Below are 117,929 nucleotides of genomic sequence, written 5' to 3'. Positions count from 1 at the left end.
TAAAATAAAAAAAAAAGTATTTTTTACTGCACTGATCATTAATTGTGGGAGCAGCTTGAGTGCTAGAGTGCTGGCATGTTTACTGAGCTGGCAGCCTCGGGAAAGGCTGTAAAGTTGTGAAACTGAAGGTCGGCTGGTTGTGTTTGCTGAATGAGCAGGTAGGGACCGCACGGTGCGACAGGTGTGACTGTACAGTTACATCATCATTGTTTTGTTCATTGCAGAATGCGTTTACTGCTAATATTAGTTTGTCTGTTGTCAGTCATGCGTATGTTAGGTAACACTATGATGAATGCATAACAAAGCAGCTTCAAAAAGAAAAATCAGTTATTGGATGTGATAATTAGGGGAAAGCTGATGAATGATTTGAATTTCTTGTGATTTTTTTTTTTTCTTTGCAGGTTTGTCTCACATTTAAGGTTCAGATATTAGATTAACAGACATGGCATGTTTTGTTTTTTATATGTTTACATTATACTGACCTTAAGTTGAACCCAAAGATTTCTGTGTGCCTTGGCTCTGATTTCAAGGCAAAAACCATAGAGGAAATATGAACATACACAAAGTCAAAACTCCTATTTAAAGTTTGATCCCTTTCATCCGTTTTTTTTTTTTTTTTTTTTTGCCGTTTTGCCAGTGAATACGTCACCGCTCTGCATTGATCTTTCCTGTGTCCTCCTTCCTTTGCCTGTAGTGGTCTTGACCTCCCACCCCTGGTGGCTCCATGGCAGACATGCTGGTGTCTAATGCTCAGCGCTCTAGATATCGGTTAAGTCACGGTCATTTCCGAGGGTCCCTGCGGTGAGGCGGAAAGAGGAGCTGGATGGAGATGGAGGATGGATGCAGCCATTGTCTTTAGCAGACTATAAACTATTTTTGACTTCAATTTTTCCTTATTCTTGCCCTGCTTGGGAGACTAGTAGACGCCTCATCTCTCCCTGCTCTCTTCTCCTACTCATTACCCTCCTGTTCTTTATTTTTCTCTATCCTCGGGTTGGCTTTGGGCACCTAGTGTGCTGCCAGATGTGCAGAGGGAATAGCAAGAAAAAGAGACTGGCATTCGACGGCTCAAATGTACCAGTTGGTTTTATATTGTGTTTTTGATTATGCTTTTCTGCATAAGACTGTAGAAAGTGGTCGGTTTATAAATTTCGCACAGTGACCACGTATCCGGTGATCCGGTTTGTCTTTCTGAGAACGGTCACGTTACTGGCTCTGAGTAAATCAAAGACAGACAGCAAAATAGAAACACATCAGGCAAATTAAGCTGACATTCAAAAGCCCATGGCAGCCGCATCACTGAATATCATAGTTCTGTTTGGTGAAATGATGATTATAATAATTGTTCTGTGAACTGCAGCAGTGTGGGGCTGTAGCAGTCTCTCTGCCCTCAACAGGAACTACTGGGATCTCTGCATGAGCTTGCCAAAACCACAGAGCATACTACTCTGCCCTGTGGTTGACAAGACGGGGAGAACAGAGCTGAATGAAACAAAGAATGAGGCACACTATAGGGTCCCATAAAGACTTTCATATGTACAGTGCCCTGCATGTTTCATTTTTCAGGCACAGCAGCATGTCTTGGCTTCCTCTCAAGGCAATCAATAAATACTTTTCATGAGTAGATCTGACTCTAGAGATCATGTGTATCTCATTCCTTCAGACTTCAGTCTGTTTCAGAGATAGGCTCGCTATAATGGCTGTAAGCTATGCAATCAAATTTTCAGTTCAAAGCGCTGTGCCTTTTAAGATTTTTGCTGAAATCTCACATAACGTGAGACTGGAAATAAGTCTGTAAGAAAAGAGGAAAAATAACTTTGCATCTGATCTAAAGTCAGCAGCATTGCCAAACGTTTCTAACTGATACAACAGGACTGTCTGTCAATTAGCAGATCAAGAAATCAATATATACAGATATATAGAGAGATTTATGACTTTGCTGGTTCATTGTTTGACATGGTTACTGTGGTGGCAAATATTAGCTCAACACATAAAACAGAGATAAGGGTTTTTTTCTGACTACTATAAGAGTTTGCGTGTTAAGCATGGAGCCGTATTTTGGAATTTTGAACAGTACCAGGATCCGTGTGTTGAAAATAATATGAAATGTTCTAAAAATGCAGCATTAGGCAAGATCTAATATACTAGGAGTTAGAAGGAGTTTAGTAGAGTTCTCTCTTCTTTCTCTCAAAATCCCCTCCTCATATCCACTGTCCTCTCATATTCTGGCTGGCCCTTTTTTCCAGAGCTCTCCACTGTCAAGGAATGATACTGCACAGCTCTGCCAGGCAGAGGCGAGGTGCAGGGTGACAGATTCACAAGTGAGAAAAATCTTCTTCCTCTTTGTCTGCACTTCTGGAACTTCTGAAGTGCGCCGTGTCCATCTAGTGTATAGGCTTTCTTTCTTTCTTGCATCACGTGGCTGAGATCTTACTCACATACCGCCTGTCTTGATGCTTTACTTGCATCACAAGTGCGGCATCTTTTTCATAATGCTAGCTGACCAATCAGAGCAAGCGGAGCCTTTCCAGGAATGGAGTTTTGAAGAGAGTCTCTAAAACAGAGAGTGTGAAAAGAGGTGCCGCAGCAATGTACAGTGTGAGGAAAAAATAGCGCACATTTTTTAAAATTAAAGCCCATAAATCTATTCAAATACATACCCCAAAGTCCTGTCTTCTCCCATCTTACTCCAGCTGTTAAAAGCTGTTGTTGGTTTAGCCATAGTCAATTGCAAAGATTACACATAGCTATTCAACAAAAAAACAATCATTAACCTGATTCCATGAACCACTTGGTTATTTTCAGATACTGGGCTGATTCACACATTCTCACCTGCCCACACAGTCACACACAAACGCTGTCAGGAGGCACGGTGCTGACGTCGTACACTGGAAGAGTCACACTCGGGCATGAAAAATTGATTCTATTTTCTACATCTGATTTAGTGTTTTCGGATGGCACATGCGCGTGGACAATATGCTCATGTTGCCAGGTTTGTGTCAACATTTCCACTGGGTCCACGGTGTTAATGGCTTGACTCTGAATCGTCACCGGGGCAATGGTCAAATGCGGCCAAGCCGGTGATGTACACCAAGGAGTCCATCCAAGAGAAATAGGCATGTGTGCGTGTATTTTGAGGTGTGTTCAAAGTCCTCCCCTCCCTTTCTACCGCTTCCTGCAAAGTGAGCAAAAACACGAACAGGGTCAGTTCCAGATCCTGCTTTTTCTTCATGACGGAGGGCTTTTGGCAGGGAAAGCTCTGGCACCTCACAGCACCCTGCCTTCTCTGAATCTTACCAGCACAATTTCATTTAGCAGAACTGATCCTCACCAGGGCAGCTCTGGAGCTTAATTTAATAATTGGGTAGCTGGTTCTGTGCAGATAGAGCACATACATCACAGTCAGTATAATGTTGTCAAGACAGGGTGGCCTGCTGGAGAGTTCTGTCACCGAAAGGTTGCGAGTTCAGTCCAAACCGAAATCCCCTTTTTGCCTCAGAGCAAAGTAAAGTGAGACCAGTCATCCATGAAAAAGTGCAAACCACTCAGCAGGAGCTTTATTTTTGTGAAAACAGTTTTATTTAATTGCTGTGACAAGGTTTTTACTGTTCTAGCAGCCACTGCTCCACCTACATTTTCCTTTCTAGAAAACATATCCATATGTGGGAACTGACATCCAGTGATGTTTGCTTAAATCTTAATTCCCTCAGTGCCCCAGCTGGCTCGGCCCAGTCCAGGAACTAGAGCAGCCGTGCAGCGGCACACGCTGCCGGAGGGCAGGATCTCGGTGAACAGGAGGGAGAGCTCCTAATTGGCCTGAATGGCTGCAATCAGAGCCAATAAGTGATAAGCACTGGATTGCTCTCCAGATCGGCAGTGATAGCATTGTGCTGTGTGACCTGGCCACGACTTCGCTGTTGACCAAACAGAGAACAGGTGTGCAAGCTCTCTCATGCTAAGGTGGCCTTCCCAACAACCCCAAGCAAGCTCCGCCACGGAGGGCCTCACACACCCTGAGCAAACACACTGAACGCTTGGATTGCTTTGCACTATATGCTTTTATGCTTTGAGGGAAGAAAATCCATCTCTATGTGACAGGCTTGTTCCCGGGTTCTAACTGGATAAATTACAGTATAAAGGAACGCTTTCATAAATATTGGAACAAAGGCACTTTTAACCCGCTTACTTCACGCCTAATCGAACTGTATTGACTTGAGTGATAGGAGGCTGGTTAGACTGCTGATGTTGGGTTGAATGAAGTTAAGAATGATCTATTACTGCTTCAGTTGTTTACGGATCAAACAACCGAGTGGCGGCTATCACATTTTCATCTTCCCTGCGACTCCTCTGAATCCTGATTACAAATCCCTTCTAACCCTGCAACCCTTGAAGCAAGTGTTCCTGGTTCACAAATATATACTGTAAATGTCTGGCTCAGATGGCCAATCTTTGTTTTGATTAGGGGCCATCAGTGTATAAATATGCCTATAACCCTTTTGGCATGCAAAATCCTGACATTAATGACTTCCAGATGGCAAAGCACCAATGGAGGAATGTTAATACATTCACATTTTGTATTATAAACAAAGGAAGAGAAGTAGGGAAAAGAATAAGCAGCACTTTCAAAACAAACTATTTTTCAGTGGTTTTCCTTTTAGGTTTCATTTTGCTGTTTGCTTAAACACATAGCATCTTTCCTCATACGTCTTTGTGTTTGGTATTAGTGACTGTAATGCCGTGTGTAATAATGATTTATTTCCATACATAGATATTCCTCATAAAAGCTGTTGTAACAAGAAAGCATTAAATTTGTTTTGTGTACATGTCATGTGCACCGCCTTCTTAGAAAGTGCTGTTTACATCTTGAATTTGACTAAGTGTAACTTCTTCAGTAAGAGAGGAAGGGGGTCTCAAAGAGGGGACTCACATCCTGTGCTGTAGCCCTGCACTCTGTTTCCAAAGCCTGCCAAAGTGATGGGTGTGCTGGGATAATGAGGGGGGTCAGTATCGGAGGGTGAAAGCATTTGGGGATAAGCCACGGCTAATGACAAGGAAGTCCAAGGTGGCTTTGATCTACACGGGTCCTTTGGCACATCGAGGAAAAGCTGTACGCTACACCAAGGAGACCCCTAATCTCCTTAGGGATACGCTTAACATTCCTCCACTTCTGGGGACCGAAAAAGAGCGCTCCACCTCTGTGTCTATCTTTTTAATGGGTTCAGTTCCAAACAGTCTGCAGGCCTGCATCCTATTTCGTTATTGGTTTTTAGGGAAAACCAGAGAGAATATGAGGTCAGCAGAGAGCTGTGGGCTTGGCGGACTGGCTACGCAGTTAAATGAAGGCTTCTTTTTGGTCACAGTGTGGAATGGTTTCCTCTGAGCTCAAACAGGTCTTTTAGTCGGTTTTGGGAAGATTTCCGCATCAATCACAGGCATTCCAAAACTGAAGCTAATCTTAAAGAGGAAATTTTGATTTCATTTTGGATGTGGAAGGTTTGTTTTTTTGTTTTTTAAAGTGGTATTACCATTACTTCTGTCTGATTTCTTTTCATGTCTTTTGCAATTCTTTTCTAGAAAAAAAAAATCTGTTGTGGTTGGAAGGTATTTAAAGATGTAATATTTCCAATTAGACTGAACTGGCCTGAGAGTGACATAAAGCACTATTCTTTGAGGCGTTTTGAGAAAGGACAGAACTGGAAATTACAGCGTCCATGCCAGCCTGCTGACTGCCTGTACCAGCCAAGGAGAAAATCTCAAAAAGCAGCAATAAGGATGGAAAATATGGAGCAGTCATTTTCTACCCCAGCCGGACTGGCACTGTGACGCACCAAACAACTGAAATGGGTTCAGCTCAGTTCGCAGTGGGACATGTTTTCTATCAACACTTTCCCCTTGTTGCTTTCATGCCTTTCTTCCAATAACACTTTGATTCTCACACTGAGAAAGGTTTTGTACAGTACATCCATGTGTAATGAGAGAGACAGATCAGACAGCTCCTCTGGTCAGTCGGAGCTTTCGAAATTGACGGACCCAGAGACCCTTCTGCCTCCAGCCCGCCGAGGCCTGCGTGTCTGCAGGGGCTTAGGCCTGCCTTCATTCCCTGTTCTGCAGCCAAAGCTGACACCCCTCCAGGGCTTGAGGAGAGAGGAATGCACTCCGACCCTCCACCTTCCTCTTTCCCTCCAGAGGAGCTGGGATGGAGGCCCCTTTATGGAAAGCAACCAAAACCCCAGGCATCAGAACCCTCTGTTTTTTATCCTTCTCTTTACCTCCTCACCCGTCACTCTCTTTTTTTTCCTCTTTGTGCAAGGGCTGTTTGCAGTAGTAGAATACACAGTTCAGTGTAGCTGCAGCCTACCACAGGTCTGTGGCGAGCTAGGCCGGGGCCCCTTGATAAGGGCTGTGTTGGCTGTGAGGGCATGAGAGCACAAACATTACGCCACTGAGTAAACGGACCCTGGGGCCCACTGCTGAGTGCCTTTGTTATTACGGCTCACATGCAGCCAGGTCAGAGCAGATCGAGAATGCAGCTCATATGGCTGGCTTATCACAAAATCCAATCCGGGTCTTTGTGGTACAGCCTATTCTTGGAAGTGGGAGCATGCTAACTCTCTGGTTGTTTTTCCTTGCTTTTTTTTTTTTTTTTTAAACATTTTTTTGTCTCTTTCAGGGATTTGACTTAAAGCTATTTATAAGTGCAGCTTTGGAAGGGCATTTTAGGCCAGTCTCTGTTCCAGATGGCTATCTGAGTTGTTTGTTTGACTGCGATAAACGCGATCAATCATTCATGTTGAATATTTGCCTTTGATATTAATGTTTAATTAAAAAAAAAAAAGAAATGGGTTTTCTTCAAACCTTTGTTAATCTCACTGAAAGTAATGTTATCTTGTACTACACTGGGGAAAAAAACATCTCTGCTATTCTGTAGATGTCCTTGACTTTTCTCTTTTGAAAGCACCAGAAGTGTTAGGAAACTTTCCCCTAGGTCAGGTTGAGGAATATCTTTTTAAATGTCATTTACTACATTACAAACACTTTTCACTTCCAAATCTGCTGGAGATTCCAGCACCATCTAGTGACAAAAAGAAATCTGTCTTTTCAGTTTGTATCTCTGTTGCTTCTTCTCTGTCCGGCTGGTTTCCTGGAGGTGAAGGATGGAGGAGAAAAGGGGAGATCGCTTGAGTTATAGCGGGAAACAGATTTAAGCAGTTGTCTAAACACTGCCCAAAGCGTTCCTGAGCTTTAGAGAGCGAGCTTGTTGAGTTGCTGCGTGTTCTGTCTGAGGTGACACGCTGGAAGTTCTGGTTCCCATCCTGGACCTTGTCTTTAGCGTTCAGCTGAGTTCGATTCTTTTCTAATTTAACATGAAAATAGGGGACTCATTTGGAAAACAAAGCATGAGATTGCCCAAGCATCGAACCTTGTAGACTACTCAGGAATTCATGAAGCATGCTATTTTCCTTCCAAATGATGACTTTGCTGGAATTTGCCTTTAAGGACACAGGGCCAGGGACCCAAGTCGTAGGCTCTGTATACACACACCAAACACGCAGCAGCAGTTTCTTTCCTGCTCCAGGATTTTACTGGAAGTTCAGACCACTCTGCTGTTCCAACTTTCTCTCTGTTTCTTTTCATGCCCCTCAGCTCAGGGACTCGATCCAGACCGTGCAGACAGAACGGTCTCACCTTGGTAAAACCAGGCCTCTTAATGAAAACTGATGACAGATCAGTCATTAGAGCTACACACAGCAGCCATTTAGTCTCTTAATCTTTTATACACAAGTGACCTTGGGATTCACGTGTGTGTGGGTGCACGCAGGTGTGTTTGGACAGTAGTGACAGAAAAAATATCAGTATGTTTTTTTTTTCTCTTTTGCTTTAATTATTTAGCGTGGGATTTTTACTCAAACTGTAACACTGAGATCCATGTTTTTCATTACTTTTTGTAAAATGTGGCTTAAAATATGAGCTGTGGTCTGTGTGTAAAATTTAAAAAAAATGATGATGATGATCCCACAAACCCAAATAATCACCAGACTGTTCAGAATGTGTAGTTTGTTAATAATCCTAACTCCTGCTTGTTTTTTAGCTGCAGCTTGTTCTCCAGGGAACATGTGCTCTTGCCTCTTTCTGCAACTTACCTCTGTTACAGTCCTTTAATGTTTCTCTGTGCTCGCCGCAGTTATTATGTGCCATGATTGGCAAAGCTGGCTCAAAGTGTCATTTGCTGACCACCCCACCCTGTGATTTAGATTCAAATTTATCCAGTGCTTTTGCACATACAGGACATGATCCAAATTATCATGTGTGCTTGGCGATGCCCATGAGATCCATGCACCTAAGACCTGCTGCTTTACACTGACACTTTTCTGTAACTTTTGCGAGTCGAGAAAAACACTCTTGGTGCTGCTGTGCATCCGTTACCGCTACTGTTCTGTCTGCCATTGCTTATTTATTAAACTCATGCAGCACACAAAGGGTTTGTCATTTTTGGACATGTTGGAAATAATACCTGGCAGCCTACAGTAGATGAGGGGCGACAGTGCTGCATCGTACAGAGCAACAGGCTGATCACTTCAAGAGAGTTCACGGGTGGAATTTTCCTTTTAGGTGTGTGTCTCTATGCACTTCTGTGTAAATACTCATACATCCAAGTATATGAAAGTTAAAGCCTGCCTGTCCCAACAAGCACATGAGTAAGATGAAAGGTAAATCAAGACAATCTTTGAATTTATTTAAGCATCCGGGACACTTGAGCGCACCCTGCCAAGCTTGGCTATGCCTTGTAAAAAACATGACTTTTAAGTTGGAACAGTTGAATGACAGTTTAACAAGACACACTGGGAAGAAATCCAGTATACATACATTCACTTGTAGTCCTTTGAAACAATTGTTGTGGCCAAGTTTGCAGTGTCAACATGATACAGATTGAGTCAACTAGATACACTTGTTATTGTTTCCTGGTTAGAGTGGAGCTGGAGGCTCGCCAGAGCTCTTTATAACCTGCACCAACATTTGCAAAACAATGTCTCAGTGATCTCTTGTTTTTGCCACTGACTTCTTCAGGCTCATTAACATGATTAATGGATATCTGAAAAGCTAATGGAAATGCAGTTGGATCCAAGCATAGCATTGGATTTCTACGGCTTTTTAATTTCTCATCACTCATTCTTATAACGGCTGTGACTGTCCTTGAGGGACTGAGAGGAAGTTAAGGGTTTTCTTAATGAGGCTTCCTGCTTTCATGTCGGAACCACCATCCTAAAGAGGTATTTTTCTTTGCTTTTAAAGGACTGCATCTCTCCAGATCACCTGATCCTTGATGCATACATGCTGTTTTATTTCTGGGAAAGGAGCAGTGGGGCATCCACTGTGCACTCTCCTGTCTCATAGCAGAGAAAATACCAGGGAAAGTATTGCTGACCTTATCTCCTCCCCCTTGTTGCTTTTCTTAATGGGGAATTTCATTTACTGGGGAAGTGATCCGTTTTGTCTGAGCATAAATTGCAGATAATTGTGCCATTTGGATGCCGAACGGTGGGGTCGCTAGACGAAGAGTCAGGCTGGGTGAAAGTGGATGCCTGGGAGTTCACGGTTGGCTGAAGCTAAATGCATGGATACACGTGTATGTGTGGCAGCATGTTTTCACTTGGTGTATGCAGTGTGTGTGTGTGTGTGTGTGTGTGTCAGAGAGAGTGCTCCTCCCAAGTGTTTGTTCCTCTATTCACAGTGGCTTTAAAAGCAGGCCAGTGCTCGCTGAGCAGTATAATTTTAACTGTATGTACATGTCCTCTACAATAACAGCCACTATGTTTGCTCTGGCAGCACTCAGCATACTGACTGTGTGAAAGGGGCTCAGGTCCAGTACTGTGAGGCCCATGTTTTATTTTCTTACAGTATCTTACTTCACCTCACCCTGCCAAGAGATATGAGGAAAATCAGAATGCGTGGAGATATCTGCGAGGTGTGGCAATATCTAAGCATTTTCCCACTCCAACATCCAACTCGTTCTCTCACAAATCACCGAGAACAACAAAAAGCCAACTCTGTTCTCACCCTTTTCCATATCTCTCTCTTTCTGTGACACAACGGCTGGCACACACACACACACCAGCGGGTAAAGGGTGAGCCGGTGCAGTGTTGTTTCGCCTAAGGTGAGGTGTCGTCCCAGCACAAGCTCAGTCAGGTGCAGTTGTTGGAGGGGGAAGGATAAGTGGTGCCCTAAGTCAGCACAAAGGAGCTTAAGCTTTTGACTGACAGCTTTTTACTGCACGGCCCCTGGAGCTGGTCCAGGTGTGAGAGACAGGCTGTGTGCGCGCAGACACACTCACACACACACACACACACACACACATAGCCTGATTACGAGCTTCTTCTTTAAGCAGCCCAGCCAGGCTCTTTGAAATGATTTACTACTCATGATATAGCTGTCTGTGGTAAGACAGCTTCCCATGCAAATACCTCAAACACTGAATTATGCACAGCTCCATTGTTATTAGAAAAGTATTAAAAACGAGAGTGAGCCATGCACTCCATGCACTACTGTACCGAACGGCAGGTAAAAAAGTTACCCTTGATGCTTCCTCAGCTAAGGTAGGCAGTATTACTGAAGAAGGTGGAATTAATAAAACTACAAAGATGAGCTGTAATAATGTGATCTTTAGTCTGTTGATTGCCTCCCAAATGAGAGCCAGAACCATCTTTCTTCCAGAACATGTCAGAATCAGTTACAGGCCCCGCACTCTGTCCTAGGGCAGCATCGGCCGATCACTTCCTGTCAGCGCTGGCAACAGGAAATCAGTAGAGGCACAGAGGCATGCATCAGCCCAGGCAGACATCTGCTTAGCCACCACAGATGAGTGTGTTTTGGTCCATTGAGAAGGTCTGAGAAACATTCCCCAAGAAGCAAACTACATACCCTCTGTCTCTTCCACTCACGTCAACTTTTTTCCCTATGAGGTAAATCTGCAGGGACCCCTGTAATGCAGCATTGATTCATAGCTCTGGTAGTTTTCATTGACACTTTTGGCATTATACATCTAATCAGACAGCAGAGGTGAGTTATTCCTCCCCCCACCTCTCTGTTTCACAACACGTCAGTCCTCGAACAAGCCGAGCCTCTTAGCTCTGCATGCTCCACCACGTCTCACATTGAGTCCCCACCACGGGGCAAACCACAAAGAATATCTTTACTAGGAGGTCAAAGTTCACTATTCAGTTAAGAGGTCAATGAAGCAATTTCGCTCTTAGCCCTTGGAGGAGAAGCACCCTGCGAGTCTAAGGTGTTTTCATCCAGAAAAATATGTGATTAAATCAAAAGAAGCACAATCCGCCTGTTTTCACCTGCAGCATGTAAAGTCAGGAATTTATTTTGACTCTAAATTATCTGCAAATAAATTTCTACACAATGAAGTTTGTGAATGCTGCAAAATAATGAATTCTGATTGACACACAGCAGACTGACTGACAGGAGAGTTTGGGTTGTGTTTCATTTCCAGAGCAATCGTTTAACTATCTGACATTATGATCCAAACACGGTGGTAGCTTCAGAGTTTGGTAGCTGGAGGTCTTGTCCTTACATGCATGTATCTAATTACTGTAAATATTTATGTCCCACTCTTTTGAATGGATGCCCACTCCATCGGAAGAGAGGAAATAGAGACAAAGGGAGCAGGAGGGGCCCTGTAAATGGAGGACTCTTTGGATTGTTGCATTCTTTGGAATTAATCTCACCTCTCGTGCGTGTTTCCCATCACAAAGGATTCTGTCTGGATTCTCATGAGAGAATCAGAGAGTTAATCTTTACGGTTTAGCGGCGCTCCATATGGAAAATTGTCTGCTGATCACAACCTGTAGTGACAGGCAGGGTTATAAAACATTTTGACTCGATGCTTGCCTCCCACTCTACTGCGGTTTATCCGGTTGGTTTGTTTAGTTGGCCCGGTACCGCATTGCTGGACTCTTTTGTTCTTTGGTGTTTTGACTTTAGCCATAATGTTTGGATTTTGAGCTCGGCTTTACTGTGGGTTTTGAGGGGGCTCCGCTTTGAACAACAACACAGCTCTGGGGATTCTGACACTGCCGGTTCCACAGTAATCCCAAAAAACAACAATAGAAAAAAAACCCAACATGAATCAAATAGATTTTTCCACTGTTTGATTGTTTGTTGTTGTTTTTTTTTTTCCCCTCCACTGTAATTTTCCCCTGAAAAGGTTTGTTTAGTACTTCGGGTTTTTATTAGCATTAAGCAGCACTGTGGGGGTAGCAGCAGATTTGGCAAGAAAGGCTGAGTGCCAATGAGCTCGTCAGATGGTCCGTGTTCTGCAGGGGGTAAAGAGTTTCTAGTATAAACCATGAGGGCTCCGCAGACGCATAAATACACAAAAGCATGCCTGAGTCTATAAACACGCACTTTCTCAGCCTTCTCTCTCACACGGACGTACATACACAGTCTCAGTGTCTCTTCTGCTTGTTGGGGGTGGATGTCATAAGCGCTCCGTCTGCCAAAGGAAATCACTCTTGTATTTATATATGTGAGCACAACTATTATTACAGGGGATGTTTTAAACAGAAGAAAATGGGGGTAATGAATGAGACTCATGCATTCCTCGATTCTAGTGTTTTTTTTTTCCCTCTGCTCACCCCTCCTCTAAAACAATGAGACATTGTTGCTAGAGAGATGAAATCCATTTTCAGCAGCCTGCTGCTGCATTTTCCCCCTCTGTACTCAGCTCTCCCTGTGTTATTTCTGCACTCACTTTTTCCTTATTTGTCGTGTTATTTAGGTGAGCTCACCCTGGTCACGCTGGGCAGCCTGAGAATGGAAGGTTTCCCCAGGGAAGGTTCGTGGCGGCAGGTTGAAAAAGGTGTGTGCGTGACCCACGCTCCTGCACAGAGGGCCCTTTGTGCACATCCCCAGTTTGTAACACTTCTCCATAACGCTCTCTCTTTACGCCATTCCCTTTCTTTGCAGCTGCTGCCAATCCTGCCCACTGACTTTCATGTACACATACACACACATATATAAACACACATCAAACTGCTGCCCTTTTTTTTTTTTTTAAACTGTAGGCAGGGATCACTCATTTTTTCCAGGGAGGGAAACGTATCGTGAACTCTGCGGCTCTGAGCCCAGGGCTCTGGCAGGGGCTGTCAGTGATGCAGCCACAAATTCAAACCGGGTCCCCCAGGTCTGGAACATCTTGCTGCTGTGTCTCTTGCTTATGTGGGAATAGCACACAGATGTTCGGATGTATTTTAGTGCTTTGGTGTTCTTCAAGTCATGGTATTGATTTTCTATTTTTGAGTCTAAGGTAAACTAAACCTACCTTTAGGCCTTCATTCGGTATCTCTTTCTGTATTTTCTGGTTCTACTTTCATACTTCTGTTTTTGTTTTTTATTTAAAGATGCTTCATTTATGGGAATAATGTTGCCGAAGAAAACATAGAAATATTATGGGCCACATTGAAATTATGTGGATTTTCTTTTTTCAAGCAGCCTAGAACTGCGCTGGTTCGTCTATTTTATTGCATAGTGGCCATAAATGGTATTACAAGATCATGTGGCACACACTGGCAGGACTAGAATCTTCTTTTCTAAATCTGACAAACTGAAATGATTATTTTTTTCATCAAGTTTTGGTCCATTCAGGACCAAAAAGATTCAGAAAGTCTATTTTTACAGCACTCAGCTGGCAGCCAAATATCCAGGAGGAGGTTATCTGGAACGCGTATACTTTCAACATGTTTGGCTGGAGAAGGACTTTAGTATGAATGCTCTGTGGTGCCAAATGCCTGCAGCCAATGAGCAACTTCCATAGGTATGAATGTGGTAACTTATTGTATCACAGTTTTTTAATACATCCACGATTTGTCATCATTTTTGTTCATGTTTGTTCAATCCACAACTACATACAGTATTCCTGTGTACATCCTGCTTCTTCTCCTGTTTTTCTTTTTCTGTAGCAGAAGCATCAGATGAAAGCGGTTTTTAACATTTGCTGTTGGAGGCACAGCTACGGCACAGCAACATGTAACCCTGTTGCAATTATCATTTTTGGTTTTCACCAATGTTACAAAAGCGCACACTGGTTCAGACTTCCTTTTTAAGCCCATGTTTTGTGTTACCGCACACAAACCATTTCACTTCCTGCTTAGGATTGTCTGTCGTCTGTGACAATAGATGATGTCCTGGGGGATCTCCTCCCAGATCTGGACCTGGGGATCATTGAGCTCCTGGACAGTCTGAAGTGCAACCTGTTGGGGTCGGATGGACCAAAACATAGTCTCCCAGAGGTGTTCTATTGGATTTAGGTCAGGCAAGCGTGGGGGCCAGTCAGTGGTAGCCTGCGGAGATCTGTGTGTCCCTCCATGCCTCCCCAGACCATCACTGACCCACCACCAAACCAGTCATGCTGAGTGATGTTACAGGCAACATAATGTTCTCCACGACTTCTCCAGACTATTTCACGTCTGTCACATGTGCTCAGGGTGAACCTGCTCTCATTGTGAAAAGCACAGGGAGCCAGTGGTGGATCTACCAATTCTGGTATTCTGGTATTCGATGGCAGATGCCAATCTGGCTTCATTTTGTAGCTCTGGCAGTGCTCATCCTGTTCCTCCTTGCACAAAGGAACATATACCTGGTCCTGCTGATGGGTTAAGGACCTTCTACAGCCCTGTCCAGCTTTCCTAGAGTAGCTGCCCATCTCCTTGAATCTCCTCCATGCTCTTGAGACTGTCCTGGGAGACACAGCATACCTTCTGGCAGTGGCACGTATTGATGTGCCATCCTGGAGCAGTTGGACTACCTGTGCAACCTCTGTAGGATCCAGGTATCACCCCATGCTGCCAGCAGTGACACTGACCTTAGCCAAATGCAAAACTAGAGAAAAAACAGAAACGATGAGGAGGAAAAAATGTCAGTGACCTCCACCTGTAAAACCATTCCTGCTTTGAGGGTCGTCTCATTCTTGGCCTCTGTTGTTAATGCATTAACTTTTTTTGATTCTCATTGGCATTCTTAGCTGTTATTTTTTTTTTTTTCATTTTATTTTATTTTTTACAATTTAAACACTTTTTAACAAACTTTGATATACAGCAAGAAACATCTACTTTTGTAAGTAACAACACACATGTGCACAGTAAGACATTTCCATTATAAATAACAGTGAAGTACTTTGATAGAGTGATGAGCTGTCCGGGGTGTCCCGTGCCTCTTGTTCGATTTCAGCTGGGACAGCATCCAGCAACCCTGAGCTAGATAACTTTATCCATCCATCCATGGATTGGTACTGTGATATATATAACATAAGCTTAATTGTAAAACTGTCAGCTGTTTGTTTGTCATTATATTGTAACATGTTCACAATGTGCAGTTTATTATTGTAAAATCATAATTCCATATTTTTGTTCATACATCATTTATTCATTTTTTTGGCTCAATCCCCCTTCTTCTTGCACTGCAAGGTTCTGGGATTCAACATTTTAACAGACATCCTGAAAATGATTGCTGACCAAACGTGATTAATTGCTGCAGGAATCCCCGTCATGGTGGCCCATTGTTCATCCTGACTGCTCTCAGTCACGCAAACTCTGGAAACTGCATTACACATTCACAACAATCCAAGTCTAAACACAAACACCGAAATAACCATCAACACATCTAAATCAAGTATTTGAATATTTAAAATGACATTTCTCTGAGTCTCGATGCCCCAAAATGGAAAAAATAATGTATACCTTTAAAAAAAGTAACTTGCTGCTAATTCATACCGAAGTGTCCATTGCTGTACAAAATTCCTGTATTTGTACAGCAACAATGTTTCAGTGTAATTCCCTCTGAGCATTCCTTTTCCATCATGATCAAAAACACATTCTTTAAACTTAACAGTTTCATATTTTCTCCACATGCCTCCTCGTAACACCACCCACTTTTAATGAACGCAGATTCAGTTTCACTACCGCAAAAATCAATATTTACACGTTTCATCCACGTCTCTCCCGGCGCGCTACATTTGTTTAGTATGCCTGAAAAGCTTAAAAGGTTTTGTTAAATGTTTTCAACATTCTGCGGGACATGTAAGAAATGGTGTTGTGAAGAAGTTGAGAAGCAGAAAAAAAAAAAAAAGATTTATGAAGCTCTCCCTAAAAGTCAGTGTGGGATTCAAGTTACATCTACGGTGCAGTGAAGATTTATGTTTAATAAGCTTCAGGTGTTGGCTGCCTTGGATTTGGGCTGGGGATGGCAGGGGGGGTTGAATTGCTTGTGGGGAGTGGCGTTCACACACATACACACACATACACACACACACGTATTCTGCTCTCAGTTCATTTTTGCTGTCAGAGTCTATACCGATGCTTCAATTTGCACGGCTGCCGCACGTCTGGAAAAAACAGAGCTACCTTTGTACCCACGTTTCAAATGGTTTCATGTGGCCGTCTGCAGTGCCCATTTGACTGCACAGTCTGTCAGGGGCAAGCAGAGACAAATGGAAAAGCTAATGTACGACTAATAAGCAAAGAAGGGGAGGAATGTGCAGGAGAGGTCAGAGGGGAGATTGACAGCAGCTATTAACAACACTCCCTACGTCTCCTTCCATCTTGTGTTTTATGTGAGTGACAGGCACTTACATACACACGACTATTAAACAAAGGTCACAGTGTATATACAAGGTGTGCCCCCCCGGCCCGACTAACCCTACCATGTATGTATGAGTAGCCACAAGCAGGGAGAGTTGAGGGGATCTCAAGATCATCATAAGCTGCACGGTGGCAGCATCAATGGGGTGTTTGGCACCCATACAAAGATGTATTTTTCCACGACTCATTTTCTATAGCGATATCTGTCTGGTCTTGCTCTTAGACACCCCCATCACACACACCTCTTTATTCTTTGCCCGAGCCCCTCGTAGATCCTGTCACTTTTAAGCTGACTGTAAATCACCGCAGCGAGCATTTCCCCTGACGCCTGAAAGCCGCTGACAAGACGAACTAAACATGCAACTGTGGCATGTCTGTAGAGTATGCATAAGCGTGAAATGAATACATGTGAAATTCAAGAGCAAAGAACGCACACGCCTATGGCTGTACAGCCTCCTGCCTTCTCAGTTTTATTTCCCTTAGAAACACCATGAGAAGACCCACCTGTAGTCACAGAAGTTCTCTTCCTTAAGTAAAATGTCTCTCATTCTCATTTTCTCACACTTTTTGTCTGTGTTTGAAGCTAAATATTAGTTTACTTAAAGCCACGGGGCCTGAAGTGGGCCACCCAAGTAGTAGGTCTTTAGGTTTGCAAAGCTGCAAGTGAGACAAATTAAATGTAATCTCTACTGTTAAAAAAGAAAAGTAAATTAAAGAAAACAACTTAATTGCATCTTTACCAGGTTCCTTTACCTTCATCTGAGGCGTCATCTCACTGTGAGCTAGGACACAAGAATCTGTTCTGTTGCTCTAAAACGTTTGCAGAGCTGGAATATAGATTTTCAAGGCTGCACATTCTTGCTGATAGGAACAGTGAAGCTTGGTGCTCATTTACTCTCAGTGCCTCTCAGCAGTGAGGTAACAGCAGGTTGGGAAGTGACAATTGCAGGTGTTTGTACACAAGGTCACACCACAGGGGTGAAAGAACAGGCTGTTGATTCGATTGGTTCATCCTGCAGTGGTGATATTGTATGTTGTGTAAAATGGCACAAGTGGCTCTCTTTCAGCAGACACACGCTGGAGGGCCCTGGCTTTCTCTCGGCACAATGGCCAACAATTCCCTGGGCATTTCTCAGGTGGATCGCCTTACCCACACTGCCAGTAGCTCAGCTAAGGACCCAGCCAGCAGATTTAACCTGCTCCAGTCACACCTGGATACCTACATGCATAGATATTCGTCTTGAAAACAAAAACACATCTGAGTGACACTGCACTAATTATAAATTGGTGTTTAAGTTGATATAAAACTGGAAAACCCCAAGCTGGAATACATGTATCCACACGTTAGCAATTAGGAGACACAAATCCACCCTTACCATGGAAGCTGAGCATCCAAAGGAAAACTGTACACTGTCACCCAAGAGGTGTTTTGCACTCCGCCATCCAATTATGGGCTTTCCCTTCTGGCCAGCTCTCTGCGTGATCGCTGAGCCGAACTCTCGGATTCCTGCAGAAAATGGAAACATGATGCTTTCCCAAGACAACGGCAATCTAACACTACACATACCTCTCATATACACTCCTTCTCAAATTACTCCACTGGTTTCTGCAAACAGTCGCACAAACAAACACCTAACTGGGACAGTCTCACACATGCATGCTCATGACAGTTAGGTCGGAAAGTGGCCTGTTCACACGGTGGCAGTGAAAAACATTTAATACAAGCACTGTTTTTCATCACATCAACCTAGAATATGTTTGGACTAATTATTCTTGATTCTGACAGAGCATGCCCATTTAAGCACTTAGCCTCCACCTTACCTTTACTGGTTAAACATCAGTACCAGCCAAGACACATGGACTTGTATCCTATAATAAACATCATTTTGGGGGGATTTTATTAGCCTGGGATGTCTAGTTTGGACTGATTTATGTCACTTCTTCAAAGCTCATGGATGTATTCCTCATGGACAGACAAAGATAATTATCCACAGATCTGTATGAGCTGAAGTGTCAGAGGCTCTGCCAACTGGGACTGAATGCTAGCTGGCACTGTGATGAGATGGAGATTGAAATAAAAGGAAGAAAAACTACGGTGAGTCTCAAAAAAACAAAAGTAAAAGACCTTTGAGCTGTTTTCAAATGTCAAGAGGTCAACCCTGTTTCTTGTCTTTCTGTTAAGCAACTAGGCCGTTGCTTGCAATTTCATGTGTTTAACTTACTCAGGTAGGACTCATTAGCTGCTCATTTAAATTACATGGGATGAGGATGTCCTTTTGCTTTGAAATTTCCTGCATTTACATTTATCTTGCAGTCACTTTCAAAAGTGTGTGTGTGTGTGTGTGTGTGTGTGTGTATATATGTGTGTGTGTGTGTGTGTGTGTGTGTGTGTGTGTGTGTGTGTGTGTGTGTGTGTGTGTGTGTGTGTGTGTGTGTGTGTGTGTGTAAGAACTTTCTATTAATCCTAAAAACTTTTTGTGTTTTCAGCAGAAAGCTGGCAATAAAGCACAGAATGCCCCCACCTACGTCCGCCTGTGTTTGTTTTTAATTAATATTTCACTGAACGCCGCTGATGAAACGTCTGCCTCTGCCAAATGTGTCTCCTCTGATGACAGAAACATCCATGGGGGCTGACGGGTTCTTTTTTTACTCATACAGATGTGTGAGCGCTCTCATCAAATTATTTTCCAAGCCTTTGTATTTCCCAATAACAGATCAGCGTGGATGCAGATGTAAATACTCATTAAATAAAAAGCAATTTGGTTTCCATTTTCTTTACACATTATTCACATATTTTGTCGTCATATAGCTTCCTAAATGTGTTTCAGTAAAGGTTCGGCTTTCAGATACAGTTGTTGGATAAGGTCAGAGGTTTAGTCAGCAGACTATAGTCCTTAGTGTCACAGTGGTCCTCACAGAAGTGTGTATGTGTGTGTGCTTGTTCATGGGTGAGACAGAAAAAAAAACTGATGAGACAGGGGAAAAGAGAGATTACAGCACATCAGCAAGATTTACAATTCCTAAATGTCTCCAAACACTCCTGAGCTGATGTATTTGAACAAGCTGGGATTTGGACTGATACCTGATTCTGTCTGGAGTCTATTTCGGCACTCCAATTCACCTCATCACTCCATCCCACAGGGCCAAGATCCCATTTACCTTTGAACTCCGGAGAACCCCCCCCTCCAGTGACTCCTGACAGCCTTGCAGTCTATCGTTGCCAACCAGATGCGAAACTCCCCTCACCTCCTATTCAAATATGCCGTTGAGGCCAATTGCATAAAACTCCTGTGTCTACGTGAATCTGGCCAGAAGGTGGACAGAGATAAGGAATAGAGCTCTGCGTGATAGACCACTGGTTGAGGCGAAGATTCAAGCAAAGGGAAGACCACATTAGAAAGAAAATAAATGAGATGAGAGGACGTGAAGGAGGCTGGAGAAGGTGTAGGAAATAAAAAGGACAGAGCATTAGTCACAGGGTAACTTTAGCTCCCTTTGTGGCTGAGCGAAGAAAAGATTTCTCATCAGCAGCTGACTGATTTAGTTGGAGCAGACTACAGAAACACTATACGTGCCAGACAAGTCATTTGTCCATCCCTTTTCCTTTCCTTTTCCAAAACAGACTCCACCCAAAAGATCAGCACAGAACAACGGACATTTTTATTCCTCTGCTCTGCCAACAGTCTGAGGCATTATGTTTTTAGGGTGTCCATACTCACATGAAAAGCTGCCAAGCTGCCCAGTCTTATTTTAAAGACCTCATAGACTGCTGGCTTACTTGTGGTTCTTAGGGTATTTAAGAGTAGAATGGGAGTCCTAAAAGCTACCTGAAAAGCCTTCAGCTGATCCAAAATGCTGCAGCTAGAGTACTGACAGAAACTAGAACAAGAGAGCAGATTTCTCCCATATTGGCTTCACTTCATTGGCTCCCTGTTAAATCCAGAATAGAATTTAAAATCCTTCTTCTTACTTACTAGGCCTTGAATAATCAGGCCCCATCTTATCTCAAAGACCTCATAGTCCCATATCACCCCAATAGAGCACTTTGCTCTCAGACTGCTGGTTTACTTGTGGTTCCTCGGATACTTAAGAGTAGAATGGGAGGCAGGCCCCTCTTCTGTGGAACCAGCTCCCAGTTGGGATTCAGGAGACAGACACCCTCTCTATTTTTAAGATTAGGCTTTATGATAAAGCTTATAGTTAGGGATGGATCAGGTAACCCTACACTCTCTCTTAGTTATGGTCTAGTAGGCTTAGGCAGCTCAGGACTTCCCATGATGCACTCGGTGTTTCTTATTCACTCTCCTCTTTTCGATCTCTGTGCATTTAATCATTAGTTATTAATTCCTGGCTCTCTTCCACAGTCTGTCTTTAGTCCTGTCTCCCTCACCTCACCCCCAACCAGTCGCGGGAGATGACTGCCCCTCCCTGAGCCTGGTTCTGCCGGGGGTGGGGGTGGGGGTGTCTTCCTGTTCACAACAATCCAAGTCTAATTCAAGGCCTTATTCAAGGGGAGTTTTTCCTTCCCACTGTCACCAAGTTCTTGCTCATAGGGGGTCGTCTGATTGTTGGGGTTCTCTCTGTATTATTGTAGGGTCTTTACCTTATAATATAAAGTGCCATGAGGTGACTGTTGTGATTTGGTGCTATATAAATAAAATTGAATTGAATTGAATGAAAAACAACCATTCACTTGAACTCAAGGATTCATAGGTCAAAGAACAAAGTCACGGTCACATAATGCCTGTCTCACTCTTGTGACTCAAAAATGTACAGTTGGAGCATAAATTGATTAGAATGTGGTCATCAAATGTCAAGCTCACTGTGACCTGATGTAAGACATTTTTGGCTCTAACTTATGAATTCATATGGTAATTATGGTGAAATTTCAAACTCTTCACTTGTAGCCACCCAAAGCTTAACTCCAGAAAATGTTGGCAACAAAATCAGGTCCAGCCAATGCTCAAAGGTGCCCATTAACACGTGCAGAACATATCAAACGTGCTGTCTCTACTGGACGTAGGTTTGGACACATGATGCCCATCCATGTTCTCTGCACAGTTCTTTCAAAGCTAGGTTAAATACTATGCTTTGTCCAATCCCACTGAACTGGATATTTGTGTTCTCACATGAAGAAAAATGAAATTGAAAGTGACTACTCTTATTTAGCTAAACTTAGCAAAAGAAAGGCAATTTGTGTTTGGTCAATTTTTTTTCTTTGTTGTAACAATTCTTCTTGGCAATAAATCTTATACCATTGGAAAGTCTGTTTAGTTCCTCTTAAATGGAGCCACATTTGTAAGGAAAATGCATTTGTGGGTGGAGCAGAGGGTTGAGTATGTGGGTTGCACCCATGAAAAAGTTGCCAAATATTCTCTGCAATTCCAAACAGCTTATTGTGCTGTTGACTCGTGTTTAGTGTCGTTTATTGGGTTGGATTAAAGTCTGAAGAAACAAGACATATTGGCAGCTTTATTATTTATTAATTTAACCATCGGGGGCCTGTGGAAGAACGATAGCTCAGCACCTCCTCCTCATGCTGGTCACCAGCTTGGTCACACACGGCATTTCATTCTTCCACCAGCATTTGTCCCAAGTCAGCCAGCGTGGTTGTGTTGGTCACTCTAGTATGAACAGCACGTCCAAGCTGAGCCCACAAGTGTTCAATGGCCATTTTGGGCTTCAGCAACTTACCCAAGAACACCTCCACATGGAGACTGGAGGACACAGGGACTGACAAACGTGTTAAGCCACACTCACCTGTTATATTTAGGGCTACAGGTGTGTGGCAATGGCTAAAAGCATGAGCTCAATCTAAAAACACAAGTCCTTAGAAAATGGTCTGCAGTAGTTTAAATGAAGAAAAAAATGACATCTATTTCTGTTGGACTTAAACTGTATCAGACGTCCACTGGTGGATCTGTTATACTGTCTGTTTATGTCTTGATATAGTGTTAATGTTTTGTCTGCAGACTGGTCCTAGTGGGGCTTCTTTGCGCTTCCGTTCTGCCTACCTTTTGTTCTGTGTAATGCTCACATACATGCAAGCACATGTGGCATTTGTGTAGTCTATTGTGTGTGTTTTTAGGTGTTTGAAATGAATTCATTAATTTAGTGCCGCTTTCTCTTCCTCACTCGTTCTCTGTCCTCTTTGTGCTGTCTGAAACTCCTCGTCACAGTCTCTCACAATCTCAAGGTGCTAGATTGGTGTGAAATGTGTTTCTTGCACCGTGTGTGATTTTTCCCTTGAGTCTCCATAGCCTGGAATAACTGTCATCACTTGGCCATAAAGGCCACTCCTGTTACCCTAGTGTGACCCACATGGAGATTAATTCAGGTCTCAATATAGATTGAGATGCTTGCATCAGTCGTTCCCATTTTGGTAAATACATTGGTAATTTTTTTAAATTAAATTTTGTCCAGATTATCATAACCTGACGATCTAGGAAGTAGTGTGTACTGTAGGTTACAGCTGCAGCAATTTCACTCCCTCATGGTGAATAACTGCTAACAATCTTCGATTCCTTTCATAAGACAATAGGGAGTGTGTGGAAAAAGCTGAAAAAAATCTTTCTTTGAAGTGATAATAGCTTTGCAGCATGCAGGTTATGGCACAGTGCATTATTTGATGTGGCATAGCAGCGTGTTCTGTGGTTTCTGTCTGCTACAATGTCAAGTTTGCTTGTGAGAGCAGTGTCCCTGTGACATGCTATTATCTGCAATTAAAATAAGATGAAACCTAGCCAAGACAGAGGTCAAGGACAGTGCATAATTAATAGTATGCAAAGTACAATCTCACTAGTTGAAATTTGTCTCTGTTGTAACTTTGACACTTAAGCTTGTTTGCACACACTGCCTCCGTGTAGCATCAGAATTCAGTGGACTATAATCTGCGCTATTCTCACACTGTCACAAATCAAAATCACACAGACTCTCAGCAGGTTAAAGATTGTTTATTGATCAGTCCAGCTCTCGCATGCACCACGCAAGCCTATACAGGATAAGCTTTAATCAGTGGATGACTGATTACAGGATTGACCACACAATCTGGATGGCACCACATACTGTATTTAAAAAGTACTCCTAATAAATGTACCTGATGAAATCTGGTTGGTAACATATGGGATGAAAATGACCAATTTATCTTATCCAAAACAGTCTACCACTACACACACACACACACACACACACACACACAAAAAGGTCTTTATGCTAAGTTGATGTTGATGTAACCAGCTGCTGGTTGAAGTTTCATATCTCACATACAGACATAACAGCTATTTTGCTAAAGCCTGTAGTCAAGAAAGCAAGTAAATGGATACACTGTATGTATTCACGACTTTGGTAACAGGACCCTGTATGTTGCACACACAACATTTCAGTGACAATTAAATGGATTTGCAGGTCTCCCTCCAATTCTTCTAAATCTGTCTCACCCCCTCAAACACTTTTAATCAGTGGGAAAGAGCCAGCGCTGCTCTCCTAGGTGAATGCCGAAGCTGCATGTACAGTCTTGCAGGTTGACTTCATGCTTCATCGCTGGGTGTTTTCATTATTATGCCTGGGTCCTGGCAAGCCTTGCGGGCTTTTCGGATTGTGTCTGTATTTTAAACTTGCTGGCAGATCCCAAACTGCCAAGAGAGAAAAAGAGAGACGCTCTCAGGAAGACACACTAGCTGGAGGGCAGAATTATAGATAACAAATAAACCACTTGGAGAAGCTTCACTCAAGTTGTTCTTTTTTTAGCAGTGTCCCAGCTTGGCAAAGCTATTATCCCACCCTGTAGTAAATGTATGCAGCAACTGTTCAGTGTTAATCTTTTCTGTTTGTCCTCCAACAAGTTGGAACACCTCAATGTGATGAGTGTGTGTTCGTCTTTTGGGTGCTAACCATGCTTGTTCAAAGGAGTTGAGTATGTGAGTTTCTCCTAAGCTGTGACAATGAGCAGGTGTGAAGCTGAATACTTTACACTGACTCCTTGGCTAATCCTCTGCTCTACCCAGGGGCTGAAGAAGCAATTTTATAGTGACAAATAAATCCAGTTTCAGAAGGTGTTATAATGTCATGACTCATGCTAAAGCAAGGCCACGAGTTACCTTTTTTTTTTATTATTATTATTATTTTTCCAGTATTTGAGATACACAACATGTAGCTTCGTGCTACATTTTTGTTTGGTGGCATTTTTCTGTAGGTATTACTAATAGAAGAGTGGTTGGAGGTGGTTAAAAAAAAATATATCACAGTAACCCCAGAGCTAACTAATAAAGACAGATCTCTGATATTATCAGTTCTGCCCGGGAACTGGAAAATTTATGTTTGTTTTGGTGAATTGCCACATTTGAGGTCAAGGCTGACAGAGGCAATGACTTTTGTTGGATTATAACTGATTTAAGTGAGAGGACGGTACAATCTTCCATCCCTCCCCTACTCTCACAGCAAGCTAGGGAGTCAATAAAGCAGCCAAAACCTTTCCTGACGGGGTGAGAGTGGTCTACTGTGCTGGCTAGTATAAATGTTTTTCTCTATCCATTCCTCTCCTTCCCTTGACTCTTATTATCATCATCCCGTTACTTTTAACTCACATGGTGGAGCATACCTTTCATTTAGATCACTTGGCAACAGCGGAGGTGCTAAATGTCTGGATGCCTGACGTCAGTAGTGTGTGGATGGGGACATGGCCAAGCTGTAAGCACAGTTTGGTACATGCTCTGCCAGCAGTCAGTCTTCTTTGTAGGTTGAAGAGTAGTTTTGCTATTTCTGACAGGTTGACTGATACATTTAGCAACAGATCCATCACATGGTGGCAAAGTTAAACAATTTGTCAATCATCCTCTTTTTTTTTGGCTTTATAAGCTACACATTGCCCTATCAAATTTCTGATCCTGCACAACAGCATACCGAGAGGAGTTATTTTCTACATATTTTTCATTGCCACGGGGTATGGCGTTTTTAACCGAGTCATTGCCAGGGATAAGAATTCCTGACCTCAATCATTTGCATGAACCTAATAATATTAAACAATGGACAACCCATGAGTCTGTGTGTTTGCGTGAATAGCCCAGCTGAGAGAAGCTAAACTACTTTCAAGAGTATGAGCGATGATTTAAATTCACAGACAGCGCTGTTCTCAATTAGCGCAGCTTGTTTGGAGCATCTCGACATCGCAGGCGGACATAAATCAAGTCCCATGTAAGAAAGTCTGCATGTATTTTGTGGCATTAGTAAAAGTTTTATTTACCAGCATCAGCCTTCATGTGGATAGGCTCTCCTCTTGGTATACCAGAGCTCCTGTGGCAAAACTCATGTTTGCTAAATGAAAGACTGCCACTGTGGGTTAACTCAAAACATCAGGGTTCTGGTCAAGAGGCAAGAAGAGGTTGAAGGAGGCGAAACAGCAACTTGTCCAAAAAAGGAAAGTTTGTCAGCTGAAGCAGCACAAGAGGAATACCTGCAGGATTTTGCAGGAACACCTGAGGACAGTGACATTTTTTCAGCTTCCTACAATCAGGCAGCTGTTGTTTTAGCTGAACTCAGTCTAACGCTCACTCCTTTATCAAGACTGAAGATCAAGTTTCCATGTTCATAGGCAGCTTGACCTCTTTGTTTTATGTAACTAAGAACATCTCAGGGTGCAGCTCCTATACAGCCAACAACAAAGTGACTTTATGCTCAGAAGAGGGCACTCTGTTTCAGTGCTACTTGACAACAACCTGGGACACTCTGAAATGTGTTATTGTTCTTTTGTGTGTCAGTGAGCATGGAGATGTTTGCCTTTCACCTGAAAGGACATAATACAAAGGAATGCAAAGTGAGGTCACTGTTCTCTGGCTAGCCCAGGGTACTGCGCATACACCTAAACCACACCTTGCAATCTTGTAATTAAACCAATAGAATTAGTTATACATATTTTTAATCATGAAGTTGTCGTAATTCCATCAATCCATCCATTCTCTTCTGCCTATCCAGGGCTGGGTTGCAGGGGCAGGAGCCTAAGCAGAGAAGCCCAGGCTTCCCTCTCCCCAGCCACCTCCTCCAGCTCGTCCAGAGGGACCCCAAGGCGTTTCTAGGCCAGCCAAGAGATATAATCTCTCCAGCGGGTCCTGGGTCTACCACGGGGCCTTCTCCCGGTGGGACATGCCCAGAACACCTCCCCCTAAGAGGCGGCCAGGAGGCATCCTAGTCAGATGCCCGAGCCACCTCAACTGGCTCCTTTTAATGTGGCGGAGCAGCGGCTGTACTCTGAGCCCCTCCCGGATGGCCGCACTCCTCACCTTATCTCTAAGGGAGAGGCCAGCCACCCTTCGAAGGAAGCTCATTTCTGCTGCTTGTATTCACGATCTTATTCTTTCGGTCACTACCCAAAGCTTGTGACCATAGGTGAGGGTTGTCCTAATTATGCAAGAAAATAAGTGAAAAAGATATGTAGATGTGTGGCTAGTGTGCAGGTGGTAGCATTTTAGCATCTTTAAAAAATGGGCACACAGGGGTCAAAGTGGAAATACAATGTGGAATAGATGAATAAACACAGGCTACATGCTATTTGCTAAATCTGCATTTATAAAAACAGAAATACAATACCCAACATTATAAAGAAAGTGGGACAGATGGGAAAGTGGGACAGATCTTTGCACGCACAAACTCACGTAGGCCCATTCATGTCTGGCATTAAGGATCATCATGGGTGTTCCATTAGAATGTGTCCCCCCATGTGTGACCATTTATGATTAAACTTCACAGGCATCATTCCCCTGTTCACTCATGACTGAGAGGTAGTCTGTCTGAGTCTGCTATTAACCAGCGTATTCACTCTTTCAGCTTCTAGCGCTGCACTGACCATCTACTCCCGGTTTGTTTTGTTCCCTGTAAGCATACACTAACCCAATTCCAAAACAGTTAGGACACTGTGTAAAATGTAAATCATTTTACAAATTATTCTGATAATTTTTAGTTTATCAGAAGATGGGCGGAGCTTCCCCAATCTGGGAACAGCTGTCTACAAATTGAGGAACAATTTCAGAATAATGTTCCACAATGTAAAATCATTAAGACTTTCAATATCTCATCATCTACAGTACATATCATCATCAAAATATTTTGGGAATCTGGAGAATTCTCTACAAGGGACAAGGCCGAAAATCAATATCAATGCCTGTGGTCTTCAAGCCCTTTTTAATGAACTGCATTAAAAACAGGCATAATTCTGTCACAAAAATCACTGCATGGGTCAGGAGTGCTTCCAGAAATCACTGTCTGTGACCATAACCAACCTGCATCCACAAATGCAGATTAAAGCTCTATCATGCAAAGAGATGGATGGATGGATGGATGGATGGATGGATGGGTGGATAGATGGATAGATGGATAGATGGATAGATGGATAGATGGATAGATAGATAAATAGATAGATAGATAGATAGATAGATAGATAGATAGATAGATAGATAGATAGATAGATAGATAGATAGATAGATAGATAGATAGTGAAGGAAATTAGGGCATCCAGCAGCTTAAGAATGCTATAAATAGTATCCAGACAATGGCTGTAGAAAAAAAAATTAAACAAACCATACAGACTAACAAACTATACTAACTATACAAACTATACTAGTATACTATACTATACTAAGCTGTACAGGGGCTTAGTGCTTTGAGACAAAGAAACAAAACAAAGAACACAGGGATGTGAATGAGACCGGTAGTGCAATATACATATATAAATGTGCAGACGCAAATGTGCAAACAATGCAGTGCAGTAATATAAAGCAGTAACATTATAAAGTGTCTGATTTATGGGGTGCCAAATATCAACATATATGATGATGTTATGATGTTATCTTATCATCCCCTGAAGCATTAAAGAGTCTGATGGCTCTTGGAACAAATGTTTCATTATACTAGTGTGTAATGGGTGACTGTCATTGTCCATGATAGAGAGCAGTTTGTCCAGTGTCCTTCTCTCTGCCGCTATAGTCAGAGAGTCCAGCTTCACTCCGACCACTGACCCAGCCCGCCTGACCAACTTATCCAGCCTCAGCACATCTCTCTTCCTGATACTGCCTCCCCAGCACACCACCGCATAGAAGAGGATGCTGGCAACTATAGAGTGGTAGAACATCTGCAATAGTTTTCTGCAGATGTTGAAGGACCCCAATCTCCTCAGAAAATAAAGCCGGCTCTGCTCCTTCATGTACAGTGTGTCTGTGCACACCAACCAGTCAGGCTTGTCTTCCAGCTGCAGACCGAACTACTCGTAGGTCCTCAACATCTCCACATCAATCCCCCCAGTGGAGACTGGCTGTGGGGGTGGTCCAGACCTACGGAAGTCCACTACCATCTCCTTAGTCTTGGACGTGTTCAGCAGCACTTGGTTCAGTTGGCACCAATCCACAAAGTCATCCACCGGTCTCCTATAAATAGAAGAGAAGAAAAGCCATAAGTGAATATTTTCCAGAAACGCAAGTGGACGACTGGAAAGAACTACACTGTGCAGGGAAATTTTGTTCTGTGCAGACAAATGATGTGGGAATGCCACATTGTTATAAAACTGGTATTCCCCTCAGGTTCGGCTTTGTTTTGTGCTGATGTTAGTGTGCTAATGTGGTCAAAATAGAAAACATACCTCATAAAAGAATGCAATCTTAGCAGTCGTTGGGAGCAGAGAATACTGTTAGCAAGTACCATAAACTGTGTATAAAATATGGGCATAGCCACTGTGATGTCACCCACTGACAAGTGAAATCCTGTTGTGAAGTTCAGAGCTGAGCGCTGGACATGAGGAGTAAGGGTAGAGTCACCATCAAAAACTTGTACTTGACAAGTCATTAACCAGTGAGCATATCCTGGATAATGCTCCTTTTTTGACTCAATTAATGATCATAATTTACAAAGCAAACTTCAATATGACTAGTATAACTAACCCATAGTCATCGGGAGCCAAGGTTCATTTTCCCAAAAATTGGGAGTCATTTTTGAAACTAGAGGAATCATCTCTTCTGTCCCATTACAAAGAATGCAGATTTAAAGCACTGGCTGAACCTTTAAGACCTAGAACCTACATCCATAATGCAACATTCATTTATTTGAATGTTTGAATCTCAGGCTCTGCTGGGAAGCTTGTAATCTGAAGGACTGTCTGCATCATGCTTTCTAAGATTGCTGCAGCATCTCCACCAGCCACATTAATCTGACGTGTGGCCAGAATGAGTCTTTAATCACGCATTTCATTCCCAAAGGTTGTGAGAAAATATACTTTCAAATATAAAATGTTTGATATTGAGGAGTTATGTTCTGTGACAGATAAAAACCTCTCACTTTTTACTTTACTAGATAAATTAAAATGATCCAGGGTAATTCTAACACAGCCTCTTAACTTGGCTCATCACTTCAGTCACATTCATGACTTTAATTTAATGCCATTATAATGTGAGTGTACAACCAGGGCTTTATTGTTTGATAACAGCCAGCTTAGCAGATGTTTAGCACAACTATTCTCATCTCCTCTTTCTGCAGCTACATATCAATATGCCACAGAGACAGCAAGCTCTGAACAGGTGTTCCTGCTCAGGAGTATGAGATCATAGTTTGTGAACGAGACATTACACAGTTGTGTAGCTAAGATAGTGTCTTAATTTTGCACCTCTCTTCATGTGTTGCTCTTCATTGCTTTGTTCATCTGGAGTCCTGTCTTCTAACCCCTACTACTTTATCAATCATCAACAATAATGCCAAACCCTCACAATGCAAGCCAAGCAATACTCAGTACACTGACTCAGTCGCTGTCACCAAATCCATCAACCAAGTTATTTTCATGCTAATAGCGTTGCCTTTATTTCCTCTGCTGCTCTCCAAACCCTGGACCAGCCTGTCCATTCACCTCACTGCCCACTCTGAAAAGCTGCAATTGTCCTTTAATTTTCAAGTGCCTCTGAGCAACCCCAGGATTGCAGTGTTTGCCCTCAGCTTCATAAGGGGATCCAACCAGCCACCCAGGCTTGTGCTTATCTGATGCAATGGACCATTGATCACCTTTTACCCCTGCAGTGAATCAACTCTCTGTTAGCTGAGCAGAGAATCATCCACTTGGTAACCTGAAGCTAACCTAATATATTGCTACTTCAGGCTCACTGGACCTTCACTTGGGTGCTCCTGTTTTAGACAGCACGTAAAGGTGGACCAGGTTCACCTGCAAACAAAAATGGGATGCTGCATCTTATTTAACTTGCACTGATGCATGTCCTGAGTTCACAAGTGTGCCAGCATGTGCTATTTGACAGCACTTTGGGTCTTCTAAGGAGCAAAAGACACAATGACTTCATGTACAAATAAACAGTTGGTTAAAGAATAACAGTGTCTTTTAGATAAACTATACAGGCCTGCTTTAACAAATCCCACTGATGCAACCATCCTCACCCTAAGAAGCCATCATAAACTTGATAAATGACTTTACTCTGGACTGCAAATATTTATCCATTGCACAAATCCAAATTCCATTAAAGCAGTAAACATAAATATATTTCTTTCTTAAGCAGGCATATATGAAATTAAACAATGTAATTCTGACAAACGGTTCAACTAAGTGCCACCATATGGTCAATAGTGATTCTCAGAGCTCCATTGTTAGTTGTGTGTACAGCCAGTTTATGACAACAGCTTGGCTCTCATCAGCTCTTCATTTCCAAACACACTGCATGTGGTGCTCCCACCGACGTGGCCCGGCAAAACCCCTCGCATTAGAACGGTTTGTAATTTGTCACAACTGTGTCAGAAACGAACTGATGTGTTTGGCTTTGTGGAAAACATCCACTGAAGGGGGGAGATGACAGAGGAACTGGTTTGTTGTGGGTGTCAGCGATACAACAAATGGCTCGCATACGCTTAGATGACGTCCATATTCCTTTGTAACTCAGTTTGTCGTGGCAGTAACAACCGCAAGCCTGAAGGGTGCCAGAAAGCGGTAGAGCTGTTTTTGCATTTGGCAAGGAAAGGGGATCTCGCCACTAATGGTTTGCAACATTTTTAACTAAACAAATATCCAGTTCACTGACCACTTTATGCAACACAGCTGTGGTTTTAGCCATACCCTCCTCATATGACATTTACCATTTTGGCCGCCTCATCTGGTTAACAGGAAGTGAATCATTTGTTTTGGGTTTCTTTCTTCTGCAACAACAACAATACACATAAACATCAAAAGGGAGAGACCTATTTAAAACTGGCTTTATTTTTCATAAGGGAACTATGCATCATGCAAGTTTGAGTACCAAGTCCTGCCTTGCAGACTGATCGAGGCAACATAAGCATACCTCTGTAACCTCTCTGAAGCAGTGGTGGGGGTGGGGTGGGGGGTCACACACCACTTGCTCTTATTTGTGTGTTAGGGAGCTCATTACATATGGCTCGCTCCATTACTGATTCTGGACTTCGTGGCACCAAACTGTCTGCACCCACTGCATCTAAAAGGGAAGGGGGTGAAGGCTAGATGTCGGTCCCCTCAGCTCCTCTGAGTTAGAGCAGATAGCATCTTGCCAAAAGCAGCAGCAGCAGTTAGATCCTGAAATGTAACCACTGGCACCCTCTCCCCCCTCCGTTCACCCCTGACTTAATTGGGCCATAATTTTAGTGTATGCCACAATCTGGAGACATCCGCCATGTGGGAAGAGAGAGGTGGGGGTGAACAGGGGATCAACAGTGGTTCCAAAAGTCCCATTAAAGGATATCAGCAGCTTTCCTGGGTTCACGTTTACATCTGTTCACCCACAAATGTGCTTCAGTGCACGTCAGCACTCCTCAGTACGATCAGAGCTTTTAGATCGATAACTTTCAGAATACCAACAAGTGAAGTTCTTAAACCAAAAATATGGTTTTACCATCAGCCTGGAAAAAGTGTTTTATGCTTTTCCCCCAAAGCACTACACCGAGGTGAACCCTACCACTTTAAGAATGTGATTGCCATCTCGTCCCTCATTCTATTTTCACTGGAGCACATCCACTTGGCTTATTACTGAAAGAAAAAAAAATGTATCCAGTGTGTGAGCATTACCCTGTGAACTTTCCGGCAGTGGGGATATATACATTTTTAAGCATACATATACGCTACTGTCACACTTTCACACATCAGGCAACACTGTAGCAATGTCAGATCCCACTCACGGCTGGAAATACACAACTACGCATGTGGGTTTGTGCGCATACTGACAAAACAGACTTTTTGTCATATTGTGTCAGTTTTACTCACTAATTTATTTCTCCAGCTCTTCAGCAATCTGGCAAAACATGAATGAGAAGTAAAGAACCCCAAACCTCACACCTAAAACAGGAATGTGTTGGTGACCAATGGGGGAAAAAGCCACTCCTTAATAGCTATTTTGCACTATGATTCTTTTATATATGGTTAAAACCACAGTCAAACATTCCAGACCAAATTTTGGTCAAACTGGTATATTTTAATGCAGCCAGATAATTAACAAGGCAGTAAATTATAGCATAGTAAATGGGCTAGGCTGTTGCTGGACAACCTCTGCAGTTAATGGGTTTTTATACTCTGCATTCTTTCATGGAAGGAATGTAATAGGGTGCACATATAATGCCAAGAATTACAGACTCAATCTCCCAATGTCCTTTTCTCTCCTTCACCTCTACTATACTGCAGCAGGAATACTCTCACTTTCATCCCAAATCTGAGTCAATCTTTATCTGCTGTTTACATCATGCAGATGTGCATTTGTGTGTCAGTGCAGTGCAGGCATGTGTTGTGATTTGTGCCGTTTAAGCACAACACGCTGGTTTCTTTTATTGCTTACACATATTTCACAACTTTTCCTGCCTCGGAGCTAAAGGAAGACCAAACATCCTCCATCGTAAATTTTCTTCCAGAGCACAACCTGGAGAGTATGCCACACACCCCCACACACACACACAAACACACACACACACACACACACACACACACACACACAAACACATGGTGGGATGAAAAAGAAAGGGAGAGATAGAATCATATATCACAAGTGCAAATGAATATTTCCATTTCAGAAGGAGAATACTTACATTTGAACATCTGCTCCAATTAAAAAGCTCACAATCACAGTTATTTTAGGGCAAGCTAAGATGATTACATTAGCTCATTTAGTTATTTAATTTTCTTGCCAAAACATATGATGCATTTAGTCTATCATTCCTCATCATGCAGATCATCATCTTATCAATCACAGTGCATGGCCCTGTGCTTGTGACTGCTCCACCAGGCTACTGGGAAATTAAATTTGGGAAATATCTTAAACTCATTGCTCATCTTCGGGACGCCTGCCCAATTAAATGGATTCAATTTATCAGATATGATTCATCCCCCACACAAATTCATATTTACCTCAGCAGTGATTGATGAAGATCGTTATGATTATTCAATTTGCTCTAAATGTGCTCGTATGACAGCTGTCTTTGTCTTCTTTGACGTTCTGCGCTCTGAATTAATTGATATGTCTGCGAGTGGGAGTGAAGACATGAAGGGGATTTATTCGTTTTCAGTTGTAGGCAGGTAGTGCGTATGCACGTGGTATCAGTTTCTTGTGGCTTGTGTCGTGCTGAATTTTCTGTGGTCTTGAATATTTTGTGGTTTGGGGTTTGAGGCAGTGGCAGACGACTGGACAGATTCAGGAATTTGCGGTTGGCTCTTTTGTTACACATGCATGTTTTCTGGAGCGTTCTCACACCAAGAAACTGGTGAGAAACCAGGGTTTGTATTATTCAGTGTTTACTTGGTTTCTGTTTTGAGTGTCAATATAGACATCTGTGATTAAAATGTAAGAGTTGGGGGGCGGGGGCATTTCTTTCCAAAGTTGACTTAAAGAGTATTTGCTTTTGTGACGATATCCTATGTCGGGAATAGGAGTTTGAGGAATGGACTCATTGCTCTCGGCTCATTATGTCTGTTTTAGCAAGCTTGTTTGGAATAAATCATATAACTAGTCATACTGGTGACTGAAAGGAAATTAAAAATGGAAAGTAAATGCATCGCTACATAGTCACATCTGCATTAAAACCTCTAAAACTTACACAAGTTACACAAAAACAACCCTCATCTTTGGCTTGCTAGATCCAAGAATAGATGTAAAATGGTTTCCATCAAGGTACATTGCACATATTTATTCCCTACATGCATATGAGCAGTTATAAAATCAGCTCCGTTAATACAAAAATAAAAAATAATGAACTGTTTGAGAAATGTATGCAATGTGAAATAAAATGTGATTCACAGGGTGTTTTTATTATTGCATTCCTTTAATAGGTTTGTCTCCCCACGGCCATATATAAGCAAAGCAAATCCTGTTGCCAGAAAGGATAAATCCCCCAGCTGAGCACTAATTGCATGATTTAAAGTGTCCCACACTGGCTTTGTGTGTACATTATACAGGCAGACCTGCACAGAGACCGGAAGATAGAAAATTTGTGTTTGTGTGTGTGTGTGGTGGGGGGGGGGGGGGGGGGGGGGGGGGGTGAAAGTGAAGGTGGTGGTATAAAAGATGTGCCTGATATGAGACCTCAGTGCTAATGGGTAGCACCTACCTGATTACATTAACATGCATCCAAAACCCCTCCAATCCTTTTTCTCCTTTCTGTCATGTGGAATTCCCATTTAGTCCCTCATACCAAATTCTTCTGACAGTTATATTATATTGCACATCTTATATATGACTGCAGTAGCACATGGTGTCCTGTGCCGTGTGACCTGGGGAGCAAGTGGAAACAATTTCAGAGCCACAGGTGAATTCAATAAATAATATAACTAGTGAGACCTGTGCCTTTCCCTTGGTCCGTCCTGGCACGCGTGCAGTTTGTGTGACAAACACCTTAAGGTAGTTTTTGTAAGTGATGTGTCAGTTTTATTGGAGTAAGTCATGCTCCAAATGCATGCATGTGCATGGAATGGTATTTAAATAGCACTTATCTACTCTTGAAAGTAGCTGCTTTCATCCATTCATATGGATTCCAGGCACTTTATACAATTTCTATATATCATGCACAAAATCACATAAAAATGGATGTATCTGGGGCAGTTTGGGGTTCAGGAGCACTTTGACTTGCAGGCTGAAGAAGCCAATCTTCCATTTAGTAGAGAACTTGTTCTACCTTCTGAGGTAAAGCTTAGGTTTGGTCACTGCGACTATGAAACCCTTTGCAAAGACATGGACAAATACAGAGTGTACTACAGTAAGTGGGCACACTGAGATTACCTGCAGGCTTTTTGACCACTCTTTCAAAACCTCGTGTTCACTGTCTTGTCTTATAATGTTTTATCTTCTTCTTTTCTCTAAATGGGACCACAGTTTACAAAGTTAAAACAGAGCAAACTGATTCTTTGTCTTTGCTTTGCTGTAAATCTATACTTATACAAAGAGACAAATAGAAAAAAAAAATGAAAAGGAAAAAAAAAAATTAAAAGTAAAACTTTCCCAGTTTGCATGCTAAAGCTCTCTGGAGATGCTCTCTTGTCACCCGCACTAAGTGCAGTTGCTGGAGCGGTTCTAAAGCTCCAACAATCCGCCCTCGCCATGAGGCCTGGGAAGACCATAAAGTCTTTTTACAAGGTGACATGACATAAAAATGCAGGGAGAACAGAAAAAGAACTGGATAGTGTGGGGGGAAAAAAAGATTAAAAGTTTTCTCATTTGATCGCTTTCATTCTCTAGTGTTTGTGTTAGTGTTTTTATATATATACATACAGTGTGTCTGTCTGTGTGTCTGAGAATGAATGTATACGCTTGCATGTGTTTTCCTGTGTCTGTTTGAAGCTGCGTGGCTGGCTTGAACGGGTGGGCTGGTGGGCCGTTCCCTGTCTGCCATCACCCATGTCCACTTACACACTCTGGGCCTCAGTGGGAATGAAGAGAGGATTATGGCTCTGACTGATCCTGGAGGTGCATGCACTTAACACTACTGTAAACAACAGGGCCATTTGAGTGGTTCACACCAAGTTGAACTCTAGATAGAGGACAGGATCCAACCGTATGCAGAGGTTTGTGGGCTCCTACAAAGATACCTGGACAAGAGATGGCGAGGAAGTAACTTAGTTTTGGTTTAAAGGGTTGCCTGCAGTTTATTACAAGTTAGGTCTTATTTAGGCTTTGAATTTGTTGGTGTTTTTTTTTTTTTCTCTCAAATACTGTAATCAACAACAACTTTGCTCCAGTCCCAGTCAAGTCATACATGCAATTCATGACCAAATGAAACGGAGCACTCCTATTCATCCTCATCTCTTTATTACTATTGCTGTTGTTGCAATTGTAGGAAAGATGATCAAAACTAAAACAACATCAGCCGAGCGGAGTTATTGCTGGGCGGGTTGTAACTCTAAAGCTTTAGAGAGGCAGCGATGACTTTTGATATACTGATCTTTAATTGGGTTAGATTAAGTCTATGAAACTTGCTTGGTTTTTGTTTTGCATCCAGTTCTCTAAAGTGGTCTCTGCAGGGCCTCGGTTTTTCCTGCTTGTGTTTGTTTTCTCTCCCTTTCGATTATAGAGGCCTCAAGGATTCAACATAATGGCCTTGCTCAGAGGAATTGGACAAAGCAGGACTCTTTCCAGGGGATGGGGGAGCTTGAGATGGGGCTTAGTGAAATTTTTGCGTGACAGAGGTTCATATAAAAAGATTTCGGTCCATAATTTGCTTGGCTTGGGCCATCTCCAGAAGGGCTGAGGAATTTTATTCTGTTGCAGGAGTTAGGGGATGGGGAAACATAGAAACTTGCCCCACTAAAAACACCCAGCACAATGTGGTTCGTATTTTTCTCCCTCATACTTAATGTACCGTGAATTATCTTGCTTTTCAGATGAAGGGGAAAACTGATTCCATCTCATGTGTAGCAGTGTGGCTGAAACACAGCAGTGCGTGGAGCAGCACATACACTACACATACCTATATCCCTGAACCTATATGAGTCTTGACTTCCAAGCACAAAGATTTTTGTCAGTTTTGCACTCTGCGCTTCTCCCTCTTTCACCAGACCTACTATTCCTACAGTATATAGGTCTGGATCAGAAAAGGTAAACAAATCCAATGAATGGGTGAGTCGAGAGCCCTCCTGTCTCTGACGCGTTACCTACACGTGTTTGCAGCAACACGTAGTGTACTGATCATTCCCACTTGCCTCTGCTGATGACAGCCAGAGCATAGACTTCCATAAACATAATAAATCACGTTTGATGATAGTGTCTCACTGCACACAACTGACCCCCCCCCTTTCTTTTCATTATTTTGTCAAGGCATTTTACATGGGCCAAATGCAACCTGAGCAGGTTTTTGAGTGCAGTTCAAACATTATTATCCTCATCATAATATGCCAATACAATCATCGACAAGCCAGATCACATTCATGGATATGTTTTAGGAGACTAAAGTTATTTTGTTCAGCGCACTGTGTGTGCAGCTCAGTGTGAGGCCTTTCTCCTGTTCTCCCATGGGAATGATCCTCTGACTCTGAAGCCAAAGAATTTTAGCGAAGCACCGATGGTTTATTTTTGCAGCCCTCTGTGGTGTGTCTCAGCCTAGCCTAACTGGCTCAACCCAGCCTGGCTCTGTGCAGCTCACGGAGCAGTTCAGGAAGGGCCCGTCACACCAGATGGTAGTTTGGTCTTTGCCAGCGAGAGGGTCTGAAGGCCTGGCTGCTGGCCTACAACCACAACCTCTGACAGGCAAAAGCCTCAGGCCCTTCTAAACCAGCACAAAGCACCTTTTCAGGGGCCCTCTCCCCTTTTTCTCCCCCTTCTCAGTGCTCAGCCAGGGGCCGGCTACCTCATGGAGCCTGGGAGGGAATGTATTCACAGCAAAAATGGGCTGAAGTTCAACCTTCAGATTCATATGTTCCCAACTGTAGCAAATGGATAAGGCCAGACAGACTCCAGTCAGTTTATAGCAATATCAGAATACACATAAGTTCAGGATGTAGAGGAGGAAGTAGCAGTATTATTGATTAGTGTTATTGATCTATGGAGCAGAGACTTGTTGTAGCGGCTTTGACTCTCTAATAATCCCAAGCTCTTTCTTGGAAAATCTGAGAAATGGATGAATGTGTCATGCCTAGAGGAGACAGATGCTGACCGGCAAATGAACTCACAACACACAATATGTCTAAGTTTAAGCCAATGGCACACCTTGAACCATTTGCCCTTCAATGTCAATTTACAAACCGATCCCAATGGCAACGTTACACCTACACCCATCATTGTTTCTGTATTAGAAAAAAAAAAAAAGCAGCAATCCATAACGTTGCAACATTTCACAATTGGCAGCAAACCCAAAAAGAAAGAAGCAAGAAGCTGTAGAACCAAAAGGCTTTGAGGTAAGTGATTTAGTCAGTAGCTATAATTATCTCGTCTTGCCTGGGCAGGACAGAGTGGGCTCTTGTTGTTTCTGAGTAGACAGGCAGGTAGAGAGGCACATCACTCACTGCACACTTTTATTTAATGACCTCCTTACTGTAAATGAATGAGAACAAGAGAGGGAGAAGTTTCCTTGTACCCACCCCCAAACTTTCAGCAGTATGCAATCACACAAGTCATATAAGTCAGAAAGTCAGAGGGGGGGGGGGGGGGTAATTCACCAGGAAAAAAAGACTAAGGGGGAGAAATAAGGAGGGAGACACAAACACAGGCAGCAAAAGAACCAACAAACCACTGAAAGCAAATCTGAAATTGACAAATTGAGTGGGGGGGGGGGGGTGAAAGGAAATGAACTGCGCTGGCATTCAGAGAAACAGTCGACTTGTTGTTAGCTGGAAAGAGCGATGCAGGTGAAAAGGGGAGGAGGGTCTTCTGGTGATTTATTTCCCTTGTGATTTATATCCCTTCTGTCACCATGGCATTGTCATGGTGATCATTTGTCTTTCAGGTTGTGAAAACAGTCCACCTGACAAAGGTAGGCGCCAACTTTTGCAGCTGACTATGCGCAAACTTGATTCCTAGATTCTGGTGGGAAATTTCATGCAGTGCACAGTGTTGCCTAAAGTTATTGCATATAAGCTGTGCAACAAGGAATATATCCATTTTGCTCTGAATGACAAGAAGTTAAATGTTGAAAGTTTAATGCCTCCTTAGGAAGTACTTTTGGCTCTTAATCATGCATATGACAATTCTCACTTCCACTCTTACTTTTGGAGACCAAAACAATTCAAACCTCCCAGTTCTATCAATCCTGTCCTTCTTTCTTTTACTTCCTGCTTTTCCTCCCCTCTCCTCCTCGTCTTCTTCCTTCTTGTGCGTCAAACTATGTGTGTCTGGACTCTTGGGAGCCATAGCTCTGACGAACCGCCCTCCTGAACAGTTTTCAATTAAACATCATTTATGGGCACTTTTTTTTCTTCACTAGCTTTTTTTTTCCCTTTAATTTTTTTTTATTGGCATGGGTCTGTGTTTACTCATGACAGCGACAGCACTGGAGTGGTTAATCGCCCTGCATATACACTTCCATTTATCTCTATCCAGTCTGTCTCCTGTCACAAAGACCAGAGGAGGCAACACACTCTTTATTACAATGTACAGCTGCTTTTTTGTCCTCCTGTCAGTAATATACTGCACTTTTTGTTCAGCTGAGATTATACGAGGAAAGAACAGGAGTTTAACTCTAATCCCAGTGCCCCTACATACCCAGAAGTCAATGAAACATGAGGAAAAAAATGGATAAAATGATGAATATACAGTAAACAGAACTACAGAATAAAACAGTTTTTGTGGCAAAAAGTAATAAACCATTTTAAATGCTCATTTTGAACAATTTCAGTGATGTTGTACAGTATCTCTCTACCAACTTGTCAAGTTTGTAGTTTACATCCATGTCTGTCCAGCCTTCACCTCTAATATATATCATTTTATCTTATCATCCATCCATCCATCCATTCTCTTCCGCTTATCCTATTCAGGGTCACGGGGGGGCTGAAACCTATCCCAGCTGACATAGGTCGAGAGGCAGGGTACACCCTGTACAGGTCACCAGCCTATTGCAGGGCTAACACAGAGAGACAGGTCTAAGGTCACAGTGATACCTTAGCTACCCCATTTCAATCAGTTCATCCATAAGTCCAAGTAAACAGTTGAGCAGAAGGTGATTTTTTTCTGTCAGAAATTAAATGAAAGTACAATTTTAGTTATAATGTTTTTTCCTTTTTAAAAAAATCACCTTTGCCTTAGTCACAGTGCACAGAATGAAAAATTTTGCCACTGGAAAACCCGTGTTTGACACCTTGGCAGGTAATCATCAGTGTACGTCAGGGTCTAAGGCTTTTGATGTCACTACTGACTTCATGACTGCAAGACAAGACACAGGGGAATATGTCTGACTGACGGGGTGAGTGTGATTGGCATCACTAGGCAGGGAACATTATGACTAAGCCCATTAATAGAACACACCCAGAGCTGTAAAATATGCCATGTTAGCCCAGTGTAACAAACTTCACTGTGCTCCAGTCCAACATGATTTGGCAACTGTGTGTAGAACAAAACCAGCTCTATTTTCTGTTGTGTGCGATAATTAACCCTCTTACAACACACATTGTTACTCTCCTGACTCCTGCTTAGTCGACAAACACATGCAATCTAAACTCTTCTGAAAGATGTTAGTTTTGAGTTCCATCCCATTATCTTCCTCTAAACAATTTAGTTTCAGCCTTTCTTTTTGCTATGATTACACTCCAAAAGCTGTTACCTCAGACCTTCAGACATGGCAGAGTCAGCATATAAACTAACTGGAAGTGGAATTTGTGAATTACAAATGCTCTGACACAACTGCGCCGTTAGCGAATGTTTAGAAGATCCCACGGGGCAACAAAATACACACATCCTACATCCACACGCACATGCAGGCGCATACTCGACTTGTTTATCCTTCCATGCAGAACTAGACACGGTGCCTTGCAAGCCCTTAATCAAACACAAGTAGACCCCTCCCTCTCGTGAGCACTGACCTAGCAATGAACCATTCATCTGCTACACAGTGCAAATGGTAGGTTGAGAAGTACAACCTTGACAGCTACCTGGTCAACGCAGAGAATTTTACTAAAATATCTGTTTCAGATGCAGGAAATTAAATAAGATGGTGGTGGAGTTACAGATGTCTTCTACCCAAAAATTGGATTTTGCTTTTCTTGTAGCGGCCTCACTGATTAGGCAAAGCTGGAATTTTGATGAGAGGTGAGAGTGTTATGTTCAGGATTAAGCCACGGATATGGCGGTCACACAGCAGCTTTGTTAAACTTTAAGTCACCCACCGCCATCCTAGTAGCTGACCCTTTCTCCTCAATCCGGGTTGGAGGGGTCTTATCTCTTGTGGATGTGGGCTCCTCTGGGTTCACACAAAGCCTCATGTTGACATTCCAGAGGCCCGAGCCTTGTGCAAACACAACAGGCCCCACCAGATGGCTAGGCAAGGGAGAGCAGGGCAAGATGAAGGACGCAGAAAAGGAAGTACAAGGGAGGAAAGGTAGAATCAAAGTGAAAACCACTTTTACCACCAAAATGTTTGACAACACTGGTAATTCATCAGCCTGTCACACTGCCAGATGGCCTCAATTTCTACCTTATAGCAAATGAAGTGTCCTGTCAAACTTTTCTTGGGCCAAAACTGGTGTTTGACCCTCTAAAGGGGTCGCCTTGTGTCCTCCACCAATTGCCTCATCTCCCTAAAATTGTTCAAAGCTAATATCTGAGGGTCACTGGGTTAATCTTCAGGACATTAGGCACCCAAACTCATTCAGGGCTTTGACTGGGGGGTGGGGGTGGGGGGGTTCATTGGTGGAGGGCAAGAAAGTGTCCATGCTGCATAAGTCCTTGGTGCATTTTTACTGGACAAGGGCAGTCTGGACTATATAAAGCATACTAAATAATGGAGAAGATAAAGAAACACCACCTCTATGTGAAGTACAAATCCCAATAGAGATCATTTTGTTGGTTGTCCTCACATAATTAGGCTAGGATTGCCAGACAAAGGTGCAAATGTGGATTCATTTTTGATTTCCCAACATGTCTAAAATCAATCTGAGCAAAGAAATGTGTATTATACCTACCTGATATTTGATAAGAGCAAATGAAATATGATCTCTAAGGTTCATCTGGTTCCCAGGCTATCACGTCATCATCATCGGTAACCAAAATACTTATTTATACGTACGTCATTGTCAATGCATAAGCAGAACCGATTATGTCTTTCTTGATAGAACATGCCCTATAAGAAATCAGATGGCGTGTGTTTGTTTCACATTAACGCTGTGACATCTCAGAGGGCATTTTGTCAAGATGGAACAATCTAATCCTCTATTTGGTCTCCATGGAGTTCACCCCCTCCCTGCCTCCGCAGCACAATAGGCAGTCATTCCGATAAAAGTCAGCAAAAGCCAGTGTGGATATCCGGCTGCCTTTCTCTTCACTCTACTCCTTTAATGAGGGTGTATGTTGCTAAGGTTTATCCTGCCACTCTTTCTTTCCAAACCCCCTCCAGTCCTGTCTAGCTGCTTTCATCCCCGTTATTCTATGGAAAAAGAGGAATGTTTTCTGACTATCTGACTTTTTCCTCCAAGCCCTTTTCAGGTTCCGGAGACATGAGGGGACACGTCTGTTAGAGGAGGGCTTGGAACTAAAGTTTGTATTTTTATTCATAACAAGTTGAAGCTTGGTAATGGAGGGGGTGGATTCTTGGTTTATGTTAAGGAAAAAATACTATTTTGCTTAATGCATATTTTTCAGATTGATATTTGTTACTACTCTTTAATTTAGCTTGTAGGATTATTTTGATCCACAAAATAAACTGTACCAACTAGGGTTGGGTACTTTGCAAGTTTGAGCTGATAGCAGTATAAGTACCTGGAATTTAGTACTGGTACCCACCAGCACTGGTATGAGTACTTAACTCTAAAATAATAAATAGAAAATTTTGTCTCACAAAATAAGTCCATACTTCACTGAAACATTTTATTTACATTTTAGAAGTAACACCACTTACCTGGATGTTGACATCACTGTCCCAGCATTTGCATACTACAATATGAAATAGTATGTTAGACGGTTATCGGTTATAGTTACATACTAAGGTTTCAGATATACTATACAGACTGTTACCCTAAAAAGTCACAAGTAGTAACCCTAGTAGTAACTTTGGTTGATCAGTAATGCCACCAATATTTTGCAGTTCATTTTTGACTAAATAGTAGCCTACTGCATATTTAAGATCAACCACTCAATAACCCGCATGTAGGCTACTTTATGATCAATGTTAATTAGTAAAAGTTAACAGTAGCAAGTTACTCTTATCTGTGTAAGTATTTTAGAATGCTAACATTAACATTTAGCTAGCAGCATGGTGATTAGCATGACTGACTGTTAATACTTCAAAGGTATTTTCCATGTGGTTGGGTCCATCATTGGTGTACTGGTATGAGGCAGCCACTATTAGCCAAATACAACTAAAATTCACAGCTGCCACTATCAATCACTCTTGCTAATAAATCAGCTTTGATTAGCTTGCAAACAAGGTCAGACTACTGAATCTGTTGAATTAAATCTATACTGATAAGAATAAAAGGGAAATCAATTAGCTAATCAGAACATTAGAAGGCCAACAAATACTCTTTGGCTGATCAAAGTCAGAGAGATTGAGACACTGAGGGACACTATCAAGAGAATGAGGAGTTCCCTATTCATTAACAAAACTGCTGGCATACCCACTGGCACAAATCCAGTATCTAATTTGATCAGGTTTACTCTGAGTTTGTGATGAGCTCAGGGATTTTGCATCTGGACAGCTTCTATCACAAATGAATCGGGAGAACGTCATGTTCCTGCTCACAGAGTCCCCGTAGATTTGTCCAGTTTGTTTAATAGCAGACAGAGTGAAACATTCCTCTCTCTATAGTAAGCAAAGAATCTGAGCATACCAGTAGTAAGAGCTAAATCAGCTCAACCCTTATCAGATACAAAGCAAAAGATATTTAGGTCAGAGGAGTGTGCAGTTTTACAACACAATACTCTGTGTTAGAAAAACAAAACAAAGGCAGCCAGTTATCTCCACCACTCACGGCAAAACTGCTCAACTTCATATTCAGTGCAAACTGAAAACATTTTTAAAAGTCAGAGATTGGGACAGGAATATATTTTTTCCATCATTTATTTCGCAAATGTGGCATAAACACTTGCAAAACAACATCTTAAAGTTGGTCCAGTAGAAAAAAAAAAAAAAAAAAGCACTTGAATGACTTAACACTTTGTTTTTTAGCTTTCAATTCTGTCATGGAAATTTGAAACCTATATTTAGTCAAACTGAGGGAGCAGACTGCTAGTATGCATTTCCAAATTCTTATGCATTTCAATCATATATAAATATCCAGTAATCTATTTTATTCCCTAAAGCATTGCTAAGAAAGACTGGATAGAAATGCCATTAAGATCTACATAAGAAAGGGATTAGCTGACTATAAAATGTACAGGGTTTTTTTTTTTTTTCAAAATTTAACTTAATATTCACATTCATATATAAAACTTACAAAACCTGGATCTTTCAAACCCACTAAAAATAGTTTTTTTTTCTGTTACTGCTGAAAGATCTTTTTAAATTACCACACATTTAGTGGATTATTTATGTATTATCAGCATCATTAATGTCATCATTTCTGCCATATTATTTTTTATTCTTTTTGATTCATTAAAAAAAAAAAAACGTAAGTCAATAAATTAACATGCTACCTCGGTCCCTGAAAGCCAATACTCGACTGTGTTACTGAGAGAAGGGTCAATGAGTGTAAGACAGGCGTTTGTGTGTATTAAAGTGTGTATCCCTGTCTGTGTGTGAGCGTGTGCGTGAGATGAGAAATATAGGACACATAACCTGTTAGCACACCTGTTTTAAACTCAGAGTGGGAGTTGTCGGGGTGGGGGTTGGGGTTATATCCGAGTCCATACAAAAAATAATTCATTGTAAATATATAATATATTTTTATACATATTTGAATATATTTACAAATATACCCAGTACTATACATTATACTGTGTATTTCTTTCTCCAGAATAGTTGGGAAGGTTTATCAAGAGAACTGAAAAAGAAATGCATTAATATTACAAAATAAACAGGATAGAAGTTTTGTATATTTGCTCTCCACCTATTCCTCTGTTTTGTTAGTCGCAGCTCTTTCTCTTAGTCCGTTTCCTATTTTGTCATCCTCTTCTGGTCCCTTGTTTTTTTGTTTTTTTGTAAGTTCACATGAGCCCATACATTCCTCCAGGAGTACATAACAGTCTTCGGATGCCAGTCACTGGAATTGGACCACCAAACATTGATGGAAAAAACAAAACAAAAACAAAAAGAAAAACTCTGGGTGCAAACATGAGAACCAAAAATGAAAATTCTCTGTTTATATCGAGAGAGGAAGAGGAGGAGGATCCCTTAGGAACATCAATTCATTCAGTCAGTACAAAATAGCTTCTGTAGGGTCCCCTATCCTCTCCTTTAAGACCACATGTGAGCATGTCCTATATATAGTGTGAGCATATGGCAGTATGAGAGAGTGACAGCAGCGTTGCCACCAGCCCAGTCCTATCTGGGTCCATTAGTCCACCAGGAGCCACCGGGATGCGAGGGGGCAGGAAGTTTGAAGCATTTCGGAGAAGGTGTCTGTGCTACGCGTGTTTTAGGACTTTGACGGGTAGGATTGGGGAAGGGCTAATTAGGTGGATGAGGGCTCATGTTTTGACATTCCCGTTGATGTGCTGGTACTTGGGGAGGCACGGCTCGTCCGGTAACGGGTCGTGGGAAAACACAGAGTCGTCACCGGAGGAGCAGGAGCTACGAGTGTCGGGGAAGCTGGGGGAATACTGCTCTGTTGGGGCGCACAGGTCCAGATACTCCTGCAGACACAGACAGGGGGAGAGGGAGGGCTGGGTGAGATCACTTACACGCAGACAAAAGGGAAGGATGTTTCGAAGAAGCGAGAGGAAGAAGATCTACAACAAACACAAGAACGTAAATTTAGTGCTGAGATCCAGTCAAAGAGATCAGGGGCTTTCCAGAGCAGGATGAGAGAGGTGGAGGAGAAAAGTATCACCTTTATTATCATATTTATCTAATCCATACCAACTCACCCTGAGAGGAGTTATGAAATGGAATAGGAAAAAAAAAAAAACTTAAACTGGATACTGTATGAAAATATTTGCAGGAATAATAGGTACTGAATTGAATGTTTAACTGCTGGCTGACCCAGGAGAGCTTGAAGCTAGCAGGGTTGCATTTTCCGTCCACTACAGAGCGGTTTGAGGCGGATAGGATTTGGGGACAAGAGGATGCATTTAGAGAAGGAAACTTGGGCAGAAATGTGGCACAAACCTCAATCTCACTTCACTCCAAACAGAACTGATATCCGACACTGAAGCACCAGACATAAGTACTACGAGATTGTTGGAAAATAAAGAAAAACTGGCAGAACACAGCTAAATGAAAACGAAAGAAGATGGAAAGCTGTTATTAATTTTTGACTCAGGCCAGTATTGGGAAGTTGGTTTGGTCTTTTCTGTCGGCCGAGGCACCCTTTTTTCCCCTTTTTTCTCCTAGTCTTTCATGGCTGTTATTGGGACAAGTTGTGAGGAGGAAGAGTTCTTGGGGTTTTGTAGAAAATGAGCACTGGCTTCCATTTTCCCAGCTCAACACGAAAAGGCTCGTATTACTAAAGATCTCCACATCTGCCAGCGGTTTGGGGTAAAAGGGAAAGGAGGGGAGGAAAAAAGCAAGAAAAAGGCACTTTATTACATTTCAAAAGTTCAAACTCAAAGTGGGGCTTTGTTGGCATAAATTCATGAAGTTCCAGCTCCAGAGCAGACAAGTCTTGACAGCTTTCCATCGACGGCCTCTTTTCAGGTCGGCACTCGGATATCACACAAGACAGAAAGGGGAATGGAAAAAAATTGTGGGCCATTATAGGGAGTGAAGTATGGATGTGATGATTGGGCAACTTTACTTGGCCATAGCAGCTATGTTAGGCCTGGATCAAATCTTCTGGGCTTTTTTTTTTTTTCCTTTCTCAGTCACTACTTAGGCCCAGTTTGAGCAATGTCGCGGCTAATGCTCGAAAATCCTTTAGCAAGATTCTTCTGAACCATGCATGCACTGGCAAGAGTGTAATTTGGTTTGGATTGAGAAACGTGTGTATCATATTATTCTTTTATTGCTATGGAATGCTCGACTTCCATTTGCCAGCACAGTTTATGCAGTGTGAATTCTGACCACCCAAAAACCGGGAAGTGCAAAGACGGAGGACAGAGCTGCGCTCACCTCATTGGTACTCAGGGTTAGGATGCGATCCAGATCCTCTACTAGCTGCTTGAAGGTCGGTCTCTGGGATGAGATGGCATGCCAGCAATCTTTCATCATCATGTATCTGAGAAAGAGGTAATCATGATCACTTTGGATGAAGGGAGCAACAACAAATTATTTAGGGAAGTCTTGTTGACTGTCCAAACTCATCTATCTCAGGTTTTAAACTTTATCAGCTGTAACGATTTAGGACTGGATTCAGATGTCTCCATTATGAAAAGATAAATAAATAAAAACATCAGACATTCTCTGACATTATTTCATATTTTTTTCACATTGTGATGCCCTGCTGCTGATTACAAACATGCCTCTCAGTGCTTTGGAATTTTTGAAATACTGTAATGTGCACTTTCTCTGCATCTGACTCTACTTTCCCTCCATCAGCCCTCTCGCTATGGCACTGCAGCAGAAGCTGCGCCATTGTCTGCTGACTGCAGAGGTCTTATTGTGAATGAGGACACTGATAGCAGACAGGCACAGCTGTGCAGAAGCCCTGACTGAGTGGACACAGAGCCCCGTAGTCATGGATCTGATGGAGACTGGGCTGGCATTCAGTCTTGATGTACGACATGATGTGTATTCTGGTAGCAGCTTGGATAGGGAATATGTGCTTTTTTGCCGAAAACAGCTAAACTTACAGCTCATTGGTGCAGTTTCCAGGCTTGTCCATGCGATGGCCCTCTTTGAGCAACTTGAAAAGCTCCTCAACGGGAATGCCAGGGTAGGGTGAGCCCCCTAGGGTGAAGATCTCCCACATCAGCACCCCAAATGACCAGCTGGTGAGACAAGAATAGACATATACACATTAATAATGCAGTCAGGATGTAAAAGAATGACTACAGGAGGATTCATGTGTAAATATTGCTCCAGAATTTACAATCTAATACAAATATCATTAGGCTTGGTTTAATTTACATAATGTTACTCGGCTACGGGTTCAAAATTTAGAACAGCATAACAGCAGTGGTGTCAATGCCCTCTTTCTGTTGTCCAGTGACTTGTGGTGCGAACCCACTGCCAGTGCTACTCTGGCCCTGATCTCAATGATAGCTTTTGTGCCCGGCTGGCAAGTTGCACAGACTCGCATTGTCTGGTCACACCACACCAAAGCAAACACTGGACCACCCACTGTGGACAAAAGAGAGGGAAAAGACAAAAGAACTCCAGAGATGGCTAATGCCTATTAATTTTTAACTACTTCCTCATCGCAGTATCCAGTTGTTAAATATCATTGACTCCACGCTGCTGATGTCATCATCGTAATGCGTGTTTATACACAGTGTCGCAAATGAATCATTCGTGCAATGACAGCATGCTTGATTCGCGTCCACCCAGAGGCTGCTGCTATTGTAATGTGCAGACACATTTAACAAAACACAATGTGCGCGCACGCATTCATGCAACCACAGGCCACGTTAGTGGTCTAACTAGGCAAGTATGCACAGACAGGCAGGTTGGGCATTTATCAGTTCTTCCATCTGTTTACACAACCAGCCAGCCAGGTTTCTTCTCTCTTCTATCACTGCGTTGTATCTCTACACTTGCTGACACACTCATCTATTTGTAACCATCTCTCGGCGCTTGTTGGCCAGTACAAGTTTGTGTCTACTTGCAATCAGCCGTGACGTTCCAAACAAAGCAACATGCTTAGGGTCACTTTACGCGACCTGGTATTCTGCCAGGTGCATCTGTATGTGTTCCACCCAACGAGATACAGAATCTATACTTAAATCAACCAATCGGTAAATAGCTTTAATAACAAGGTTCCTATTAGATTACATTCATCGCATTCAGTTGCTGAAGTTTCTGATGATCGACTGAGTGCAACACAAAAACCAGTGAATACATAAATAGGTGATTCTGATACGAATATGGACACACGAGGCCCTGAAAGATGGGCTGTAAAAGCCCCATTTATCAAAACAACAACAGATAAGTTTAATTGGAATTCATGTATTCATTTAAGCTGATGTCATGTATAGATCGCTTGTCATTCTGGTGAAAAGCATAAGCCCCGCTCCAACTGCACCTCTGAGAAAAAGCCAATTACTAAAAGTGAGTGACGAATCGTAATTAGCAGTGAGCTAATAAGGAGAACCACAGTGGCCACTTTATGCCCCCCACTTCCCCAGGTTATTGATTGCTGCTGTGCTGTGGAACACAAGGGGCATCATGTGTACTTGCATGTACTTATGCACACAAACAAGTACACAGAGACATGGACAGAAAAGAAATTCTCTATCCAAGGGCTTAAAACGGATAAGTGCTATATTTAGTGTGCTACCGGTGTATGACTAAAGCTCAAACGCGCACACACACACACACACACACACACACACAAAGCCTGCCTTCCCAGGGGTCAGCATGCAAGGCATTTATCTAATTGCCACATACACTTTCTGCCGCCAGTGTCTGGAGCAGAAGCTTCAAACAATGCTGTCAGAACGCATGAGACTCAAACACCAAAAGGAAAGGGACGCTCTGCCTTTGTTCTGTTTTTAGAATGAGTACTCTTGATCTTAAAAAGAGAGACAGAGACGGGTCAGCAATTCACATACCAGATGAATGAAAATAAGAACAGTAGGGGAAAGGGAATTGGGGGGTGGGGGGTGGGGGGGTGGGGGGGTTATTTTGATCGTGGAACTGCTCCAAAATGATGATCCACATGTTCAAAGTGTTTCTGAATGAGGAGAGGGGAGTGAAGAGGGGATGGCAGGGGGTTAAAAGAGGCTGGATCTAGAGAGGATGAGGCCTGCACCAGGAGGCCGCAGCATTGTTGCATTCAGACGTGCGTGGGGGCCCAAACAAGAGGGGAAACTTCCGAGCTGAGCCGGAGGAGCGAGGGATGAATCGGAAAAAGGGGGGTTGCCGGTGGGCTCCGAGTTCCTTCTAGGTCCTTTGAAGCCGCTCAGATTAGTAACACGGCATTGGCTCCAAGTCTAGCGTGAAATCCTCACTTTTGCCACAGACTGGCCAGTACTGGCCCCCTACAGCTAGCCCCCCCGCCCAACACTCACCAACACGGCACCAAAAAAATAAATAAATAAATAAATAAATCACTCACCCCCCTGTTCCTCTACACCCTGAAAAACAGCCCTGCTGACTGCAGGCTACAGGAAGTAGCTGTGACGATGTGTTTTACGTTATGATAAGGCTTATTTGTACCACTGCTGTGAGTAAATGGATTTTGGATTATTTATGGTTGTGGGACACAGAAACACTTTGTTATATACTTACACATCACTCTGGTGTGTGTAGACCCGGTCAAAGAGTGCCTCTGGAGCCATCCATTTCACCGGGAGACGACCCTGAGGACACACACACGGGTGAGAGGTCAAATAAAATGTACCCATAAAAGACCCCTGAGCTCTAAACTTCTTGCTTCATCAGCATCTTGAAAATCCCTCATTACCAGGAGGTCTCATTACTCCTGGAAAAGCTGATATGTAGAAGTAGCCAAGGGAATAAGGCACTAGAGGAGCGACTGTCTGGGGGGAGGATTTCCCTCAGGAACATTTACATTGTTAGGGCAATAGAGCTGATAAACAGGGTCACAGATAAAGAAGAGTTTATCTCTCTGTAGCATTGAAACACTGGCTGGGAAGCTAAGCAAAATTGACAAAGGTGACCTTAGTGAGTATCAATTATCATTCAGACACCAAATAGGTATTTTTTTGTTTCAGATACTGTGGTGCAAGTTAAATACACAATATATGAATGTACTGTAGGTTTTCATTCATTATATAAAGACTTATCAGGCAATACAATAAAAGGCCGGTGTAAAGTGTCCCATTCCCATCAGACCAACTAAAATGAACAGGAATATTAAAAAATGCAGCACAACAATGATGCCTCTGTCTTTATTGGTTTCATTTCAATAATCATCATATTTGCTGCCATCACTGTCCTAATCATCATCACCAACAACATCATCGAATATTGTTGTTGTTGTTTTTGTTGTCGGCTAGTTGTCAGCATGATTGTGCATGCGATGAAAAGGCAATCATGCATATTAAATGAGGATGTGCATGCAACGCTGTTCTGTGGTGGGAAAGAAAGACGCCACTGGGCCACTATGGAGATGTCAATTATGTCTAAGCCGCTGCTCCCTCCCTCTCACTCTGTCTCTCTTCTGGGCTAATTGTATAAGTGTCGATGAAACCAAAAGAACAAGAGACTGAGGGGTAAACAGGCAGAGTCTCCAGAAGCACTACATTCACAGGCCGCCTGGGAACCTGCAGCTTCTGCCAAGACACCAGCAGAGGAAAAGAGTGAAACAGAAAGATGAGGGAAGGGAGGGAATTGGAGCAAAAAAAGAGAGGAGGGTAAACTCATCCCCCACTGAAACACTCGAAAATTTTCTACTTCCCAAAGCGAGCATCCATTGACATGTAGAGGACTTACATTGGTCGTCTTTTTATAGTAGTCGATGTTGTGGACATCCCTGGCCAGACCAAAGTCAGCAATCTTCATGACATTGCTTTCTGTGACCAGGACATTCCTCGCTGCCAGGTCTCTGTGTATACACTGAGATGGAGATTGACATATGGAAGGGGGGGGGGGGGCAAGAATAAGACAATTACTTCATTCTGTAAATGAATCAACTTCAAAACAGGTGCGTACTTTATTTGGAATGGTGTTAAAATGTCTGTGGTGCATGTGATCATCCTGCACAAAGGGAGTACTTGACTGCATAACATGACGCCACCATCTTCAACATGCCTGGATAAGTAAAGATTCCTCACATACTTTGACACATGCATGGTTGTACATATACACTTCAGCATGTGTGTGTGTGTGTGTGTGAGGCAGCGTGCTCTGTCACATTCCAACAGTTAGAGGGAGCGTAATGCTGCATTTTGCCAACGTGGCTGCACCCCTATTGTGAAAAATTCACAATTCGTCTACACAGAGGGGCTTTTGTCGTGGGATAAGAGACAATGTGGGGATTTGAGCAGGGGGTCAGGGTAGTGTTTTTAGGTGACAATATTCCTACAGTGACACACATACAAGCTTCTACATAAAACATGTCAAACCCTCTGTGTGCTGGCACCATGATCTGTTTAGGCAACCAGCAAGTGGGCGATTGATATGAGAACAGAGTATTTTCTGTGTCTGTGCGTGCTCTCTTCTTACCTTCTGTGATGCTAGGTATTCCATGCCCCGTGCCACCTGATAAGTGCAAGAGACCAGATCTTTAAACGTGAGCTGTTCATCTGAGACACGGGCAATGTCGTAGGAGTATTCCATGCCGGGTGGCCGGCGGGCTCGGAGGTACTCCCTGAGGTTACCTTTGGAGGCGTACTCTACTATCACGTAGAGGGGGCCTGCACAGGAGACAGAACCATATGAGTGCTTGAACTTGAATCATTCCCTTTGACACAAAGTGACAAAATTCAGAGTGAATTTTAACGAAAAGCAGAACATTCAGATCATAAAACTGCCGCTTGCTTCATGGAAATTTCTGTTCAAAAACATTTGAGAAGGTCTGTATGCGAAACACCATTAAAACAGGTAGTCTGTCCAGGGCTGCTTCTCACCATTTATGTGCATTTCCAAACCTCTAAACAGGTCATTCTTTTTCACAGTAATTGCTCAAAACAGATATCTGTATATGAATGAGCAAAACCTTTAGGCCAATCTTTTCACAGGGACTCAATAAAGTGTGCTTAGGTGAGAGAAAAGGGCCCTGTGAGAACCTTTACAGCATTGTATACAAAATCGACAAAGCAGATCATGTTTGGAGGCTATTAAAAGCACACAACTTTTCAAACCTATAAAGAATACAAGCTGCTCAGTGTGTTGTTTGTAAACAAAAACAAAACAAAACAAAAAACACTGATTCTCCTGTTAAGGTGACTTTATGATGTCAGATCCAACTCACCATCCTGTGTACAGGCCCCCAAAAGGTTAATGATGTTCTTATGTTTGCCGATCATCTTCATCATCTCCATCTCTGACACCAGGTCAGAGAGGTCCTTCTCAGTGGCGTCATCTAACAACAGAAAAAGTTACATTGAAGGTTGTCGAGAGAACGTCAGAAAAAAACAAACACCATATTCCAAACTTCCCTTTAACCCTTTGACTTGGGACTAATGGGCCGCCCCTTGTTTAGTAGGTGCGTCTGATTAAGTGCGGCTGACAGACAATGTCGGCTAAAGTTACAGCAGTGAGGGAGGCTCCCCACAATGACTACAGAGGCATCCTTTCAGCACCAGGGGCAGGGAGGAGAAGGAATTAAAGACGTTCAATCTGGATTCATTATCTGCCGCACAGGCTCCTTTTGTCGTGGAACTGATTGAGCAAGTCGAGGTATCCCAATAGTTAGATTGGCATTGACCTGCATTCCACTGCACCATTACCGTATCTGGAGTCATTCTAAAGAGCAGACTTGCAGAATATTGTCACGGCAGGTCCAGTAGCCTGCTGCTGTGCCTGATCTCCCCGTACGCCGCAACCCCAAACCAACCCAGTGCCTCCTCCTCCTGCTTTCATTAATCACAGCAGTGCTGCTAGTGTGACTTACTTCTTTGTGTGGGTGCTGACTGAGCTCTAGCCAGCTGCTGCTCTGGGGTCAGGTATGTGACCGCCCCTAACCCTTACCTTCCCAACCTCCCTCCCTCTAGCCGTCACTCAGCAACCACCAATAACGAATAATAACCACAGCCCGGGGCTCCACCTCGCACCTCTACTGAACCCTCACTGGAGCATAAATCACCTATAAAATGTTCTCAACCTGCCCAGAAGACACAATGAAGTAGTGTACATCTTATCCCAGTGGTCTGATATACAACCTTATTCCGACTGTTGGAGCAATACTGAGACTGAGACTCGCTTACCTTTCAGCATCTTGACTGCAACAGTTACAGCCTCCTTGGGTTTGTCCTTATCAATGCCCAGTGCCTCTGCCATTACAACTTGGCCAAAACAGCCCTCACCGAGGGGTTTGCCCAAGGTCAACCTGCAGCCGCCAGACAGCAAACACAAACGGAAGAAGAAAGAAAACAAAAAAGAGGCAGGAAGTTGATTAGCTGCAGAAATGCAAACTCAAATGTATAAACCTGATTTGCTGCACTGACTCACCCACTGTGCTGAAGTAAACACGTTAGAGTGTGAGAGTTAATGAAACCTGGCACGGAGCCAGTTTTTCAGCCTCACCCTATGCTTTTTGTTTCTAGATGGTTCTCTATGTTTAAATCAGATTTTTATCTGTGAGTGTTTTACTGGCACAGCGACCGCAGCTGCTGCCAGGGCAGTAGGTGGGAAGGCAGACGTGGCTACGATAATCGCCCGATAAAGTCAGGGAGAGCACTAATTTCTAAACTGTTTACCCTCTCTTGGCATGTTTCAATATACACTCTTTACAAGTCATTACACGGGGCTTACCTTAGCCCTGACATACTGGCCTGTGAAGGATGGAATTCTTTTTTTTTGCCTTACAGGTGCATGCTTCAAAATCTGCTGTTAGATTTTATTTCCAAACTCTATTACACTGATTGATACGGGGGAGGAATCTTTGCTCACACACGCTCTTTCACAGCTATGTATCAGAGTTGTAGCACCAATCAGACCCCTGAACTGGTAGTGTACCCTGGTGCCTTTTATTTAATTGACAAAGGAGGCCCTTACCGTAAGGCCCAGTGGCCAGGATATGTAAATATTCAAACTGGGACATGAAAAGCCTGCAGCCCTGATGTAGTAACACAACCCTCTATCTGTCGGCATACACTCACCACACTCAATGGCAACCATTCTGTCCATCCAGCCACACATAATCAATGTTATTTTTCCTCAGCGCAAACTGCAGACGTTAGCATTCCTAAGCCTGCTGCAAGCCCAACATGATCCCTCAGGCGCTAAGATGACAAGTGAGGAATAAAGACTCAAACAGAGAGGCACACATTTATTCAGCCCAGACAAAACAACTCCTATGGTTAGTTCATCATTTAAAAATCAAACCTCCTCAGCAGAATGCCATTCAGCATGCACTCCGAGAGTCTAATATTACATCAGAAGTGTTTTTCACTGATGACTGGTGCTAAGATTTATGATCCAAGCTCTTTTTTACAACTATTTTAACAAAAGACAGGCCTTCTTTCAGGTTAACAGCTTGGGATTTTCATTTTTTTTTTTTTTATTTCAAAACTTGAGGCCTCAAGATGGCATTAAACTACTCTAACCTTTGCTGTCCTATCAAATCCACCGGAGCGCTTATCGCCGGCTGCAGTTACTGTGACTAACCGAAACCTCAGCGGTGCTAATTCCTCTGGTATGAAACCGAGCAAACACTCCTAGCCCAAACATGCAGATGAAAGCTGTGAATGCTAACCGCTAATTAGCACGGCTTCACTCCTTACCAACAGAAGCATGTGTGTGTCACTATGGGCGAGTGAGAATGTGATGTAGGAGAAGTTATAATGATGAGGCAGGGCAGCGTGCCAAGTTCAGGTCATTTTACTAAAGCACCAACAGAGGAGTCAGCAGGCCTTTAGCTCAGACACCAGAACCATTCTTCAATGGTCAGTCATTATTGTCTGCACTCGTCACCTCTGAAAAATCATTAATCTGATCATTTTGTAGTTGAGATCAAATCAGATAGATGCTCATTATGCTGTAAAGTTGGAACTACTGGTGACTGAATCCTTACTGTACTATTATGCATACCTCCTTTCAAAAGAACGTGGTGCCAGGCAGCAGATCAGCATTTTCAGGTGTTACATAGTTTATGCAGCAGCTGAATCTGATTTACATAATTATCTAATTGTGCATTCTGTAAAATGGTAAGACTTGCAATTAGGAAAAAGCAGTAATGACAGCTTCATGAATCACTGGACACTAGGCCAAATAAAAAGTTCTTTTCTGAGTACTAAGCAGGCAGGATTAATGGATGTCACAGGAAAAAGAAGGCCATCTCTCACCTGTCTCTAGGAAACTCCCACCGCGGATCCTCGGGAAGGTCGTACTCCGGGATCGGCTCATCGTGTGCAGAGCTCCGCCGTGTTGTAATGCGCACCAGAGGTGTACTAGAGTTCATGGAAGAACTTGAGTCTGCTGAAACCTGCAGTAGGAAAGAGATTGGCTGATCACCGCGGTCTGGATTCAGAGATCAGTTAAAGCTCCAAGGCATCACTAGAGGAGTAAATGAGGCATGTATGACTGACTATGTAATTTACAAAATAACAATACTGGGAACTCTGGCATATCAGTATAAGTAGCATATTTGTGATTTCCACATTTAATGCTTTGGTATTACGATAAAGTCTTTCCCAAGGCCAGAGATTATATTTCAATGATGATTAAGTTAGCAGCAACAGTAATTTTGATAAATGCGCGTTAAATGCTCAGCTTCATGACTGTCTCCGGGGCTCATCTCTCCGCTCTCTCCACCCTAACCTTACCTTGACACAGGAATCAGTCTCTCTGCAGAATGTAATCCAACTCTTTTTGTACCTTTTGGTTTTCCCTTCGAGGGGAAACTGTGGCTCATATACAAGAAAGAAAAAAAAACTGCGGCTGCAGTTTCAGGCAGGAGTGCTAACTTGCACAAAAATGTACGCCATTTAAATGAAGTCTGGATTCTTTAAAAGCCCACATCAGCCCATACTGCAGTGTAATCTTTGTTTTGTGTACAAATGCATCAACCATGTATGAAAGCCCGGGGAGCTGAGTGAGAAAAAAAAAAAAAATGTGGTAATCAGTTATGATCTCCAGTGTTTGTGGGCTCTGTGGCTCTTTATACTACCTCACCATACTTCATAAAGGCTTTCTGGTTTTTCCTTGTAATTCTGGCGACACCTTTGTTTGACCTCTTTATAAGACCTAAAGATAGGAGAGAAAACTATGTGGATCAGATTGTGCTACCACATTTTTCTCGCCTCTCAAGCATGTGTAGCTGTGCAGCTTTTATTTTTCAACTCTAGGTGAGGGGCAAGCTACCAAAGGGTCCAGTTTGGCCCCCTGGACTGGAAAGAAGGAAACTGCAAAGAAGGAGGGCTAGATTTTTTGGATTTTTTTTTTTTTTAAACTGTTGTTGATTATTTTTTAACTGGAGAAGCATTGTGTTGCAAGGTCTTTTAAGATGGATTACCTCATGAACTGTTAATTTTATGCAAGCCAGAGGTCTGCATCATCATCATTACTTTTACAGCATTTTAACTGACAAAACACACCAAAGAAAGGTGGCTAATGCATGCTGACACGTTTGACTTACAAGTCTTTCTTTGTGTTTCTTTGAAATACAGCAGAGTGACTAAATGTGAAAAAAGGGGGCTTTGTTATTGTCTGCTTTGTGAAAGAATAGTTAATTAAATATGAATGTTTTCTTTTAGCTCACTTCTTTGTCCTTTGTTCTGTGTCATGATGTTGTTCGGCCTGTTTGCAGTGTGTGTTTTTCTCCTCTAGGGGTGTAAAATGCCTTTAGAACTCTTTATCTACTTTCTGTTACCTGGCGGCGCAGAGGGATCTGCTTGGTCAGTTTGTGAACCGTTGGTTGGCCTCCAAAGTCGGGCTTCTTTGCAGTGTTCCTCATGCGGCACACTACCACAATGCCCACCATGCAGGCAATGAGGAAGACGCCTGCACAGTATATTGCGATCTCCACATAGTCTGGGGAGAGGGGCTCGGGGGTTTTCTCATGGGCTGAGGAAAATAAAGAAATGTCGGTGAGGCAGAGGTCAGGCGAAGAATGTTAAAGGAAGGCTTTCTGTGATCACTCACATACACGTTCTCCATTTGACCAGACAAACACACAGACAGATGCTCTGGAGGTGACTCGTGCATAAATGTAATCACCATCAACAGGCAATCTTTTGTAGCATCCACCTGTATCTCTTTTTCCCAGCACGCCTGCTTCTTTAAAATCTAAAAGGCCTGTAGAGGGCTTAACAGTCTAAACAGACTTTTAAATCTTAATGTTGGAGACACGCGAGCACAAACAACAGCACGCGCTTCACTTCAGATTGCAAACAAGGGAGAGTGGTTGTATATGGCCTGAACTTCCTGTCGAGGAAATGGGCTTAGTGTGTGTGTGTGTGTGTGTGTGTGTGTGTGTGTGTGTGTGTGTGTGTGTGTGTGTGTTATAGAAACAGACTGCTCCACAATGCATAGCCCTCCAGACCACAAGCAAGACTCTTGTACAGTACAGCCAACCAAACAGCCAGTCAGCCAGCTGGAGGTGAAGCTACATGTAGGAACCTTTCTTCTGTCTGCCTTGTATCTGCTGGTCCAAAAACCACAGCGCACACACACAGGAGTTACAGCCTCGAAGGCGCCGGCAGTGCAGATAGAGCACATCAAGTGCAATAAATATTGCATATTACTCCCAGAGGAAATAGCCTGCCTGTGATCATTATGCTGTATTGTTTACAGACAAAACAAAACTATTATCTTGTTACAGCCTTGATGATGGTTTAATACTGGCTGTCTGTTGAGGGCTGCTGACAGCCAGCTACGCTCAATCACATTTAATGCCCGCTGTACGTTTGAAAATAATTTTTTTAGAGCATCAAAAATCACCTATTTAGCCTGGAACAAACGCGTGCCTACACTGTCACTGAGTTTTATGTATTTGATCCTTTGGTATGTGTAATTACAAGCCAGATGTAAAGCAGTGGATTAAAAACAGGGGAATAACACACAGACACACACACACACACAACCGTTCACAAGCATAAGACATTCACTGTGCAGGAGCAGAGAGTTTTGGCCCTGATAATTGAGAAAGTCAAGCCAACGTGAAGCGAGTGTTGAGCTTTAACTTTCAACCTTTATTTCAAAGTGAAATAAGGATTTTAAAAGATGCCAATTATCAAAGCCAGAAGGGGGTAACGTACATTTTGAGGCATAAGGTGGGAAAAAGCAAATTATGTGGCACTCAAATATTTTCCCCAAGAAGCAGGAGAGAAACAAGAGAGAGAGACAGAAGAAAGGCAAACCCTCCCCACCTTTTGGAGTCTAGAGTTACTTGAACTGCTGTTGGAGCACCACTTCTGCCTCAAACTACCCTGTTATCTGCTCTGAGCATTCAGCAGCTCACCAGTCCAGATCATATAGAATATATGCTCTCCCTGCTCTTTTTGCAGTACACTGTCTTGCATGATAGTCGTGCCGGCTCCTCGCTGTAATCGAATATTTGAGTTGTGTAAATCAGACTCCAGAGAGAGGACTTGCCTTCCACAGAGATAATTGAAATGACACAATCCAACCATTTTAGAGAAGAATGAAAAAGGAAACAGAAAGAGAAGACAGTATACGGGTGTATATACCTGGAAGCACCGTCAACCAAGCAGTGTGATAGGAGATCCCAATAGAATTACCCGCCAAGCACGTATACTCGCCCGCATCTTCAAATGTTACATTGGGCAAGTAGAGAACTTCTATCTCCTTATCTGTGGTGTTAACACCTGCGGTCTGGAACAGGAGAAGAAGAAGAAAAAGAGGAAGTGGCAGAAGGAGGAGGAGGAGAAGACAAGGAAGAGGCAAAGAAACAAGAGAGGACAGAGAGAGAGAAAAAGAGAAAAAAAAAATGAGACCCCCACAGCACCAAAAGAGAAATTAGAGGAGCTGGATAGTATCCATCGTTGCAGTTCCATCTAGAGGAAAGGATGTCGGGAGCACCCAGGGCTGAAGAGGAGGAGGGGACACAGATGGAACCCAGTATGCCACCAATACATGAGAAAATAGAAATAATGCACCAAAAACAAATACCCAAAAGGTTCCCATCACCCACAGAACCTGCTAATAAAAGCAAGTCTAAACCACACATTAGATACATGCACAACACAGACAGCATGGAGAGCACTGCAGCACCATAAACCATCTTGACACAGCTCGCAAGACAGAAAGAAAAAAAAAAAAAAAAAAATTTAAATAAGGCAAAGAGAGATGCTAGCTGTGACAATTATGATGTCTAGTTATGTGCTTCCATGCTTCCATGGCCTCACCATTCCAGGCCATTAGGGGTGGGAGGTGGGGAACAGCTGAAACAAGGGTGTAACACAGGGGGGGGACACAAAAGATTTGTGATACCAGGACCATCAAGAGACCACCAGCAGGAACACCACAGTACATCAGGTCAGGGACGAAGTCTAGAAAACCACACCGGAAGGTAGGGAGGGAGTGTAGGTGGGTCAGGTCTCATAGGTTACCTGGTTTGACAGTCAGCCAGCCCGACTGGCTGGCCTCGCCTATATAATTGGAGACTTTACAGATATATTCTCCAGCATCTTCTTCTGTCACGTTGGTCAGTGTGAGCACTTCCACGTCTGAGCTGTTAATGCCTGAACGCTGCAATCCACATACACACATACTTAGACATGAACATCAAACGAATGAGTGGAATTAGTCAAGCATCATGACTACAACTACTGCATATGGATCTGCAGAATAGAGGAGACAGCAGGAATCACCACCAAGAGCCAGCATGGAAAAGACCTAGCAGTTCATAAGGGAAGAAAAGGAATTAGCTCCTTATATGGCTGCTGAAATTTACCTGGAATCACTGGCAAAACAACACAAAGTAGGAAAGCGTTCTTTTATGGAAGAATAAAATCCAAAAGAAGAAATGAGCGGCTGTACCTTCAACACTCTGACATAGGGGAGTCCATCTGGGCCGTAGCGGCTGCCATTCTGAGTGGTATGTTTCAGCCATTGGATGTGAGGTTGGGCGTCACTGTAGACCTTGCAAACGAAACTGGCCTCCCCTCCTACGTGGGCAGTGGTGTTGGCCGGGAGGCCGGCCTGAAGAATAGGCCGATGAGGAGATCGCTCTGTTGAGAGAGGAAAATCTTAGTGCTAAGAGGCTGGTTTAGAGTCTAAATACCTACCAGTTCCCTTTAAGAATGTTACAGTTGTGTGAAAGTTTATTTTTGCAAAATCCATGCACTGTGAGTGTGAATGCAGCCCAGACAGGTATAATCAAGGTGCTCATAATGTGCTGCCGTTTTCTTATCTAAGAAACTCTTGGAAGCTACGAGCAAAACAAAGAAGAGCATCTATTTCTAAAAGTAAAGTTGCTCAGGTGGAGGTGGGCTTCCAGGTGCATATTGGGGGTTAACCTAAACTATGTGCCTATCTTGGAAAGTGAAATACCTTCATAGCACCCTCACATCTCGATTTATCTGCATTCTTTTGCAAGCAAACATTTGCCCTGCGAATCCAAACAGAGCGAGACCCGTGGAACAATGCCCCCTTTCAAACACTACTACACTGAGGAGCCCACCAACCCCCACACTGACAGCAACCACCCGCTGCCACTAAACACTCACACACGCACAAAGTGACATCACCGAGCCCGGGGCGCCACAGTGCCTTTCCAAAACAAAGCCTCAAGGTAGTTGGAGTGAATATGTTTTTGCCTGTGCATGCATACGTGTGGGGGTGGGTCATGGAGGATGGTCGGAGCGTGGAGGCTGGGTTTAAGAAAGAATGAGGGCTAAAAGGGGAGAAAGAATAAGCAGGGTGAGTGAAGGAAAGACAGCGGATCAACAGATGGATAGTGCAGAAACTAAGAGGCAGAGACTTCTTCCATATGTCTGCATTTGCCTCCCTGCTCCACCTTTTTGACATCTGTCAGATCAGATGAATCCCACCCCTCCTTCCTCTCTCCCAATCTCCCTCCTCCTTTCCGCACATTCCCAGAGCACGGCTTGTTTATTGCCTCTCTTTATTTGCCCCCATTTTCTCTCATCTTCCATATTTCACAAGCCTCCACACCCTCTCGATCCTTAGAAAACAGGGAGAGGTGATCGACTTAAATTTCATGTTCTCTTTGTAAAACATACCAAACAGCATTTATGAGGCAAGAGGAAAGTTATTAAAACCAGAGCTATTTTTTTTTTTTTTTATTTCTGCTTGAATTCATTCCAATGGATGGATGGATGGATGGATGGATGGATGTTGAAACTTTATTATAGCTGTGCCAAATCTGGCTGGGGTATTTAGAGCTGCATTGCTGACAACTTAGACCAAATGACAGAATATGTGGTGGTGTGAGAAAAAAGGTCACATAATGATTGTGGAGAAGGCCACAAACAATAAAAGTCTGTGGAACTTTTCTTTCTTAAATTAGAAAAAGGAATATCGCGTGTGTGTGTGTGAACTTTGATTTCAGACGTTGTGGGGACACAAGTCTGTTCACACTGTCACATTGAGGGGATCTGGCTTTGGGAAGTTCTTTTAGCATAAATCATACAGATTTAGTGTGAAGGATAGGTTTAAGTTTAGAACAAGGTTAGGGTGAGAGTTAAGCAAGTAGTAGTTATGGTCAAGTCTCCAGGAAATGAATGTAAGTCAATGTAATTTTCTGTGAAGTGATGGGAAAATTGAACAATGTGTGGGCATGGGTCTAGAGGTTTTTTTCATAGCCTATCAAACAAGAACTTAAGGAAGGAAAACATGAGGAAAGAAGCAGCAGAAGGCATATTTAAAAAAAAAAAACTGATGCAGTAATTTGATGGCTGTGGTAGAGGGATAGAGGCAGATAGAAGCACATGGAGACAGACAGACAGACAGACCGGGGGGCATTTCATGGTGTCCCATTCAAGTCTGATGAACTTGGGTAGCCTTGTGGCTTGGCACGCAGTGACCTAAAGATCAGTAAAGGGGCCTAGGAGAAACACAGCACAGCCCAGCACAGGATGGCACTGGGCTACCCACAAAATGCCGTCCATTTCTCCACATGCCATGTGTGTCACTTTGCAGCCCTTTCTCCAGAGCCCAGCTTGAAACAGCACAAACTGGCTGCTTGTGGCTTTAATAGCTGATCAAGCAGGTCGTTTGGACAAAAAAAAAAAAAAAAAAAGACTGATAAGAGCAGCCCTTTCTGTCCCTGTTTTCTTTCCTTTTCTCTTTCTCCCCCTCTCCCACTCCATCCAACCAGCTATAATGGAGTAAAATGAAGCAAGAGGTTGCAGGGGGCAGTGGCTGTGGAGCCAGACATGGAGGGGGGGGGGTTTACCGCTGTGCAATAAAACAGAACAAAAACAGAAATATGCAGTCTGAAGGAGAGCTTTAGCTAAGTGCAGAGCGAAGCAGAGTAGGGGGCCTGAGTTGGGGAGCATTTGCGTCCATGTGTCAACCTCCGTGTGCTTGTGTGCCTGCATGTTCACTTTTGCGCTAAAACCTCGGGTATTCAATCACCATCTGATATACTGAAAATAATATTGTCACTGCCATGGAGGAACTAATCCAAAGAGAGTGTAATTAGAGTATCGCCGTTAAAGGACGGTGACAATACTGGAACCATAAACTGCAAATGCATGGGTGAGCAGCACACCCTAAATGTTCTTCGGTGAATCAAACAGCTGCAGCTTCATGTCGATCCTGGTTATTTGTGGGTTTTCTGACTGGGCTTTAGAAGAATTGCTATGTCAGATAAATTCTGATGTGCAGCGAAGGCCAAAGGAGAACAGTTCAAATCAAATTTAAGAGCAAAGTTAGACAAGCACACACGCTCACATTGATCTACAATCTTTATTTTACTCCCCTTGTTGTCCACACAATCGATTTTGCAAACCAAGCAGAAAAACAGTCTTTGGTGTCTTGCTCCAAAGGTCAGAAAAGGGGGTTGACTGAGGTGGGTCTGAACTCTGTGATTCTGCTGGGCCAGCATTCTGTTGTCTCACTCAGTGTTACTAGATGATCATCAAATCATTCACAAAAGATATTTATTTTCCGTTCACTCGTTGAAGCACTGAATAAGAAGAATTTGGGATTTCCTGACATCACCTTCAGCTAATATGTGAGAAAACATTTCTTTTTTACTTGCAGTTTTGCATTAAATTATCCTTTAGATGCTACATATTTGTTTTAGCCTGTAAGAAAGAAAGAAAGAAAAATTGATGCTTCAATTAGTTTAAAACACATCAATTGTTTGACTGAATAAATGAAACATTGTAATACAAATTACTGACAGCTATATTAAAACTGTTGACATATACATCTTTAGCTTTGACACACTTGGCAGCCCTCCTTGACCTCCACCTGCATCTAAAGCGCACCTGGACAGTTCCACAGGAGACACAGAATTCCCACTGTGGGAAAGACCCGTTTGCCTCCCCTTCCTCCGGCCCTCCATTGTTAGCCTCACAGGTGCACTTTAAACCTGAGTGTGTGTTTTGTGCTTAGTACTGACCCACTACGTCCAGGGTGTAGGTATGGTTGATGGATCCAAACTCATTCTCCACCAAACAGGTGTAGTTGCCCTTGTCCGATGGCACCACGCTCTCCATGATCAGGGTCCAGTGCTGGCTACGCACCTGGGTGTAAGAGCAGTCTCTTGTTATGCACAGACAGAAACTTACACATTAATATGACATGTATGCCATTAAATACTAAGCCACTAAGCAGAGATTAGATAACAAGAGCTGGTGCTGAATGAGAAGAATCTGAAAACAACGTGACAGATGGGATTTGGTTGGAAGTGTTAAAGAAAGCAGGTGATGCAGCATGCTGGCAAACAACATTCAGGTTGACAGACTGATGTTACCAGAATGACTCTCCCACATCAAGATGTCTTCATTATTCCTTCAGATTACAAAGACTTGCAGAGGTGAGAATCACCGTACACCCCATAATACGATATTATCACAATACTTCAAGTACAATACGATATTATTGCGATTTTGAACGCATGAACATACAATATGCTGAGTATTGCAATAACATATTGTGCAAAAAATTCTGACTTCATTGTTTTTTGGGGGGGTTTACTGTAAAATGAGATTGTCAAACATGCCAACAGCATCACTAAAACCTGCCATAAATGTTGCCGTCAGTCTGCGATCAGGCCTGATGTCTGCCTGTGAATGGGTCAAGTTGGCAATTACAGCTGTTTCTGATAATACAGGCAATTAACTGTGATAAATCAACAAAAATCACAGAAATTCACATTTAAGGATTACATTTCACTCAGCAACCTTCCTTTTTAGAATACAAGCAGCTGGCGACCTGTGCAATCGCCTTGGAGGAGGTAGTTTTTTCAAGTTAAGTGTGCGTTGGATGGTTTTTTTGGTCGAGCCGATTTAATCTAAGTATGAGCCTTCTTGTTCAGAGAATTTTAATTCATTCAATAAAATATTGATAGTTGGTGTCCCTGTATCGATACAATGCAGTGATACTATCCTGTGTCGATTTTTTTCCCAGGTTTTTTTTTTTTTTTTTACATTCTAAATTCAAAGAGTTCCAAAAACTACAATCAGAAAAAACATAACTATATATATAATTTTTTGCAAACACACCTAATAGAGTCCCGCATGTCAATCACTGCTATTTCATTTAGTCAACCCCATCCTTGAAGTCAAAGCCGTTATTCATAAGTTATTCATAACTATTTGCAAAAATAGTTTCACCTCTCTGTGGCATCAGCAGGTGTGAGTTAACAATAGAGTTTCCATCTGCACACTGAAGGGAGACTGTAGCTACTGCTTGTTCAGGGCCTACATTTCACACAATGGAGAGATTATGCTACAGGGCTGGGCTCAGGTACAGCTTTTGTCCCCCGTTTGTTGACAAAAAGAGAGAAATGAACTGCCCACAATGCATCTGACAGCCTGACTGTATCATTTCCGTCACGTCGTGGCTGGTTTTTTTTTTGTCTGCGCTGTAATGAGCATGCTGAAAGCCAAAGGGAAGCGACATTAGCAGCTACATCAACATTAATCTGCTCCTAAACCTTCCCGGCAGTGAGATGTGTTTCCTCATAAACCGTCAGTCATTAACCAGGAGCCTCAGACTTGTTCAGCATCGCTGGGTCTTTTCAGAAATGAATTTCAGAACTGTCCGTTTGCATTAATAATGCACTCCATCAGTATGGCTCTAGCATATACAGTAAATGCTGCTTGTTTTGTGAGATCAATAGAGGAATTTAAAGGAAAGAACATAAATAAACTCTAATCCAAATAACAGATATCAGACTAGCACCTGACACAGAATCAAAAGGTGGAAACTTGTGAGTTTCTGGTATCAACCTACACGGCACATCAACTTTAGATGTTGACAAGCTCAGCAACAGAGCTTGTAAATCATATTTCATGTCAAAAGAATAACAATGTGGAATCACTACTAGTCTCCAACCTAAACCTGTTCTCCCTGATTCAGTTCCCTCAACATTCTGAACTCATTTCAGACCCGACGCTACCTGCTTTCTCTATGCGTTACTGTTTAGGAGCATTTAACCCTTACATCCTGGCTTACGTTTCTATTGTTGGGGGGATAGAACCATTTCAAGTTACAGTGAGAGGCTCTGCAAAGTATCCTGGTGAGAAGAGGCGCACGGATGAGCAATTCCAATTTCACACCAGAAACCCTGCCCTCGTTTCCTCTGTCTACTCTCCTCCCGTCTCTCCAGTGAAGGGTGGAAAAGGGGTGAAAGGACAGTCAGGGAATTATTGTAAGGAGAAGGCTCTCCTTGTAAGTCAGTTCACAAAATGGCCACAAGAACTGCGGCACAGAAAGCCAGAGGAGGAAGTGAGTTGACATTTGTAATAAAAATTCTGATGCATTGGTGTTTATCCTACCTTATACCCTCCCATGCGGTCCTCTGGCGGAAAGGCCTGCCGTTTTTAAGCCAGCGCAGCTTGGGCTTCGGGTTGCCTCCTGCAGCACAGCGGAACTTGACTGTGTTGGCAGCTGGCACCGCATGCAGCTTCTTCTCCATCTTTGCTGATGAGGTCCAATACGGAGTGCCTGCAACCAGAGAACAGTTGGTGTTGAGTGAGACTGAGATTTCCTAATAACGTTCTCCACATTAACATTTTGGCATCAGGGATGCAGACTGGCTAGGCATACACATAGAAGTGTGACTGCATAAACCTGCACAAACCTGAACATTCCTAAAACCCCGCGAGCTGACCCCCCCACTACCCCCCTTTGGCAAAACTGGCTGACCCCCTGTCTGCATAACACAACCCAGAGCTCCACATTCACATAGTTAAATAAAAACACACACTTTCCCTGCAGGCTCGACGGGGTGTTGCAGAGGGGGGAAAAACATCAGCTCTAAGGGGAGAATGTGCCTGGGCGTTGCCAAGAGGGTAACTAGACCATCACATTCAATTTCATCTCATTCCACTTAGCAGCTTTTTTTCCTCCCTCCACTTCCTCCAATTACCATAGCTGCCCTGTTTATCTGGCTGTCACTTGGCTAGATATGGACAGCAAGGCCCGGGACGCTTATCACCTTTGGAAAATCATTATGTGCCGTCAGGGGAGAAAATGAATGTCACATTTAACGAAGGATTTCAGGATTTTCATTGTACCCTTTTGTCCAGATTTCACCAAACTGACAACCATTATTTCTCCTACTGAAGTCTGTCACCATGCTTGTGTTTTGTCCATTCTCAGCTCCTTCTTTTCTTCCCAGTTTCAGTCAGCTGGACCCCCCCCCCCCCCCCCCCCCCCCCCCCCCCCCCCCCCCCACCCCCCCCCCCCCCCCCCCCCACCCCCCCCCCCTCCCTTTTTCTCTGCACCTGGGAGGGTGATTGCCTAAGCAGATGGGACTCAGAGGGGAAGAAAATCTCAAAGTCAAACAACAACCCAAACGGTCTTCCACACCATCTTCCCCCTCATATAGCAGGCAACAGAGGGAATACCCCAAAGATAAGACTGCTACTGACTCAAAAGTTTGCATTGAAGTAGACTATTTGTTCCCTTCACTCTCTTTCCTTCCTGCTCATACTATCAGCAGAAACCTCCAATCATTTCTCTGGCTTAAACAACCGGACAAGTCGGGCATACTTGGAAAGTGCAGTCAGTAAACATCACTCTTCCTTCCTGAATGAATGCATACAGTAAGTGCTCACACTATAATTAGTCACTACCCTTTTCATCTTCCTCCTCACTCTTACTATCTCTGCTCTTCTTCCTTCATCTTCACTTCTGTACACTCACCCTGTTATCACGCCATCCATTCAGACAGAGACAGATTAGGTGGAGACTAGCCCAACGTGAAGCTGTCTCTCAAAATTGACCTTTGACCTCATGCTGGCAGCCAGTCAGAAGATGAGGTTGTAACATAAAAGGTGAGTGGTGCAGTTTCCCATGCTCTCTGTCCAGATGGGTAGCACTTCAAACATGACGACCCTCAGACTTCTCTCCAGATGAAGCCAAACTTTCACTGGCCCGAACGCTGTGGCCTTCAGGAATCCCTGCTGCCCCCAAAGCCCTGCACATCCGGATCCCCACTCACGGCTGTTTATCCTTAGCTGGCCTGGGGTGAGCTGAGGTTATCTAACTCAGGCACTGAGAGTCAAGATTTTTTTTCTCTCCAAGTTCCTCTAGAGAGCTAAATCTGCAAGTGTCCCAAAGTAATATTTCACTGTTGAAATTATTTCTTGTTACGCTGCGAAATCCTTCTGTTCAAGCTGAACAAGGGAACTTTGTACGGAAAACTAGTACCAGTGCTGGGAAACATATGAATCTGATATGTGAAAACAACGTAGCTCTCTAAACAGTCAACTTTTGCTATGTTCACATGGGTTCTCTCCCAAAAATCTGAAGGTAAATTTGAGATAAAGTCTTTAAGGCTATGTTTTTCTCGATGAAGCAAAACCTCAGACCACGCTATTTATCTTGACAATTAAGTTAATAAAACTAAACTCACTATTTAAGATATCAGGATTTCCTAAATCCACCCCCCAAAAAAGAAATATGCAGTAACCAAGCAAGCTTCAAAGAGTTACTGAATATCTTTAACGCATGGAGCTTTAATTCGATCGACAGATATTGGTAAATCAGTCATCATCTAGTTTTGATTCGGATGTTTAACCCTGGTTGATTCCCTCAGATTTATGACATCACCTTTTCTTCAGCTGAGTCCCACCCAACGAGTAAGACGATGTCAAAAACAAATGAGGGGGGCGTTCCTTTATAAAACATGTTTAAAAATGCACAGCTTTGACTGAGGGAATACACAATAAAAGTGAGCAATCAGCTAAATAACACAACTGTAAACATGACAGAGAATTTATGATTTAGAACAGAGCACAGAGAGCAGAGAGCTCCACATGGCTTTTCAGCTTAATCATGACATCAGTGCTGCCCCCACTCCCATCCACCACCCTAAGCACAGCTCTCTTCACAGATCCCTGTAGAGGTTCTTCTGAATCTTCTCCAATTACAACACCCCTGCTGATAAACAAACAAATTCTCATCTTTTTTTTTTCCCACCAGCCTATGTTCGTCAATCTTCTGTACAAAGTTTTAACAAAATGCTCTGTTTTGCAATGGCCTGATGCCCAATCCACTCTGAGTGCTCCAGAAAATAAAGCCACGAATATATAGCTACACCCCCACTCTCCACTCTCATTCCCTCCCACGCCTACACGCACCCTCCTCCTCCTCCTCGGCCCCCGGCCAAGGCTCCACGCCATGCTCGGAGAAGAGTTGGTAGCGGTCCAGCACACCCCACTCCTCTGCCTCTTTTTTTTTTTTCTTCCCCTCTTCTTCCCCCTTTCTTTTAATAATAATCTTGGTTTTGAATTTTCAGAAACACACACGGCGAGAAAATGCAACTGTACTGCCAGAACAGCTTTGCCTTTGTTTTCAAACAGCTTATTACCACCAGAGTGACTGGATCTTTTCCCTCTCCACCATTTTTACTCTTGCTGTGCTCTGCTCTCCCCCATATTTAATGGATTTCAGGCAATTACAGTCAGCCCAAAAGCGGAGAAGGAGAACTCATGATGAGACGCAGTGCATGTGGAGAATTTTAACAAGATGTGGAAGCCCTCAACTTTGCTTTAGCCCCTTTTCGTGAGTGCGTATGTGAACACATGCCTGTGTACACGCAGCTGCATAAACATGTTACTACCCCAGATACTCACCGCAAACTCGGGTACAAACTTTCTCTTTCTCACACACATGCACACACATGCACACAAGCCCATCAGGTGGGTAACTGAGTCCAGATGGGCATTTTTCATAATGGATGAGCCCAGCTGACTGACTGGCTGGCAGGACGGCTCCATGAGGCCTAACTACCTGTGAGACATGACCTAGAAGAATTTAAGGAATCCCTGTATTCCCTGGAGCATCCAGCCTGGACGAAACACACACACCTACACACCCTTTCTCTAAAATCTCAGGAACACTAATGTATGGCATTGCAGAGTCGTGGCTGTAAGGCCTATTTGAGGTGAGTTTTGGTGTTGCTTACAGCCGTCTTCTCCCTGAACAAATAAAGACCATCCACTTTCTGGGCCTCCTTAATCATAATCACAGAGTCTCACTTGTGCTAACAAACTCTGACAAAGCTAAGTAGATTATTTCGCTTAGGGATTAAGCCTTTCTAAGTATTTGGCTATCACAATCAGCATTCCACACTTAAGTTCTGACATGCTCTTAGGGACTCTTCATTATTTAACAGACTACAGCACTCAAACCACAGTATGTACAGATTTTAAAGCGCATAAACGGGACTTTTGGTTTTAGATTTTATATATATATATATATAAAAAAAAACTAGTTAATTGTTTTTTAGCCTTTTCCACATCCAAAATGTGCATTTAAAGTGTCACAGTCGTAACTGCTGGAGAATGAAGCTTGAGGTCATGATAGATACAAATGGTAGAAAAGAGCAAGTGATTGAAGCGAGAAGGTGGACAATCACTGAACAAACAGGTTTCTGCTGTCTCTTTAATGCATCGTGCTCAGGGGCGCCTAATCTTTGGGAGCTGGTGAGGAAAGGGAGAGCATCTCTAGTCCATTCATACCCCCCTTTGGTTTCCTCCCATACTCACTTAACTGCTCTCCATCCGCCCCAGTGTCCTCCGATCGCTCTGTATCGTCCTCATCATCCCCCGACGAGATGGCATCTGCACAGAGTAACCACGGTTACTGCCATCCTTTTTGCACCCCATACACACACATAGAGTAATGCATTTAGAAATTTCTGTGTCGCAACATTGCAACACATGTTTGAGTGAAGCCATTTTTTGATAAATATGGTTTTAGGTTTCTGGAGTTGTACACGCACACACAAACACACACTTTCAGTTTCAGGCTGCTCGTCCTTGATCATAACTGCTCCAGGGCCATTTCCTGGACTCGACCAAGCACAGACCAACTCTATATCTCTAAAGTTCACATCCTGACCTGTCCTAGCCTTCTTGATCCCTGACTCACCTGTGACATTGACTATGAAGCAGACCGTGTCTTTGCCCACGCTGGTGCAGGCGTACAGGCCTGAATCCTTTGGCGTGGCATCACGGATCTGCAGCACTTCCTGCTCTATCAGCGTGCGGTTGTTGTTGCCCAGAGAGCTGCCATCTTTGGTCCAGGTGATGGTCCCCGTCGCTGGCAGAGGGCAGCTCAGCTTCAGCACTTCCCCCGGGTGCACTGAGCACACCGTGGGCTTAGAAATTTGGTATTTGTTCGATGCCTCTGCAGAGCAGATGGGGGAGGAGTGGGGGAGGGTTGAAGGGGGGAAAGGAGGGAAAGGACGAGGAAAGAAGAGGGTGCACAAGGAGGAGGAAAGAGAGGTGGGAGAGGAAGAAACAAGCCATTTAAGAGAGAAATAAAACACCATAAAACCCCAATGGATGCACTTAAATCAACTTATGGATTAGGAGCAATAAAGAAAAGAGGAGGCCCATGTTTCAAACCGCCACACCAACATCTTACAAACTCCCAGTCATTTAAAATGAGACCCTTGGAACCCTGTTCCATGATGAGGTGTGCAGTGTGCTTGGCTGTTATAGATTCAGTTCATGCAGTTACGGCCATAGCAGCATATGTAAAGAAAAAAATGAACAATCAATGCTTTGCGAGCAGTTGAGAAATGGACATTGCTGTGGTGAAACACCCTTCCCCAACCACCCATCTCTTTCAGTGCAGATGCTAAGCAGCCAGTGTGTGTAGGTGAGTAGGAACAGTGCAGAAAGATCTCTACAGCCTTTAAAAAAAAAAAAAAAGGAGGTAATACAACTCCAGAACGTCTGCCCATCAGAAAGGAAAGCAGCCAGAAAGGTCTAGGACGGAAGTCAGGCAGGGGAAGTGGGAGGGGGCGGGATGGGGGTTGTTTTCTTTCTTGGCATTTCTCTGGTTTTGACTGTGCGCCTAAGCTATGAAAACCTTGAGCTGGCCGTAGCCTGACTCTTCTGTTTTCCATCTCTGTCGTCCTCGTTCTCTTTCATAACATGGCCATGGAGGATCTACAGCCTCGGCACAGGGTCTGCCAGCCAAGGCAGAGACCAAGAAACTCAACGCTCTACTCCAAAGTGCATAAAACCTTCATTTTGGGGAGAAAAATCAAGTCTGCCTGCGAGTGCATGTGTGTACACTGTGTTCTCGTACATCTGCACTGACAGAGCAAGATGAATGTCCTGTATGCAAAAAGTGAATTCTGCCTTTCCATAGCTGAGACTGCACTTCTACATCAGGATGGATTTCATATCCACGCACATTCAGAGTGTGAAGGAAAGCTGAGCGAACAAGGAGAAACCTGGCTGAAATACAACCTGGGTTCTGCCATACATACACTGAAGCCAAGTCCAGTCACCCCGGGGTGTTGCAAACTTTATCACACACATTCACACACACGTGTATACGTTCACCCAGCTCAAATGCAGACTGATCTTAAAAATCATTGCATCCAATCACGGAAGCAGGTCAAATTTGTTCTCTATAACGCAGATGTTCACACGTTTATGTCTGCTTTCTTCAGTGGAAACAAGGTGAAAATTGAGAAGGATTAAAACGATTTGAGGGAGGAAAGTCGCAACAATGGAAAAGCATACCAAAAAAAGCCAGCAATGGTGGTATATGTACAGCGTTTAGCTGAAGTCCGATATGTGTAATTACAGAGGCAGTGGCACTCCCTGCCTTTCCTGTACCTCAATACACCTCTTCACCGACACCCCACCCTCATTATACACCGCTGCGTTTCCTGTGTTTGTGTCAAATGTAAAGTAAACCTGTACACACACGTACAACAGGAAGGGAAAGTCATTCCGCCAGAAGCCCGGAGCCGAGGCATGTGTGCAAACCTTTTTGCCCCCAGGCACGTAGACACACATACAGGTACAGTTCCTGCATTGTCTTGTTTTTCCCTCTCTCTTTCTCCTTCAAACCGGAAACAATTAACCCCTCCCTCACCACCCGGGACAGCGGGTGTGGTCTAATAAGAGGTGGAGCTCCTGTGCTGATTGATGGGAGCTGTCTCCGCTACCTTTTACAACATGGTTTTCCACACTGGGGGCCTTCACTCTGAGTTTTTGTGCTTTATTCTTGAGATGTTGTAGCTACCAGGACACCACGCAGTGAAGCTATCGATTGGATAATTTAAAAAAAAAAAAAAAAGGGGGGGGGGGGCTTTCAATGAGTCTGACGTAGCAATGCAACACCCACACACAAACACACACACAAACTGGCTCCAACAAGAAAGGGAGCAAACTGAGGTATGAGAGTGTTTTACACTATAAGGAGAGCTCTGGAAAAGAAGGAGAGATGGAAGAAGGGTAAGCAAGTTTAAAAGCAAAAACAAGGGGCAGGAATTTCTCCATTTGGTGTGACTGATTAAAGAAAGCATCAGTTTTGTCTTCGTCATTTTCTTTTCTCTGATGTGTCCATCTGTGCCCCTCCATCAGCTCCTCCTCCTCATCCTGCTGCTTCTAAATTTCTCTGCTCTTTCACCTCTCCTTCCGCTTTGCCTTATCCCCCCCCCCCCCCCCCCCCCCCCGGCTACGCACATCCCCACCCACCGTGACCCCCGCTGACCTAACCCTGACACTTTCCCAAACCTGTTGACACCTCCAGCATACCTGATTCTTCATGGGAACCTGTGTCATCTAAGCACTAAGAAACTAAGAACCTGCAAACACCCAGAGAAAATGAAGGTACAGAGTTGGAATCTTAAACATGTGTTATATACATGGCACCGCTCCGGTGAAACACTTACACACAAGAGGTTACAGGAGTCCGGGGATGCATGCTAAGAGTAAGAGCTGAAACACTTCACTGCAGATTTTTCATCTCTGCAAAGTTTCATCCCCCTCTGCACAACAGGAGGGCGGGGAGCCTCTCTATCTCTCTCTCTCACACACACACACACACACACACACACACACACACACACACACACACACTTTTCTCAATTTCTTTCAAAAGGCTTTCTCCTCATCCCACCCTCTTTCCATTTCTATCGTTTTCCCTCTCTTCTCCCGGAGCACGTTTCAAAATCCATCTCTCTCCCTTTCCCTGACAGCTGTTACGAGTGTCTATCGGGTGGAATGGATTCAGCCCGTCTCGTCGCCGTTCTCTCGTCATTCTCATTCATACCATCTTTTGCTGGCAATAATTAGTCTCAGCCTGAGTATGTGTGGCAAAATGCAGCAAGCAATTCTCACCAAAGTCCTTTGAATGTCTGCTCACCCATCTGTCTGTCTATCATGCTGGCATGGCCAAGCAGAAATCTTTGTTTAGAAAAGAAAGAAAGAAAAAAAAGGCAAGGGCAGAGTTTTGTTTATGTTGATCTTGTGAATTTACTTCTGCAGAGAGGCGCATTCACCTCCAGGGCTATCCTCCCATCTCCTCCCTGCCTCATTCTGCAAAATGAGATCGAAGACTAAATGTAATGACTGCCATCTTGGAGGCACACACTCAGCATGCATGTAGACCAACACAGACTCCCAAATCACATTATCTCCACTGCCCTTCTTATCCTTGCCCCCTCCCCCCCCACCTTCCTCTGTAACCTCCTCACGTAGTTAAATCCCAGGACTTTTCTCCCCTTTTTGTCTCTACTCCTTTTCCAATGTCTGTGTCCTTTCACATTCAAATCCCTTCTTGGCTTTTTTTTTTTTTTTTTTATTATGACAAAGGAGCAGCTCCATGAACTGGCTCCTGCTAGCATCCATGGCAACAGCCCCTCCAGTTCACTCACCCCTTCACCCCTCATCAAGGCCTTCCCTGAACCCCGCACGACCCCTTTAGCCCTTCGGATACTATGTACAACAATCTTTTTCAGGCTTAACTTAGCAGTGGTGGCCTCAGAAGAACTGCATTCATCTTGAGATTCTAATAAGTGTACACTTCAGCCATAATGGGATAGTGACGATCTAATGATTATCTGTCAAAGCCATAATTCTTACACTAAAACAGCAGGACGTGATCAGTAGATTGTAAAAACATTTGTTTTATGTATTTGTCAATAAACATATTAATTAAGTGCTTAATTCAATGTACTCAACGACACGCACAATTTATTTATTTTTTTTTAATTGTTAATGATTTCTAAAACACTGAGGAGGTGGGTGGTACTTTTTTTTCGGCTCCTGACGAGGGGGGCATGGAAGAAAGAGTCTGAAAACTGTATTGTAATACATAATTGTAATCACATTAAATTTGCCTGTAACACAGTAAAGTAACAACACTGTTCCTTAACTCTGTAATCACATTACAGTCACTAATCAAACTGTTGCGTAATCTTCTCCGGAAAAATCAGCGTAACTGCAAACGTGCCTTTTTTCGGCGTCCTTGCACAACAATCATGTGACCTCGGTTTGTGCGAAAGAAAGGACAAAAATAACAATGTGATTTAGAACTTTTAGGGGTGGAGACACATCACTAGAAATGTGTTACACAAAAGAACAGCAAAAAGGGCAAAGAGCTTTTGTAAGGCCTTCTTACTAAGATAGGGTTTTGTACCTCCTGCTGTACGTGGGGCAGTCCGCTGAGACCCGAGGAACAGGCTGGCACAGGTAGCAGCTCCTCGCAGCCTCTTATCAGACAACTGTGAGAGTGAGCAGTGGTGTGACAAGGTATTTTCTGGCACATAAGCCAAAGCAAATAATGCACTCCAACCTACAAGATTAACACCAGCTAACGGCAGGCTAGTAAAAGCCATTGTGTGAAAGCCGTATATTTAGCCCAGCGGCCCCCCCCCCACACACACACACACACACACACACACACACACACACACACACACACACACACACACACACACAAACATTGACCGACACACTGCATTTGTTTAGAGTTCAGTTCCATTGCCATCGCCACACATTTAAATCCACAATCCATGCCATTAACTGGCCAGCTGACAGTTTTACACTTTTACAGCTGTACTCCTACTGTGCCGATAGCACAGGGTCACAGCTCACACACGGATACCCACACTGAGATAAAACTGCGCTGAAAACTATGATCTTGCTTTTGCTTAACATGAACCGACTACGCGACTGATTTAAAGGGATGCAGTGTACAAGTGGAAGCAGAAATGATGCGGCAAGAAAGCCAAGAGAGCAATTACATTCCTACTGTGCCCAGAAACTCTTCAAGGAATAGCACTAGTCTGTTGTTAGCAAGCATCCATCCCATCCTTGTGCACGTCCAAGCATCAAAGATTCTTCCTTGATGCATAATGGAGCCTATATTTATTTAACCACTCAACTATTTTGAAGTGCTGCCTCCGTGCTGATCTGAGCATTTTTGAGGAACAGAGTCTGGCAGGGACTACATGAAAGTAAAGCCAAACTATGAGCTGACTTTTGTCAGCTGCACTTCCATTCAGCCTGCATTCCAGTTTGCCTGGTGCCACATTTATTTGGCTGTATATGCAAGAAGAGGGGCCTGAAAAGATGACAGAGCAGAAAATGCCTATGTATTTTCTGCCACTGTCATTCAGATTATTTTAATCAGTGTGCAAACAGAGAGCGCCTGGACAAGGCAAACATTCCCATACATACTGAAGTGACTACAGTGGTAACAATGAGCCTGTTGTGGAGACATTAAACAGCACACTCATTCTACTTCTTCTGTTACAGCAGCAGCCACAGGTAAGCAAACTACCAGGGCCAGCAGGGGTGCAGGGATGGGCTCTATAGAGACAACATTGATATGCAATCTGATAAATCTACAACAATTACTGCTCCCACAGACATAGGCAATGGTGTGACCAAGGCTGCAGGGCAGAGGTGGGGGTGAGAGTTTTTGGAAATTCTTAGCCTCGCTGTGGGGGGGTGTTATTCGGACAGGGACAAGGTGACTGCAGAGTGGCCGATCAGGAGGCAGCAACACGCAGGAGTTGAAAACACATTGATTCAATCACACAAAGATGCAGTGAAAAATGAATACATTTTAAAAAATCTTTTCAATATACAAAAGATAAACTGATTCACAATTAGAGAAGCAAACCAGGTTCTTTGTGCCCTGTCCGTTCCTCCTCATGTGACCCCACCCAGGTCTGGCCACTTAATCTCCAGTCACATGACTTCATTGCTGCCCAGCACTCTGTAATCTCTCCATCTAAAGGAGAAGTCAAATATGCACAAATCCTCTTAGAATTTTCCTGGGGGATTGTATAACTGTGGAAAACTCCCCCTGTCCTCTCTGTGGCCATGTAGCGTAGTGTCCGGGCCATGTGGGGCTCTGAACCCACCGGCTTGGAGCCAACCAGTCTGAGAAAGAACAACAAACAACAGAAGAGGAGAGCTCGGGCAGCCTCTCGTCCAAGTGGGTAAGTTTGATACCTGACCTCAAGGGCAAAGGGCAAGAGAAGGTACAGTGTGTGTGTGTGCGTGTGTGTGTGTGTGTAAAGACAGAAGGAGGTGGAGGAGGTGGCTAAAAAGTGATGCTCTGTTTACCCTAACTCACAATTAGCATGCTGATTAAAGCCTGTGAACAAAGGGCTTTGGAATGTGACTTACCATCCATCACAACAACTAATTAGCTCGTCTCTAACCAGACTCCCAGACTGGAGACACAAAAATCAAGAAGCCTAAAAGACTAAAGGACCAAAGTAAAAACTGTGCTTTTGACGTAGCCTTTCGCTTAAGGTTTCTCAGAAAAAAAAAAAAATACAGCTTAAAATAATTATCCAAACTTTGCAGAAAAGGGAACAACAGCAGTCGTGACTTGGGAAAAAATAAATAAATAAATAAAACAAAGACCAGAACTCTAAATCTCGATCTCACTCTCTTCCCAGGCGAGAAGGGCACGAGAGCGATGCCAGCATAAACACTGTCCCACCCTTCTTCACAGCTTTCCCTCCAAACACAGAGTCACAAACCTGGCTTTACCACTCCTGTATAGCTTACTATACTACCCACAGACACAAGTAATACAGCAAAAAAAAAAAAAAAAAGTGTGAATTATAACTGATAATGAGCAAAACAAGAGGTCCGCCATGCTGGGGTTAGTGGTTTCTGTTCAGTTTATTTATTTATTTCCCCTCTAAAATTTAGTATTATCATCAATATTTCTACTTTTGCAGTTTTTTGAGAAGTTAAATGGAAGCGAAACCTGCGTTTCTACAAGAAACTCCAACTGCTGTCAGTTAGTTTAGACTGGAAAGACATAAAATATAAAAATGCTTCCCATGGGCCAGTTCTTACTTCTAATCCACTTCAGTGAGTTAATGACAAGAATTTGAAGGAAAAGATGCAAAAGTAAATCAAAACCCTGAATGGGGTTAAAGGGTGGAAAAATTTTGACAAACCGTTGCCTGTTCTTGAAAAACAAAGCAAAAAAATGTGAGTCTAACCCCCACCCCCCCAAATCCCAAACCCTTTACTGCGTACCTTCAGGTTCCAGAGTGGCCTCCTCCTCCTTGGTGGCGGTAAGGGGCGGCCGGGCCAGGCTGACAGTCAAAAGGGACAGCAGGACAGCGGCCAGCAGCCAGGCCCACGAGCCCATCCCGTTAGTGGGGGACAGCGCTCCCCATACCCCCCTTCTCCACCTCCCCCTGGACACTGATCCCATCTGAGGGGGTCCGCCCAACCATCAACTGCTGCAGGGTTGGCCTGTCACTCACTGGAATTCACCCAATCACCTGGGTTGAGAGGTAAGAGGAGGAAGTTGGAGGCAGGTTGATGATTGAAGAGGTAGAAGTGTGAAGAGAAAGGCAGCGAAAAGAGAGAACAAGAAAATAGATTTAGTTAAAACAGTTCATCTTAATTCAAAGAAGCTGTTTCGGCACATCCCCTTATTTCATTTTCAGAAAGTGAGGCACACAATCAAAGCAAGAGAGACACTGAGTGTTTCAAAATGCTGTCAAACAAGCCACACCACAGACATACCGAAAAGGTGAGGCAACCCACACAGCCGCCCTGCATCTACCTTTACTTTTGATACATAAGCACTGAAATATATTTTAGAGAAAGCAATTTATAAACATCCCAACTCTAGGTTTTAGTACTATGTTGCAGTCACGCCAGTGTGAAGTCTCGCATATTTCACACTTTATTTGATTTCACATAAATTTAATGGCGAAAAGAACATCACCTGTTCCATTTTCCCACGATACTCATATTTTCTACTCAAAATTATGAATAATTTTTTTTTTTTTTTTGCCTTCTTTAATAACGGATGAGTCACGATAGGTTTTCTAAAGTCACTGGTGCAGAATAGGCAATGCACCAGCCAGTGTGGCACCAATTTCTCTGCTGGACACCGCTTATCCCTGTGCGCAACAGATGCACCAAACCTGTTGCCCGCGCTGTTGCATTCGTGTTAATCGCATTCGTAAGCGCTTTTATTGCATACCCATGACTTGATTATGAGGTCCGTACGGTTTTAATTGAAAAAGCAATATTGCAACATAGGGACACACACACACACACAGACATCAGTCTGTTTAGCCAGACATCTGCGGTTCAACCGCGGCGAAGTGTCTCTGGAGGTTTGGCTAAGTCACGCTTCCCTGCGCTTCTTCTCCTCCAGCTGGAAGTATCGATTGGTTTCACCCGCAAAGACACATGTAATTTACTTTTAGAGGGCGAACCCGAAAACGTGCACATGCTGAGTTATCTTTAATTCAGCCCCTCGGAGGCTGCGGGATACGGACGGTGGCCGCGCACCTGATGTCGGCGCGCATCCATGAATTTATCCCGACGTCTTCACTTTATTAGAGAAACGCGCCAATGTGAATTTTGCATTTAAGGCACCCAATTCCGCATAGTGACAGGCCAGACACATGAATTATTAATAAAACGTAAACGAATCAGTGCACCAATCAACTACTGGCATTACCACTGTCTAAAAACTTCTGCAGAACGTAAAGCTCAGAATTACCAAAAAAAAAAAAAAAAAAAATGCATATTTTTGTTTAGTACCTCACCGTCTGAAGAGGGTAATAAAATACTAAATCTTTCTACAGCTGTCAAATATAAATAGCCTACAAGAGAAATGATCAGGAAAAAGAAGAATGCACTGAAAGAAAATATTAATTAAAAAACCCCTCAAAAGTAAGGAGAAAAATGATTTAAAGACGCGATCTAATCTATTCTAAAACTGGACCCACTGAGAGCCGCGCTGCATACATGACCAAACCTTCATTTAAAAGTCGAGCGTTCAATGAAATTTCTGGCACTGATTGAATCCCTGATTGAAATTCAAATCAGTTGGCTTTTCCACAATGGGGGGGCTCATTTGGAGTTCCTCGGTGATTTAGGGCTCCGGCACCAAGCAGTGAAAAAACAACAGCGGTCACGGGGTAATTGGCACCATAAATGCAATGTAGAAAATTTACCAAAGTAATAAATAACCAGGACACTTGTTAATGGGCCCTAAAGTGATGATGCAAGGTGTTGTATGGTTCCTCTCAGTATTAAATAAACAAAGATGGATTTCACAGAAATAGATTTTTATCCTTCACACGTAAAAACAAACACACGCACAAAAACAGAATGACACAAAGCAGTGTCCTGTTGTCAGAAATATTACATTAAAAGCTTTATTAAAAGAACTTTACGCACTTCATCGACTTCTGAAAAGTCTTTGGTTAGAAAACTGTAATAAAACTATTTTCGTTTGTTTTGTTTGTTTTTTCGTGCCACCCGTTAAGAAAAATAACTGCACAAACCGTGGACGCGCAAAGCTTTTCTAACTATCGCGTAAGGCAGCAGAAACTTGACAGATGAGGCTCAGAGGACGCGTTAGACCCCCCCCCCCCCCCCCCCCCCCCACTCAGAGCTGAGTTTTATCCCAAGTCGAGAATACTTACCAGGGAGGACTAAATCGTGGAGATCTCTGTTTGGCATGCACAGATAAGGGAGGAGAGAGCATGAGCTGAATCCAGGGGAGGAATGTCTCCAATACCACAATGCAGCAGAAAAAAAAAAAATCTGAGGCGCGGCCTTTTTTTTTCAGCTTACTATTCCACAATCAGCCGGCATCAACTCAGATCAGAGGATATATTCCAAACCCGTCTGACAGCGTAGTCCAATGCCATGCAAAGAAATCCGGGTTTCTCCGCGTTATCCTTCCAAAACACTTGGTAAAACCATATCGCTGTCCCCCCTCCGAAACTTTCCTCCTCTCGTCACCAAGTTCCTTCTAGAGCGCAAAACATGTCCAGAGTTCCCGAGCAGCTCACTTGTCAACTAAACAGAAAGTTTGCAGCTACCACGTACGTGGAACGTGGTCTACAGGGTGCAGGAGAATAGCTGTCCAACGCAAAGAAAGAAAGAAAAATCATAAATCCGTGAATGTGCGTCCCCTCGGTGAAACGAGCGTCTTTCGCGTCTCGTTCTTCCGACGACAGTCTTCGCTCTGTTTCTCAGACGCTTTGTCAGGTTTACTAGGTTTTTTCTCCTCCTTACGTCTCCACACACACACCGCCCTCCTCCTTCCCTCCAGTGCGTGTCATCAACCCTCCTCCCCCCCCCAGCACCCCGAGTGTAATACGAGCCGGTGCTTGGGCGCAGTGCTCTTTGGGCCCTGCCTTCCTCCGCCCATCAAACAGCAGAGTTGCCTGACTGCCTGCCCGGCGCTCAACTCGCCCACAGGGTGCAATGCGAGGGCCCCTACTCCGCTCCGGAGCTGTCAGACCGCAACGCCGCTCAGTGGCCAAGACATGACACAACGTATATACTACAGACTATACGGACGCATCAAGCATCCCGCAGCCTCTGTATTAGAGCCTCTGTATTAGAGGCTGCAGAGGGGGGATATTCAGACCAGTTTCTTAAAATGTAGAAATAGTGTGCAAGAATTTAGATCAATAAAAGCTGAACTGAACCAGGTAGCAAGAATGAAAAAAAAAAGTCTATTTGATCTGAAATTTAGATGGCTTAAGTAGCAAAGGAAACTGAAGTTCACGATTTTTTAAGTAAAATATCCAAGTAAATGAACGTAGAGACATGGACGCCTGCAGTTATCAGGCAGCTTGTTTAACGCTCTCTGTAAAGTAAGGCTTGAGATATGATATAATATAATGGCTTGGGGAACAATGAAAATCAAATGCCAACACATATTTTTCAGTATTATTATTTGAACTTCACGTGCAATAATGTATTTAGGTATAAAAAATATTAGAATTAAGAATAACTGGTTGTTTCCATGTGCTGATGTTTTATACTTCTGCTCCACTACACTTTGAAAATGTAATTTTTGCTACATTACATTTACCCAACTGTTTACTAGATATTTTACACTTAATTCTATTTTATATGCAGCATATGTGATCTGCTTATAAAGCATGATTCTATTACATCTAGTTACACTATTGCAACCCAGTTCCAACAACATTCGGATGCTGTGGAAAAATGTAAACAAAACAGAATGCAGAGATTGCTAATCTAATAAACCCAGATTTTATTCAGAAAAGAACATAGAAAACATAAATATTTAAAATTAGAAAATGTGCCATTTTAAGAAATAAATAAGGTTATTTTAAATTTGATGGCAGCAACGCATCTCAGAAAAGTTGGTACTAAAAAGAAACAGCTGGAGGAAAATGTTGCAGCTAATTAGATTAACTGGCAAAAGGTCAGTAACATGAGAGCATCTTAGAGAGGCAGAGGTTCTCAGAGGTAAAAATAGGCAGAGGTTCACCAATCTGCCAAAAACTGTCTCTACAAAGTTTGGAAGACCTTCAGGATAATGTTCCTCAATGTAAAATTGCAAGACTTTGAATATCTCATCATCTACAGTTCATAATATCAAAAGATTCCGGGAATCTGGAGGAATCTCTGTATGCAAGGGACAATATTGGATGCCTGTGATCACCGGGCAGTCATCAGCAATACAACGCTAAACCACATACTGCATGTATTACAGCAGCAGCAGAGTAGAAGAGTCCGGGTGCTGAACTGGCCTGCCTGCAGTCCAGACCTTTAACCAACTGAAAACATTTGGAGCATCATGAAATGAAAAATGCAACAAAGCAGAGCGAGCAGCTAGAATCCCACATCAGAGAAGAACCGGACAACATTCCTCTCCTAAAGGTCCAGCAACTGGCCTCCCCAGATATTTACAGATGATGGTTAAAAGTGGGAAACATGTCCCTGTTCAAATGTTTTTGAGACGTGCTGCTGCCATTAAATTTAAAATGGTCTTATTTTTCTTCTTAAAAGGTACATTTCGAGTTTAAACATTTGCTAATGTTTTATGTTCCAGTGTGAATAAAATCTGGGTTTATAAGATTTGTAAATCACTGCATTCTGTTTTATTTACATTTTCCACCGTGTCCCAGATCTTATAGAACTGGGGTTATAAACCTCACTACATGTCAGTAGTCCAAGTATAATCAGTGAAAGCATTCCCTCTGCTTCTGCACTTTTACTGCTTTTGTGCTTAATTTCATACTATTGTCTTAAAATGTGCAATAACAATGAAGTGGAAGCAACAAGAAGTGAATCACAGTTTAAGACTGGGGGGGGGGTGTGGGGCGGGGTGGGGTGATATTCTGCATCATTGCAGAGTTTAGAAAAAAGTCTGTTATAACTTTCCTATAATTGAATCGCTCTGTCTGCAGCACCTACCCAGAGAGAGAGAGAGAGAGAGACTGAAGGCTGGCCCCCCATAAGTTGTCCCCCACTGATTCAAGCTGTCTCCTGCATTGGTTCAGGCGTTCAAGTGCTGTGAAAGAGACGCAGGCGAGGGTGGAAGACTCTAATCTCCGCAGACTTTTTATTTTGTCTCGCTTTCACTGCTGGAGCACTCTTTTTTTCTTTTTTTTTTTTTTAACAAGGGGAGGGGAAAATGCTTTCATTCAGTTTGCACTAATAAGGCTTTTTTTTTTTTTTCTGAGGCTAAAGGTTTGGCCTGTGAATGGAGAGTTCCACGTCTGTTTCTCTGTCCTTTCCCATCTCAGCCTGAAAACTAGTAAAACCATCAGATAACAGTGGAGCTGACAGGTTGGCTAGAAATACAGAGGGAGCGAGAGGTGAGGAAGGAAAGTTTGACTCATTTTTCAAGTGACACAAAATACCCCCCACTGTTTCTCCCTCTCTGTGTCTCTTTTCCTCCCACTACAGAAGTCTATTTACAATCACCCAATTTATTTTCCACTGCTCAGGCATCTCACATTTGAAAGAAACCTCATCAAGCAGATTCTCATGGGGCTCTGACTGAGGACTGGACTCAGTGCCCTTGTGTTGTGGTATCCGTCAACCTGTCATTGTCCCTCTTCATCTCCAATCTTTTCTTTAGTCTTGCCTTTTTTTTCCTCTTCCCTCCTGTGCCAGCAGCCACAGTGTTTGGATAGAGGGAAGAAAGTGACAAGCTGGTAGCTAGTAATCAACATGTTAGATGAACATATTGATTTCTTGTCATTGCTGATAGAATTCATAAGGAGGCTAGTTAATTGGAATGCCTGCACAATGATGTGTTAATGACAGAAAAGCTGACAATGCTGTGAGTTTAAACCAGGCGCTTGGTTGGGACCTTCCTGCATGGAGTTTGCATGCTCTGCCTGTTAGCTTAACTAGTGATTGTAACAAAGCTATAGTTGGATTGTACATGAGACAAATGTGAAATTGGCTGCTTATGAGTGTAAATCACAGTATTAGGCATTTTCTCAAATACATTGCCTTTTTTTCCTATAAGGGCTTTAAGGTGCCAGTTATTCAACTATTTGATAGGTTGCTAGAAAAGACATTTATGGTACCCAAATGATGAAATCCAGCGTTGAATTTGTGATCCAGATTCATTTGTGACCTAATTCATTATTATCAGGTTGTACTAAAAGCGCCCTGAAAGCCTTCAGCTGATCCAAAATGCTGCAGCTAGAGTACTGACAGGGACTAGAAAGAGAGAGCAGATTTCTCCCATATTGGCTTCTCTTCATTGTTAAATCCAGAATCACATTTAAAATCCTCCTTCTTACATTCAAGGTCTTGAATGTAACCTCATAGTCCCATATCACCCCAATAGAGCACTTCGCTCTCAGACTGCTGGCTTACTTGTGGTTTCTAGGGTACGTAAGAGTAGAATGGGAGGCAGAGACTTCAGCTTTCAGGCCCCTCTTCTGCTCCCAGTTTGGATTTGGGAGACAAACACCCTCTCTATTTTTAAGCTCAAGCTTAACTCACCTTTTTTGATCAAGCTTATAGTTAGGGCTGGATCAGGTGACCCTCATTAGGCCTAGGTCCCATCTGGTCATGGTTCCTGTTAAAAGGGAGTTTTGTGAAAAACCCAGCAAATTCATCCCAAGGTTAGATTGGTGCAATGCTCAAAGAAATGCAAAGTACCCAAAAACTACATCTCAGACTCTACAGGTCTCAGTTAGCACATTAAATGCTGAAGTTCAGTACAGAAAAAGAACAGTGTGGCTTGTTTGGAAGGGTTTCTGGCAGCACAACTTAGGTTTGCAAAGCTGCGTCCAAACAAAACACCATTAAGTGGAGATGTTTTGCCATACTGCACAGCTCCATGTTTGGCACATATCACCACAAACACCTCATACCAACCAGTGGTGGAAGGGCGATGATTTGGGCTTGTTTTGGAGCCACAGGACCTGGGCACCTTGCAATCATTGAGTCAACCATAAACTCCTCTGTACCCCAAAGTACTCTAGAGTCAAATTTGAGGCCATCAGTCTGACAGCTAAAGCTTGGCCCATACTGGATCATGCAGCAGGACAATGATCCCAAGCACAGCAGCAAATTTACAACAGAATGACTAAAAAAGAAAGGAACCAAGGTGTTGTACTGGCCCAGACAAAATAATTCAAATTGATTGCAATTTGTGCCAGGACCTTAAGAGAGCAGCATAAACGAATGCCTCTAAGCCTCAATGAACAAACTGAAGCAATGTTATAAAGAAGAGTGGGCCAAAATCCCCCCCAGAGACTGATAATGTCACACAGAAAATGATTACTTCAGGTTGCTGCTCCAAAAGGTGCTTCTACAAGCTACTGAATCCTGGGGTGTGCTTAGGTTTATACAGAGTCTGCATAGATGCAGCTGTAGACTGTAGGCACGGGCTAGCATTGCTGTAGGCAGTGTCTTGTTTTTTAGCTGCATCTCATTCTATCATTTTTTCTTTTAACAATTCATGAAATATCACATCTCACAAAAGTCTATTTTAGGCAACCACAGTCAGCACAACAAATCCTAACAGCGTTGTATTAGTGATAGCAGCCGTGATTGCGGTGCACGCCTCTGTTGGAGTCAATCATCCATTATACAGTGTTTTTTACTGCAGTGGCACATAGACAATCCACTCCCTCAGACTGAACAGAGCCAGAGCACCAATCCCCTCCCTGTGTCCCTCTGAATGCTATAGAAGCTTAACAGAGATATTTGCTATTGAGAAAACAAAACAGACTTGTTCTCCTTTACAACATCATGCTTTCTTCCTCTTTGACGGTCCTGCATTTAATCACGAAGGGCAGCGATATGTTATTGTAACTTCACTATGCCAAATCTTAGAGCGAAAGACCCCTCATTTTTCTCCCAATGTATCACTGACACTGCATAATTAAAACATCAAACATCAGACGAGGGAGTGAGTGAGTCATATCCTGAGCAAAATATGAAACAAATGCGTGGAGCTGTGAGTGTTGGGGGATGGGAAGGATGGAGAGAGGAGTAAGAAGTAAAAGCATGCCTCGGGGGTCTAATTTGAACCATGTAGCTTCTCTGCAGCCATGTGGTGATGTAAGAGGACCCTGATAGAAAGTGTGAAAGAAAAGTTTAGGGGAGCATTGGAGACAGATGAGCAGAAATCAGTATTATGTGTGTGCTTGAAAATGGCATCTTTTTTTTTAAATCATATGGCATTTTCTCCACCCAGAAGGCCAAAGCTCACTGCTGAACTCTCGCACCATCTCAGGGCCATCTCACACCATCAGAGACTCTCTGCTTTACCTCAGGAGGGATCACAGCAGGTCCTCCTCCTCTCTGTCACTGACACCCTGTAATAACCTCATCAAGACACCCAGGCCTCCGTTGTCCTCTCCGCCTCCTCAGCAGGTAACCGAATGCAGCGATCGAGGGAGTGGATGGAGGGGGAGTGGAGGGTCAATCATCCAGATTCCTCACATGTTTCCACCTTAGTGCTCCAGAGTGTTTGAAATAGCTGGGATGCCTGCAGATTGAGCTTGCAGTGGAGCTAAGCTAAAAGGGGAACATAAGCAGCTGATGTTTCCAGCTCAAACAGGGAGTTTGATAGTTCAGAATCCCTCAAGCAACAATGGGAAAACGACAACCAGCAGCACACCAAGCTGAAACATGTGCCTGCGTGTGCTTAATGCAGTTTTACTTCTGATCAAAACTGCTGCTTTCCCTCCCACCTGACTGGCACCATTATGCCTAATAAAAATAACACATGACTTTTTCCAGGGAGAAACACAGAGAAAAGCTGAGTGGAACTGACAACTTTATACCGCTGTATAAAACGAAGAATGAATAGCGCTTTCTCCTGTCTCTTTAAGCGATAAGCGTTTCTCTCTCGCTCTTTTTTATTCCCCGTCTGTGTCGTACTCACAAAACACATTAGGCTCACACACACACACACACACACACACACACACACACACACACACACACACAGATATGTACAAACACATTACACAGCTCATTTGGTTCAGAGAACAGGTCACTTTAGTCATCCTGCATGACTCATACTTTGCAAGTCAGGACTCCAGTCTGTGCTGACGGTGTTGAAATCAGGTTTGTTTCTGACCTCAAGCTGACAATCCTGACTTGACTGCAGCTGCTCCTCACCTACACGTGTTGCAGACCAGAGCCCAGGATGGATTAAATCATTGAGTCACAACTGAAGGTTACTAAGTAGCAAAGATCCTGGGCACAAAGTTAGTCCTCATGTCACTATTTAAGTTTTACAGCAAGTAAAACTTAAATAGTGACAAAACTTAAATAGTGGCATTACTGTAACTTAAGACATTTTGTGTGTAGTGACGCCAACTTGGGAATGGGATCCTCTTTAAATGCCATACTCTTGCATGAAAGCAATGTGTGTCATTTTAGGGAATACACTCGTGTGCTTTCTGCTAGAGAGGTTTACGGATTGATAGCACTCTTTATTTGTATGAAGTATAAACCCTGCAGCTGATTAGCTTAGCTTAGCATAAAGACTGGAAGCAGGGGTAAACAGCTTGCCAGGCTCTGTCTGAAATCTGCTTCCAGCCTCTCTAAAGCTCATTAACTAAAAATGTTGTGGAAAAATGCTAATTTGCCGTTTTATCGGGAGCTTATGCTGGACTGTTTCTTTGCTCTGAGGGGTTTTTATTCCAACACGTGGCTTCTGGCAAAAAAAAAAAAAAAAAAGTTTTACAAACCAAATTGCAAATTTTAGTTAATGAGCTTTTGAGGGGCTGTTAGACTGCTTTTGTTACCCCTGGACAGACACGGGCTAGGTGTTTACTCTTTGCAATCTTCATTCCAAGCTTAACTGTCTGATGGCTGCAGGTCCTCACTGAACACACAGGCATTAGAGAGCTATTATTCTTTCCCCTAACGCTCCATCAGAAAGTGAACAGGAGCAGTTTTAAACTAATTAGAGTCTAAAGTAAAAAAAAAAAAAAAAGTCTCTTGCTACTGAAATACAGTGTTTAAATCTCTTCTATGGAACGAAAATGATTTAAATGCTCAGTGTGATTTACTTAAATGTATATATTTGAAGTAATTTTGAACCTACTGCTGCTTCTTTATTCTGGGGGGGAGTTAATTTTCGCTGACTGCAGTCATTCCTGCAGTTCTTCTGCCCAGTGCAGCAGGAAGTCAGGTTAAATATTAGAGTGTGCATCAGGGCCAAACTGTTCCCCTGAACTAGCAGCTGCTTTGAGTGACAACTCACAGGATGTGTGCTTTGTAGTGCCTATAATCTACTGCTCTCACCAGCAGCATTATCCCCTGCTATGAAGTGATGCTATCTTTGAGGAAGTCCTCAAGGACCCTCCTTTAAGGCTTTTGAAAGACTTTCACTGCATTTTGAAAGCAGGTGTGAGTCTTTACAACCATTCAAAGATGAAACACAGTCTGTCTGGTTGATTTTTAGGCAAACGTTCATTGTCACAGATGGTGATAAAGTAAGCACTAAAGAGGGCTGAAGAAACAAACAAAAAGTATTTACTGGCTCTCTGGACTATACCTCACAGACAGTCATGCATTCCCAGCAAAGACCCAGCTTTCATTGTGTTTATATATTAAAGGAGGCCCTGGGAATAAATCACAGGCTCCTTGAATGGGCTGTCTGAACTTTAACCTCCGTGCAGAGAAAAGATTCTGCACTATGTCCTGATGTCATCAGCAAGTCATACCACCAAGGCTCTCACACCTCTGCCATCCCGCCCTAATTCACTCTGCTGAGCTGCTATTGGTCTAGCCCCCTGGCCATAGCACCTAAATCATTCTTGCAGCAGTAGTTGCAGACTTGACCTTGGCTTGGTGCTGTTTTCCATTCCCCACTCCCACATTTAACCATGTTTATTGGTTCTCCGCATCTCTTCTTACTGCTCTGTCCAGTGGCAGGGGTGCAAGATATAGTAAGTGAGGGGAGCAGTAAATAAAATTGCTCCAACATATTTCATCTGGTCCCTTTTCTTAGTTACTGTAGCCACAGTAGGGCTGCAAAATATTCTGAAAATACAGCCTGGGTCTAAACCTGTGTGCTAATATGGGTGTCTGGGAGTGACAGTTTACCAAGGAGATGTTTAGACATGTGTGAGTGGTGCTTCACAGTGAAGCATGTTTACCTTTGTGTGGGTGAAAGAGTTTGTTAAAATGAAACTAAGGCGCTGAGGTAAAGCATATGTTTTCTTAAGGGATGGTGAGGTGAGCTGAGGTTAACTATTTTGACCGTGAATGCCAATCTGAGACCTAATTTGAGCTGAGTGCGCTCCTGAGGCGTAACCTCCTCACCAGGACCCTGACCTTTGCCCGCCTCCTTGAGTTGCTTCTGCACTACATCGACTATATTGAGGGAGAGGGAGAGTGACAGAGATATATGTCTTATTAGCATCTCTCTTCAACCTGCATCCTGAAAAAGAACTCTTGTGCATGCATGGCAACACGATGTTAGCATTAAGTAGCTTTTTCAGTTTTATTTTTTTTGTTCTGTGTTCCTTCCTGAATACATTTTTCTCTACTGTTTTATGGTTTCCTGCACTTACTAACGGAGGAAAGACTGTGAGCAAGACTTAAGGCTTCAAGTTGCAGCATGCCCGTGTCTGGTGCACAGACTGACAGATTTATATTGTCGTCCACCACGTTGTTCTGCACTTGCAAGTTCTAATCATGCTGTTGAGCAATGGCATCCCCTGAAAAAAAACATCTCTCAGCATGTACAAGCTGCTTTTTTCTTCAGTTTTCTTGCCCACAGCAATGGAATAGAAACCCTAGGCAGGGCAAAGAAGGGCAAATTAAAAACTCCTACTAGGTTTATAAAATAACCGTGCAATTATGAAGGCACCTGGACAGGCTCCTCTGCACAAGTGAGCACACCTCAAGACAAAAGAGCTTTTGACTACTTCATTTATATAAAAAGATCATTCCCCACTTGCCAGGAAAAGTCTTTAGAATAATTTCTTCATGTAAACAGAAGTATGCAATAACATGCAGGCGCCCATCGTACACTTCATTCATTCTCATTCCTCTTAAGTGCTTCGCAGTTTGGGTGCCCTAATAGTGTGTAATCCATCAATCACGATCAAATCACTGTGGAAAAATGGGATCGGGCCAACACGGAGAGCTGTTCCAGCAGAGAAGCATTTTTGCAAAGACTGATGGAACTCTAAATGTGTTAGTGGTGAAAAGTAGAGCACGGTTAAAAAAAGAAGCGCCAGAATCCATCTGTGAGCTGAGATATAACGCCACGTTTTCAGTGAAGGGTTTACTTTACTTCACCTTACAAATAAATAACTTTTGGGCTGCCTTTAAAAAAGCATTAACTGATATTTGAATAATTATTTAGTTACAACTGCAGTTCAAAATTATAACTGAAGCAATAGATTAGTTGTATTGACCGCGCATTCAGTTAGAAGTTATAGTTTAGAACTGCAGACTCTGTTGACTGCTTGTTTTGGAGCCTGCGATGCTTTTCAGCCATTAGTTCTGCAATTATAAATCTGTGTAAGTCATTAATAAACAGCTGTTAGTTTCTCACGCTCTAATAATTCATCAGGTTTGCAGTTAAGTTGCAAAATACTTGGCTGATGTTTTCCAGACAAGAAAATAATTGGTTGAATGCATCTTTAATGAGCTAGTTTTAAAAAAAAGTTTATAGATGAAATGAAGACATGAAAGCGGCTCAAAAGTCGTTATTGAACTGCTTATTAATCAAACCTCAATCTGATAGCGCCGTTAGCTACTGATTACAAACCTTGAAGTAAAGAAAAATAATTTTTTTCAACCTGAGATAAAGAACAAAACAAGACATATGGACATGTTCCACTGTGTCATCATTTAAACAAAAACTAAGCCAAAATGATGAAGCAGTGCGTGAAAAGGTAAGTACAACTGCATGATTCAGTAGCTTGTAGAAGCAACCTTTGACAGCAATAACTTGAAGTAATGGTTTTTCTGTGTGACTTTCTCAGTCTCTCACATCATTTTCGAGGAGTTTTGGCCCACTCTTCTTTACAAAGCTGCTTCAGTTCATTGGGGTTTGTGGACATCTGTTCATGCACAGGTTTCTTAAGGTTCCATCATTTCAGTCAGGTTGAGGTCTGGACTTTGGGCCATTGCAGCACTCGTTCTCTTGTAGATTTGCTGCTGTGACTGGGATCGTTGTCCTGTCCAGCCACACTTTAGCTGTCGGACAGATGGCCTCACATTGGCTCTAGAATACTTTGATGTACAAGAGGAGTTCATGGTCAACTCAGTGACTACAAGGTGCCCTTATCCTCTGGCTCCTTCCCTGCACCGCATTGCTGACAGGTGGTATGAGCGGTTTTGTGCTGATAATGTCATGTTTGTTTTTGCTAAATGTGACACTGTGCATTATGGCCAAACATCTCCACTTTGCGCTCATCTGTTGAGCAGATGAACTTATCAGGTGTAACTTTGCTAACCTAACTAGTGCTGCCAGGAGGAGAGGTTTTATCCCAGCAGCCTTTTTCTAATCGTACTGTCATGGACGTTAACATTTAACATGCTAACTGAGGCCTGTAGAGTCTGAGATGTAGTGCTTGGGTTTTTGTCATTTCTGAGTGTGGCATGGTCTGACCTTGGGGTGAATTTGCTGGGAGATCGACTTCTGGGAAGACTGGCAACTGTCCTGAATGTTTTCCACTTCCACTGCAGAATGATGGACTTCTTATTGTTTGGAAATGTCCTTATAACCCTTCACAGATTGATGGGCAGCACCAATTGTCTTTGTATTAACACCTGAATGCTCCAGACCATCAAAACTTGCCAAAATGTCTGCTTTAATAGCAGTGCTCACGCTTGCTGATGATCAATCAATCAAGTGCTATTGATTAGCAGCATGTGGCTGCTACTTTACCTCCAAATTCATATGGAAGCAGTAAGATTGTGCTTAGTTTTTCACACACTGCTTCTGCATGTTTTAGTTTTTGTTAAATAAATAATGACACAGTGTAATATGGTAAATGGACTAGTTTCTTTTTGATGCTAATTGAGCACTCAAAGCACTAATACAACATGTTGCATTCATACAGCACTTCTGTATGTAACTAAGCTAGTGCTTATTATCTAACATTCATACTCCAACGCTTGCATCAGAGAGCAACTTGGGGTTCAGTATCTTGCCAAGGATACTTTGGCATCCAACCCGGGGCAGCCGGGAATTGAACCACCAACCTTCCGATTAGTATGTGACCTGCTCTACCAACCAAGCCACAGCCACCCCCTTATGTCTGTTTCGTTCATCTGAGGTTGTAGTTACCTTATTTTTAGACCTGCCAAGATTTTAATTTTATTATGTCTTGATGGATAAAACCTAAGAATTTAAGAGGGTATATTTCTGTTAATCATGACTGTGTGTATCTTTTGAAAGTGGAAAATTCAAGTTTGCAAACAATTAAATATAAAATAGTCACTATCTAGTTAACATTATCGTCTGTATGTAGCACACATGAATGCAGCCTGCATGTGTGCTGTTGTATAAATTGAATAAACTGTAAAATAAATTCTTGTAATGAGACAATATGACTCGTCAGCCTGGAAATAATTCATCATCCAGTGGAATCAGTGTTTGTGGTAATTAAAGCCACTGCAGAGCAGAAGTGGCGGGAAAATCTCAGCTTGTAATTACTATAACAGTGGGAGCCAGCGAGACACACCTTGTGAACCGATCCCTGAGAACAGTGATGTTCTCACTGAATGCTCCTCCCCTCTGTCCCAGGGCTGCACAGTTAACCTTGGGTATAAATGCAGGATAAAAGCCCCCCTCCCCGACCCATCCCCCACACAAACACACCCTCACTGTTCCTTGCAAGTGCTGCCCAGCATGAGTTTTCACTCCTTCAGCATGTCACCATATTCACAGTGACAACAAACAACTGGCCATGCTACACATTACCCATGATCCCTAACAGAGGGGAGGTGGGGTCAGTGAGATACAGCACAGAAAGGAGAAACTGTGATGTGTATAAACCCATTATCTGCCGTATCTGTTCACAAGCCTTTTTAATATTTTCTTGCACATTACCAAGTCCTTGCTGTGACGTCCTGCAGCGTGAAAGCCCATAATTAATATTTTTCTGATGGTTGTCTTTATTCAGAAAGACAACAATGACGCTTATAGTCAGTCCAGTTCTGTCAGAGGGGGCTGATGGGTTTGAGGAATAGTAAGCTGGTATCCTCTGACTCCAAGGCAAAGAAAAAAAGACAGAGGTGGGTAGTTTTCAGTTTCACACCGCTTGTCGAATACAGGACTTGGCTGAGGTTTTGTACAACTCTATGGAGCGTTTTCCTCCCCTGTGAGGCAGGGGTGGAGAAAAAGATTGGGGGTGGGGGGCATAGGAGGGACAGAAAGAATACCAATAAGCAGAGAAACAGGGGTAAACTGAAAATAGGAGGGAGGAGGGTAAGCTGGGGAAAAACAGAGGAGAGCAAAAAGGGAATATGACCCTGGCTCAGTTGAAGTCTAGGCATAATCAAGCTGAGGAGCCATATTGTTCTTTTGCAAAGAGGAGTCACCTCTGAGGATTGATGTGCTAATGGTACTGATCAGTTGTTGTTTATCTAGCATTAGCAATAGGAGCCAAATCAGTCACGGTGTAAACATTAACCAGAGTACAGAGAGCTGGAGGGTGGGAAAAGACTTTCAGGGAAAATGAGAAATGCACCGACATGCGGAATGACAAAACAGGGCAACTTCTCAACCAAATGTCCCAGGAGTGCAAACAGTTAGTGGAGAAAAGGCGTCCTTAACCTTTAGATTGCTTTAGCGGGAAGTTTCCACAAAATATGAGGAACTGACTAAATATTTACTAGGTGCAGAGGCCCAGAGAGGTAAGTGAGGAAAAAAAAAAAAAGGTGGAGTCTGTTGTTTTCGCTTTTGTGTTAATGGATTAAAAACAGATTTTTCCTTCACAGAAGCCCTGAGGCAGCAAAAATAAATAAATAAAAATCAACCTCTGTTTTTGTCATTTGCCTCTCTGGGCTTCCATTCCCCCAGTTTTTCATCCTCATCCAGTCAATGAGATGCAATGACTGCCAGTTATTACTGAAAAAAAACATCAAGATTTACAAATAAAGCATTGCACTGTGACATTTCTGACTCCAGTCATTCAACTTTATAGCTGAGGCAAATCTGGTTGTCTTCATGCGAGCTGTGTTACTTCGCCTCAGTAGTAACAAGTTTTCACAAAAACTCGAGACTCTGTGATTTGTTAATGTTATGTCTTTTGTGAATTACAACATTTTTTGCTGGAAGGATGTTTGATGGTAAACGAACTTCCTTCCAGTTGTGGTGGCGGCATTTGCATTTCATTGGAAGTCTTGTGTACTTACTATCAGAGTCTACAATGGGAACTTGTTTACTCGACTGCAGCAGCACAGAGATGCACACAAGCAAAGTCTCCCATCTGTAACATTTTTCCTGTGGTTGGTAGTGACAATTAGCTGCCCACAATGATACTGAACAGAGGGGATGTTTGGCTTTGTGGTTGCTGTTATTGTTATGTGGAACATCAGATATGTACTCTTAATTTTCCAGCTTTTTTTCCATTGCTCTCATGTGGGCTAGAGTCAGAGAGCGCAGTGGAGGCGGAATAGGTTTGTGCTGTGTTATCACTGGAGACAAACAGAGAGCACGCTGATGACAAATGAGGTGATTTAATTTCTTCGGCCTCATGCGAGAAGATGGACGGCGAGTGAGCGGCTGCCATCTGGGTGTCAGGCTGCTCGGCTGGCGGGTAAACTCTCTGCCTGTGATGTGGGGAGCTGGGAGGGGATTGGCCATGTGTCCCCTCTGAGGGGGGTGCAGGGTCCTGGTGGGACTGTAGCCTGTGACCATGATGCCTGCTCCCCTGACCAGAGCAACCACCCCTCACCCCAAACAAGACGCACGCATCCAAACACACACATGCACAATACCAGGTCAATGGCCACTTGCTCAATCCATTAACACTCTGTTAGCTTTTATATGAGGCTACAATGTTATGAAAAGCACATGTCCAAAGGTTGAAATTCTATGGAAAAGCTGGCGTCCAGATTCACGCTGAGGATCTGGTATCAATCAGTAATATTCTGTTCATCCAGTAAACAAAGCACAAAACAAACAAAACAGGACGTGCAGTTCGCCTTCTGCTCAGGATCCCCTCTCTTAGTTTAGATTAAGAACACAAATATAAGAATGCTTTAAATCCCAGATGCAAACACATGATGCAAACTGCAGCGATCAAAAGTTGAGGCAGCAAATATGAAGGAGTTACAGCTTACTGCTTTTTTTTTTTTTTTCTTAACCAGAGCAAGATTTCTTACCAGATTCACAGTATGAGTCACTGTCATCTGTTTTAGAAAGGTAGTTTTTTTTTTATCCAACTAGACAGTTTGGGCTGTGCTGACCTGGCTTCCAGGCAGCACGATGTAAAGCAGCAGCAGTCCGTTTGTAAATGAAACCAGTTACAGACACTTGAGGTTGTGCTGACCTGGCTGTCAGCTGCTTTCTCTGTGTCTCCTTTTTGTCTTTGTCAGACTGCACGAAGATTAAGGCATATTTAAAGTTGAGAAAGAAAGCTTCCATTCTGGACCACTCCAAGCAATATATGAAGCAAATCGCATGTGCATAAAATTGAGTGAATGCATGAAGTTACATTCACACAATGTTGTAATTGGGCTTTTTTAAGAGAATAAGAGCGGGGTGTGGGCCCATCTGCCAGTGCTATCCAGACCTCTGGGTTTTTTGGGGGGCCATGGGCAGACTGCTGCTAGGGGTGCAGTCTGAATAGGCTGGCGGCTGAGCTAGAGAGCTGTGTGCACAGGGCCTCCATGCCTAATCTGCTAATGTATTCCAGAGGTCAGGAGGTTTCGCACCAAATCAATAGAGGGATTTACACAGCTTTGCCCTGGAATGTGTTCCATCCGCACTCTGCTTCGGAGAAAATACATCACCCTGCTTTGCTAGGCTGTCCAATTTTCCACAGCATTTAACCACAAAAAGGAAGAGCGAAAATTGAAAAAGAGAGGTGCAGTAAAGCACTCTCTAACCCATCTCCTCTCTTTTACATGCAGCCACAGAACGTCAGTAGCAGCAGCCCAGGTTTGCTGCTGAGATGTTTTGGTATGCCTGAATCTGTCTGACCGTCTTCGGTCCCTGACACTGAGATGACTAAGAAGTGACGCAGTTCAGTGCTTGGCCTTTAATACAAGGCGAAAGACATTACTAAGGGAAGAATTAAAGAACACAGAAGAGCAGAAAAGGTCTTTGTGTGAATTTCTGATTTTCTTTTTTTCTCTTTTTGGATTTGAAAGGTACGTCAGGAAACAAGGTGATGACATTTGGCTTGAGGGTTCAGACCCACTGAGAAAATCTAACATCAGCACCTACAGTGAGTCTACACTCATAATGCAATGCCCTACGGCTGAAATGCTCTATATGAACATTTCAAAAAAGTTCACTACAATGGGCAGCTGTATGGAGCATCATGCTGTTCGAACTGTTAACAAAGTTTCACCCCAACCAGAGAGCGCAGAGTCGATCCTCTGTGGACCTGCTGAAATATCAATCAACCCGTTTAACCTTCGCCTGAAGTACAAATCCACTCATACAGTTTTGTCTAAGCATTCAAAGCTAACTGTAGAAATTTCAAAGCCCTACTTTCTCACGTCTTTCCGTTAGAAGTAAAAATGAGTGAGAAGACACACAGTAGGGAGGGAATAAGCTCACTCTACAAACCTAGCACTCTAAATTTCTGATGTGAGATCATGGGCAATATTTCCAACTCCTTATCTGTAGTGTGTCTGAGGTGTTTTACGCCACGCGAATGTGTGTCATTCAGGTCTTGTGTGCGTAGGAATGCATGGGGGTGATGCAGAGCTCGATCCCACCTCTCGTCTCTGTCTCTGGCTGTTGGACTGGGCCCGGCTCGGGTCGTAAATAAGCCGAGCCCAGACAACCAGCCGCAGAGAAAGGGCCCTGGCCTTAAATCCAGACAGCCCAGCGTGGACTAAACCAACCACAGACACACACACAGAACCACTCACTGCCCTAAAACTCTGTACAGAGGTCACGGGTCAACTTCATATAAGTATGTTCAGCTGCATAAGCTTTGAAAAAGAGATTGATGTTCTTCTTCACAGGGATGTTTTGCGTTATTCTTTCACATATATGTCTCAGGGTGAGATATGTTTTGTGCATCTCCCACATGGAAGGCAGATAAAAAGGAAGGGTTTATATTCATAGTGGATTTACAGTGTATAGATCTTTGAGGGGACGAGCCATAAAGACAGATGCAGATTAAGATACGGCCCACTATGATGTAATTTCTTCCTCTTAAATAAATAAATCTTTTTTTTTTTAGTATTTTTTTTTTTTTAACTTAAAAAAAAACTTATTCTCTCATTTTGTCTCATCAAAACTCCTCCTCTCTCTAACTTTTGCCACCTCCTCCTTTACCTAACAGCTGATCTGTCTGCTCACTTCACTGCTGCAGTGCTACATGATCTGTTTACCAATACCAGGTTTAGCTGCTGGATAGAGGGAGAGAAACGACCTAAGAGGCTGTTTGAAAAGGAAATGGATTTAACTTACACAGTTAACCTCAAGATCAGTATCTGACTGCAGCACAAAGGGGATTTAATGGCTTTAGGAAAAAGGAAGATTTGAACTTTGCAGCACATTTATTTACCGCATCGTATTTCTGTTGTTTTTGCAGCGGCGCTCCAAACGCCACCAAAACAAGATTACACAGGACTTTACTGCTTTTGTTCAAGTTTATTGCAAACCATAACTTTCCAGTCTTCTTCTGGCTGTAACTTTATATTTTTGATACACACATCTGAATGGTACTAGCCAACTCATCTAGCTCTCAAACAGAATATATTGAAATATTTCTTAAGTTGTTATATGATGAGACGAGCTTTATCCTCCTATTCAAATGACACCCCACACCCCAATTCCTCTTTGCTCATCTCCACCCTGTCTCTCATCCCAAGCCCCATCCTTCTGAATGACATGATCTCTCCATTCATCGAGCAGAGCGTTTCCTTTGCATGGGGTGATGGTGGGGGGCCAACAATTTGATAAACCCATAAAAGGCCCCCATGTTAGCCCATGAAGGCCCCGGATGGCCTCTGACACCCGTTCCCACAGCCCGCTTGTCTGTCAGCCCATCTGACTGACAGGCCCTGTCACCCCACCCCCTGAGGGTCACGCCCACTCCAACTGCATCTGCCTCCCCCAAAAACCCTGACACATGACACATCGCTCAGTCCGGTCTGCCACTCATTAATATGACTGACAAAAGCTTCAGCCTCAAGCTCTTGCCCTCGTCAGTATGGGCGGAGGGGAGGAGAGAGAGAGGGCATGGTGCCCAGTGTCTCCACCTCATACAGTCATGAACAGGGTCTCTTTCTGTCTTTTCCTCTGGCCCTTCAGAGTCTTTGAAAAGCAAGAATGCACCATGCTAAATCTGCCCACACTGCAAAGTGGGTGGTGTGAAAAGGCTGACACTGATGCCACCCTCCCTCTGTATAATGACACCAACACTCCTGGCAGGATGTTAGGAGCCTGTGTCCTGCAACATCAAAGGATATTTAGCAGTAATTTGGCAACCAGCTATTAGACTGATGTGTTTTTATATGTTTCAGTGCAGCACTGAGTTGGATGAAAAACAGTTCTTGTTTTCAGCAACACCACAGACCAACGATTTCTAGACATTTTAGGACCAGTGACCAGGTTCCCCTTATAAAGGAGAAGCTTTTCTAGGCCCCATTCCTATGATTGATATGATGTGTCTCTATCTTAGCAGCTTCTAATGTCCTATAGATAATGTATTTTGGACTATTAGAGTCAGTATCACTACTTTATTGATGTAAATAAAGGATTATCTGTATAATAACACAGAACAACTTTATGATTAATTGCAAATGATTCTAAGGGTCACCATAGATTGTATCGTTGCCCAATCTTTCTGGAAAAGTTTATCTTTCCCACTTCCATCCACGTTAAGCTTTGCATAAAGCCACACTCTGTGCATCTATGCATGGCTAACTGGAAACAAATCAACTGTAAAGGAAGTCCGTCAAACTGTAGAGAGAGGAAAAACAAGCTGACTGTGCAGTGCAAGAAAATTCCTCATACGTCTTGCATCTATTGTAAGCACAGTGTGTGAGATCCCTAAAAGTGATTTGCTTGCAAATGAAGTACAGTTACAGCACAAATTTAAGGCTATGTTTTTTGCACTCACTGTGTGAGAAAGTGTGATTTTATTTGACGTGTAACACTGCCCCCGTTAGTGCACACGTTACCTTCTAGCTGAGTGCTACTGGACCCAGCTTATGCTTGCCATCATCTGGTGACGGTGTTAATAACAACAGAGGGAACCTATATTTCAGATTTAAGGTGTTTAAACTGGGGATATTGGTCAACTTCAGTTTTCTACAAATTCACTGCCTACAAGTATAAAAACTGGAACTGGAGGCCAGTTCTGTCTGGAGGTACACACATCAGTGTGATGGAAAGTCACCATTGCAGGCCAGGAATTCATCTCACCCTGTCTTGAATCAGCTACCTTAAAGAACCAGGGGAAAATTAAGAGGAGTCTTATGGGAGGGAGTGAATCAGCTTTCTATCAGAAGATGAGAAATTCTGAGGGGCAACACACCCACCCATACCCACACACACACACACACACACACACACACACACACACACCACACACACAGAGTGTGATGGAGTGATGGAGAAGCCAAAAGAAAGAGCTGCTTGACATAAAAGTACAGAAAGTTTTTAATATGAGCCAAAATACTGCTGAAACACATCTGAGATGTTAAACTTCATTTGTGGGATGCAGAAAATGAAATGCCAGTCCCTCCAACTTTCCTCAGGAGGACCCCGGCTCTCCTACTTAAAGAAATAAGTGCAGTGATGTTGATTCCTGCAGCGACTGCTGTTCTTCAGCCTGCAGAACCGTCCTACAGCTGCTGCACAGGCACTGAAACTTTTAGTGTCAGAAATGTTGCTTTGGTCAGGTGTTTATCATCCTTACTGCTGTCAGGGAATGTTTACAAGCATCTCAGACAGAGGAGATCCCAGAGTCTCAAACCAGCAACCTTCAGGTCACTAGTTAGTTAATTGCTCTAACTTGTGGTTTTGTCCTCATTCAAGTAGTTAAGAAGAATTTACAAAATCAGTTAAATGAAGCGAAGAAGAAGATGACAGCCAAATGGAAGCAAGCAAAAAGGAAACTGAACCTGAACGTCAGCGAGGAAGAGCAGCCGCTTCTGTCCAGCATAGAGCTCCAATAACAGAAGAAATCCACAACCAACAAATAAATGCTGTGAAGTCCTCTTTCCCTCCTCGATTCCTCCTCCCTCTCTTCCTTACTTTCTCCTTTCTTTTACTCACTCTTTCACTCACCCCTTCTCTACACCTTCTCTCATCTCTCTCTCTCCTTCATCCTCCTCTCCTCACCACTTTCAAGCAACACAGCATTAAATGAATATCATTAAATGTACAAATTTCAAATCAAAAAAGAATAAATTGTATTTTGAAAACATAAAAGGTTATACTTCATTTATCTCAATTGTACACCAGAGTGGCACAAAGAAGTCCCACTTTTCAAACTGAGAGTTTCTGGTTTATTTTCTTTTTTTAACAATCAGTCACGTCTGCCAGAATCAGAGGCAAAAAGATGTTGCCTCCCCTTCTTCTAGTCATCTCTGCATCCATGTGGAGAAGACTCCAACTACTTATTTGAAGGATTATCTAAATAACTTTTAACTTCTATGGTCACTAGCACATAGAAACTGTACAGAATCTCCAAAATCTGATATTTCAAAAGAAAAATTCACAAATTTGCCCATAATATTTATTTCCATCAAGCCATGCATGCATGGGTTTAACTATTCAGTTGATAAGACTAAAATGTTTTTACAAGGAAAATAGTTGGTGAAAGAATCAAGCTCAAATTACATGGACGAAAGTTGAATAAAAGCTTTTAAAAAATTAGGTTTTTTGGGTTGTGGTTTGATGAAAGAGTCATACAGGCTGTGCATCCTCAAAAAAACAGTAGACAAGTGCAAGAAAGTGTTAAAATGATGAGATTTTTATTTGGAAGTGACAAACAGGAATTCTCTGAAAACCGTACACACTGAGTTAATCAGGTCAGTGTTAGATTACAGGTGTGCAGCATATAATTCAGCAGCAGGAACAAGTCTGTTTAAACTGGGGATATTGGTCAACTTCAGTTTTCTACAAATTCACTGCCTACAAGTATAAAAACTGGAACTGGAGGCCAGTTTCTGTCTGGAGGTACACACATCAGTGTGCTGGAAAGTCACCGTCTCACCCTGTCCTGAACCAGCTGCCTTAAAGAACCAGGGGAAACTAAGAGGAGTCTGATGGGAGGGAGTGAAGCAGCTTTCTATCAGGAGATGAGATAATCTGAGGAGCAGCGCACACACACACACACACACACACACACACACACACACACACACACACACACACACACACCACACACACACACACACACACACACACACACACACACACACACACACACATAATATCATGAAAAGTTGATTTATTTCAGTAATTCCATTCAAAAAGTAAAACTTGTATATTCTATTCATTTATTACACACAGACTGATATATTTCAAATGTTTATTTCTTTTCATTTTGATGATTATCACTGACAACTAATGAAACCTCAAATTCAGTATCTCAGAAAATTACAATATTGTGAAAAGGTTCAATATTGAAGAACCACCACGCAGAGACGTATGCAGACATGGATTTCAGCTGTCGCATTCCTCGTGTCAAGCCACTCTTGAACAAGAGACGGCATCAGAAGCATCTCGCCTGGACTAAAGACAAAAGGACTGGACTGCTGCTGAGTGCTCCAAAGTTATGTTGTCTGATCAAAGTCAATTTTGCATTTCCTTTGGAAATCAAGGTCCCAGAGTCTGGAGGAAGAGAGGAGAGGCACAGAATCCACGTTGCTTGAGGTCCAGTGTAAAGTTTCCACAGTCAGTGATGGTTTGGGTGCCGTGTCATCTGCTGGTTGTTGGTCCACTGTGTTTTCTGAGGTCCGAGGTCAACGCAGCCATCTACCAGGAAGTTTTAGAGCATTTCATGCTTCCTGCTGCTGACCAACTTTATGGAGATGCAGATTTCATTTTCCAACAGGACTTGGCACCTGCACACAGTGCCAAAGCTCCTAGTACCTGCTCTAAGGACCATGGTATCCCTGTTCTTAATTGGCCAGCAAACTCGCCTGACCTTAACCCCATAGAAAATCTATGGGCTATTGTGAAGAGGAAGATGTGATAGGCCAGACCCAACAATTCAGAAGAGCTGAAGGCCACTATCAGAGCAACCTGGGCTCTCATAACACCTGAGCAGTGCCACAGACTGATCGACTCCATGCCATGCCACATTGCTGCAGTAATCCAGGCAAAAGGAGCCCCAACCAAGTATTGAGTGCTGTACATGCTCATACTTTTTCATGTTCATACTTTTCAGTTGGCCAACATTTCTAAAAATTGTTTTTTTTGTATTAGTCTTGAGTAATATTCTAATTTTCTGAGACACTGAATTTGGGGCTTTCATTAGTTGTCAGTTACAATCATCAAAATGAATATAAGTTTCACTTTTTGAATGGAATTACTGAAAGAAGAAGACAACCAACAGTCAAAAAGTCCAAATTTTTCTCTTTTAGTTTAAAGAATTGCATTCTGAAAACATTCACATTTAATAAGCCTTCCATTTACAAACAGATGTTGAACACTAACAAGTCTTAGAAAAATAATTTCACCACCAAATTTCATTACCCCACTGCGCTAACTCTAAGAAATGTGCCTACACGGCTTCTCGGCTCAACCACCTTATTTAGATTTGGTATGGCAGGCCGTGAATGGGTCTTTAAAGCTGATGATGAGTCAAACCTCTGGCTCATATTAATGAAAAGTTTGGACAGCCACTCTCACTGACACGGCCAGTTCTCTGTGATTTGCAGCGCAAAGCTTCCAGGTCCAGAATACAGTGAAAAATATTGAGGTAAAAGTGACAACTCTAAAAAGTGTGATCTCCTCTGCTGCACATTTAACGCTTTGCAAGACATCCAAGGTTGCAGTTTCCTACAGATTGAGACTTTCATTTTGGTGTTAATATTTCTGTACTTTTGTAACTCAAGAGGGATTTTTGAGCACATGCAAGCATGTTTGCTAGAACAAAGAATCCTGCTGTAATTCGTCATCTTCAAATCACTGTCTGATAAAGGTTAAGCGGTGTGCACTGGCCTCATAGAGACAAACAAGCGAGCCCCTCTGTTCCTAAAGTGCTGCTGTGCAGTCACGGAAACACAGATAATGAGTGCAGGGAGATAAACTGTCATCATAGAAAACCCCCTTGATATGTTAGCCCCCCCACCCACCAGCTCTTTACCACATTAATGTCTCTCTCCTGTTTACCCCTCCCTCACTCCCCATCATTGTCTTCTCTCTTCTTTCTCTGGCACAGAGCTGTGCATCTCTTTCTCTCCGAGATGCAGCCATACATATTCCCACTGGCATTAGAATACTAATGTGTCAGTGTGAATAGAGTAAAGCTGTCGGGTGGTGCTAGGATTGGACCCACCTCTCAATATGTGCGCTGTCTCCTGTGGGGAAACTAAATCTTCTTTCCCCTTTCTCTCTCTCCCTGCTGCCCTCAATCTCATTTAACTACTCACTGCACAAATTTCTCCCCTCCTTGTCAACTGTACTGTATTATTCTAGAGTATAGAGCAGATAGAGGTGAAATCACAGCCAACACAACACCTCTTTCAAGCTTTTTCCCCCCACCAGTTCTCGGGCCCATGAAAAGCCAGCACAGCCAATATTTGCAGAGCTCTAATCTTCACGCATTGAATGCTGCTGTTGTTGTGGAGGGCAGCTCTTTGGCATAGTCACGGCAACCTACTGAGCCTGGGGGGGGGGGGGGGGGGGGGGGGGGGGGGGGGGGGGGGGGGGGGGGGGGGAGGGGGGGGGGGGGGGGGGGGGGGGGGGGGATCGGCTCATAGAGGAGAACAGAAAAAATGCCTGTATAATTACGAATATAAAAACACACATATGCATGCCTTACACAGGCTAGACGACTCCAATGGGGATAGAGAAGCGTTAGAGGCCAAACTGACTCCTGTGACGCTCTTTCTCCTGTTATTCCTGATGCAGGTGTGGCAGTAGATTGTGCATCTCACACTCTAACACTTCCATGCAAGTGCTGCAGAAATTATCTGTAATTACTGCAAATCACAAACCAAGCACGTATTCATACTGTCAACTTCCTTTGTCCCCACATGATGGACCTCATTCCCGAACTTTTGCTTACGCTTTCACTCACACCTCATTTCATGCTCTAAATACAGTTGGCACTCAAATCTAACCAATAAAGAGTGCAGGCTTTCCATCTACATATAATAAGCCTATAATATCTTTATAAACCATTTTCCACCAATAACAATTGTTTTTACGACTTGGTTTCGACAGCTGCGCAGGTACTTATTGTCAAAATAGCTAAAATGGGTTTTGTTACAGTATGTGCATACAAAATAATACACTCACGGATATTTGTACTCACCCATACGCTAATGTTTTAATAAACTAACAACAAAAGCTAAGATTAAATCTATAAATAACCATCATATGATTTGTAGAACTGTAATTTCTACACCCAAAGTGTTACACAGTTATCTCACTGCAGGACCACCTCCCCCTTTTCCTTCTCCTCATCTCCTTCAATCCTTCACATATGAGCAGCCATTCCTGATTAGCCACACATTCAAGAAATGTCAGAAATGTTTCATGGGCCTCGTCTAAGCCCAACTGGTGCAGTCAAATGTCCGCACAGAGCTAATAAAGGGCCACGGGGCCAAGGTTTGGTTTGGAGGATGAACCCGCTGCTAGCTTCTGCTATACCTTTACCAGGAATCATGTTTAGATGGAGCAAATTAAGCTCTGTCTCTGAGAAATTGTATAACAGAGCTGAAATCAGTCCATCATTAATGACCCGGCCGCCTGAACTCCAGTTGCCCAACAGCCCATGCAACTGTTGACATTTGCAAAAATACTTAACTGAGCAAATATTTTCATGTCTGGGTATTGGCTCACTGTTAAACTGCACAACTCAGGATAATAGTGGCAAAGGTGTTGGCACAGGGTGCAGCTGCTAGTGGATGGATAGGGAAAAGAGACTGGAGCACACAGCGCTATTCTCAGGTTCTCCAAGCTCAAAGTCATAGACTGTATATAAAAGATGGGCGAAAACACAGCGCAGACTTGTTAGAAGCGTCAGCGTTAGCATTTTGGCTAGTGCCACGTTAGCTTTTTTGGAACCGGAAGTGACCAGAGGCTGGATGAGAGCTGGAGTGCAAACTGTAGGGCTATGTTGCACAAATGTACCTGCTAATTACTGCTAAGCAACATGCTCCATTTAAATCACCAAAGCTGAAAGACAAACATTGTGGAGGGGTACTAGTACAGTGAACTACAGGGCAAGCAAATACAGGAAACAGGCTGAGAGGCTCAGTTCACTGACTTGAATTAGGTGAGATGGGGATGAGCAGACAGCTATCCGTTGCAGACCTGTCAGTCAGAGTGGCCATGCCCCCAATTTTAAGCCTTGGCAACATCTAAACTGTGAGTTAATTTTGTTGCTGAAATTTGAGCATTTTAATATGCGAGTCTGAGGGGACTGACTTACTTTCTGAGCTAGTGACAAGTGACCACTAGAGGAACTAAAGTTTTTGGCACATAATTGTTTGTATCAGTTTCAGCCCTGGAGGTTGACACCTGGTTGGGAAGCAGTATTTGTCACAGACTGTTCAGACAGTAATCAGAGGACCTTCTTCATGATGCTATAAAGGTGATGTGCTCAAAGCTGCCACAGATTCTCCAGAGAGAAAATTGCACCACCACTGGGAGTAAATTTTATTTTCATTTGGAAATTCTGCAACAATAAGTGCAGTAAATAACTTTGTAAACCTCCTCTGAAAAATATGCCGGGGACTGACTCAAAACAATAAACATTTATTTAAAATGTCCACTGCTGGGAGTTCAGGTAACAGCCAAAGCATCAATATAAACCACAGTTGTATTAAATACTTTGGGTGATGTGGTTTGCTTGGACAGTGCACGCGGAGGGAAAATTCTTGTCTGGGTTTTGATTTTGTGGTTGTTACATGGCGCCCGTATATCGAACCAAATATGGACCAGTGGCCAGAGATCGCGCTCACTCTAAAAGCTGGAGCCTGTCAGCCATACTGAGATAGAAGGAGAGATTCACTGATCCCAGAAATCCCCCCGTGGCATGCAGCCTGGCCGGGTCTCCTCCAGCCACTGTGGCCGCTGGATCTGGGCCCATCAGTGGCTCGCAGAACTGATCAGCACAAACTGTTCCACACTGCTGTAGTTGTTTAGTGTGCGTGAGGGTGCCGGCTTAAAGTGCTTTATGCAGGTTTATTGCTTACTTTGCTGATGCATGATGGGAGAATCACAGACTATTCCTTCATGCCAGCACTCATCCAAGTCAAAATGCAGCATTAAACAGAAATATTTCTCTACTACTCACTTAAGCCTCTATGTTCCACTGTGCTAAACAAAGACGGCATGGGCCAAAGTCTCGTTCAGCGATGTTTCCAAAGACCCTTGCTCAGGTCAGCATATGAGGCCACAGCGAAGAAAGTTGTTGGCAGAGAGGATTTCTCAGAAAATATCCCCTCCGCTGGTTAGCAAGCCACAAATCCCCACTTTGGCTGGAGAATTTTTTGCTGAGTGTGCATAAAGATGGTAGGAGATGAAAAAAGGGGAAGAAAACAGTACAGTGGGCTGCAATTCAAATGAAATGCAGATTCTGTGTATATAATTTTTTTGTGTGTGTGTGTGTGTGTGTGTGTGTGTGTGTGTGTGTGTGTGTGTGTGTGTGTGTGTGTGTGTGTGTGTGTCACAAATTAAAAAAAAAAAAGAAAGGATGAAAAATGGAGAGAAATAAACATCATTGGGCTGGCTGGCTCCTTGTTTCATTTGGCGAACTGAGACTCAGCACCATTACAGCCCAGTCATTATCCAGGAATCCAGAGTTAGGAAAAAGAAAACCAGGCCTTTCCTTCCCATTTTTCTTTGGCTCCTCGTCGCTTTCACTCAACTTCTCTTACCTTCGTCATTATATACTTCTCGTTGCTCGTTTCTGTTTCTTGTGGTCTCTTTTACTTTTTAGTTATCTCTCCCTGATTTGTCGTGTGTATTGTCTGTTTTCTTGAGAGTGTTTGAACAGCCCAACATGCTGCACAGATGATCTTTGCCAACCTGTTTGGGGTTTAAATAAACTACTGGTAGTGCAAGCTTGGATACATTTTTAAGTTCACCACTTAGTAAAGCACTAGATAATTTTGGGTTACTGTTCATGAGGCCCTCTGGAGCCAATACTGTAATATGAAGAATAGTATAACAAAAACCTGATCCGCAGTTCTGCGGGAAAGGAAGTGTTTTGGGCTTTGGTCATGTTATTGGTATTATTCTTCAAGAAATGAGTTCCTTTCTGGTGGAAATGTGGAGCCTCAGAGTGAGCCCACATTGGTCTGTGGCCTCTGGGTTTTACCATTCGGTAAACAGAGAAGGGAAGAAGATGGTCTACGCCACACATGTAGAGGACCCTAAAAACTTCAGCATTTGAATCAAAAACGTCTGTGCAGAAAAGCTACCGAAGCCTGGTGCCAGCTTCACCACACAGGATACAGCAGCTTAATGGGAGAAGGGAGGGGAGGAGAGGCGAGTCAGAGAGAAAATCCATGGATGGGGTACAACGCTGAGATGTGGATGGTGTGTTCCCTTGATCTACAATAAATTAAAATTTGATTAAAGATTCATTTCATTACAAAACATAATTATTATAATTGCAATTGGTATCAGTTGATTGGTATCCCTGATCAGCACGCTGGAACCAGGCTGTCACTGCTCACCAAGTGAAACTTATTCATAGGGGAAGACATATTCATTATACTTTTAAGATAAAACCTCATGTTGCTCTTCCACAATTACCATACTTTTCCCACTACATTAACCAGTGTGTGTGTGTGTGTGTGTGTGTGTGTGTGTGCGTGTGTGTGCGTGTGTAGCCCCAGATCATTCACATTGTTGTGTCTTGGTATCATGGATGTGACACTGCTGTTTTTGTACTGTGAATTATTGATGGGTGCATAACACATTTATTAGCCCATCACTCATTATCACCTCTACCTGCAACTGCAGGACTCTGAGCTGTGTTCAGACAAATAAGTCCGTAGCACAGTTGAATCATTCTTTCTCTGCTAAAGGAGCATTTCAAAGATCAGGTTTCTTTTTTCTTTGTCTACAAGGACCTTGAGAAGGTCATATGCTGCATCCTTATCATTAAGCATGGTTGTTATCCAGGGGCAGAGGGGTGGTAAAAAAAAAACAACACCTGCTGTAAGTTTAAATGGTAGTTCAAAGGCAATTAAACAAGAGTGTCTTCCTTCACTGATTACTGTTCAGATGACTACATTTCTTAGAAGTGATTTTCAAGATTTATTACTCACATTTAACCGAGCACTGCTGCCTCACAGCAAGACCGTCCTGGGCTTGAATCCACCATCTGGCTGGGGTTGTTCTTTGTGGAGTTTGCATGTTCTCCCTGTTTCTCTCTGGGTTCTCTCTGGGTACTACAGTTTCCTCCCACAATCCAAAGACATGCAGTTAGTGAGGTTAGATGAGTGTGTCTCTCTGTGTTGGCCCTGTGACAGGCTGGCGACCTGTACAGGGTGGATCCGAACTCTCGCCTTGTCACAGCTGGGATAAGCTCCAGCTCCCCTGTGACCCTGAACAGGATAAGCAGAAGAAAATGGATGGATTTGGGGGGGGGTGTCTTGTCTTCTAATGCTACTATTTAAGGTGGTGGAATGCATTCAGTCTTTGCTGGATCGTTGAACTGACTTCTGTTAGGAAGAGTCCACAGTGGTATTGCAGATAATGGCACAGTCTGACTGATGTTGGTCCGATCCAGATTAAGTTCAGTTGCTTTCTGATACACCAGCCACCAGAAACTCTATTTCGAAGCAAGGTTTAAGAATGTCTTGTGTTGGATGATCTTGTCCCTGTAGATCTGGGACACTGTCCCTGTAGTTCAGTGTTAACTGCTCTCTTCCGAGTTCTAGTGGCATTTCTCCCATTTCTACCTGTAATGCTGCTGTTTTAAATGCACCTGTGTGATGCCTTAAAGCATGACAGAAAGCTGCTTCACTTCCTCCCATAACACTCCTCCTTCACAATAGCCCATAGATTTTCTATGGGGTTAAGGTCAGAGGAGTTTGCTGGCCAATTAAGAACAGGGATACCATGGTCCTTAGAGCAGGTACTGGGAGCTTTGGCACTGTGTGCAGGTGCCAAGTCCTGTTGGAAAATGAAATCTGCATCTCCATAAAGTTGGTCAGCAGCAGGAAGCATGCCTAAAAGCATGCCTTTAAGGCATGCTTTAAGGCATGCCTTTTACCAGGAAGCTCTAAAACTTCCTGGTAGACGGCTGCGTTGATCTTGGACCTCAGAAAACACAGTGGACCAACAACCAGCAGATGACATGGCACCCCAAACCATCACTGACTGTGGAAACTTTACACTGGACCTCAAGCAACGTGGATTCTGTGCCTCTCCTCTCTTCCTCCAGACTCTGGGACCTTGATTTCCAAAGGAAATGCAAAATTGACTTTGATCAGACAACATAACTTTGGAGCACTCAGCAGCAGTCCAGTCCTTTTTGTCTTTAGTCCAGGCGAGATGCTTCTGATGCCGTCTCTTGTTCAAGAGTGGCTTGACACGAGGAATGCAACAGCTGAAATCCATGTCTGCATACGTCTCTGCGTGGTGGTTCTTCAATATTGAACCTTTTCACAATATTGTAATTTTCTGAGATACTGAATTTGAGGTTTTCATTAGTTGTCAGTGATAATCATCAAAATGAAAAGAAATAAACATTTGAAATATATCAGTCTGTGTGTAATAAATGAATAGAATATACAAGTTTTACTTTTTGAATGGAATTACTGAAATAAATCAACTTTTTCATGATATTATGTGTGTGCGTGTGTGTGTGTGTGTGTGTGTGTGTGTGTGTGTGTGTGTGTGTGTGTGTGTGTGTGTGTGTGTGTGTGTGTGTGTGTGCGCTGCTCCTCAGATTATCTCATCTCCTGATAGAAAGCTGCTTCACTCCCTCCCATCAGACTCCTCTTAGTTTCCCCTGGTTCTTTAAGGCAGCTGGTTCAGGACAGGGTGAGACGGTGACTTTCCAGCACACTGATGTGTGTACCTCCAGACAGAACTGGCCTCCAGTCCCAGTTTTTATACTTGTAGGCAGTGAATTTGTAGAAAACTGAAGTTGACCAATATCCCCAGTTTAAACAGACTTGTTCCTGCTGCTGAATTATATGCTGCACACCTGTAATCTAACACTGACCTGATTAACTCAGTGTGTACGGTTTTCAGAGAATTCCTGTTTGTCACTTCCAAATAAAAATCTCATCATTTTAACACTTTCTTGCACTTGTCTACTGTTTTTTTGAGGATGCACAGCCTGTGTGACTCTTTCATCAAACCACAACCCAAAAAAACCTAATTTTTTAAAAGCTTTTATTCAACTCTCGTCCATGTAATTTAAGCTTGATTCTTTCACCAACTATTTTCCTTGTAAAAAACATTTTAGTCTTATCAACTGAATAGTTAAACCCATGCATGCATGGCTTGATGGAAATAAATATTATGGGCAAATTTTGTGAATTTTTCTTTTGAAATATCAGATTTTGGAGATTCTGTACAGTTTCTATGTGCTAGTGACCATAGAAGTTAAAAGTTATTTAGATAATCCTTCAAAATAAGTAGTTGGAATCTTCTCCACATGGATGCAGAGATGACTAGAAGAAGGGGAGGCAACATCTTTTTGCCTCTGATTCTGGCAGACGTGACTGATTGTTAAAAAAAGAAAAATAAACCAAAAACTCTCAGTTTGAAAAGTGTGACTTCTTTGTGCCACTCTGGTGTACAATTGAGATAAATGAAGTATAACCTTTTATGTTTTCAAAATACAATTTATTCTTTTTTGATTTGAAATTTGTACATTTGATGATATTCATTTAATGCTGTGTTGCTTGAAAGTGGTGAGGAGAGGAGGATGAAGGAGAGAGAGAGATGAGAGAAGGTGTAGAGAAGGGGTGAGTGAAAGAGTGAGTAAAAGAAAGGAGAAAGTAAGGAAGAGAGGGAGGAGGAATCGAGGAGGGAAAGAGGACTTCACAGCATTTTCATTTGTTGGTTGTGGATTTCTTCTGTTATTGGAGCTCTATGTTGGACAGAAGCGGCTGCTCTTCCTCGCTGACGTCAGGTTTCAGTTTCCTTTTTGCTTGCTTCCATTTGGCCGTCATCTTCTTCTTCGCTTCATTTAACTGGATTTGTAAATTCTTCTTAACTTCTTTGAAGAAGTCCTTTACAAAACAAAAAACAAACAGAACAGGTGAACACGTATTTAGACAAAGAAAAATAATAAAAAGGAAAATAATGAAAAAGCAACGAAACATATCAGTTGCAGGTGTCTAAAATCTGGAGGAGTCATTTGATAATGTGTTAGATTTCCTTATGTCTCTTCTTGGGTGTCGTATAGTCTCCATTACTTATTCATAAAGAATTGTTTTGTTTTATTTGTTCTACTTATGGATACTGTTGGGAGGCTTTTATACACCACAATACCTTGTATAAAGTCTGAGGTATATTGTTACAGTACATGTTGGTGTCCAATGTCCTTTACCTTTGTGGATGCTTTCATGTGTTCTGTTTCTTCTGGCTCCTCTGTAAATGTGGTGTCGCCAGCCTGGAGGACTCTAAACGGTGAGGCCCTCAGCAGTCCTGCAGTGAATTTTGGCTTCTTCATCGTGGAAGTGGAGCTACAGATAAGGACAGAATTATTAGCCTCCCATGAAAATATATATATATTTTGTTTTTTTAAAAAAGTGCTGTTACAGTTTCTTCTCAATGGATTTGGAGCAGTTCTCACAGCAGAAAAGTCATCCTCACCAGGAAGGCATTTCCTCACCCACATTAACATTTCTCAGTGTTTTTATACACTCTGCTGTTGTTTATGCACATGTTTCACTACTGAAGATATTTGTTACTGTATTGATGCACTTCTCACTTCTGTCCTAAAACTGTTTGTGCTTTTGTCACTCACACCTCTCCATCTCTCATTTTCCTGAATACTATCCAGCACTGCGTTACTGTTTCAATTAAACTACCTCAAACTTTTTTCAGACCAACCAACCAAATATATATCACTCAAAGTAGTTGATGCCATGTTCTCATATTGTATAGGCTCTCCTTGTTTTCTCATGCATATATTTCACAAAATCACTTCAGAAATTAATAACGTGTCAAATAAATCCTTCACATTTCATTTTGTGTCTCAGCATGTTTTACTCTGCATTAGGCCCACATTTTTGCAGTACTCTTTCATAAGGTTTTGCTCTAAATACAAAAAATTCTGATGCCTTTTGCACAGGTGAGTGTGAGTTATGAAAAATGCTTTAACCGTTTGGAGAACTGCATTAAGAGTGGTAAAAATCACTTTTCTGCTGTGAGAAATGCACCAAATCAATTGAGAAAAAGTTAAATCAGAGGAAGAAATTTGTAACAGGGGAAATGAAGCTACCTTATAGACGCTGGGAGCAGCTGATGGTGTTTTCTTCACAAAGTTTGCTTTGGTTGTGCTGCTGCAAGCTGAGGTGCTGTACAGTTGTGTGCTGTCTGCCTGTTGTTTTCTTTGAAAAGTGCTGAAACTAAGCGATTTGGTAACATCAGAGTTTTACTGAATGTTCTTTGAAATTTGAAGCATGCAGAACAGCATTATCAGGTGCTCCTGTTGCCTAGCAACAACAGCTGTTACTGACCAATGGGCACTGCCAAAATAGTAATGTTACTGGGATCTGTTTCATCCATCCATTTCCTTCTGCATATCTTTGTAAGGGTTGCAGGGGGGCTGGAGCCCATCCCAGCTGTTATAAGGCGAGAGGCAGGTTACACCCTGGTCGAGTCACCAGCCTGTCACAGGGCTAACACACAGAGACAGACAACCACTCACACTCACACCTGTGGGCAATTTAGTCCTTGGACCATGAGATAAAACCAGAATGCTCACAGGAAACCCACACAAACACGGGGAGAACGTTCAAACTCCACACAGAAAGGTGCCGGCCGAGGTGGACTCGAGCCCAGGACCTTCTTGCTTTGAGGCAACAGTGCTAACCACCACACGACCCATTTGTTTCATTATTTTTCTTAAAGAAAACATGTCCATGTATCCTTGAGCCCCCCCACAAAGAAGTAAAATAATGCTGGTGAGGCTCAGGGCCCATTCTAGCCTGCTGTTTGGGTGGGCACCTGGAAGTAACTGGTGGGCTACTTGAATGAGGACAAAACCACAAGTTAGAGCAATTAACTAACTAGTGACCTGAAGGTTGCTGGTTTGAGACTCTGGCATCTCCTCTGTCTGAGATGCTTGTAAACATTCCCTGACAGCAATAAGGATGATAAACACTTGACCAAAGTAACATTTCTGACACTAAAAGTTTCAGTGCCTGTGCAGCAGCTGTAGGACGGTTTCTGCAGGCTGAAGAACAGCAGTCGCTGCAGGAATCAACATCACTGCACTTATTTTCTTTAAGTAGGAGAGCCGGGGTCCTCCTAAGGAAAGTTGGAGGGACTGGCATTTCATTTTCTGCATCCCACTAATGAAGTTTAACATCTTAGATGTGTTTCAGCAGTATTTTGGCTCATATTAAAAACTTTCTGTACTTTTACGTCACACAGCTCTTTTCTTCTGGCTTCTTCATCACTCCATCACACTGTGTGTGTGTGTGTGTGTGTGTGTGTGTGTGTGTGTGTGTGTGTGTGTGTGTGTGTGTGTGTGTGTGTGTGTGTGTGTGTGTGTGTGTGTCCACATTGCCTTGACAAGATTGTCTCACACATGCAGTGAATTTAATGTATTTTGCAAATAAAACACCTGAGCTTATATACAGTTTACTCTTAGCACCAGAATTCCTGAACACACTGTGTGCGCACAACAACCTGATGCATGTGAATATTTTTGCCATTTCCAACAGCACGTTGGATCGACTGGAGGCCCCGTGTCAAAATGCATTTTCTATGGTCCCTTAATAACGCACTCTAATCACTTTAGTTTTGTCTCTTGGGGCACAATGTCTCCCCTCATGTCCTGTATCCTACTAAACAGTTTAGGGAGCAGTCCTGGTGACAGTGTGTTGAATTTGGGTGACAGGGCCCCAGTGGGAGTGGGCGCTCCCCCCAGGCCTTTAGATAATCCCCAGGAGAAAGGACCCGCATTTAGGGTGCGATACGGTTAATCCGGGAGGGGGCCTCATTAACAAAGGAGTCCTGGACTTCCTCTGAGCTGGGAGCTTCCGCTGGTCTGGTGAGCCTGGCGTGGGTGCCAGTACAAACATGCTCTTATAATACATGACTGCATTACAATGGAGCAACACAAGAGTCATAGACACACACAGACAGTATATGAAATGATGGACAGATTGGACTATAAAAACATGTAACATATAAATTCACACTGTCCCAACAGGAAGCCAATCTAAACAAGCAGCCCACACGCCCAAGGACCATCAGGAGTAAACACACACACGCACGCACGCACACACGCTATATACTGTGGGTAGAGGCAGTGTTTACATTCTGCCCCGGGTACAACGAAACAAAGCTTGCATGCAATGTAGAAAGATTAGCTGAGTGAAGGGCCAAAAAAAGCCAGATCAAACAGCTAGCTGCCTACAGACAGTCTCAAATTTACAAACAGGAAGACAGTGTCATGTAACAACTGCTTCAGATACTACACGGAGTCCTGCTTTACTCATACATGCAGGAGATGCTGGTGGATGATGGCCACGCTTCAGTTCCATCCCCCTGGCACCATTTATGTTCCTACCGTAAGGGAAAAGAACCACTTTTTTTTTAAAAAAAAAAGATAAAATCTGTTCTTTTCCTAAACGAATTTTCCCTCTTATTTACCTCAAAAGCAAATAACATTGAGAGGCATTTGCGTAAACAGCTGAAGGATATTATTCCATTTTCTCTGACATGATTCCGCACGCAAGTTTGGATTAAACATTCGGAAAAAAGGGAAAAGGTTAGGCATGGGCTCTCTTTTTTTCCCCACCCTCATTTTCAGACTTGCTTTTCTTTCCCGTACCATTTCACACTGACACATCCTCTTTCATCTGACCTCTGTGGAGCGACGGCAAATAGCGGCAAGCGGAGAAAAGTAGGACAGTTTTCCTGCGGAAAAGACGCCAAAGAAACGTCTAATAAATAATGATTTACTTGAGCTTAAACTAACATACAAACTACGGTGACTGTTTTCATAACGCTTCAACAGTGCACACCCTTCAATTAATTCTGGCCCTGCAGCTTCAGCTACAGTTGCTTTCATCTTTGACAGCTCGGCTCAAAGATTTGGGGTCACTTCGAAATGTCCTTGTTTTTGAAAGGAATGCAAATGTCATTAATGATTAATTGAATTATTTAGCTTAAATCATTTATGATTTTAAGTGTAAAGTTCATGGAATATCAATGTAGGCATGCGGATGGCATACTACATTACCTAATACAAGTACATCATGTTTAAAAAAAAAAAAGCTAACTGATGTTATAAAACAGCTAAAAACAGTTGTGCTGATTAACAAAGTGATTTGTTTGGGTTAGGCTTAGTTCAGTGTCTGTAGTGTCAAAATACACTTAAATAAAATAACTTCAGGAATTTGTCTAAATATAAAACTGACATTTCTTACAGTACCAAACCAACATAATCTGGCCCTCATCTGCCTACACATATGAACTTGAGTGACCTCCCATTCTTAATCCATAGGGTTTAATGTGATGTCGGCCCACCCTTTGCAGCTATAACAGCTTCAACTCCTCTGGGAAGGCTTTCCACAAGGTTTAGGGGTGTTTATGGGAATTTTTGACCATTCTTCCAGAAGCACATTTGTGAGGTCAGGCACTGATGATGGATGAGAAGGCCTGACTCACAGTCTCTGCTCTAATTCATCCCAAAGCTGTTCTTTCAGCTTGAGGTCAGGACTCTG

General features: G+C 43.0%; 1 protein-coding gene and 1 long non-coding RNA gene across 2 annotated transcripts; both read right to left on the bottom strand.

Annotated features, from left to right (window-relative positions):
• Nucleotides 1–45,262: 45,262 nt before the first annotated feature.
• fgfr2 (fibroblast growth factor receptor 2) lies at nucleotides 45,263–82,490 on the bottom strand. Its single transcript, XM_030747371.1, is given in 19 exon segments — nucleotides 45,263–46,517; nucleotides 47,935–48,040; nucleotides 48,615–48,752; nucleotides 51,214–51,284; nucleotides 52,381–52,503; nucleotides 53,113–53,303; nucleotides 53,861–53,971; nucleotides 54,816–54,937; nucleotides 56,895–57,034; nucleotides 58,421–58,614; nucleotides 61,122–61,260; nucleotides 61,552–61,742; nucleotides 65,108–65,231; nucleotides 67,491–67,516; nucleotides 67,519–67,659; nucleotides 71,712–71,786; nucleotides 72,097–72,354; nucleotides 79,494–79,744; nucleotides 81,917–82,490. Coding segments are annotated over 18 exon segments (2,496 nt in total). The 5' UTR covers nucleotides 79,675–79,744; nucleotides 81,917–82,490; the 3' UTR covers nucleotides 45,263–46,352.
• A 30,385-nt stretch (nucleotides 82,491–112,875) lies between these two features.
• Nucleotides 112,876–114,609, bottom strand: LOC115792824 (uncharacterized). Its single transcript, XR_004021074.1, has 3 exons — nucleotides 114,470–114,609; nucleotides 113,573–113,708; nucleotides 112,876–113,252 (listed from the first exon to the last, which is right to left on the bottom strand). It is a non-coding gene; the product is annotated as an uncharacterized LOC115792824 (long non-coding RNA).
• Nucleotides 114,610–117,929: the final 3,320 nt, after the last annotated feature.

This window comes from Archocentrus centrarchus, chromosome 15, assembly GCF_007364275.1.
Source record: "Archocentrus centrarchus isolate MPI-CPG fArcCen1 chromosome 15, fArcCen1, whole genome shotgun sequence".
In the NCBI taxonomy this organism is placed as follows: domain Eukaryota; kingdom Metazoa; phylum Chordata; class Actinopteri; order Cichliformes; family Cichlidae; genus Archocentrus; species Archocentrus centrarchus.
The sequence above is the reverse complement of the archived record's forward strand: the minus strand, read 5'-3'. Positions and strand labels throughout refer to the sequence as shown.